Source organism: Dipodomys spectabilis, unplaced genomic scaffold, assembly GCF_019054845.1.
Source record: "Dipodomys spectabilis isolate Male_0828 unplaced genomic scaffold, ASM1905484v1 ptg000174l, whole genome shotgun sequence".
Lineage (NCBI taxonomy): Eukaryota > Metazoa > Chordata > Mammalia > Rodentia > Heteromyidae > Dipodomys > Dipodomys spectabilis.
Genome location: NW_024870851.1, coordinates 842903 through 981434, shown reverse-complemented (window position 1 = coordinate 981434; position 138532 = coordinate 842903). Strand labels below are relative to the sequence as shown.

Here is a 138532-nt window from a genome sequence, read left to right as displayed (position 1 = left end):
CATTCCCCTGTCTCCTTCGCGGTTTTTCATGGCTTCCAGCTGCACGGCCGATTGACCTGGGACTCAAGACTTGCAGCCAGAGCTCAAGACCCTGGAGGACTGGTTTGGGGGACAGGGGATTGTCTTCCCCGAGACCACTGAACTCAGGACACAAACGAGAAAAGGAGGCATGGACGGCGGGAAACGTATTTAGAGGAAGGAGAAGGGGGGAGACAGCTCGGTGGGAAGTACAAAAATAGAAATCACGGGGGGGGGGACACCCGCCAGGCTAACGTGCCGGCTCCTTTCTCCCCCCCCAATTCCTTTCGACCTCCTGCGCCCCGGGGCGCCCCCTAGCGACAGCGGTAGCAGCGGGCCGCACACCGAGGAAACCCGGAGCGCACGAAGGGCGCACGGGGGGCGCACAGGGGGCGCACCGGGGACTCGCGGGCACCCGCAGGTCGGCAAGCGCGGCCCCCTGGCGGCGGCGACGTAGTTATCTGGTGAGCGGGGCCTCGTCCCTCTGGTCTGGCGGGCTCACGGCGGTCTTGCTAAGCACTGCGGCGGAGTAGGGCAGGAAGCCACTCTCGGAGCGCGGCGCAGCCGCGCCGCAGCCGAAGTCTGAGCCCGCGGAGGCCCCTGCGCCGCCGCCGCCGCCGCCGCCGCCGCCGCCGCCACTTCGGGAGCCCAAGGCTGCGGCGGCGGCGGCGGCGGCGGCGGCCGCGGACTGACTGCTGTGGCAACTGAGGCAGGAGCAGGGCGCGGAGCTGCCGCTGGGAGGCGCCCCGGCGGCTGCTGAGGAGGCGGCAGCGGCGGCGGCGGCAGCAGCTGCCGCCGCCGAAGCCGCACTGTTGAGCCCCGCAGCGGCTGCGGGCGCCTGGTAGAGACCCGGGTGGCGGAAGCTGCATAGCAGCTCGGGCCGCGAGTACGGGTGGGAGAGAGCGCGGAAGGTGTCCAGCGGACGGATGGACGTGGCGAAAGGCGACGAGGCTGCGGCCGCTGCTCCCGAGGCGGCGGCGGCGGCGGCGGCCGCAGTGACACCCACGTGCGGGTAGTAGTGCAGCGGCACGTGCGAGTGGAAAGGGTAGGGCAGGCTTCCGGTGGCGGCCGCGTGCGTCATCATGTAGGTGTAGAAACTGGGGTCGGCTGGGTGCGGCCACGACATGGCCAGGCGCTGTCGCTTGTCCTTCATGCGCCGGTTCTGGAACCAAACCTGCGGGAACAGTCGCACACGACCTGGGGTTAGGAAGCGACCTGCGTTTCCCAGCCTCCACCCAGAGCCTCCCGGACCCTCCCCAGCCTCTGAAAGTCCTGGCCTACTCCTCTAGCACTGAGCTTAGACCCGAATCCCTTGTGCGCTGCCAGCTGGGACGAGGTGTGGGCTGCTTTGGTCACTCAGTCCTCTGCGAAAACGTTTCTCCGGGACTGCGACTCCCGGGGCTTTCGCTCTATTCTGGCTGCGTTTCCTTCGCCCTAGCCCAACCAACCTTTCATCTCCCTCCCGCCACCCACTGGTGCCCAATCTTGCTGAGCACCACTCTCTCAATCCCAGGATTTGCTCGGGGATTCTGCCCAGCCTTTGGAGAGAAGCTGTCTCTAGCTTTTCTAAGAGGCCACCGAACGAGATCTTGAGCCTTCCAAGCTGCTACGACCCGCCCCTAGGGGCACGGGTCCGATTAGGGTATTGAAGGGATAATTTTGTTGAAATCATTTGTCTTAAATGAGTTGTGAGAGTAATTTCCCCCATAAACTGGAAGAAGACGTCTATATCCCATCTAACCTAGAACCTAATAATGACATTCATCAGAACCCTAAATCTTAAGAGAGACTAATCAAACTGAAAGGACCCCCCCTCCATCCCCCTATGAAAAGCCCCTCTTTTTCTAGAGTGTCGAATGTTCTGTGAAAGGTTCACCCGGTTGCCTTAACTCCTGATTATCTCTCTCCTGGACGTATAATGAAACATTAATAACAGATATAGTCAATTTCGTTGCGTTTCCCCTCCACAAGAGGTTTTCTTTCCCCCCAATGCCCAAGAGAAGAATGTTTAGGAAACTGCGCTTTCAATTCAATCGATTTTTAAAATGCAGAATCCCTTTCTTCACGTAGTAACGATTTGTGTGGAAAAATAGATCCCAAGATCAAGAGCGAATAAAGTTTCACCTCGGGTTCGTGTCAGAAGAACAAAGACCAGCTGACTTTGCCGCCTAGGGGGCCGCGGGACTGTGAGCATGGAGGGCACCTGGGCACACGTTGGGCAAAATCGAGCAGAGGCCAGGGCCAGTCTGCAGCGTGGGAGCCGCCATTGAGACACTGGTTGGCGGCCAGGCCCGCCAACCGTTCGCATTCGGCGGCATGGGAGAAATGAAGCCGCCACCTCCTTTGGTGACTAACCCCCTCAGATTTGCAGGCCCTGAGTTAAATCGCACCACCCAGGAAAGAGAAGAGAGAAAAGAGAACCAATCAACCCCGGCGCCCCAGGGGAGGCCCGAGCTAGGCGCGCGCTGGGATCGATACCTTGATGGTGGTTTCGGGCAGGTTGAGGGCAGCGGCCAGCTCGCACCGGCGGGGCCGCGACACATAGTTCTCCCGGTAGAACTCCTTTTCCAGGCGCGCGATCTGCTCTCGGGTGAATGCGGTACGGTAGCGCCGCACCTGATCGGCGCCAGAGCCGGAACTGCCCAGCGCCGCACCCCCGCCGCCGCCGCCGCCGCCGCCGCCGCCACTGCCTCCGTGCAGGCTACCCAGGCCCGAGCCCGACGCCGACGTCGTGGTGCCCGCGGCGGAGCCGCTATCTGCATAGCCTGGCAAACAAACAGCGCATGAGTCCCGGTTACCGGCCGGGAGCCCCTGGCTGGGGCCGCTCGCTGACGGCGGGGGAAGTCGCGTCAGGAAGGAAAGTCACTCCCGGAATTGATGGGGTCTGTCAGGGTTACAAATTGCTGCCGTTAATAGAATCAATAAAGTTTGGGGAGACCTCCAAAACCAAATAATAGGAACGGCGTTGGGAAGGTTCTTTAAAATATATATATATTAATTAGCAATTTTCCACTCGCGAGGAGAATCGGCCGGGCAGGAGGAGTCACCTTGGGCTCCAGTGTGCACCGGTCTAGAAACCGCGGGCCCGGCTTTTGTATCGCCTCGGACTCTTCTCTGACAAGCCTTTGGGGTTTGACTTAAAATATTTCGAAGGTTCTCGAGACAGTAGCAGCTGAGCCCGGGACTGTTAGGAGGGGAGGGGGGGGGAGGTCTACTTTTCAACTCTTTCTTAGGCGGGGGAGTAGAGCCTCGGGGTGAAGCTACCTCCTACTTCCCCAAAAGAATGCCCCCCGCCACCCGGCCCTGGGGGCTCGGAGGCTGCGGGGGTTCGAACCTCTGTCCCAGGCACCTCTGCCTGAGAGCGACTCCGCCGCTAGCTCCCGGGCAGTCCACCGGCCAGGGCCAGCGGGCCTGGCGCCCCAGGCTCCGCAGGCCTGTGCGGCTCTTGGAAGCTCAGGGAGCAGGGCAGGAAGGCACGGTCCCTAGCGTGCCTACCGGGCCAGCCTAAGCCAGACCGCTGCTGGCTGGGGGGGGGGGGGGAGTCACACAGGGACACGAACCCCCGGGAAGGACTGGCGGGGGCCACGGAGGGACCAGGAGCGTCCGCGGGCTGCGCGATTACCTTTGCCATTGTTTTCCTTGAGCGGCGCGGCGCCGAGGCCGCCCGGGGAGCGCAGCGCGGAGCAGCCCACCTCCACGTCGCTGCTCATGTCGGCCTCGGCGGCCGCCTCGGAATAATGGCCCGGCTTCTTGCGGCTCTCGGTGGCAGAGGCGATTTCGGAGGAGACGGTGCTTTCGCTGCCCGGGTGCTGCAGGTTGAACAAAGTGTCGATTTCGAATTTGCCCTTGGCGGGGAGGTCTCCCAGAGCGCCGTGCAGGGGGGCGGACGGCAGGCGCGGACTGAGGCGAGCCGGGTGCTGCGAATTTTCCAGGGCCTCCAGCACAGCACTGCCAGCCGAGTCGGACAAACTGGAGAACCTCTTGCCGGCTGTGGGGCTGTGGAGCCCTCTCTCCATCAGAATCATCTCTTTTCTTATTCTTTCCATCATCTCAGCTTTCTAAAAAATGTCACAGGAGCCCGGCTGTCCCGTCCTAATGATGGGCTGCGCCTAGGGCTAATTCTCATTCAGCCCCAGCAAGCGCCTCTAAGTATTATTATCTCTTTTGGAGGGAGGCGGAAAAATTGTGGGATGCTAGAGCGAGGGAATGACTGGTCAAAATGACCCATACATCCTTCCGAGCCCGAGATGTCATTCATCAAAAAGTAGCGCCCGCTCGTCATTAAGGTACGAATGACGCCGTTCGAATAATCATTTATTGTAACAGGTTTATAAGCAAATAAATACACGCTCCTGTCAGTGGGTAATGAAGGCGGCTTCAGAGCAGACAAATAGATCCAGGTAGGAGACGGGAAGAGACAAGAAGTGAGGAAGAAGGCTCTGGTCCTTTGCCCGCTCAGAGTCAGTTCTGCTCGCCCGGGGGTTTGGCCTCGGGGGTGAAATTGACAGTCTGATTAATAGAGCGCGCCGCGGCACATTTCCCCCTTCATTTAGGGGCATCATTACGCTCTCAGTTTGCTGGGTTGCCCCTTAGGTCCTAATCATGCAGCGCCTTCCTCATTTTTCCACGGACATAGATACGTGTTAAATAATAGATAATGCTTTGATTTTCCAGAGTAGATCCTTGGGAAGGCTTTTTTTTTTTAATATAAAAAAATTACAAGGTGGGGGCGTTAGGGGGAAGAACTAGGAGGAGGATGCAGGAATAGTTGCGTAAGAAGACCTTGCGCCCCATCCTGTCTGGATTACTTATCTTTCTGTTTTCAGAACCAAATATGTATTTTATTTAACAAATATAGGACCATGAGTCCCTTCTCTCTCTCTCTCTCTCTCTCTCTCTCTCTCTCTCTCTCTCTCTCTCTCTCTCTCTCTTCTCTCCTCCATCACAGCCTGGATGAGAAAGAAAGAGAGAGAGATTTTGTAGAGTTTTGAAAACGCTTTCTTGCTACGTGGCTAGGGAGGTGCGTTGGGCCCTGTGCCTACAAATGGAAATCATTAGACCCTCTCCCTCATATTCCATCACAAGGTTTGCAGAGTGAGATCTGAACTCGAAGTCCCTGCTTTTCTGTTGTGTGGGTGGTTGCTCGTTTTTTATAATCCTGCGGATAGATATATCTTTTCGCCTATGCATTTTCCCTGGGGAAAGTGAACTAACCTGGACGCTTTGATAGTGGGATTCGATAGCTAACTTTAAACTCAGGCGCTATTTACAGCGTTATAAGGGCCTCTTTCTATGTTGCCAGCTTTCCCCCTCCCTCCTCAAATGGAAGTATTTGAACAAAGTCACTGGATTTTGAGGTTTAAGTGGGGAGAGGGGAAGGGACTCAGCCTTCTTCCTCTACCATCCTGCCGTTCTTAACCCCCCCTACCCCCAGCTCTTCTTGCTCCTTTCGTTCCTCTCCGCTCCACCCTAGACCCTTACCTGTGGCCAGGCGTGTTCCAGACGCCGAGTCCCGTAGCAGAGAGCCGCCAACCAATCTTGCTGCTGCTCCTTGCGGCCTGAGGTTGGAGGATGAGCCTCTTGGCGATAACTTTGATAGTCATAATGACGCCGGTGGCAACCATTTTAACAGAGATCAATCTTCACTCCAGGCCGCTCTTCATCTCCTCCCGCGCTTGCGCCCCACCCTGCAGCCCCGATTCCCAAGCGTTGGGCTGTCCGCCCCTGTAGCCCCTCAAGAGTGAGACTCCAGGACGCAGTGGCTCAGCTCCTGAGCTTCCGAAGCTGTCAGGAGACCCTTGGCAATCTGAGCGCTGAGCGCAGGTCCTGCATCCCCGCTGCGGCGACTCCGACCCCCTAACCTGGGCCCCCTTCTCCCCTCCCTCCGACACACCCAACACATCGGTGTGTCTTAGGGGCAAACTCTGGCTCTATTTGCCCATCTGTCTGTTGGCGCTTTCCTTTTAACCTTGGACCCGTTGGGGGCGCGTCAGGAATGTAAGGGGAGGCGAGGTGTGAAGTATATTTATATACATATATACACATATATAGTCAATGCCAAAAGTTTCTCTCCTGTTACCCTTGGAGCCAACTTATTTCAACCACACGAGCTTTGCTTAGAAGAAAGTCAGCCCCACGTCTTTTAGGTAATAAACGGGGAGCTCAACGAGCACGCAGTAACTCTGGGGCTGCCGAGGCGGCTGGGAACGAAAAGTGGGCACCTGGACGAGAACTTGACCGGGCACCCACCTCCGCCCCGTGAACGCCGTGTGCGTTCTCCTTGCTCAGGCTTTTCCGGCCACTAGCCCCGTGGAAGCCCCCACCTGCTCCAGCTCAGACGCCCAGCTCCACAAGTCCTGGCACTCACTGCCTCGGTGCCCCAGGAAGGGTCCCTCTACTTAGTCTCTGCTTGCTCTGGGACCTAAATGAGGTACTTTGGTCCAAGCTCATCTCCGGGAAGGGGGAGGGGGACCGGGGGCCAGGCCCTCGCTACGTGGAGGAGGCTGCAGACGCTGCCCCGGCGGATATCCGCGGATGCCTTTATTGCTGTCGTTTGGCGCCCCCGTCTGTTTTCCTCGCGGTTTCAGCGGCTGTATGCCGCTTTGCAACCGGCCCGAGCGCTCGAGGTTGGGGCTGGAGACCACCTTCCTTTAGGAACGAGGCCCGATTCTCCCGCTTCTGAGACCCCGGCGCCTCTGATTCCAAAGGATATGCCAAATTCAACTTAAGTCTGTTAAAAGGGAAAAGGCCATTTCTCGGCGACCACTATCACCAGTGGTTGTCAAGACTGTTGTGCACCTTTTAAATAACACTAGTGTTGCATTTCTAGCACGTTTGTTATGAAAAGTACATTCGAGACCCGCTCAGGGAAAAGTACTTGCAGTAAAAGACACCTAAATTTTTCGCTAAACTGCCTTCAGCTGACAATAATGTTTCATGGAGCAGAGTGAGCACTCTATTACAATACTTAATGTCCCTTTGTTTATTGTATTCCACTAACACTATTGAATAACTTTTATAACGCTCTTAGTATGTAACTGCAAGGACTTTTTCTATGTATTATCTCTTCTAAATCTCAGGGTAACTCAAAATCATATTATTCCCTTTTCAGGAACTTTTGATAGAGACATCCGGTGACTTGCTGCTGATTTAAATTTATCTCAATAATAGACAATAAACACATCTTCATACTATAATTCCAAGGTTGCATAGCATGTCTTATTTAAATTCAGGTTACTTCAAAAACCGAGCCTGTGTAGAAGAGAAGAATGAACACAGAGAGAAGATGAAGGTACTAATGGTGATGTTTATTGATAAAATACAGTAACTTCCTACATCTTCCACGATGTAGTGGCCAAAGCTGGGACCTGGCTTTTTTAAGTCCTGGATAGATTCAGGCTTTCCTGTTGTCAAGGCTTCCTGTGAGCCTTCTACACACTCGCAATGTACAAGACTCACTTAATACAATGTGAATCCAACCCACGCAGGCATGACTTGGAATCAATTTTGTAAGATGGGGGCGAGGGGTTGGGTGCTGGAAGGACTTACTCCATATGTATTGAAAAGCACTTTTTGCTAGAAAGGCAGAATGACATGAGCAACATCTGTTTGGATTTTTTTTGTTTTGTTTTGTGGGGTTTTTTGTTAGTCCTACAGACTAAATATTTGTTTCTTTTGCAGCAGAGGGTTCTGTGAGTTGAAGTGGTAAACTCTTTTGAGACTACAGGCAGTAAAAATCAGTCTAGGTTGCCCAAGAGAAGGCACTCAGGCAAAAGCTCAAGCTGAGGTGTCTGGGGCTTGAATCTTTCTCCAAGAAGGGCCTTTGGCAGCCAGGCCACCAGCCTAGCAATGCACAGGGAGTTAAAATGATCTCTGGAGAGCTGGGCAGCCAGCAGGGAGTGGTGAGAAATCAAGACTTCCAAAGCCTAGGTTGCTAGCACGGTGCATGTTTCCTTTAGGCTAAGGGCCATCCCGGTGGCAGGAGGTTTATGAGGGAGGGTGAGGATTTGAAGAACCAGGCCAGAGTTTATTCAGGCAACTCCATGCTCCAACCCTTCAGCTGCCAAGCTTCCAGCTCTGGGTCTAGGTCTGGTTCTTCTGCCTTTCCTTCTCCTTCTTCCTCTGCAATGTGGCGCCACAATGGGAACGGTTGTGGGTGAGGGGTTGGGTGGGCACTTTCTCTCTGGACCCTGGAAGTGCTCAGGCACGCCGCCTGCCTGGAGCTTGTGAGCCCTCAGATGCGACGGGAGAACTTGCAGAGACATCTAGCGCCGGGCTTAGGGAATTGCGTGCCGCTGTGCAGGAAAACTAAGCCGGACCACTGGCGCCCCTTCTCCTGCCTCTACATTCCTCATTCTTGCTTAGGTACTTTCCTAACCTTCATCCTTTTGCCTTGCTGGTTAATCATAATGTGTTGTTTTCCCATTGAGAACAAGATCTCTGATAAATGGTGACAAATAGACTTCTTTTTTTTTTTTAACTCCCAACAGTCTACATTTGAGCATTTACTGAGTTTAGGCTAACAATAGTTTTGCTGGAAAAGTGTGTTTCTATGACTACTCTATACCTTGAGTTGTCAAAGAAAACAGCAAATTGCAATCCTAACTGTTATTTTCCCAAAACAGCAAGAAGTTATTGGGTCTTCCAGCCCTGGCCACATTATCTCAAGCCTCTTTCCCAGACAGACCAGTGTTTCTCTGAAAGGGAAATTTCTTGCTGTTTAATTCCCTCTAAGACTGCAGGAGTTTTGTTCATCCCAAACAAGGGCCTGCTACCCTGTGGGAGGCAAATCTAGTCTCAGCAAATAATGTTTTATGTCTGGAGAGGTTCTTTGTTGTTGAGAATTATTTTTATTTAATACGTAAATTTTGTTGTTAAACAAAACAGAGCACATCTCAAGACAGAAAGTGGCCAGATACATGGAGATTTCCATTGTCTGGCTATTGCTACCGTCTCTTTTCTACACTCCAGCTTGTGTTTGGGGGAGGTGATTGGTGGGTTTTTACTTGCTTGTGCTTTTGATAGATCCTGCCTGAGTGGAACAGGTTATTGGCTGGGGAGGGAAAATTAACTCCAAAGTTGGAAGGCTGAACACTTAGGCACACTATCTATGTAGTTCCACTGCACTTAAGACTTCACTTTAGAATTAAGACTTTTATGCACTGAATCATTGGTTCTCACAGTTAACTAGGCAACTGCCCTGCTCTTCCTGTTGTGACATCAAGGCAAATGCTTTCAAAGGCATCCCCAGGACTGCACTCTGATAGGACTTTCTCATCTTGGTCTTAATAGTCACAGATCATACAGTTAATTGAACTTACTGCTAACTTGGCAAGCAGAGCGACTTCAATAAATCTAAATCACAGCCTGTATTCCCCCATTTCCCAACCCAGGACAGGAGCACAGTTTGAAAGATCATCTACACAGAATAAAAGAGGATATGATTTTAAAACTGTGCCAATTTTCAAAAAGGTGCTTGTGGAGCAACAGGAGGAAGAGGAGCAAGAGATGGGAGAGGAAAGTAAGGGCTTTGGGCAACAAAGGATATCTTGAATTTGTAACGCAAATTAGGAAATGTGGTACAACATTTCAGTAAGATATGTTGTGGAGACATTAATCTTACAAAAGTTTTTTTTCCCATTTACCAAAGCTTACTTCTGTTGTCGATATACCTATGCAAGCGTAGGGCTCATTCTGTCCTGCCCGACAACCTAAGAAAATAATTGCTATTAGGTTTTAACCCCAAATCATTTAGGCACAAGATATACATGCTAAAGAAACCATTTCCACCTATTCAACAGAATTTAAAATACTTTCCTCACCTACCATGTTGTCAACTGTGGAACTTAGCACTTTGCCACAGCCTTTTCTGGGTGCTAAAATATAGGAGTTAAGTCTACCTGGAATCAGTCAGAACCCCATTTCTAGGCGTAATCCCCTTCTGCAGAGCTGGAACCTCAAAAGCTTGATCAAATCCACCTTATTCAAAACTTCCCTAATCTCTGAATACACTTTTGGATAGAGATAGAAACACCCAGTTCCTATAAGCCAAGTCCCCTGCCCCTGCATCTGTAAATGGGGACCTACAGAGGAGTCTCGAGTCAAGCATTAATTGAACATTTCTTCCTATTCTGGCACAACTTCACTTATTACACAGAAAATAAAGCCCAAATTGAAAGACTGCCTGAAATCATAGAAATTGTCTAATCCTTCTTATCTTAATTTTTTCATTTGTAATATATAACTCTCCATTGACATGTAATTATAAAATGAAAAATGGAACTGAAGTCCAAGGGCACAAACCCACCAAAATATTTCGTTTTAAGAGACTGAAAGTTTGTGGGTTCCAGTTCAGTGTTAGCAATACCTCAGTAGATTTCTTGCAGTCATAGAAGAAAATTCTCTCCATATTTTTCTCTCTCTCAGAGAAAGAGAAACAAAGAAAAAGTAAAAGTATCTTAGGGTCCCACATGATTATTTGGGGTATCATTTGGTAGAGGGGCCATAATCAATCCTGCAAAGTCAGAAACCCTGTGTATCACCAGTCCTTTACATGCAATCTAGCATCCAGTGGACCGGTTGCGTCTCCCAGTTGTCAAAATTATTCTCATCAGCAAATTTCTATTTCCTCAGCTCTGTAAAGCTTGAGACCCCTCTTGTTTTGCACTTGGTTGCAGATATGCAAAGGACTTCAAAAATAAAAAAGTCAAATTATCTTGCTTTTCTTTTCCAGCATCTCTCTCATAACTTTCACCTTTATTTGAGCCTTTTATGGTTACTGTGTTTTGCATGTCAACACTCCCAACACCGGCAGCCCACCCTACAATACCAGGCCCAGGGGTTGTTTTCTTGACCCTACTCAGGTTCTGTCTTGTGTCTGGAAGACAATCTGGCCTCACCAATCTAGGCTTGGGAGCCAATTTTCTTGAAGATAGTGAGAGTTGGTGTAACAGAACCACATCGGCCCATTTTGAAGGTTCCCAGACTCACTTCAACACCGTTGGCTCACCAACTCTAATAGTGCAAGACACACTCCTATATTTGCCATAGGGCTCATGAGTGTTCTGTTAATTGCTAAGATTGGAGGGTGGTGGCCTGACACTCTGAGGAGTGCAGAATGTGACATGGAGGGACTGGGGCTGTCGTCTGGAGGACTCTGGCAGCAGGACCATCCCACCAGAACAGCCTGGAATCCACCATACCCTCTTGAAGGCAGACCTAGTTGCTTCGGGCTGCTTCTTCTATGTACTTCCACTCCCTACTTTGCTTGGGAAAAGCACTGTTCTTCTCAATTCTCTGCAGTTTGGCAACTTGGAAAAGGAAGCAAAACAAAGGTCCTAAGGAAAGTGAAGTTTTCAATTAATTGGTGTGAGTAACGGGCGGGGGTGGGTGGTGGCTGTAAAATGCTAGAGGCCGGTAGGCTGTGGGTGAGGCACAGAACTTCGCGGAGGGCGGCCGAGTGGCTTTTTCCTCTCTCGTTCTTGGCCGGGGTCTTTCCTGCCGGCCGCACCGCGGGGAAGCCGGGGCCGGACTGTGTGGGACCAGCTCTGGAGGTGACTTGGAGGCTGGCTTGCGAGAACCAGCGCGAATCAGGGAACCATGCACTTTCTCACCGGTGGCGATCGTCAGGCTCGCCGTGCCGAGGTGGGTCTTCGCTGGACTTACTGGCAAGTCTTTGCCGCTGCCAGGACGGCGCTTTGCAGGCATTTTCCGGGCGGTATATGTGGGGAGGGAGATAGTTTACTAGACTCATCTTAGGTGTGTCAAATGCCTTTGCCCTGGCACAACGTTTTAAATAGGGAAAGTTAGCTCCCTCGAACTTGGGACCGAGGTTCGGTTAAGGGACGGTGAAGTAATGGGAGTTTTCAACATGAGTCTACTTTTACGCCATGCTGACTATCTCTGCCCTTCGTGTTCGGTTTGCCGTGCAGCTAGGGAACCGAGGGGAGGTGGCAAAAGCTGTCGGTGCGGAGACCAGGCGCAGGCCTCGGCGCCCGCCTCAGTTGCAGACAGGGCCTGGGATGGGCCGTCGCTCAATCAACTCGTGGGGGTGGCTGCGGCACAAACCCCTGGTCGGGTGCGGGGGGGGGGGGGAGGGGAAGGGCACCAATGGGGGGGGGCGCATCAAACCGAGGAGGGGTGGGGGCCGGGGTGGGCGGGTCCAGTCGGGCCGGGGCCTGCAGCCGGGCTCCCCCTCGCCCCCACCCCCCACGTGGCCCCGCGCAGCCAATGGCACGGCCCCCGGCCGGCGCCTCGGGGCGGGAGGCGGCCCCCCGGCCGGCCCAGGCCCCCTCCCAACCTGAACTTCGTTTTTATAAACGTCCCGCGATGAGCTAACCTGTTGGAGGGCGGGCGGGCGGGCGGGCGGGAGGCGGGAGGCTCGCCGAGGGAGAGAGGGCGAGAGGAAGAGGGCGGGAGCGAGCGAGCCCGAGAGAAAGGAGAGGAGGGAGGAGGCGCGCCGCGCCATGGTGTCCTGCGCGAGGCCGGGGCCCGGGCCTGGGCCGGGCCAGGCCGGGCCATGAGCCGCGCCGGGAGTTGGGATATGGACGGGCTGCGGGCGGACGGCGGGGCCTCTGGGGCCGCCCCGGCCTCGTCTTCTTCTTCGGTGGCCGCGGCAGCTGCGCCGGGCCAATGCCGCGGCTTCCTCTCCGCGCCAGTCTTCGCCGGGGCGCATTCGGGGAGGGCGGCGGCGGCGGCGGCGGCAGCAGCGGCGGCGGCCGCAGCGGCCTCCAGCTTCGCTTACCCCGGGACCTCGGAGCGCACGGGCTCCGCCTCGTCGTCGTCGTCTTCGGCTGCGGTCGCCGCGCGCCCAGAGGCTCCCCCGACTAAAGAGTGTCCCGCGCCCGCACCCGCCGCGGCTGCGGCAGCGCCGCCCGGCGCCCCCGCGCTGGGCTATGGTTACCACTTCGGCAACGGCTATTATAGCTGCCGTATGTCGCACGGCGTGGGCTTGCAGCAGAACGCTCTCAAGTCGTCGCCGCACGCCTCTCTCGGAGGCTTCCCCGTGGAGAAGTACATGGACGTGTCGGGCCTGGCTAGCAGCAGCGTACCCACCAACGAGGTGCCCGCGCGAGCCAAGGAGGTGTCATTCTACCAGGGCTACACGAGCCCCTATCAGCATGTGCCTGGGTACATCGACATGGTGTCCACTTTTGGCTCCGGGGAGCCTAGGCACGAAGCATACATCTCCATGGAGGGCTACCAGTCCTGGACGCTGACCAACGGGTGGAACAGCCAGGTGTACTGTGCCAAGGACCAGCCACAGGGCTCCCACTTTTGGAAATCTTCCTTTCCAGGTAGGGGCTATGGAGAAAAGGGAGGAAAGAGGGAGGAGGAGAGAGACAGAGACAGACAGAAACAGACAGACAGAGGGAGAGACAGAGGAATGTGCGCCCCTATTTGGGTGTGGGTGCCTGGGCTCCAGGCCTGACCAAGTTGAGCTCAAAAGTTAATATAGTTCCCGTGAAATCTGTAAATCCTTCCTCCGCTTTAAACGCTCTCACAATCTTTTTCTTCCAGTGTGCGATACAGATGGCTTTCCCCCCAAAGTTGAGCGTGCCCGGTGCCCTTTACTAGGGTCCCCTCTCTGGAAGAGGCAGGCCTCTTTCCTAAAAGATGTCACTGGTCTGAGTCCCCAGCTTTCAAGGACTGGGACAATCCAAAGACCACTAAAGCTTCTGAAGAAACTCCAAACATAGGAACATAGAAATCAAGCCTTGAGCAAAAGATCTGAATGTGTGTGTGTGTGTGTGTGTGTGTGTGTGTGTGTGTGTGTGTTTGAACATATGCAGCTGGTAATTGCAGGCACTCTGTCCTTATGAGCTTCCCAATAACTGGGCCCTAAAATCACAGGCTTATGAAGATGCCCCTTTGAGAAACCATGATAATCCATCAAAGTAGCCACTGTTTTGAAGTTCAAATAGTATTTAGTTAATAAAGAATATGTGCATGTAAATAACAATAAAGAGTAAACATTGTGGTTTTTCTTTATTCTCTACACCTCTCTGAGTACACAGAGAGAGAGAGAGAGAGAGAGAGAGAGAGTTAAGTGCTTCAAGTATCCAGTCTAATTTTTCCCATGCTGTTGTTTGTACCAGGGGATGTGGCTTTAAATCAGCCAGACATGTGTGTCTACCGTCGGGGAAGGAAGAAAAGGGTACCCTACACCAAACTGCAGCTCAAAGAACTGGAGAACGAGTATGCCATTAACAAGTTCATTAACAAGGACAAGCGGCGGCGGATTTCAGCTGCCACAAACCTATCGGAGAGACAAGTGACCATTTGGTTTCAGAACCGAAGAGTAAAGGACAAGAAAATTGTCTCCAAGCTCAAAGATACTGTCTCCTGATATGGGCCAGGCTGGCCAAGGACAGTTTAAATTTTTTCAGTTGTCACCAAAAGACCTTTGGAAAGACTTGAATATGTATTTAATTCCCCCTTCCCTCCTACCTATGATGGTAAATGTTGTGAAATTTCTTTTCTTTCATGACCCTTATCTGGCTCTGAAACTTCTTGCAGCCCAACCTAACTTTGTAGTTTCTTACTGCTTATTGTTGGTTTTGTTCTTGTCTAGGTTTATTTTAATGATTTTTTTAATGTTCTGTTTCTCCCTCCAGGCCAGTGTAAAAGACTTGAAGTATTTTTTAATAATCCCCCAAATTAATTACAGAAGTGCCATTCAGATTCAAGGTTTTTGTTTTAATCACTTTATTAATTTCCAGCACGCTTAGTCTTCTTGATCCGTTAGGCCAGAAAGGCTTCAGCCATTCACAACCTGTGGTGGGGTAGTGGTGGGGTACTTGAATTGTTAGCTCTCAGCAGTTGCCCTGGGGCAAGTGGAAAGCACTGCTCTGGCATCACTGAGAAAGTCTGAAAACAGGGCTAAAGCCATTCCACTGGCTTTAAAAGTAACTACCTTCTTAAATCATGTTTGTTCTCTGTTGAAATGAAGACAATCTTTACAACTTTGAATCTCTCACTTGCTGTTTTAGTTGCATACTTGCAATACACCTGATAGCCTGACTTTTATAATCTTTAATTTGAAAAAATAATATTTACTCCTGGATGCCTTCATTTCTCCAACTCAAAAGCAGGTATTAAAATAACTCAATTGGCAGAGTAACCTGAGGGTGATGTGAATGCACCCCTTCCCTGTCCTCTGGTAGGAATGGAATGGAGGCCCTCTCCTCAATTCCTGGAAAGACTGAGCCGGTGTGGCCATGAATGGCAACATCTATCCAGAACCCAGGGAAGCATTTAGCTGTCTGAACAAATGCATTGGGCCTCTTGAAGAGCTTTAAATCATCTAATTCAAAAACTGTGGAGCTCTTAGGTCCAAGAAGGAAGAAGAATGCTTCTGAAAGTTACGCTAAATAACAACTGTTAAAGTGCTGTATATTTATACAGCTGAGAGGATTATTTTTGTAGAGACAATGTTTGTGAGCTGGTGTGTGTGAGCAGTGCTTCAGGAATTTAAAAATCAATTTTTACTCCTAGGGAGATGCCAATAAACAGAACTCTCTTTGTTTCCTCTGAGTCTTTATAGATGTGTCCTTCTTTCCAGCTTGTGTTGCCTCTAGAAACTGTTGTTATTTATTATAAATTCTTGCTATTCTAAACACTATGATGCTCTCTATAGATGAAGGAAACATAACACCAATTCTGGTGCCTGAAACCTCTATGTCTGACTCACCCCTCCTGCCTCCTCCCCCATTTAACACAAATAATGATGTTATAACATGAGTGTCGTTTGAAATGTGTAAAATGATTTTTTTTTTTTTACCAAACCAGCTCAAAAACTATCTCCAATAAAATTTTATTTCTCTTTCAATATTATCCATTTATTTATACAGCTTTATTTCTTTTAGAAATTGATGTTCATTTGTGTGCCTGAGTATAAAGAAAACTCACAAGGAGGCCCATTATAAATATCTTAACAAGGAAGGTCTTGAAATTAGAACTGCATATCCATATTTGGCGATCAAAAAAGAAACATTTCAAGCTTATCCCATAGCATCTCCCCCAACTAGTGTGTACTCAGCGACTGACCATTAAAACACAATAATACATCCTAATTGCTAGATGCAATTTTGGGGCACTAAAAACTTTCTCTTTGCGGTTTTGTTTTTTCTTGCCATTCAGGGAAATGACCACTGAAGAACTGAGGCATACCGTGTAGTTATACTTCTCTTTCATCAATTTAATAACTTGCAACAGTTGAATATGCAAGTCAGTTAAACACAGATTTTTAAAAATCTTACACAATATGTAGATTCTTTTGATAGACTGGCTCCCTTATGGTTCCGTGAGAAAGCGCTGGGACTTAAAGTGAGGAACTACTTTCGTTTTCTCTGGCCCAGCTTGATTTCTTTTATATCTTACTATGGACTGCGGAAAGCCAACTTCGTTTTGAGAAAAAGCAGAGTAACACAGAACCGCGTTTTAATCTCTGGAGAAGAATAACCCCTGAAACTAAGGCCACATCATCCTAGACCTTACACTTTAGGAAGGGTCAAACTTTTTCTCGCTGTTTTTTGTTTTGGTTTTTTTTGATTTTTTTTTCCTGAAAAGATGTATTTTCATCACAAAAGGGCCTGCTTTTCCTTCTTCCAATGTCTGTCGCCCCTTCCCCTTCTTTTTTGCAAGTTTCGGGCTCTTGGGAAGAACTCCATACCCCAGATCCGTTTCTCGGGTTTCTCATCGTGGGTAGAGGGGCTTGCTGAGAGATTTTCCTTTGATCTGTAGTTTACTCGTCAATTTCCCTCCGCCTAAGAGAAATAGGAGATTTGCTGAAGATTAAAACTGCGCTCAAATGCTCTCTGGTGGAATCTGGATTAACGACTAAATCAATAACAGATGAAGGCTTTGTTATTTATATGTGTTCCTTTCATATTCTAAATTGAGGAGGGAGGTAGAGCCCTGCACTGGCCCAGGCACTGCGAAGTAGGCCTGCAGAGAGGCCTTAAAGCTTTGAGAGTTTGAATAGAGCCCTTTCCTTTGGTTAGAGACCCAGAAGCTGCAGGGAGAGCTGCTCTGAAACCTGGTAGATTTCTGGCGCTTCGGTGGGGCATCGGGGTCAGCGAGTCTACGAGATTCAGAGGCGAAGGGAAGACTCAGAGCTGGGATACAGGAGGAGACAAAGGCGCTCCCGCTACGCTTCCTCAGGTCTAGTCCCTGGGTTCCGTGTCGGTGTCAGCCTCGCCGCCACCACGTCCAGCTTTCCGAGGCTATCCGCAGCTCCCAGCTGCGGGCCGTGACCGCGCCGACTGGCGACCCCCAGCCGGCCCCGCCGCCCTTCGCTGTTGATCTTGACCGTGCGGCGGCGCTTCGCCAGGCGTGGAGCGCGCTCGCCATCTCCTGGGCGATTGGAGGCATTGGCAGAACTAGCGGTTTAGCTCCTGCGCCACAGGCTCCTGTCTCATTCTCTAGTTGAGGAGTCAAGCAAGCCTCCTTCCCGCCTCCCACCCTCCTTCGGGCCTCCAGCTCCTAGCTCTTTACGAACAAGACTTTGCTTATCAGATATCTAAAGTCGTGAACCTGGGCATAAAGCAGAACGGTTGGGGCAGCGGCGGAAGTCTAGGTGTCTTGGTCTTACCTGTTTCACACTTAGGTCCTTTTATTCATTTAGTCCCAAGGGACAAACGGTTGCTGTAAGGCTGCCCAAGAATTGGAGGGAGACACCCCAAGGCATACAAATACTAGAGAATAGTAGGGTATTGAGACAAGAAGCACCTAGACTGCAAACACACCTGGATCTGGAATTTTCCGGCCTGTGACTATTGGGACATCATAGTTTCACAAAGTTAGAGTTATCGGAGAACCAACGCCTCAGGATGTCATCAAATCCCTAGGAACTGGGTCTGTAGCTTGTACCTACCCCCACTTCGCATGGAAAGATGGGGAGCATAGAGCATCGCTCGTGCCTGAGCTCCTGAAGAAACTGGCAATGCCCTGAGGAGCCCAGGGCTCCCCCCCCCCACTTCCCCAACTCCTACTCCACCCCCGCCCTAGAGCAGGAGAAAGGCCAGTTGCGTTCCCCCGAGCCGCCCAATTGGTCGCCATAACTCACACAATAAAGTGGAGGCGCGGTGGTCAGCCTTGCCCTCCGGCGGCGCCTGTGTGGTCTCCGCCATAGCTGGCGGTCTAACCAATTCCAGCTTGGCTCAGGGACGTGGGTCCTGTCTGCTGCCGGCTAGGGCTAGCGCCCGTCACAGGGGCTCGGGGGGGCTTGGTGCCGGAGGTAGAAGATTCTTAGATCTTTGGCTGGGCTACACTGGAGGGCCCGAGTTAAGGGCTGCGGATGCTGCCCCCACTAGAAACTGCCGCCTTGCTCGTTTCCGTTTTCCAGACCCGTGAACCTGCCAGCCTCCCGACCCTGGGCCGCAGAGGCGAGGCACGCAGCTAACTGGCCGCCTGCCTCGGTGTCTGCTTGCTCTTCTCAGCCCGGTGGCTCTGGCTTGTTTGTTCCTCCACACCAAGACCTAGGGAGTTGTCCTGCTGTGCCTGGCCAGGAATGGACACGGTGGGATTCTGGCTTACAGGGAGTAGTCAAGGTGACTCCTGGTGATGAAAGGAACGGCCAAGATTAACTACTGGAGCTGCCTGATTGCCCGGTGGCATTCTTCAAGGACTTGGATGGCAACTTCTTTGGGGGCAGAGTTCTTGGACTTGGGCTCCAACGCCAGGAGTGAAGGAACTTCCTTCCTTGTCGCCAAACTTGGGTGGAATTTACGATGCTTTTCTCTCCCTTTGGTGAACATCGTGGGTTGTGTCTGTGGCTGGGACTCATGCAATGCATGAGTAGCTGTTAGACCCTTTGGGCCGTGGCCTGAAAGGGGTTCAGGTGGGAGGGGTATTGTTCAGACCCAAGGATCGAGTTGATGGCTCCGCTAGACCCTCGCCTTCTCCAGCCAAGCACAGAGCCACCCCTAACAGGAGAATGTTCCAGCTGCAACTTAAAACCGGTGGAACCAAGCCCGGCCCCGGTAGCCAGTGGAAAACGAGGTCCCGAAGCCAATGAAGACTGAGCAGAGTCCCCTGGGACACTTGAATAAAGGCACCCTCAGCTCAATGTCGCCAACTCTTGAAGGCAGGCCTGCAAACTCCCAAAGGCTTTCCCTCTGGCTCAGCATGCTTTGGGCTTTGCTGGCAACCTAGTCGTTCGCCATCGAACATTGCGGGTGTTATCATAATACCCTGAAGGGGGGGAAAACGGGTCGGGGGGATGTAGGCGGTGCTGAAATGACCGGCTTTGAAGAACCTGCAGGCAAAGTTTCGTCCAATCGTCTGAGCCTGTCCTCTTATTCCCGGCTGTAACTAAATACTGTTGCGAGAGCAGCTCAAGTCCTTTGTTGGAGATGTGTGAGCGCAGTCTCTACAGAGCGGGCTATGTGGGCTCGCTTCTGAATCTGCAGTCCGAATCTTTCTACTTTTCCAACCTGCGGCCGAATGGCGGCCAGCTGGCCGCGCTTCCCCCCATCTCCTATCCGCGCAGCGCGCTGCCCTGGGCCGCCACGCCCGGCTCGTGCGCGCAGCCCGCCAGCGCCACTGCCTTTAGCGGCTTCTCGCAGCCATACCTGGCCAGCTCCGGGCCTCTAGGCCTGCAGCCTCCAGGCACCAAGGATGGACCCGAAGACCAGGTCAAGTTCTACACTCCTGAAGCAGCTGCGGGGCCTGAGGAGCGTGGCCGTACGCGACCACCCTACACCCCGGAGTCTAGCTTGGCTGCAGGGGCGGCCGCTGCTCTCAAAGCAGTCAAGTACGACTACGCGGGGGTGGGCCGCTCGGCGGCGCCGGGCTCGGCGACCCTGCTCCAGGGGGCCCCCTGCGCCTCCAGCTTCAAGGAAGACACCAAGGGCCCGCTCAACTTGAACATGACAGTGCAGGCGGCGGGTGTCGCCTCTTGCTTGCGACCTTCGCTGCCCGACGGTAACCGGTGCCCATGCTCCCCAGGCCCGTTTGGGCCCGGATGGGAGGTGGGGTGCAGGGAAGGCTTGTGGGGGTGGGGGCAGGATTGCCTAGGGAGGTAGAAGGCCGGGGAGGGAGGTGGGTGGGCAGTCGGCCGGGAGCGTGCCAGACTGACACGGGTGGGGGCTGTGTTGCAGGCTTGCCGTGGGGGGCAGCCCCGGGGAGGGCCCGGAAGAAGCGGAAACCCTACACGAAGCAGCAGATTGCCGAGCTGGAGAACGAATTCCTCGCCAACGAATTCATCAACCGGCAGAAGCGCAAGGAATTGTCCAACAGGCTGAATCTCAGCGACCAGCAAGTCAAAATTTGGTTCCAGAACCGGCGTATGAAGAAGAAGCGCGTGGTGCTGCGCGAGCAGGCGCTGGCGCTCTATTAGCTGCGCGCGTGGCCTCCGCTGCGCCAGGCCTGCCTTTCTGGACCAAGGCCTGGTGGAGGGTTGAGGCGATTCCTTCGGCTCCTTCTTCACGGGTCTGAGGACTCTCCCGCTCACTCTACAGCCCCAGAAGCCAGTAGGGGATTTGGAGATGAGGCCACTTAGGGAGGGGCCTCTTTGCTTCCTGCTCTCTCTGAGAAGCTCCTAAGGGGCGTTTTGGAATTGCAAAGCAACTTTGGTCTCACGGTTTCCACGTGGGGCTGGAAGACACCTGTCTTGGCTTTTGGTGGAGGGGGTGGGGGCATTTGCAACCAGGACTCACTATAGAATCCTTGTACTTGTACGTCCTATTTTAAACCCGCTAGTTCTCCTTGTCTCCCTCTCTCTAGCCTTGCTTGCATTTAGCAGGCGCCTAGCTAGACCTCCGAGGGAACATGAACACAGGAAGCTCTTGAGACCTAGTCTCACTGGAAAGGGCTGTGGATAATATCGTTCCCTTTGCAGTAAAAGCTCTTTGTGGCCAAGCCAGAATGTACACTCTGAAGAAAGGGAAAGGCCCAGTCCCCCCCCCCCCCCCCCCACACACACACACACTTCCAGCTGCCCTGGATGGTTTGGAAAGACAAAAGCTGCCCTAGACCTTCAGACTGAGGGAAAGGGGAGGAAGGTTGGACCAGGGTGCCCAGACAAAATCAGAGTTTCCTGAGAAGGCTGTCTGGGTAAAATGGGCTGGGGTGAAAGCCTTCCTTTCCAGAGGGGGCGTCTGAGCAAGACTCAGACCCCAAAACAAACTGCAATCTCAAAAAAAAAAAAAAGAGCCTGGCAAAAATTCCTCTACCACTCCCACCTCCTGACACATTCCCAGGCTAAGTCCATGCTCCTGTAACTGGACCACCAAAGGTGAGCTCTGGTGAGGGGAGCTGCTTGGTCTGTTTTGAGGCTTGGCTGCACAGGGAGGATGGAACCACATCTTGGGGAAGGAGAAGGCAGCAAGCAAGAAGGGGAGGGTACACTTGAGTTATAAATATGACTTTCCTCTTGAGGTGAGTAAAGGTGTTGACATGTCTTTCTTTCTTGAATGACCTTACTGGGCCACTACAAGAAGAAGTAAAAACTCCACCTTTATGGGGGGAAGAAAGAGATTTCTTAAGATTCTCAGACTCTGGTTGCTTCTCTTGAAAAGCAAACAAAACTGGAAGCTTCTCTCTCACCTTCTCCATCACCTACCAACTCCACCAAAGGCCCAGCTACTGTGTTTTCTCTGGGACCAGTCTGGTCTGTCCCTGTGAAGCTTTTAAGGCATTAAGTGCTGGCAGGTTTGTCTTGTGGACTCTGAGGTTCTTTATACCAGATGGAGTTGTTCTGGGTGTGTTAGGGTGTCCAGACTTACTCTCAGTGAACCTCTGCTTCAAGCCTCTTCTGCCTTTTCTTCTGAAATGTAGTAACCTTCTCCCTCCAACTCCTAGCAAAATGTACAACAGTCTTCCTGAAATCCAATGATTTTTTTTTCTAGTGGAGAACCAGGGCCTGGACCTAGGAGGGCACCTCCCAGGAACCTGTTAGCTGCAGTCCAAGTGACTTCAGTTGGTGTTTAGACTAATGGCAGGTGTCTTTAAAAATTTTTTTTGTTTTTTTTTTGCTAAGAGCTGCCATACATATTTTGCTTTTATTTTTGTCAAAATAACTCATTGTATATATTAGATGCATAGAAATGTTTTGAGTGAAAATAAATATCCAGGTTCCAGCCAAGCTGTCAAGGGGGTGATGTTGATTCTTTATATAAAAATAACATTTTGGATTCCTTTGTAATGTTTGTCAAGCCACCAAATTCATTTTTCTTTCTTTCTTTTTTCCTGATTGAAGTTTCACTTTGGGTGTTGGCTGTTCATTAAATGAGAAAATGGCTTCCAACGCAGTTAGGAAGTAGGGCATAAAAACCTAAGAACAAAATATGTATGGAATAGCCAAATGTAGGAAGACAGACAGAACTGAATGTATCTCCAACATGAAGGGAAATTCTCAGCTTGTTGTGAGTTAGGGTTTCTGCATTTTGACTGAATTCTCAAATTTTAAAGCTTGTTATCATGGGAGGGGGCGCCAAGATTCGAAGCTCCTCAGATTTCAAAACAAAACATCAGTCTGCCAAAGTTGTGGTCAGGCTTTTCTGGAAAGGGCTATGAAGATCCAAAGGCACCTCCACCAGGATCCCAATAGGCCCCTTGGGAAATGTGGCCTAAAGACCCTGTAGGCCTTTGGAGCTTCTAATTCTGTCCAGTAAAGCCAGGGCCTGCTTCATACTAACTCCCTTGCACAGCCTGGCTTCTGAGTGGTTGAGGTGGAAGCTAGTTTTCGGTTAGAAGAAGAATTAGCAAAAACAATAAATTTCTAATACTGAGCATTCAACATTCGAACTCCCCTTCTCTGAAAATGAATTAGATTTACATTTAAAAATATTTTAAATCACTTTCTTTCAATGTGTGTACACACACACACACACATACACACACACACACAATGGAAAGAAAAGAGGCTGCAAGGCCCTATAGTTAGACATGTTTCCCCACCTGGCTGGACAAAGCAATGTGTACGACTCATAGCAAGCTTCAGAATCTTATTCTGTATTCAGAGGTTTTCTTCCTCAAAGGCAAATGAACAAAGGCAGAAGCCACATCAAAAGAAGTCCAGAAGGCTGAGGAAAGGGAGAAGAAGTCAGACTTACGCAGACCCAGATCCCAAGACAGTACATATAGACTGCTTCTTTAAAAATTAAATATATATATATATATATATATATATATATATATATATATATATATATATATATATATAATTAGATCATCCTGCTCTTTCCCCTTAGTCTGTGGTGGGAGAAATATTCATGAGGGCCACCCTTCGAAGAGAATTAAATTATGCTAAGTGTAATTTTTTTCTATTGGTTCAGACCTATTTCCCAAATGCATGCCCTTTGCTGATCCACACAAACACAAAGACCGTGGTCTTCCTCCCTAGCAATTTGGAGCCAAGAGGAAAATCACATGAAACCAATGCTAGAAAGAAATGATGTTGAAATCTGAGCGCTCGGCGGCATTCCCTCGCAGAAAAACAAATGCCTCCCTCGGAAATGCTGGGGTCCGCGAGGCCCTTTAACTAAGAAAACGTTTTTAAGCAGAGAAAGAACCTTTTACCCCGCCTTCCGTCAGTCGCTAGCTCCGAGGACTGCTGGGGGGAAGCTTTTAAGGCCCGGGGTTCTCCCCAGGGAGGCGGGTTGGGGAGGTTCCGGGATGCCGGCCGGTGGAGGAGAAATCCAGAATTGTTGTAAATATTCATGTCTGGCGAGGAGGGGGGAGAGGGAGGCGTATGTGTGGCCCATCTCTCAGCTGCACCCACTCCCCTCATTGGTGGTGGTGGGGCACAGCGCCTGTCCGACTGTCCTTGGACAAAGGTGATCTCCCCTCATTTTTGTTCTTCAGTTGCTAGACTTAAGGGAGTCCTTTCCGAAGGCTCTGTAGGGAAGGGACTGGCTCTGGGTGTTTTTCTTTTCTTTCTTTTTTTTTTTTCCCCTCCCGCTTTTCTCTTCTTTCGTTTCCTAAAAGAGCATAAATAATTAAAGTTTGGCAGGGAGGAAAAGCTTTCTTGCAGAACTGTAGTGGCAATAAATGAAATGACTCAGAATCCCTTCCCCAGTCAGCTTTTACGAGAGCTGCCAGACAGTGTCTGTTCACGTTCTCCAGATACCAGGGGCGCCCCGACAAAGTTAAGGTCAAGTTAGTGTCTTATCTTGGGTGGCTAGAAATTACCGCATCGCGTCTCCGCTCTGCGCGGAAAGCTATCGTTGGCGGAGCTGCTTGGCGAACCCCGAAGGCCTGGTGTGCACCCTGCGTTTCGGGTGGGGCCGCACTTGCAAGGAGAAGGCCACGGTCCTCACGGTAGGTTCTCGAGCGGGACGCGCGGGTCTGGAGGCTGCGGTTACCCCTGATTCTCAGGGTGAGGACCAAACAGAGAGGTGGGGGGTCAAAGAGGGGAGCAGGCTGGGCCTGGAACGAATGCCCTGAGTGGCGTGGGGAGGGAGGACGAATGTGCGGTGCTCGTGCTCGGAGGTGGGGGCCTTCGTTCCCTTCCCCTCTGCGCCGCGAGCCGCTGCAGATGGCGCGCCCTCCCCTACCAAAGCTTGGCTCCCGCCGGAGCTGCCGTCGCCATGTCGTTGAACTTGAATGGTTCGTCATCATTTCCCTTTTCGGCGGTCAGCAAGCTTCATTTTGGGGGCGACCGGCTGCCTGCGCCCCACTCCTAGCCGCGAGCAGAGAGAAGGTGTGAGAAATTTTTTGCATCCCCCTCCCCCAGATATAGCAGAAACGCCTACTGAGACCCCGCCGCTGCCCTGGGTCCTGAGAGATCGCGGGGGCTGTGTGCAGTGTCCAGGGAGCCATTTTAGGAGACAGATCCAGGGGCGTCGACCAGGAGCCAGAAATGGAGAGGCACAGGGCTAGGATGGAGATAGGGAGGCAGATAAGTGTGCTGGGGGGGGGTGTCTGGGCTGAGGACAAGGGTGCCAGAAGAATGGGAGTGGGGGTGCCAGCCGTAGGGCGGGGGAACACAGGCTGGACAGCTCTGGGTAGGAGAGGGCTTGGTGCCCTTCAGTCAACATCGACCTGTTTGCGCAGTGTTGGGGGAGGGAAGCAGACTTGGGAGGGGGCGGAGGAAAAGAGAGGAAGAAAGGAGGGAGGAGAAAAAGACCAAGGGGGAGGGGGGAGCATCAGCTAGAAAATAGATATTAATTCGGGCCACCCGCCTTTTTCTGTCTGTCGGCACCGTGGGCAGAGAGCAGAGCAACAGTCTAGGCTCGGGAGGGAACCAGCAACACAGCCAGCGCTGCCTGCCCTGGGCCATGGGGCTGTGCTGGGAGGTTTGGGAAGAAGACTCCCCGGGGCCGAGGCGGATTACTGCCCTTGGTTCTGGGCTTTGGGTTTAGAGAAATCTGCTTTTCCTTTGGAAAGCGCCTGCTCTTTGGAAGAAGGAAGCCTAGGCCTCGCCTGGATTGTAGCGCTGGGAGAAGGTTGTGGCAGGAAAGTGAGGCCTTGGGACCAGTGGTGAGGACCTGAAGAGTCCCCCGGGGCCAGGTAGTGCAGAGGAGCTCCACGGGGGACCCAGAGCACCACTGAGAGCCCTTGGAAAGCTAACGGATTTCCCTGGAGTCGCAATGACCATGCCGACCCAAGGGTGCCAGAGGAGTCTCAGGAGACATTTGAATGCTCAGGCCCTGGGTGGGCTTCTGGGCAAGGAAAGGTCTAGGTACTAAGGAAGACTGGTCCCAGACCAGGCCTAAAAGCCGAGGGGGTGAGGAGGGTGGAGGCACAGTGCTTATGCCCGTGAGAGGTGGTGAGCAGGAGCCCGGCACTGTGAGGGCAGGACTTCAGATCCTTTTGTTCACCAGAGCTTAGAGGGTAGCCCCGAGTCCTCAGGGTGTCTCCGCGGGCTGAGCTCCCTCCTTCCTTTAGTACTGAGAGAGTGAAGACGACAGGAAGGCGCCTGGGAGAGAGGCTGGGAGGCAGTGACACACTTAGGGGGGGAAGAGGAGAGAGGATGGAGGGACCGAGAGAGGAAGGGGGAGGAGGAAAGTAAGAGAGAGGAAGGTGGGGAAGAGGAATTCAAAGATTGAGAGAGTGGACAAGAAGAGAAGGAAGGGAGACTGAAAATCACGAAGGAAGGAAAGAAGGAGGGAGGCCGGAACAGGGAGAAGAAAAGCAGAGAAGAGGAGAGAGGGCTCCGTGGGCACCAAGGCCCTGGCCGGGGCAACCCCCCGGGAGGCTTTTGGCGTTTGAGGTTTGTCCGAGGCCAGCACTTGTGCCCCAAGGCTTGATAAGGGAGAGAGCCAAGTTACTCCGAGGTGTTTGCGACGTGCTTGCTCCGGGCTGAGAAATATGTAAATCAGGGCTCCCTGCGCCCTGGAGAGTGGCGCAATTACGCCCCTTGAACAAGAAGCAACAAGCTCCCGGCGGGTGAGCTGCCGAGGGTGGCGGCGTCGCGGGGGAGGGAGAGGCTTCAGGAAAGGGGCTGGGGGGTGGGAACCTCACACCCTCACACCTAGTCCCCAGTGCCAGGGCTGGGGCTCCCCCCCCCTCTCCGCTCGCCGCTTCCCTTCCCCCTTCCTCCCCCTTCCTCCCCCTCCCTCCTCCTCCCCGCCGGCCTAGGTCCGCGTACTTAAAGCAGCGCGGGCGGGCGAACGCGGGCGGGCGGCCCAGTCGGGCGGTGGCAGATGCGCCCAGCGGTGGCAGCCGCCGGCGGCGCGCAGGTGACCGGCCGGAGGCGCAGCCTGGCCAGGGGGCGCCCAGGGAGAGCTGGCGGGAAAGGAGAGGCCGATCCGCCCCCAGCGTGCGCGCGTCTCGGCGCCAGGAGCCGTCCCGGGGTGTGTTGGCGAGCGCTGATATAGATATAAGGACATTTCTCTCCATGGCGTCACGTGACATAATTACCACCAGAATCAATCAAGATGAATTGCACGTCAGCGCCCGGTGGGGATTTTTGCTTAGTTGATCCTGGCCCAAGCCTCTTGTGCAATCGATGGCTCAGGTTGGCGGCGCGGGGAGCGGCCCGGGGCTTGCCGGCGTGCACGCCGCGGAGCCATGAACGACTTTGACGAGTGCGGCCCGAGCGCAGCCAGCATGTACCTGCCCGGCTGCGCCTACTATGTGGCCCCGTCGGACTTCGCTAGCAAGCCGTCATTCCTCTCGCAACCGTCCTCCTGCCAGATGACTTTTCCCTACTCCTCCAACCTGGCGCCGCACGTCCAGCCAGTGCGAGAAGTGGCCTTTCGCGACTACGGCCTGGAGCGCGCCAAGTGGCCGTACCGCGGCGGCGGCGGCGGCGGCGGCGCGGGGGGCGGCGGCGGCGGGGGCGGCCCTGGTGGGGGCGGCGGCGGCGCCGGGGGCTACGCTCCCTACTACGCGGCGGCGGCGGCGGCCGCGGCGGCGGCGGCGGCGGCCGAAGAAGCGGCCATGCAGCGAGAGCTGCTCCCGCCCGCCGGCCGCCGGCCAGACGTACTCTTCAAGGCGCCGGAGCCGGTGTGCGCCGCGCCGGGGCCGCCGCACGGCCCCGCGGGCGCCGCCTCCAACTTCTACAGCGCCGTGGGCCGCAATGGCATCCTGCCTCAGGGCTTCGATCAGTTCTACGAGGCGGCGCCCGGGCCCCCGTTCGCCGGGCCGCAGCCCCCGCCGCCGCCCGCGCCACCGCAGCCCGAGGGCGCTGCTGACAAGGGCGACCCCAAGTCCGGGGCTGCTGGTGGCGGGGGAAGTCCCTGCGCCAAGGCGACTCCGGGTTCGGAGCCCAAGGGGGCAGCGGAAGGTGGCGGCGGCGATGGCGAGGCTCCCCCCGGGGAGGCGGGGACCGAGAAGAGCGGCGGCACAGGTAGGCAGTGGGCGCAGGGGGAGCGGCGGGGCCGGGGGGCCGCGGGTGGGGGGGTGGCGGGGGGCCTCCCTCGGCTTGCGCCGTTTTATGTGCCACTTTATAAGCATTCGAAGGGGTTTATACATCCTATAAGATTTCCAGGGTCGTTGTAAAGCGTGTTTATGATAGGAAACCAATTTAGGTGGGCTTAAGGTAGACTTCGAGGGGGACATTAATTGCTGCGGAGAGCTTTCTCCCTATTGGGGGGGGGGAGGGAGTGTTGAAGACTGTGGCGAGAGAGGGTGGGAGGGAGAGAGATTTCCCAGACAGTCGGTGAGTGCGGACCGGGGAGCCTCCAGCTTTGAAGGGCGGGGGTGGCTGATCCCCGCACTGGAGTTTATCCAAGCCGCCGGCTGGCGCGCACCGCTGGAGTGGAGCAGATGCCCTGGCGGGTGCACTCGTGTCTCTGTCTCCTCGTGTTCCAGTTCAGAGCCTGAGTCGCCCTCCTCTTCCCTATTTAGGTGCCAGGATGGTTGTGAGTGTGTGAGTGTGTGTATGTGTGTGTGTGTCCGGGCGTGAACACACGTCCACGCCCGCACTCTCTTGTGCCCGCCCATATATCATCCCCCCACGACGCAGGCAGGGCCTTTCAGCTGAGGTAGGGGACGTCCCTCACGGGGCCCAGGCCTGGCCCTCGCTCAGTGGCCCGAGCAGGAGGGTGGGAGCTGGCAGGCGAGCCTCTCTCATCCCTTGGTCTCTTTGCTTTGCAGTGGCCCCCCAGAGGTCTCGGAAAAAACGCTGCCCCTACACCAAGTACCAGATCCGCGAACTGGAACGTGAGTTTTTCTTTAACGTATACATAAACAAAGAGAAAAGACTTCAACTCTCTCGGATGCTCAACCTCACTGACCGGCAAGTCAAAATCTGGTTCCAGAATCGCAGGATGAAAGAAAAGAAACTGAACAGAGACCGTCTTCAGTATTTCACTGGAAACCCCTTATTTTGAGAGCTTCAGGAAGCGCCCCCTCCCCGAGCCCCATTCACCCACCCTCCTTTCCACCAGCCTGCCCTCCGCAGGCCCACTGTTCTTGGGTTTAATGACGCCTCTTCTCTGTGGAACTTCTCGATTCCTTCCCACGGTCATCTCTGGACCTCCCAGCGACCACCACCGCAGCCTGAGGACGAGGCCGGGGACTTGGCCGAGCGGATCCTAATAAGGGGAAAATGGTAAATGCAAACGTCCCTTTACAATTTTACCGCCAATGTGCTGTTGTTCCTCCTTCCCCGTCCTCCTGGGGATGCGATGCGATCTGTAGGGAGGTAGGCCACGGGGACTAGAAGGCGCTGGTGTTGTGTTCTGAGTTTAAGCGATCACTTTCCCCCCATCCTCTGAACGCAGATTATTTAAGCTCTGAGAAATGTACCTTTGGTCTGTCATATCAAGGCATGAGTCACTGTCTTTTTGTGTGTGAATAAATGGTTTCTAGTAAAAATGAGATTATAGCTTCAATACACTGCATGAATTATCCCCTGAAGAAGTTTAGTGTTGAATTAGGATATCTTAGTGGCCAGAATTCACTGATAAACCAGTGGAATGCTTTTAAATTTTACTATAATAGGAGCTGGTTCTTGCACCTCCCCTTAGATTACATTATTTTTTTTAAAAAAAACACATGTAAGTGATATATTTCTGCATTGATTGTCTGACCCAGCCAGGGTGGTGCTGGCTTCTCCAGGCAATAAGACTGGAACAGCAGGAACTTGAGAAGCAAATCCCCACCACTACCCTAATCTACTGAACTTGAAATTTCTGGAAAGACAAAATAATTATTGAAATCTAGTTAGACAATGCAAATTCTTTCAAAGAAGCAATGAGAAACCAAGTTTCCTTAAAAGAACAAACCAAAAGTATAGCCTTCCAGGGCAGATAGCTAAAATGAAGCTAGTGGATGGAATGGGACTTGAAGTCCTTGCTGGTGTCATAGTGGGTCTGGAGCAGAGAATGTAAGCCCTCCCCCCCCACACACACACTCCACACTGGACTAAGGCCAGGGGCTACAGACCTACTTCTCACCACATTTATCCCTTTAAGTTACAGAATGTGGTGAGGGCTGCACTGCACTTTATGTTGCAGGGCCAGGCCAGGCTGTTTACAAAACCTTGAACTGTCTAGACAACACCATAAAAGCCAAAGTTCTAAACAGCTTAATTGGGTTATATTATACACCTTCTGGTGGCCCAAAAGAGATTTCCGCAATGTGCAATAAACTGAAGAAGTGAGAAAAGCTTGTCTTTCTTTGGAAAGGATGAAGTGAGTCTCACGACTCTTAGCTTTTCGTAAGTCCAAAGTCAAAATATAAATCTATTAGATGCACAGCACCTCAAGCATCTTTGAGGAAGTATGCATTTGGAAATACAAACATTTTTAATTACTAAGACTTTTTAAAGGAAGGAAAAACATAAGTGCATAAGTGTATGCCTTTGAACTTCCAAAATGTCAAGGTCATCACCTTTAACCTCTCTGAATAATTAGGCGCCTTAAGGTTCTTCTGTGATTTTCAACAGCCACCCACTCTCATAATACATGCTCACACACCCAGACCCATGCGAACATTTATGACCACACAGAATCATATTGGGGGCTCACCATAAATCTAAGAAAATTCCTAATTTCAGGATCAATAACCTTAATTTCCCTACAAACATTTGAGTAATTCAATAGCAATTACTTTTTAAAAGAATAATGGTTAAATTAAAATGCCTCTTAGCTTTTTCTACAAGTAGGATGTGCTGTAGATTTGGGGGAGATCTTAGGAAGTGGTCCCCTTTGCTGTAACTTTAAAAATACAGTTTTAAAAATAAGGTGTTTGAACAAGTAAGTTTTGTCCAGACTTACACCTTAATGATATTTAAAAACAATTTGCCACACAGCCAGATAAATTATGGCACTCTGTAAGATATGAAACAAAATTAAATATATTTATATTTTTAAAAACTTCCCTCGACCTTTGGTGAAAAAAAATGCAACAGAAACAAAGCAGACAATCAAATTATTTCCTTCAGAAGGGTATTCTTTTGCTTGGAATTCTGGACATCAGTTTTTAGTATCAATGCCTTAATGGCATTATCTTTCCAGAAGCTTCAAACTGATTCTTCCTTCATCTTTTTTTTTTTTTTTTTTTTTTAAAACTACTGTGTAAGCATGTGTGCCAGCCACCATAGCCAACCATTTCGTGTGCAGGGGGGCTGTACAGCCACACGAGGGCGCACTCACGTTCAGAAACAGCTTTTGCCAAGAAGCTGCGGTACCTTATTTTCCAGTACTAGATTGTAATAGGCACTCTCCGCCCGTTAGAAACAGGCAGCAGCTAAGGTGTTTGCTATTTGTTTGTTGTCAGCAGTCCTGAAGTGTGAGAAGTTGTGTACAGAGGGAGAAAAAGAGGACAATCAGATTCCCAACAGAGGAGAGTGCTCAACCCGTATTTCTTGCCTTATGTTGCCTTCTTAAAGACAAAGCTGTAAGCATAGTATTACCTTGGTTTAAAATGATACTGTCCATGAGAGATTTTTTAAAAGACAAAAGTACATGCTTGGATGAAATATGTCACACCTACTGAGAGTTAATTAAATTAGGAAAAATCAATGCTGTTGTTGGTTTGAGTGTGGAGAGTGATGTCAAGGATAGGAACTCTCAAAAGCCACATGCGCCTCGTGAGCTCCCAGCCCGCGGACATGATTAAATGCCTTTTGTTTAACACAGAGTAGGGCTTCATCACTTAGCTGAGTGTATACTTAGAAAAAACGACTTGCCTCCAGGCCGGGGTGGGGTGGGGTAAGGTGGGGTGGGGGTCGTTCTGAACTAAGGATTTTGGAGCCATGCGTGGTGCAGGGCTACCTCTGGCGAATATGAGACACGCACCGAACTACAAGTTGGGGTGCTGGTGTTTGGCTGAGCCGGAGGCAACTGCAGGAGGCGAAGGGTTCTTGGGGAAGTTTAGAAGTTTATATTTCAGGGCTTTGTGGTGCAGGGAACTTGTTTGTGTTTGAAGGAAGCGGGCTTTGCATTTGACAGAAGCTGTCCTGGGGCCTTGAGGTGCGGAGTTTGAGTTTGGGCTCTGGCTCTCATGAATAGTGTTTTCCGCCGTGTACCTTCTCCGCCCTACCAAAGCCCCTGACATTGGAGAGTGTGCCTGAGTCCCCGTCCGCAGTCCGAAGAGAAAAGGACCAGGGCCACTCCAAACAAGGACTTTGCCCCCCCACACACACACACACGAAGTTCACTGTGAAGTCCTCGCAGCCCCCGGAATTAACGCTGGCCACTTTGGCTCTGCTGATTCCCCTTCTGCCTTCCAGGCCCTAGATCTAAGGCGCTGGGTCCGTCTGTCCGCTTGCTCGGCCGGCTTTGGGGGGGGGGGGCTGGCATAGGCTTGCGGGGAGGCCGGGGCGCCGCGACTCCCCGGCTAGGCGCCAGCAAGGGGCGTGGGTGTTCCCCGAGGGTACACCCGGCTCCGCCTGTCCAGGCGCGGGTCGAGCTTAGCTATTGTGAAGCGACCTTTCCGTGAGCCCCATTGAGACTTCAGTCTACAGGGGGCGAGAACACCCTCCCCAAATGTCGTTGAGTTCCTCTGTAGGCGGTTCCATCGGCGGCGCATCTGGCCGGGCCCCTTGGCCTTGGCTGGCAGCCGCCCTCGGACCACGGCAGCTCAGCGCTCGGCAATGCCTTTCCACCCGGCGGTGGCCAACAGGGACCTGGCTAGGACCAGGGGATTGGACCAGAATCTTTGGGGGCTGAAGACTTCCCCCTCTCCGACCTTTCAGGGCGCGTAGGACTCGCTGAGGGTGGTCACGGATACTGAGGCGCCGAGGTCTCGGATTCCCAAGTGGAGGGAAAATGAGCGAAGTAGGAGTCTTTTGTGTGTGTACAGAAACAGGCTCTTGGTCTGCGGTCCGGCTTGCATGTCTTCGTAAATCCCTTATGGCTTTGGTGGTTGTCTCCCAGTTTGCTTCCTCCATTTATTTTCTCTTTGGTCCGGTAGTGCTCCTTGCAATCCAGAGGGGTAACCTGGGGAGACGTCTTTGAATTTGTCACCTTCCTGTCTGTCCCCAAAGAGCAACCTAGCCCAAAGGCAAGTCAAGGCTCTGATTCTGGGCGACTCCAGGAGCCCCCAGGTTCTTTGAGGCCCAGGACTCCAGCTCTTCTTTCCTGAGAGAGAGTGGGAGATGTAAGCCACATTTGGATTACAAATGCTAATTTCTTGCTAAGGCAACTCTTACATTTCCTCTGGAAATAACTGTGCCAGAGAGAAGGGCATCTTAGTAAAAAAAAAAAAAAACACGAATATTCATGTCGTTTGTGGTGTATTATTGATCTACGCTTAGTGGTAACTGCCCTAACTGATTTAAAGATGATCACAAACAACTTTATTACACAATCTAAGCAAAATAAAGATTAGCTTTTCATAAAGCCACCACCTTTTAATTCCATTTGCTTCATCCCAGCTTTAAGATCTTAATGCAAACTTTCTGTCCTTCCCGACACAGATAATTCTCTTGAATTATTTCTATTTGGCTCAACTTATAATGCTAGAAATCTCTGAAATATTGGCAGACACTGGCCCCCACCAACTGGTCTGAAGGCAGATATCTAAAAGAGAAAAAATAGAATTTTGTGACAACAGCATAAAATTATATCTGATACACATCCTTTCTGTGAGGGAAAACCTGTTCATAGCCTTATCCAAAATGAGGTGATGTTGAACTGGAAGCTACATAGATCTGACACAGAAAGGCCCCCAAATTCAGAAGGCAAATTCTGCTTGTTCTAGCTCACTGAAGACCTACTCAGTCTGCATACACTAGACTGGATGTTTTCTTCATGTATAAATAAAGATTATGAAAGGGCATTTGATGGGCATAAAATTCCTGATTAGATTGAACAGTCTTGCCTCACTTGGGATAGGGAAAATTGGGCAATCTCTCTTGGCCGAGAACAAGGCAACACAATGAATGCTGGAGCGCCAAGCTGGCGTCTGGGTGCCTGCCGAGAGCTAGTGCATCGGGCACTTTGTACAGCCCTGGGCACGCTTAGCTGTGGCTCAGAACAGTATCTTCACAATGTGAAAAGGGAAATTTTGGGGTGCCGATCAGTAGCTATTCGATTTAAATAGGCTCTTAGTAACCTATATTCAAAGGGCTTCCCCCCTCCCCTGCCTTTCTCAATCTCCACCCCCAAGCTTAAAAAGAGCCACCCCTGTGGAAAGGTAATGTTTAAACCTCTGGCTACACCGGGCTGCAGCAGCCAGAGCAGTTAGAGGCGCCAGGCTTTTAACCTGACAATGATGTTGTATTTGAACAGCTGCGTAAAGGTTTAAAAGGTCTGTCTCATTGCCACCGCAGAGTTGTTGTTGTTGTTGTTTTAAAGGGGTTATTGTTTGGGCGAGGGCAGTAAGAGGGGACAAGCGAATTGGTCCCAAGGCCGAAAATAATGTTCAACGCCTGTTTTCACTGGGACAGGGGAAATTTCTTTGGGGGAAAGGGGGGGGGGAGGGTGACAAAGGACTTTGGGGGAAAAGGTTTTTGTGCAGAAGCAGCCAGAATCTTAAGTCCCCCAGAATGTGAAGGCTCCCCAATGAGCATCAGACCCCAAAGAAATGTTCTGCTGAGGCGGAAACTACATTTACCCACAAGTTCAGTCTCTGGGCCTGAAATCCAAGGCCAGCCTAGTCCTGGGTAAGAGTGGAGAAGAGAACACAGATGTCGTCCTGGATAGAGAACTGGTTCACGGTCAGAGGTTTCGGGGCCGTTTCACTTTCTTGGCTGCCGGGAAAGGCGGAGAGATGGCTCCCTCGCGCTTGGCAGGGCCCCTCGCCCAGGGCAAGTCTTTGGCAATCAAGGTTAAAGCTCCCCGCTGCTGTCCTGAGGCCTCGGCTTCCGCAGGGCGGCTCTCCCGCCTGCAACCAGAGAAGGAGGGAGGAAGTTGTTGAAGTTTCTCATAAAACTCTGAGTTTCCACGGTGGTAGCAGTGGTGGTTGTTCTTTAATGAGCTGGACCACAACCTCAGACCATATCCTCTTTATAGTACTTTCCCTCACCAGAGGAAACAGAACTAAGACTCTCCTACCGCCTTCCTCTTCAGCAAGCAAAAGCCTTGTCAAATAATTTTAGGGATTATCCCAAACTATAAAACTCAACTTCTGACAAAAGGATAGCTTTTAACATTTGACGATTTGTGTTAAAACAAAAATTGACCTTCTTGGTTGGTAGTGAAGGGGAAAAATCAATAGTATAATTTTCAATAATTCATAAAGCCAACGCCATTATGCTAAATCTTAACTATTAATCTTATCCTTTACAAAGTCTCGATTGATTTGTTAATAAAATATCTTCCCGTGTGTGGCAACAGCGGGTATAACTCTTTAAAAACCTTCAGAAGCAAGAAAATTACCAAGTAGCCCAAGAATGTAGATGAGAATTTTATTGATCGCCCTGATTCTTCTTAATATGTATTAATAAATTCCACAACCTTTTGTACCTTGCACTTGTCAGAAACCAATGCTTTTACAAAATCCATAAAAGGAAAACATATTTTTCTTCGCAGAAGAAGCAAATGACACCTTTGTATTTCTTCTCTCCTGCCTGGCCCAATTTTCTAAAACTTCTGGGGTCGTTGGGTCAGAGTTGCCCCCTTTTCCTTATTTTTCTCTTTCCCCCTTCTCCTCTCTGCGCTGTGTTCTCAGGGTGCTTGGGGAAGGAAATCTCGGCTTAGTTCTCCCGCTGGGAGTCCCAGGGACGCTTTGCGGACGGAGAACTGCTGGCGAAGGATTGTCTCCGGGCGGAAAGCTCCCAGCTCCTGGCCCCTCAAAGGTCAGGGTGTGGTTCCTTTGAGAGTCTAAGACTCCCGTTGCTCAAGGCGCGCGGAGGGGCCCCCCGAATCCTGGCGTGAGGGCCTAGAAAAAGGAAAACTGCGGGGCTGGACCCGTCCTCTGTGCTCTGGGTCTGGCCGGCTGCGTGGCCTCTCGGCCCTGTCGGCCGTCTTCGCCTGCGCTTCCCGGGACATGCTGGCCCAGTCATTGCCTGAGAGCTCTTTCCGTTGGACCCCTGGGTAGGATGCCTCCGGATTTGGTGAAATCCGCCTCACCTTGCTGGCTGCCCGGTACTGTGTGAACCGCCCCGCGCCTCCACCCCTGGCCCGGGACCTGGCCCTCTTGGGCGCGTTCAGCCTGAGAGTGTTTGTAGGAAAATGCTTTCTGTGTGCTAGCGCCACTGTGCTGTGGCTTTCCTTCCCGCGCGTGGCCTCCCGACCAAGCCTTTCCCTCCACCGGCGGGGGCCGGTGGCCGGGACGGGAGACGCGAGTGGGGCGGGCAGGCCAAGGGAGCCCCGGGGAGGCGGGCCGGCGGGTGGCTGCGAGCTCTGGGCCGGTTGTCTCCAGCGCGCACTATCGCGGGCGCATAGTAGATGTCGCTGTTGTCCGTGCTTACGCGGCCGGCCGGCCGGGCTGGGGAGCACGTGACCTGCGAGGAGGCTGCGGCTCAAGGCCATTTTCAAATCTCATTGGCTTGGTTGTCATGTGGTCGGCAGAGGCATCCACAATTACACGGGGAATGTTTTCCTAGAGATGTCAGCCTACAAAGGACACAATCTCTCTTCTTCAAATTCCTCCCCAAAATGTCCTTTCCCAACAGCTCTCCTGCTGCTAATACTTTTTTAGTAGATTCCTTGATCAGTGCCTGCAGGAGTGACAGTTTTTATTCGAGCAGCGCCAGCATGTACATGCCACCACCTAGCGCAGACATGGGGACCTATGGAATGCAAACCTGTGGACTGCTCCCGTCTCTGGCCAAAAGAGAAGTGAACCACCAAAATATGGGTATGAATGTGCATCCTTATATACCTCAAGTAGACAGTTGGACAGACCCGAACAGATCTTGTCGAATAGAGCAACCTGTTACACAGCAAGTCCCCACTTGCTCCTTCACTACCAACATTAAAGAAGAATCCAATTGCTGCATGTATTCTGATAAGCGCAACAAACTCATTTCTGCCGAGGTCCCTTCGTACCAGAGGCTGGTCCCCGAGTCCTGTCCTGTTGAGAACCCCGAGGTTCCTGTCCCTGGATATTTTAGACTGAGTCAGACCTACGCCACCGGGAAAACCCAAGAGTACAATAACAGCCCCGAAGGCAGCTCCACTGTCATGCTCCAGCTCAACCCTCGTGGCGCGGCCAAGCCGCAGCTCTCGGCTGCCCAGCTGCAGATGGAAAAGAAGATGAACGAGACCGCGAGCGGCCAGGAGCCCACCAAAGTGTCCCAGGTGGAGAGCCCAGAGGCCAAAGGCGGCCTTCCCGAAGAAAGGAGCTGCCTGGCTGAAGTCTCCGTGTCCAGTCCTGAAGTGCAGGAGAAGGAAAGCAAAGGTCGGTATGAGCAGAGTTGCCACCCCAGCGGGGCGCGCAGTCCGGAAACCCGGCGGAGAGGGAGCGCTCGGGTGCCCAGCACGGAGCCCAGGCAGCGGAGCTCAGCACTGACTTGGCAGGTGCTGCTCCGCCCGGCTTTTAGAGGGGAGATCTCTGCCTCTAGATGGTCCCCGCTTCTCTCGCGCTGCTATGGCCTTCCCGGCCAGTCCTGGCCCCATGGTGATGGCGCCGGGGCAGAGCAAAGCCTTGCCGGCTTTATTTTTCCTGAGCCAGACCTGAAATGCAACAAAAGAGCTCTGGGGAGACCTGCGGCTCACAGACAGGGTCCCAGAGCCTCCTTTCCCCTGCTCAGATTTGCAATTCCTGATTTTCTTTGCACCCAATGATCATTTTAAGGTGGTCCAAGGCACGGTGTTTGTGTTCAAGAGTATACACCCCGCATCCAGCGAGTTTGGGGGCTTCGAGGGGAAGGAGATGGTTGGGCCGCTGGGGCTTGGGTAGGAGAACAGCGCTTCCTGCCTTTGTGGGGCTGGCTAGGTAACCTTGGCTTTGTCTGGGGAAAGGGCTGCAGGCTTTGCAGTCCATCTACAAAGAGGGCAAAGGCAGAGCGGGGAGAATGGATCTGCATTGCCCACTTTGCAGGGCCAGCCTTAAGGCTTGACTAAGGCAAAGAGACAGGGGTTTGGGCTTTTGAGATGGAATCTGGCCCCTAAACCTCTCCTCCAGCACCCAGAGGTGGGCCATACTAGGGGTTACATTTCTGGAGGAGTGCTTTTGTATAGGAGCAAAAATGCATGAGAATTTGGGGAATTCTGAGGAATGCAACAACGTCCAGACAGGGTGAAGAAGGTATCCTTTCTTTAGACTTTTGTCTTTTAAAAGAGGATAGGCACCTATAAGCTAAACCTGGCTAGGGGTTCCCTGCCTGCCTCAGAGAGGTGAGGAGACAGACTGGGAGACCAGAGGCTGCAGGGACGTTGGCAGGCTTGCCCAGGCCATGGCTTCCTCCACTTCTGCCCTGTCAAGAGGTGATCATCTAGAATATTGCTAGAGATCCTGGCAAGTTTATTATACTAATGTTTGTGTGAGTCAGAAAGTTGTGTGTGTGTGTGTGTGTGTGTGTGTGTGTGTGTGTGCATGTGAGCATGTGAGAGAGAGAGAGAAAGGGAGAGAGAGATCTTTGATGCAGATACCTTCTGATGGTGTTACTTTGGGCATTTAGTTTTAATTTGGCATCATTTTAAGGTACATTCAGGGCCCATCTCTCTAAGTAATGTTTAATATCAAGCATTGACCAAAGTGGCGTTCCTGTCAACAGGGTCATGGCCAAGGGTATATTTGAACGGACTGAGAGAAAAAAAAATTCTTGATTTTTTTCTTCTCCCTTTAATTTTGTTAGAGGAAATCAAGTCTGATACTCCAACCAGCAATTGGCTCACTGCAAAGAGTGGCAGAAAGAAGAGGTGCCCTTATACTAAGCACCAAACGCTGGAATTAGAAAAAGAGTTCTTGTTCAATATGTACCTCACCCGCGAGCGCCGCCTAGAGATCAGTAAGAGCGTTAACCTCACCGACAGGCAGGTCAAGATATGGTTTCAAAACCGCCGAATGAAACTCAAGAAGATGAGCCGAGAGAACCGGATCCGAGAACTGACCGCCAACCTCACCTTTTCTTAGGTCGGAGGCCGGTGAGAGGCCGGGATCAGAGAGGGGCACCGCATTCCAGGGCCCAGTGCTGGAGGACTGGGAAGGCGGAAACAAAACCTTCATTGCTCTTTGTTTTTCGTTTTGTTTTGTTTTGTTTTCCTGCTAGAATGTGACTTTGGGGTCATTCTGTTCGTGCTGCAAGTGATCTGTAATCCCTATGAGTATATATATATATATATTAAAAAACTTAGCACGTGTAATTTATTATTATTTTTTCATCATAATGCAGGGTAACTAATACTGCGCATTTTCATTTGGGTCTTAACTTATTGGAACTGTGGAGCATCCATCTAACCATCCATCCATTCAACCATCCAGCAATGTGACTTTTTCATGTTTTTCCTAACACAAAAGTTCTCTGTATGTGGTTAGCCCATGGACTCATGGCATTTTGAGTACAACCAGTACTTCAAAAAATTACATATATATTTAAAAAAAATAAGAAAACCCACAAGCTTTGGGGGAGGGGGACTAAAAAAGCACATTACAATGTATCTTTTCACAAAATGAACTTAGCAATGTCCTTGGTGAAATGGAATATTGACAACTTATGCCTTGTAGCCTTTCCCTTGTGGTGCATCTGTGGTTTGGTAGAAGTACAACAGCAACCTGTCCTTTCTGTGCATGTTCTGGTCGCATGTATAATGCAATAAACTCTGGAAATGAGTTTGCTCCATCTGCTTTCTGAAATGGAAATATTTTATGGTGGAAATGAAAGTGTTTGGGGGCAGTTGGGTGGGGGAGCAATAAGGGAGAGAAGGGAGAGATGGGAGAGAAAAGCTGGAGAAGCCTAAGATGCTGGAATTTGGCAGGGATGGAAAGGGTGGGGGAAGAAGAGTCCAGTTTTCATAACTGGAGAAAAGAAGAGAAGAACCCTGTCTCCGATCATAATAATATAGTCGTTATCTCAATGGGTCTAAGTTTCCCTGTAGCCTGAGCCTGGTAAGTAAGCCTGAGCCCCCAAGCGGCTTCTTCTTCTCAATTCCCATTTGTGTGATTCTGCTCTTTAGTTTTGGTTGTGTGTGTGTGTGTGTGTGTGTGTTTTAATACTTTCAGTGAGATTTTGGTGATTTCTGGATGGGGAACCATCATCAGGGGCTAGGTCAAGACTAGTCTTGCCCACCTGGAATCTGCCCGGCCTCCATTACAGGAACAAGAACATCAGTCTAGCATGGCATCGGATCCAATTTTGCTCCCCCTTTGCTCATCCCTACCCCATCCTGAGTGCAAGACAGCCAGGCCCCAGCGAAGCCAAGGTTGGGTGAGTTTTCCCATCCCACTTTGCCTTGGTTTCCTTGTGAAACAATTTTATGCTCAGTTATTGCCTTTTAGTAGCCCATGTGCAAAAGTTTAAAGGAAATATGAAAACAGACTCCCCCGTCAAATCTCTAGCTATTTAATTATAGAATGCTGGTTGGAGGGGCAAGCAAAAAAAATGCAGAAAAGGTGACTGATAATGTATTTTCAAGTGAACACAACTTCCCTTCATCCAAGGTTCCATTTACAGCCATGGCTTGTGAAATTCTCACCAGCTTTTGTAGAATCTTCACCGAGTCCAGATTTATCTAGTCCTGACAGGGAAAAGGAGAAGAGGATTTGAAGGGAAAAGCTGACAGAGAATTCGTTGCTTCAGATTTTCCCTGTCTTCAAAGGGTCTCCAGGAGTTTCACAAAGCAGGTCCTCTTCACCCCAGCCTCTTTCTCCCTAAGAGTAATCCATTTAGGCTTCTTGAGCCTCAGCTCAGATTCCTAATCCAGGGAGTCTTTAGGTAACTCGCCATTTATTCAATTTTAAACTTTCCCCTAAACCAGGCACCTTCCCAAGTTTCAAGACAGAACCCTTTAGGGGTATCATTTCCTGGGAATGAGGGAGCTAGATCTGAATCCACCTTAGATTAAGAACACTGGAAAAGATTTGTCCCAGATTTATTTTGGTTGAGGGCAGTTTTTCCTTGGCAGTCTTCACACACACACACACACACACACACACACATACACACACACACACAAGCACGATGTGGGGAGCAACATTAACTGTTATTAGGGGGGCATGTCTCTGAGGTAAACCTATGCTACAGGAAAGGGCAGTCCCTCTGGAACAAAATCAGAAAGCCATTGGCAAAAAGCAATCAATCAGGCAATAAGTAGCCATTACCCCTTTTCTTTCTGGGGATGGAGATGAGCTGGGAGCCCTCCAAGGGTGCCCTGGGCAACTTGGAGAGCGAGGAACACGCCAGCTCCCAGCTTTTGTCTGGGTTCCCAGCAGAGCTTCCGAGGCTTTGTACCATGGATTTGGGAGTGACAATGGGCATTTCTCTCAGATTCAAGGCTGCCCAGCTTTACCTCTGCAATCAAGGGGGGAAATTTGGGGAAGGGACTGGCCCAAAGACCTGGTTATCAGGCCAGACTCTTTTTTTTTTTCCAGACACCTTCGGATCCACTTGGAGGCCTCTCCGTGCGAATGGGCCCCAAGTCACTGTGCCGTGGGAACGGCGGTTCCCGCAGGCCTCACGGAGGCAGGGCCAGCGCCGCGGGTGGCAGAGGGCCCGTGGGAGCGTGTGTGTCTTTCCCCTCTGTGGCCTGTTCTCTTCCAGGGCCTTCCAGCCGCCCAAGAGAAGACAAGGAACCTTGGCCGTCACTGTCTGAGCCCAGAGGACTTCACCACTCGCCCGCCCTTCTGAGGGCACACAGAGGCCCCTGCTGCCGCTGGTGCTCCCGGCTGGGCCGGCCCGTGAGCTGGGCCGCCCCGGTTCACCCCTCAGGCCTCGGCGTGCGCCTAGCCTCACGTCGAGGATGTGTGTGGCTGCGCGGGGCGTGTGTGAGTGTGGCAAGGGGAGGGGGCCCTCCGAGCTGCTCCATCCGTCCGTTTTATTAGGGACACATTAATCTATAATCAAATACACCTCATAAAATTTTTATTGAAAGGCATAATATCATTACAGAGGTCTTCCACCTGTTTTAAACAACACGACAAGCTGTGAGAGCGTGTGTGGGTATGTGCGGGGCGGGGTGGGTTTAGGGCGAGAAAGAGTGGCAAGGGGCGAACAGATTCCCTCGGGCGCCAGGGGGCCGCCCTGGAAGGCCCGCCTGCTTCGGGCCGCACCGGGCCCCGCGCGCCGGGGGCCGCTGCGGGCTCAGGCCAAGCGCTGGGTGAGTGTGAGTGAGACACGCGGTCCACGGCTCCGAGCCCGGGTCGAGACTGCAGGACCCCGAGCGGCCAGAGGAGACGAACAAATAGTCCCCAGCGCCTCCTCCGGCCGCCCTGGGGCCTGTGGTTCCCGCCACCGCCCGGCGGACCGGGCCAGGCCGAGCGGGCAAACCCGGACCCAGGCCTGCGGGCTCTAATTGCAGCGTTTGCGTTGATGATGATGATTTTTTTTTTTAAATCGCAGCAGCCCCCAGTTTAGCGGACTGATTTACTCCGGGTATTGGTAAATATGATCACGTGGGCCGCGCGACCAATGGTGGAGGCTGCAGCCTGCGAACTAGTCGGCGGCTCGGGCGCCGGCGGGGAGCGGCTCGGCGGCGGGCAGTGTAACCTTGGGTGGGAGCGCGCGGCGCCTCAAAATGTCCTCCAGTGGCACCCTCAGCAACTACTACGTGGACTCGCTCATAGGCCATGAGGGCGACGAGGTGTTCGCGGCGCGCTTCGGGCCGCCGGGGCCCGGCGCCCAGGGTCGGCCTGCAGGTGTGGCCGACAGCCCGGCCGCCGCCGCCGCCGAGTTCGCCTCGTGTAGTTTTGCCCCTAAATCGGCCGTGTTCTCCGCCTCGTGGTCCGCGGTGCCCGCCCAGCCCCCGGCAGCGGCGGCGATGAGCGGCCTCTACCACCCGTACGTGCCCCCGCCGCCCCTGGCCGCCGCCGCCTCCGAGCCCAGCCGCTACGTGCGCTCCTGGATGGAGCCGCTGCCCGGCTTCCCCGGTGGCGCGGGCGGCGGCGGCGGTGGCGGCAGTGGCGGTGGTGGTGGCGGCGGCCCGGGCCCCGGTCCCAGCCCAGGCGGCCCAGCCAACGGGCGCCACTACGGGATTAAGCCTGAAACCGGAGCGGCCCCGGCTCCTGCCGCCGCAGCCTCCACCACCACCTCCTCCTCCTCCTCCTCGTCCTCCTCCACCTCCAAACGGACTGAGTGCTCCGCGGCCCGCGAGTCCCCGGGGAGCGGCGGCGCCGAGTTCCCGTGCAACTCGTTCCTGCGGGACAAGGCGGCGGCGGCGGCGGCGGGACCGGGGCTTGGGGCAGGGCTCGGGGCTGGGCCTGGGGTGGGAGGCTCAGCCGAGCCCTCGGCTTGCAACGATCACCCAAGCCCCGGCTGCCCGCTGAAGGAGGAGGAGAAGCAGCAGCAGCAGCATCCGCAGCCGCCGCCGCAGCAACTTGACCCAAGTAAGTGCAAAAGAAATTGCCCCCTGATTTATTGCTGAAACCTGTAAGGCTCGAATGTGCAAAACTGATAGTTTTACTAACCTATAAAAACGTCTAGACGCCTACCCAAGCCTAGGCGAGCAACATGCATCCATAAAAAAGCTTCCCATAACCACCTACCCTGGGCGCGCGGTTTGTACGGTAAACAGAGCGCGGGCATTAAGGCTTTTTATGATAATTCCCCCCAAGTTGTGAAACGCGGCCATCCTTGGTGAAATTAATTTAACGACCTCTCTTCCCCACCCTGTCGTCTCTCTCTCTCTCTCTCTCTCTCTCTCTCTCTCCTCTTTCTGCCTCCCCTCCGCCCCTCGCTCCCCTTCTGCAAACCCCCCTCTCCGTAGACAACCCCGCCGCGAACTGGATCCATGCTCGGTCCACCCGGAAAAAGCGCTGTCCCTACACCAAATACCAGACGCTAGAGCTGGAGAAGGAATTCCTCTTCAACATGTACCTCACCCGGGACCGGCGCTACGAGGTGGCCAGGATTCTGAACCTCACAGAGAGACAGGTCAAAATCTGGTTCCAGAACCGTAGGATGAAAATGAAAAAGATGAGCAAGGAGAAATGCTCCAAAGGAGACTGACCCGGCGGCACCGGCTCGAGCGCCCTGGGGCAGCAAGGGGTTTTTTGTTGTTGTTGTTGTTTTGTGGGTTCTTAATTTCCAGAAACTCCAGCGACTCAAGACTCCCTACCCTCCCCTTTTTTTAGATAGAAGTGACTGTGTGGTTGGTCTCTGTGAGTTAATTGGGGGAACTGTGTTTGCTCTCTTATGTGTTGGAGAAACCAAGTAGCTTTGGAGTTTCGCTCTATCCCGCTCCCTCCCTTTCCTGCTCCTTGGTTCCTTAGAAAATGCAATATTTTGTGACTGCACGCTGGCTTGAGGAACCCCTCCCCCGTGTAAATACCCCTCATGTTTCTGGAAAGTGCTGTAGTCTAGTTCCCTCCCCCAGCGCTTTCCAAACAGGGCCTTGTGTGCCCCAATTCGGAGAATCTGAAGGCTGAGCGAGAAACTGTGTACACTCCTGCTGCTTGCCCAGGCCTGGGTCTGGGTCACCTACCGGTTGGAAATCCCCCTTTCCTCAGGGAGCCGGCAGGCCCTCGTCCCAGACCTTGAGTGAGGCCTAAAGCATCCCAGGGACTTGGGTGGGTGGAGGGGTTTATTCGCAGTGTGTAGGGGCGTCTGCTCTCTCCCGGGAAGGCTGCCTCGGGTGGTGGCCCTCTCCATTCCTGCCTGGAAACGGTTGTAAATGTTATCACTTCCTACCAATAAATGCTGATCTGATCAAATGGTGCCCTGACACTGGCCCTGAACGTTGTGTGATTGCTCTATCTCTCTGCAAAATATCACCCAGACCACACCGATTTCTCCATCCCTGGAAGGGAGACGTGCAGACTTTCAGGGCCCTTCTACCTGGCCGTTCTCTCTGATGTGCCCCTGAGCTTCCCTTTGTGTGTGCAAACCCAAACTGGAGTGCAGCCTCTGGGAGAGGTCTTAGCGCACTCCCCATCCTGGTGCCAGCACCTCGGTGAACTAACTCTCTGCCTTGGGCCACACTTGGCCTTTCGGAGTCGCAGAGTCCGTGGCCCCAGGCAGCAGGCATGCTTGCTAATAAGGCTTTGGCATACCTCACCTCACCGTGCCACCCTCCGATCGTGGAGTCCCAGCAGCTGACCCCAGTCTCCAAACAAGGGAAAGAAAGGCTAACTCGGCCCTCCGGAGCAACTCCCCTAAGTCCCCAGAGCTAGCTGGTTCTGCGAGGTCTCAACCGGTTAGGCTGGGAGCTCCGGCCTCTCCCCACTACAGCTCCAAAGTGACCTTAGCGGATCAAAATGGTCAAGGCACTCCTCTTGGCCATCCTCAACCCACCTCCCCTTTCCCTCCACCCAGCTTCCGTGTACGTTTAGCCCCCAGCTCGGCCCTCTGCGGTCTGCCTTCAGAGGCTAAAATGAAGGTCATTGTAAGTGAGGGTTCTGGCCGAGCAGCCTCTGTAGGCCCTAGAGGAGGCGGCGGCGCCGGGCAGCCTGGGTTGGGCGGAAGGGAGGGGGCGGTGGTAGAGATCTTGGGGCTCCTGATGAAAGAGGGGGCTCGAAGAAAAAGCGAGGGGGGGCTGGGAGGGAAAGCCAAGGGCCAGATCCGGCCGAAGGTGCTGTTGTCCCCCCTCCCCTGCAGCCAGCCAGATACCTAGAGCTCTTTGAAAACAGGAAGAGCCAAGGTGTCATAAAGCCATCGGGCTGGCCAGACGTCTGGAGGTAATGAGTTTACGACTGGCCAGGCGCTTCGCTTTGAAACCATCTCATTTTGATGTTGGTGGAAGGAAAGGAAAAATGCAGACAAAACTGGGTCTTAAAGTCTGGACAATAAAATATAAACAAAACTGAGTTGGACCAAGAAGGCTAGGGGCTTAGGAACCTCTGGATGAGATGGGAACACCTACGAAATCAAAATGAGGGAAGGAGATGATGTATTTCTGACTTTAAAAACAAGCTGAGCATCAAAAATAGCTTATGACCAGTGGCTCAATAATATTTTGAATGCAGTCATGGTTTAGCTAATTCTTTGAAAACAAAATAAAACCAGAGAATAACACCACCTTGTTACTTGAGAGAAGGAAGGTTAATGATTTGGGGGGTATTTACTCCACGAAAGAGTCTTCCAGAAGTGTAGTTGGTGGAGGAAAAAATGAATGACTTTTCTCAAAAAACGTTGAGCCCTCCACTCCAATCTGCATAGCTAAAATATTGGCATTTTATCTGTTCACTTATTGCAGATATAATCATTATACCTAGATTGGTGGAAAGCATTTCTTAAAGACAAGGAAAGATTAACCTAGCAGCAAACACCTAAACTGATTTAATAGCCATTGCTTTTAAGAAAAATTCACATGGACTGCTTAGTCAGTTCTGTGTATTATGCGACTTTTGAGGTAAAACAATTAAATCCCATTTATTATTCACAAAAATTCAAACAAACACAATTCCAGGGACTTTCCAGACAGCCATGCAGAGATCCAGCAAAAGGCCTTTAATTTGACTCAACCTCTCTCCATCCCCACTGCCCAGCTTTGTGAGCGTAAAATACTACCGTTAGAAAGTTAAATAAGTATTCTTTGACTCATGCTAAAAAGCACAACTTTAAAAGAAAAATAACAATTGGTTTCTATAATTTCTATAGTGCCTTAGTCATTAGTGGCTCATTTGAAGAAGAAAAAAAGAAAAAATGCAATCAGCATTTTAAAAGTTGTGATTTTCGTTATGTAAACTGTCCAACAATTGTGCTTTAAAATCACATCTGGAGGACTACAGAAGTGGAACCTGCCTTGTCTGGCAATAGAAGGGCTTACTGTAGTCTTTAGGCTTGGGAGCACAAATGAGAATATCCTTGATATGCAGGAGCCTCTGCTTGCTGCACTTGACTTGTTGACAATCCAAGAGATGAAGCTTTATTAGTGTCAGCAGTCCAAGCCTTGTTCTCAAAGAACAAGATTAGAATTGGTTTGAGGCTCATAAAAAGGAAGTTAAATTCGGCCGCTTGAGTTGGCATTTTGTCACTAGAGGGCGCTATTGCTCCACTTTCTGATCTCGTAAAGCTAGCGTTACCGTGGAATAAGGATTTGATTAAAAATATTTACAATCTTATTTTAATCCCAAATTAGGATGAATTTAACAAAAATAAACAATGTGAACTATTAAATTATCCAGCCGTGTTTGTTGGCCATAACATTTTGGCGCAGTCAGGATTTCCGAAAAATCTGGACTATGGCGCAGCTGAAACTATAAAATGTTATGGTAAATTAATGCATTCTATCGAAACAGAAACGTGTAAAAGCATAGACATTTATTTACTAAGTTAGTCACACTCTTTCTGTTGATTATAAACAGAATGCTTAATTTTTTTTTAAAAAGGAATTTGTCCCAAGAGGAAATACATGCAATGTTTTCTAAATTAGGACTGAATGTGCAGAATACATTTTGTTGTGTTCATGTCTGCCTCATACAACTCTTAAAAGGTGTTATTGATATCTAGGCTTTCTGTCTCCCCCCTCCCACTTCCAAATCTATTCATTTATCTGTGGTTCAAACATGTGCAGGTGTGCCCACACCGAACCCACACCTACCAGTAGAATAAAAAGGCACAGCTACAAAGTTCATGCTAAGGCTTTATTGAAAATGACTTCTTAAAAATTACATATTATCTTTAAGTAGTTGTACAAAGGAGCTGCTATTTAATAAATCAGTTTATGAATACAATGCATCTTGCACGTCATCCCTTTCATCCTTCTCCCCAAAATAATTTTTATCATGTTTGCAAAACTGAATTATAAATAAATCTTCAACTGTCAGAATCCGTTGTTTCCCTTCAAACTTAAAGCTACCTAATAATAATAGGCGGGGCGGGGGGGGGGGGAACCAAACTTGCCTTTCATTCACCCCAGCAACAATTTCAATAAAATATCTCCGATTCATCAACAATCTGTTTACCTTCACCATTTTTCCAGGCATCCCTGTAGAAATAATTGAGCCAGACATTATTATCGTTATGGATTTCCTTGTCGACTTTATTTTGTCCATTTATAAAAAGAATGCTCAGTCCACTTTGATCCACCTCGGATCACCGCTCACCCAGGCTGAGATCGGACAGTAACTGAAACCTCGGGCCTGCAGCGTCTTGAGGCCAGTCTGGGGCTTTAGACGTTTGCATTTGTCGTGGAAAGTAGGGATGGTGTGTCTGAGATGAAGCAGGAGCGTCCTCGGTGGGCTGGCGCGTGTCCTGAGGCCCATGGGACCGGGGCCCTCAGGACCTGGGTTACTCCGTAGGAAAGGGGGGCCCAGCACCCAAAGGCCCCACGAAAAGGCAGACAGACAGACAGACACCCACTCACAGACAGCAGAGACCATCATATTTATTGAACATTAAAACGGGAAAAAAGAAAAAGAAAAAAGAAGTGTGTGGGGAGGTGGTTGGTGGTGTAAAGCCACAAGTCGCGTTGGAAAGAGCTGCTACAATCAGTCACTTTGTGTCCGTTCACACTCGACTTGCCCACAGGACTCTGTGGCTATGTCTCCTCCTCACCGCTCACAAACTAGGCTGAGTCTCCGATTTCTTTGGGGGAAATTAGTAACTTAAGGCTGAGGCCTGCACCGACTCTCCACAGCTATTTCGCAGGCTTGACGGACCAACTAGAATCCTTAGCAGAAAACGGGGCCCGGTGGCCCCAAGCCGCCTGGAACCGGCGGGACCCGAGAGCCCCCGCGGGAGATTGTGGGAGGGGGGAGACCAGGGAGCACACACTCCCTCCCCCCGCCCTCCATCTGGAGCACCAGCCCGCCCGGGTCAGCTCCGCTCCAGGGCTGGTACAGTGCCTCACACCCTGCCCCAAGAAATGCCACCCGCCCCAGCACCAGTCCCCCTACCCCGCTGGGAACTTCTCCCACTGCGCACCTATTCACGGCCTCCGCAGTGCCAAGGCTCCCGTCCACATCTCCAGCCTCCCCTCCCCCGCGCCGGCTGACGTCTATCAAGGGTGAAATGATGGAAACTATATTCATGGGCATGATTTCCATTAAATATCAATTAACCCGGGAGCCTCGGCCAGGCATGCCGTGCGTCAAGGGTAAATGTGCGTCTCCACAAGGCCCGCTCAGCTGGAAAAGCGGGACTTTGATTCGCTTTGATAACGCCAGGGTTTGGGGCCACCTTGGTAGCCTTTCATCAAACCACCTAAATGGGCCTGGTCCGGTCGGGCAACCTCGCCGGGCCATATTCCCCGCGTGTTGGGAAATGCAAACGCCATGCCTAATTTCTGAGGGGGTAGCTCCCAGGAGCTTGGAAAGCGAGTCAGCTACTCGGCAGCCTCCCTGAGAGTGACCTTCCAGCTTCCCCCAAGTGTAAGGTTCGGCCGCGCCCCCTCTCTGCGGGCTGCAGTCGGCATTCCCCGCCCGGGGCACGGGCGAGCCCTTGGCGGTGCGGCTTTATGGGCCCCCTTTAAGGCCGGCGGAGGCATCTCTGGGCGGCGTGAAGCGTCCCGTCGGAGCCGCGCCTCCTCGCCGCCGCGTGGATCCCTCCGCGCGGTTATCTCGCCCCCATCTCGCTCCCGCTCCGCGCAGTGGCGGGGTGCGAAAATGCCTCGCCGGCGCGCACCGGGGCGGCAGCCTCGGCGGCGGCGGCGGCCGCGGTGGGAGGGGGCGGAGGGGGAGGTGAGGTGAGAGGTGGCACCGGGCAGGGGCTGTGTGGTTGTGTTTTTCGTTTCCCTCCAGAGCGGAGGTTTGTACACCGAAGCCAGAGTATCCCCGGGGGCCGGGCCACTTGTTTTTCTTTTCTTTTCCCCCCCCTCTTGTCCCGGTGCGCGAGCACGGCCTGGTGCCTGGAAGAAGCCGTGGAGGCGGCGGGCCAGGTCACCCGGGGCGTCGGTGATTACACTGCGGCTGAGCCGGCGCGCGCCGGGGAAGGCCGGGAGAGGCCGCGGCGCGCGGGGGCTGGGCGAGGCCCCGGGACCCGCGCGGGAGGCGGCGCGACGCCGAGGCGGTGACACCAGCGCCGGGGCATGAGTGCCCAGTAGCGAGCGCCCGGGCGCCGGGCCTCAGCGGCGACGCGCGCGGGGCGGGCGAGCGGGCGGCGGCAGCAGCGACGACGCAGCCCGGCGGCCCCGGCGGCCGCCCCAGAGGCCCCCGCGGCAGCGAGGCCGGCCGGGCGGAGACGCGCGCCCCGCTCCCCCGCCTGCTCCGCGCCGCCGGCCCTCCCGCGCCGCCTTGGCCCTCGGCCGCCGCCCCGATGAGCTCGTACTTCGTGAACCCGCTGTACTCCAAGTACAAGGCGGCGGCCGCGGCGGCGGCGGCGGCGGCGGCGGCGGCAGCGGCGAGCGAGGCCATCAATCCCACTTACTACGACTGTCACTTCGCGCCGGAGGTCGGCGGCCGCCACGCCGCCGCCCTGCAGCTCTATGGCAACAGCGCCGTCGGCTTCCCGCACGCGCCCCCGCAAGCGCACCCGCACGCGTCCCCGCCGCCCGGCTGCGGCGGTGGGGGCGGCCCGGGTCCCGGCCAGGACTACTTCCACCCCGGCGGGGGCAGCCCGGCCGCAGCCTACCAGGCCGCCCCACCTCCTCCTCCGCACCCTCCGCCTCCGCCGCCGCCTCCCCCCTGCGGCGGGATTGCCTGTCACCGAGAGCCCGCGAAGTTTTACGGATACGATAACTTACAGAGACAGCCGATTTTTACGACCCAGCAAGAGGCCGAGCTGGTACAATATCCTGACTGTAAATCGTCCAGTGGTAATATTGGCGAGGACCCAGACCACTTAAATCAGAGCTCGTCTCCTTCTCAAATGTTTCCCTGGATGAGACCACAAGGTTGGGATGCATTTTTTTTTTTTTAAACAGAGGGGAATAGGGGAGAAATCTGCTTTCATCTCACGTTCTAGCTTTAAAACTCCCTTGTCTTCTCCCTCTCCCCCTCCTTTTCCTTCTGTGTAGCCACAGTGGCTCATAAAGTAATGCAGACTGATTTTTTTTTTCTTCCTAAAGTAGAAATCATGAAAAGATGATGGGGGACAGAATGATCACCAAGACCTTGTCTTTGCTGCTTTTGCTCACACACCTTACACACACTCGCATATATATGTGTGTATATACATATGTATATATCTGTGCACATGTGTCAATCAGAGCTAAAGAGCACTGTGTATATTTCCCCCTTAAGCGTTTCCAGAAACTTCTACCAACAAGCGGAGACACCACATTTTAAAAAAAAAAACGTTCATTTCCCCCTCCTTTTTTTTTTTATTTGTTTTAATCAGCAGCTCCAGGTAGACGAAGAGGAAGACAAACCTACAGTCGCTTCCAAACCTTAGAGCTGGAAAAGGAATTCCTTTTTAACCCTTATCTGACCAGGAAGAGAAGAATCGAGGTTTCCCACGCCCTGGCCCTCACAGAGAGACAGGTAAAAATCTGGTTCCAAAACAGGAGAATGAAATGGAAAAAGGAGAACAACAAGGACAAATTTCCCGTTTCCCGGCAGGAGGTGAAGGACGGGGAAACCAAAAAAGAAGTCCCAGAACTGGAGGAAGACAGGGCTGAAGACCCGACAAATTAACTTCTACCTTTAAATTTTTACCACAGACTATTAAAACTAATGATCAACATATGCTGGTAGACACCACCGATTTTCTTTTTTCTGAACAGGACCTTACCTGTGTTTTAAGCTACCTTCATGTCACTGCTCTTGAGGTTTCTACACTTTCAGAGGGATTTGGGGTGTCTTAAAAAAAGTTTCTAGTATAGCATAGAGGCTGCCTATAACTGTCCTATAAAAAGGGTAACTTGATACTGACCTTGTAGCTATATTTTTATAATGGTGGTTTTTAATGTCTGAGCTGGTGATTTGTCTCAACAACGTAAACTTCCTAATGATTAGCACTAAATGATTGAATATAAAATGCTTTATTAATCAAACAAGTGCACTTGAACATTTTAAAATCTTTTCTTTATGGTGAGTAAATTAAAATGTCTATTGATTTTTTAAAATTATGCTGGCAGAATATTTACTTTATATTATTTGATTAAAATGTGTTATTTATGTTTTTCCCCTGCTTTTATAGTGGATATGTTGGATGCCTTTTATTTACTCCTTAAAGATTTCTTTGTGTATTTTGTAAATGTAACGTGTCAGGGAAAAAGTCTGGGCCAAATATTTGAAAAGCACATGTTCGCTGAAGAGTGTAATGTGTACTCCAGGCTCTACAGCTTCCTTAAACTTCAGGAAAATGTTGGGCCAGTGACAAGACTTTCAGGACAATGTCAAAATTGGTGTTTTTATCATTTTCTCTCATCCCTACAAATGAATGGCAAATAATTCAGAGTAAATTAATACTTGAAAAACCAATTATAACATTTTCACTAACTCTTCGTCGCTCTGGTGAGTTACTTTGCTTTCATTTTGAACTTCACTTGTAATCACCTGAAATACCTAAGTCTCCAGACCAGGCTGCCATTGTGATTCTGTTCTAAGTAGGTGCCATATTTATTTGTATTCCCTTCACTGTGTTCGCCTGCTGCTTTTAAGCCAACTTGCTGTGTGCATCTCAGAAGTCGGTTGGTACATCCTCTGCTGTTCTTCAGGAAAGCTATGGTCTCATCACCTATTTGCAACAAGCCCTGAGAGCAAATGCAGAAACCTCCAAGTGTAAACAACCGCTCCAGTACTTAGCTAGCGTTTAATAAAGAAATCAAACTCTTTCTAGAGCTAATGTCTTTGAGTGTTGTGGCAAATATACCTTTCTGTGGCAGATACCCCTTTCCCTCAGTGTCTGGCAAACAATGGCCAGGGCTCACAAGAAGGCAGCAACTTGCTCCAGGTTTCTGTTTGATAGGAAAGGGGTGGGAGTAACTGGTCCCATGCAGTGCGTTTTTTGGCGTATGTGTGTGTGTGTGTGTGTGTGTTTAAATGCTGGGGGTGGGCACTCATTCCAGAGAGGAATGATTATCGCTACCCTACCCGTACTCTGTCTTGCTCTAAATAATCCTAAAATTCTGTGAAAGCTTAGAACTTCACAAAGGTCTCCAGTTGTAAGGCCCAGTGAGGGAAGGACCCACAGTCCAGATTACAGCACAGTGTAATTCCATGGAGTCGCAGTTGATACCGGGCTTTGGCATCTATTATTATCAAGATATCTATTTCCCAATGGAGGCTGCTCTTGCAGCTGCCATTTTACATGGAGGAGGGAGAGGGAAGAGGAGAAAGAAGAAATTCAAGTAACATTTTCCCTGAAAGGCAAAAACACTAAACAGTGAAAGGCTCTGCTTATAAACATTTATTTCCAAAATAATCACATGAGTAAGAAAAAAGGATTTGTTCGTTTTGGGGGAGTCTCACCCCCTCAGTAAGTTGTTTGCCTGCTAACACTTGGACGAGAGAAGTGGTAGAACTGGCTCGATCAGAAGCAAAGGACCACCTAGTTTTCCACCCAGGAAGAGGCTGTAGTTGTGACATTCGCTAACCTAAGCCAGGAAAGACCATTTTTAAGTCAAGGGTGGCTGAGGCTTAAACATTTGCACCAGAAGAGACAGCTGCAAATGTGCATGCTGGATTTAGGAACATTCTGCTCTGTGCGCTGCCTGAGACTACTGTTGGCTGGTACATAGTATGGATGCCTAGGACTGAAAGCAGTGCTTGGAAACAGCCTTAGGCATAAACTGCCCAAAGACGGGTGCTGGCTAAACTCCAGCTGCCTTTGATTTAAGGGAACCTTCTGTACAATTTGCTGTCTCCCACTAAAATTCTGGCTTCCTAGATTCCACTTTCAGGGCTACCGACTTCCGTAGGATTCTGCTCAGCAAGGGACCTACTTGCATGGGTGGAGGCGGAAATCAAGGAAAGAAAGGAAGGTAAAAATGTCATTTCATTGACATTTTATGTTGCTGTGGTAATGTACATTCAGGCTCCATCATCTCCCTAAAACATGGTAAAAATCATAGCTTATATACAGAAAATGGCTTACAATAGTGTTACTTGAGAATATGAACTTGTAGGTGCACATGTTACACACATGCCTAGTGTTGGTTATAAATGTGGGTATATGTTTCCTTTCATATATGAGAGTTACAGATTAAGACCACATCATATCCACCTTCTCTCATAATGGCTACATATCCCCACCCCCCAACATGGTGTCTCAGGAAGGCAGACCAGCGGTGACGAGCACATACTTGTCTTTCTAATTGGCTCAGATCATAAACATTCAAGCATTGCGGCAACAAGATTTTTTGCTGTGTAGATTTGCATACATTTTTCTGAGAACCCTTTGGAATCCCAAGTGGTGTTATTTTTGTGTGGACTGAGACAAATAAGTCTGTAAACTGTTGAATGAAAAAAATAGAGCCCTTGAATATTAACATTAGGGAAAATGCCATGATTTGGAGCTCTGTTTGCAAGGACCAGCAATCACCCAATCATTTATACAGAAGTTATGTTTATGGTTACCATTTTGTAAGGTCCACAAAGATGTATACATTGCTTTACCTCTGCAAAGGAGAAAAACCTGCAAATATGGCTGCCTTTTCTGTTCAGTCTTTTCTTAGTCCTCAACCCCAAGCTGAAAAGGAGGGGGCATAAACTCCACTTTTATTATGGTAGAATGGATGAATATAAAGAGGCAAATTGGGTATTGATTATTTCTCAGAAAATTTTAGAATTACACAATGCCTTTTACTTAGTTCCATAGATATAAAACAATATAAAATATTCTGGGCTTGGGAGGCCTAGCAATGTCTTCCATTTACTTGTATAATAAAAATAGTTTTATTTTTCAGTGCATTAAGTTTTACATGCAAGCTGTTGTCCTCTGCTTTCCCAGTGTTTGCTGAATTCTTGGACACCTAGGGGTAGACAGGGAAGAGAGAGAACATTTTAATGGATCTTGGTCCTCCAGCAAAATTAGGGCCCACTGGTTTTTTCTAGACAGAACTTTGGTGACATATGACCACAGAAATCTTTATTAAAATTATCCAAGGCTATTGGAACTTTCTCATGGGACACAAATGGCCTGTCCCAGAGGACAATGTACTCTTTTCTGCTTAAGCCCAAGTTCAATTGGGTACTTACTGGAGGTGAAGATGTTGATAGCAGAGGACTTACACACAGATAGGCAGTATGAACATAAACCTATCGCTAGATAGGTTTGGAAGACCTGGGAAGGGTGGTGGTGGTTACCCATTCAGGCAGGTACTGTGCCTGGATGGCAGGTCCATGAGGGAAATGTGAGGGGCTAGACAAAGACATTTACTTTCAGGAAGATTCACTAGAACAGTTCATATGGAAAAGACGAAAGAGGTGTGGTACTTGCTTTCAAGGAGAATATTTTATTTCTAGGCTGATTATGGGGAAGTCTCTCTCCAGAATTTCATTGAGCAAGCTCTTCAATGGACACTTACTTGGGGTAAGGGAGGGGTTTCATAAGAAGAATAGAATTAAATTCCATTACAAAAATTACTCTTAGATGGGACCTAATGATAGGAATTCCTGAGGGGAGGCCGAAAGATTGCTTCCTACCTAACTCCAAACTGTCCAGGAGGAAGCTTCTGTGGAGATAAAGGCCAAACAGTAGGCTCTCAAAAATAGGGTTCTGCAGAGGTTGACAAGATACTAAAGCCATTTCAGGCCTTTCCAGGTGTTTGGTGACTCTCCAGCCTTAGGACCCTGCAGGAAATGGGAGGGACCCTAATTTAGATTGCAGCAGAGTGGGAGGGGAGAGCTTGTGACAGTTCTTGGTCTACAGAGCCCAGGTTTTCTGGGCAAGATCAGGGTTGGCTTGCCCAAGGTTAGAGAGTAAAAGCCCAAAAGCTCTTGGGAGTTCCTCTGCCTCTGTGTGTGTGTGTGTGTGTGTGTGTGTGTGTGTGTGTGTGTGTGTGTGTGTGTGTGTGTCCAATGTAAAGGGAGACATTAGGTGGGAGGTGACACTTCCTCCCACACAGCAACTACACAGAGGTTTTGAGCAGATTCTTCTTCTATGAAGAATTCCTAGAAAATGTGTGTGTGAGAGAGAGAGACAGAAAGGAAGGAAGAAAAGAAAGAGAAAGAAAAAGAAAGGAAGGAAGGAAAGAAGGAAGAAAGGAAGAAGGAAGGAAGGAAAGAAAAAGAAAGGAAGGAAGGAAAGAGAAAGAGAAAGAAGAAAAAATCTGGCAGGGAAGCAAAACAGAGAGAGGAGGACAGAGGAAAGAAGGGGGAGTAAGGAAGAGAGGGAGGGAGGGAGGGAGAAAAGACCAAGAGGAGAAAGGAGATGGGACACAGAAGGGGAGAGAGGGAGGGAGAGGAAAGAGAGAGAAAGGGAGGGAGAGAGAGGGAGAGAGAGAGGGAGAAAGAAAGAGAAAGAGGTAGAGAGAGGGGGAAAACATGGCGCTTGTGAGCTGTATGTGCAAAATCCGCAAGGAATTGCAGTAAATTCCTTTTTGTTTGAAGAAAATTTACAACTTGGTAATAGACCTTTTTATGACCTATTTGCGGTCGTCATTGGCTGCGGCTGGTCATGTGCAGGCGCCGCTCGCCTTCACGGCCTTTTTCCTGATTTCCCAGGCGAATTTCCCCCCGCATTCTGCTTTCCCAGAGCCTCACCCCCTCTTTTTCTAACCTTTGTCTCTGCAGAGGTGGGCTCCAGTCGCCGGCTGCGGGATTGCGGGGTCCGCAGCGGCCTCGGCTCCCGCCCGGCGTCCAGCCCAACCCCGCCACTGCTCGCTGGGGCCGCCTCCGGAGCCGGCGGGGAGCCCGGCGGGGGAGCCCGGAAGGAGTCCCGGGCGCCGAGCCCCCCGCCGGCGCTGACACCGCCCGCCGGGAGCTGCCGGCCTGCTGCGGTGGCCGCTGCCCCGCGGTTTCGACCCAGTTCCCTCTCCGACACGAGCCGGTGCTGGCCGCCCGGGATGCGCGCTACTCGGCAGCGCCTAATGGATTACTGCAGCCTCCCCGGCCGACCGCCGCCTCCGGCGTGGCAGCTTCCCCGGTAAGCCAACCCTTTCCCGAACTCTGAATCTTGAGCGCAGCCAGCGCCGAGCTGGAGGCGTGCACCGCCTCGGACAGTCGGTGAGCCTAGTACAGTCCCTAAAATCCCAGGAACCTGGGGGAGGGGTTGGTGTCCACGACCCTGTTCCTGAAGCACCCCGTCCCCAGAACGTCCCCTGGGGCAGAGATTGCGGTCCTGTGGGGTGAGGAAGTCAAAGGGGGGAGGCTTTGGATCCCTCAAAGGTTCCGAGTTGTGGGTGGCAGTAGACGGATCCCCATTGTCAAAATAGATGGCCCCTCAATCCCTCCCTGAGAAGGGAGTGTAAAAGGTTCCCGGACATCTCAGCTTTGCTGGGAGTGGGAGTGGGGGTCAATACAGGCACCTTATGTTACAGACCAGCATGGTTTTTGTGGTTCTTCTCTGTTTAGAATTATCAGAGAGGCGACAGGTGTTTCCTGGGGGGTTAGGGACTGTGTGGGGGTGAGGGAGATTCTGTGGACCCAGGAAGAGCTTGAGTTTTGAATCTAGGCTTTGCTGAGTCTACATGATGGCCCATTTCTAGGGGTTGTGGCTTGTTGGGCCTTATGTATGAGATTAAATTTTAAGTATTTAAAAATGTTTCTCTAGCTCCTGAAAAAAATAATGTAAAACTCAAAGATAGGTTGTCCTGCGTTTGATTATCTATAAGGTAAATTTGGACTATTTTAATGTCACAAAATAGATGCATGGTTGGAGAAGTCATAGTGTCAGAAAATCTGCTGCAGGTCTTTGGAGAAACCCAATAGATATTTCAGAAATGTGAAGCATTTCTAAGTTCAAACATCGCGTGTGTTTCTCATTTGTGAGTAGGAAGAGTAGGTCTTTGTGCTTTCTAAATGTATTGGGATTCTTACTAGTAAATATTGCACAGCAATACGTTTCCCCTGTACTTCAAAACTACTGAACCAAACACACTGGGAAAAAAATTTAAAAGCTTTGTAGAACAAAATACTGTGGTTCTCCCTCCCCTCCCCATTTGGAACAGCACTTTTGCAGCTCCTATTGCCTATTCTTTCATGAACACGTTGTGAAATGTTAAAACCTTTCAACCAATCTGCCGCATTGCGCATAGGGCTGACCTGCGCATAGGCATAGCAGGGCATCTTCTCCAAATCACCTAACAGAAAATCCTAATTTATTCTCCTGCGTATTATTCCAGTGTTATCACTGTTGGCTGCGAAAGCATTTCTGAACAATGAATGACATATTGGTAGAAAAGTATTTTTAGTTATTAAGGATGGAATCATCGTGCTTTCAAAATGGAGGCCATGATTGGTGACCAGTTGATGTCTGCAGAATTGTCCTGGGCTACTCACTTTGATCATTTACAAATAAACAAGAGTGCTATCTTTAATTTGGAATGTCTCTATTGCATGGCTTTTTCTCTACTGCAGTATGGTGATGTTAAGACCCATTCTCAGTTGAAAAGCAGACCAGTTGACTGGTTTTTAGGCCGGCAGGGGCAAAGGCAGCTCCAGGTCTAGAGGATCCTCTGGGTTTACTGGGCTGGGTGGGGCGGGAGGTGGATTTGTGTAAGTTAAGCTGTAGCTTAGGTTCAGAGTTTCAATATTTTTTTCTGGGTTTAGTGACCAGGACCTAGGCGGGCTACAGGTCCTATTACACAGAACACAGCAGACGGTGATGTCATGGCAGACAGAGGGGACTGAGGTGCTCTTTACAATTCCCATGATAGCATTAGCAGGTTATTGGAAAGAAATGTTTGATTGCATCTAAAAGAATAAGTAACCCGCAAATCACATTTGAACACAGACGATTTAGTCTTCAAGGAAATTAGTTAAGGTAGTTGCCTCCCTGCCAGACTTGTCCCCATTGTCTCTGTTAATCCACTATCCCCAACAAAAACGAAACGAAATTAAAAAAAATACTCGTGTTCTTAAGAGCTCATGGGCCTGGAAGCTTGCTTCCCAGCGCTGGTGGCCAGCCGGATCCTCCACCATTTATAGATTAGGAAGCAAATAGAACGTGTGAGCCTTGGTGAGGGTCTTTAGGTCAGGATATAAGATGGGCTAGTGAGCTCCAGGAAGACCAGGAAAGAGTGTAGCTTGCTATTACAAGGTCGCCAGGAACCAAAGGCTGAAAAACAAGCGGTTTTCCGATCATGTGTTCCTACAAATAAATATATTTTGCCAGAGTTCTGTTCTCTTAGTCTGAGAGGCAGGGGAAATCGAACAAAGACAGTATTTCACCCTGGGCTGGCAGGCAGCTGTTAGAGGTATTTACGGCCTTGCCGCAGTGCGGCGGCCAGGCAGAGTATGTGGGGGCACCGGAAGCTGGAGAGAAGCTATCAAGAATTCCTATTTAAATCCAATTTAGGCCCACCTTTCCGGAAATGATGTAAATTGATACTCCGTGTTTTCGGAATAGATTCCTTAAGCAGGATAGTTCTGCAGAATTAAGAAGTTGTGCTCTCTGAACGTGGGGGCCGTTTCCCCCAGCTTTTAGGGAAAACTAAGTGTCCTAGATGCTAAATGACTGAGCCAACTGACAGCACTGGTGGCGTTCATTGGCAATATGGAGATTTTGTTGGTTAAGTGGAACTGGACTTGGAAACCAGAAAGATCGGCAGCAGCTTTTTATAAAGGGTTTCCCCAAAAAGAAAAGTACATTTCTTGTTTTGCAGCCAATCTCATTGGGAATGTGCCTATTGCACACTCACATTGCCCACTGTAGACACAGCTCAGTGGTCCCCACACCCCCCAAGGCTGGCCACCTACACTCGCCAGGCGCCCAGCGCATGTGCAGTGCTGATAATCCAGCTAGAGATACAACCCACATGGCACGGATGGGGGGATGGGGTGAGTGGACTCAGGACAGGAAGACATAACCAGAGATCTCTCCATTACCCCTCCCTCAGGATTTGCCGCTCATCTTTCTTTTATTCCAGCCTTCCATCTAAATATAGCCAACTAGCTCTGCCCTTGAGTGCATTATTTTCAATCTAGACTTTCCATTCCGCCTCATTTTAAACGTGTGTTAGAAACAGGTTGCAAATAGAAAGCAAAACAGAATCTTCACACACACACACACACACACACACACACACACACACACACACACACACACACACACACACACACACACAGAGTAGATTTTCTGCTCTGGGAAAAGGCCTTTCCTCCTGGCGCTTGTTCAAACCGCCAAACTTCAGGCCAATTCCCCAGGCAGAGCATTCCCGGATCTTGTTACGCCAGCGCAGCACGTTCTAGGGCTCTGGGGGGCCAGAGGCTCAGCAGAGAGCAGTCAAGTAAATAAAGAAATAAACCAACAAACTGGAGGGATTTTCCGCCTGGGCTGGCCTAATTAATGAGGGATGCGGGCTTCTGGGCCACGAGCTTGTTGTCTGTACAGGGAAGAGACGGAATGCGGTGTGTGTGTGGGGGGGGGGGACTCAGGGTCTTCTTCCAGCTGCCCCAGGGGACATGATAAGACCAGCCTTTGGTGCGGGGGTGGGGTGGGGTTGGGGGGAGATCTGCTGGGGCAAGCCCCCCTGCACTCGGGTTTCCGGGGCTGGCAGCCTCTTCATTCCGCTGTCTGGCACCTTGTCCAGGAGGAGGCGCTGTAGGACAAGCGTCTCGCCGGCTGCGGCGAGGCGGCAGATGCCCCGGGCGGGAGCAGGCGGGGAAGGAATGGACACCGGGAGCCACCCCTCCCCCTTGCTCTCCTCCTCACGCGGTGCACGTCCAGCCTCCAGGAAGGTTGGGGTACTGCACCCACCCTCAAGGGCCACCTCTCCTGGCGTCCAAGGGAGGCAGCTGCGGGGTTCCCGAGAGCCACAAGGCCGCATCGCGCTGGAGGGCTACCTCATTTCCTCCTCCTTCCCAGAGGGGGCGCGATTTCCGCACTCTGCTCTGAAGAGCAGGCACCAGGGTTCTTGTAATGGGGTAAGCTGCTTCCAACCTACAGAAACAACCATTTCCAGGGCCACTGTTCCTGCCATTGTCCCTGGATGCCTAGTACTCAGAATAGGCAGCCTGCGAAAGCATAAGGTGCCATGCCCCTCCTTCCTTAGGATAAGGCCTAGGCCCTGGATCTGGAACTGCTTTCCAACAAACCCAGGCAAATTCAACTCTTCTGCTGGAGAGCCACACAGATGTGCATGCCTAACACATACTCCTCTCAACCTCAACACAAGCCTGATATTTGTCCACCCCCATACACTGTGTGTGTGTGTGTGTGTGTCTGTCTGTCTGTCTGTTTCCTGGGGATTGCATTTAGGCCTGGACATTGTCCCTAAGCTTTTCTGCTCTACCACTTGAGCCACAACTCCACCTGACTTCCTTTTTTCCTGGCTAAATGGAGATAAAAGTCTCACAGACTTTCCTGCCCAGGCTGGCTTTGAACTCTGATCCTTAGATCTCAGACCTCTGAGTAGCTAGGACTACATCTGTGAGCCACTGGGCCCTGGTTAACACATACTTTTTGCACCAGAGGTGACACATAATGTCAACATCTAGCACTGACTCAACTCTACTGATCCTCTATTGTCTCTTAGCAATGCAGACTTTCCAGAGCACCTTTTACTACCCTTGGGTGATGATTCTCAGTGAAGGCCTGAACCTAAACCTTTTGTTGATAAGAGGTTTTTTATTTCCATTAAACTACTGAATATCTAGGTGTGTTACACAGGGAGCTGCATTTGAACACACTCTCTGAGGTTAGGATGCATACTTAAGTTTGAATACCACTGGACAAAGGTCTTTTTGCTTGGTTCTTTGTTTTCTTGAAGCCAAATTCATTCTTGGCGGTTACAATTCGGCATCTCCCAGACCTTGGGGACTACACACACAAACATACACACAACATACACATACATATTTGAGTTTATGATCATATAGGTGAGTAGTTGCTCCCATTTTAGGGAAGGGTCCATTTATCCCTTTTTTGGGGGCTTAGCGCTCTTAGAGAGTAGGCTCTGTGTTCAGACAGCTTTGGATTCAAATCCATCCCCTACCATTTATCAGAAAGGAGGATAAAAAAAGTAGGGAAAGTAAGGGTATCATCAAGAGTTGTTATAAGGATGTTTTACTTTCATAATCTATCCTATCAGACACTATTCTACCAACTTTTATACATTAACTTCCCAGTTAAGTACTTAAAATGGTATTTTAGCACATAAAAATCCAGTGTATCTTCCTTATTATTAATTCATTTTTGCTCAGCAATAAGGCCTAGACTTTTAAAGCATGAGATACCTGTCCAATCACTAAATCCTTGAATTCTACAGGGGATAAAAGAGGCTGGTCACACTAGAAGTATATGATCCAGGAGAATATAGTTCTGGGAACTATCTTCTAGATGCAGTAGGCCTCATAAGCCTTGGCCTCTTTGCTATCAGGGCTCCAGCCAGGAGGCAAATGCCCATTGCTCTGGTGAGAGGCCCCACACATCACCTCTTCAACTCTTGGAGAGAACTCCAGGCCACTCCAGGCCTTTCCTGAGACCATGCCCATTGTCCAGCTCCTGTGGTCACTTTCTTCATCATACTGTCCTCCCACTCAGCTGGTTGTTCTTCTTAGGCTCTTACAGCTCTAGAGCAAGAACCATCTTCAGTCTCTTGAAATGTGCAATGGGATGGGAAAGCAAAAGGGAAGCTAGGGAGTCCTGGCCTCATTCATCACACCCAGATCTTTAATCTGCTTTTGTTCTGCTTTCATCCTTAGAACTATGGCTCAGCTCTAGAGACCCTCAATTTTTGTCTAGAGTCATGGCCAAGTGTGTCTTGTAGAAGCCTTATTCCTTAAACATTGCAATTCTTTCTTTCTCACTTTTTGTCAGTCCTGGGCCCTGAACTCTGGTCCTGGGCACTGTCCCTCAGCTCTTTAGCTCAAAGCTAGCATTCTACCACTTGAGCCACAGCACCACTTCCAGCTTTTTCTGCTTATATGGTGCTGAGGAATCGAACCCAGAGCCTCATGCATGCAAGGCAAGTACTCTACCACTGAGCCACCTTCCCAGCCCCTCTCACTTATTTTTTTAAGTGAGGCCAAATTGGCTTCATACCCATTCTCTTCTTAGCTTCTTGAGTATAACAGTATGCTTTTTAAAAAATTCTTTTTTCCCCTTCAGTTCTAGGATGTTTAGATTCAGAGACTCAGGCAGGCACTTTACCATTTGAGCCACACCTCAGTCCTTAAAACTCTTATGTTTAATAAATTATGCAAATACTATTTCAGGCTACAACCCCCATGTGTACATACTCCCTGCCACCAGCTTCTGTCTCTTCAGCCCTGCTTCTATGACTTCATTTCCATGAGGGCCCCTACAGAAGTCAAGCTGCTTCTTTTGACTAAGCTAAGAGTCCATGATATTAGATTTTCTCTGAAAACACATATAGGCAATTCTTCACATAGTTGGTAAAGTCTGTGTGCTCACAGACTTGGTTATGGCACCACAAGTCCCCAGTCACTCCAGGATATAGCTCCAGTTCTCCTAGCACTTAAATAACTGCTTTAACTCCTGCCCTTTTTGAGATCACTGGAATCTTCTAGCCCTTGTCCTTGAGTAGGACATCCTGCCTCAAAGCTCTTCTTTTGGAGGAGGAGTTCCCATTTCGACATTTGGCCTTTGCCTCTTAGATATTTTTTTTCCTCCCAGAAGACCCTATTCATTACTCCATTGTGTAGGAGAGAGGGAAGAGTGTTTTGGATTAATAGCATAGTGCCAGGACTATAGAATCATATTTTTCTCTTGATTGGCCTTTCTTGATTGGGACTGCCTGCCCAGCCCCTCTCTGGCCCTAACTCCAGCTGTGTCTTTAACCACTAGGCTTGGGCTCTCTCCTTGCTTCATTTGCGTTTTGTCAGTGAGTTTATGTAAAGCCCATCCCTATCTATTCCTTCTGGTTGTACCAACATTTAGTTTAAGAGGATAACTCAGTACCACCTCTTAAGAGGCAAGAGGCCTCTTAAGAGCAAAGATCTGAATGAGTTTTTTTGGGGGGAAGGTGAGTGTGGGAGCAATAGAAGTGGCTTTTAGAGTAGGAAGAAGATTGGGATCCCTCTCTCCTTCTTAAGAGCTGCACTGGATTCTGGGTTAAAGAATTTCTATAAGCAGCCTTATTTTGAGCTGGGCACTGGTAGCTCTCACCTGTAATCCTAGCTACTCAGTAGGCTGAGAACTGAGGATCACAGTTCAATTAGCCACCAAAAAAGCTGGATGGGGAGCAATAGCTTAAGTGGTAGAGCTCAGAGACAGTGCCCAGGCCCTGAGTTCAAACCCCAGGATCAGCACCAAAAAACAAAACACAAAAACAAAAGCACTATCTCATAGAAGCTCGTTAGACAAATTCTCAGAGGTGCTTCTTTGTAGCCAAATAAAGGAGGGACAGTACCCAGAGTCCCTTTACCCAGAAATTAATTCCTTGCAGTTTTATTTTTCCCCAGAAGGCTCAACCTGTTTTCTTCTTCTCCTCTTCCATTACTACCACCTTGGATGAGGGTGATCTGAGGGGTGTAGCTCAGTGATAAGAGTACTTGCCTACATTTCTAAGGCCCTAGGTCAACCTCAGGCAATGAGAGAGGGAAGGGTAAAATACAAAAGCAAGCCCTGGAGAATCCCCAACACAGCACATGCAATCTCTGCTTTTCCCAATGATGCTCAGCTTCTCTTCCCCATCATTACATTCTCTTTCATCCCTTTAATACCAGGACATTTGTAATGCGGGAGACAAGAGGCCATTGTCAAAAGGTGGATACTTGCTCCTTAACCACTATGCCTCTGTGCTCTAAGATAAAAACAAATAAAGGTATCTACCTCAATGTATTCCTTCCTTTCTCCTTTTCCTTACTTTATAGCAGCTTTCCTGTTACTGTTTAAATATAGAGTAGGCTTTGTAATGTTAACTCTCTTCTGTAAGGTACAATGAAAGATTGCAAGCAAGTGTCCTCCACCATCCTTTAGTACCTTCATCCAAAGTATATTCACTGAGCCCCAACTCAGTGCTAGGCATTGTTCCTCCTTAGGCTTGCTTTCACTGTATTTCATCTCCATGAAAATCTCATGACAATTTCCTAGAAAGTTATATACCATTTGATTAATTTTTATCCACTGAAAATAACAATTTTTCTCAGCCCTTCCAACTTGTACAAGTGATTAATTTTAAAGTTGCTCATCCAGTGCTAGTATAACCAGAAAGTGGTTTTGAAGGATTTCCTTTACCTAATATTTTAAATACAGCTACCACCAATGTGAAAAAGAAATTCTCCTAAAAAGCAGATGGGATTTAAAAAGAAGAAAAGGATGTCCTACTATCTGGGCTGAGTGCTCTTGTTTTCTGACAAATGAGAGTCAAATCAAAAAATAGTTTGGGAAGTGCATGTGGCATAAGTAGAAAGTAAGATGCAAAGAAATCTTTGTTCAGAGGGATCTTTTTATGGAACTTGTAGGAACTTTCTGACAGAAACTGATGCCATTGCATTTGACTAAGAAAGTTGTGTGTGTGTGTGTGTGTATGTGTGTGTGTGTGTGTGTGTGTGTGTGTGTGTGTGTGTGTGTGTTCTACACAGCTACATAAAACATCCATTATTTCTTTATAGAAGTCAAAATCACACCTTTCACTGTCTGGTGGCAACTCTGGCCATTGAAGAATGCTGAAGGGGTGTCAATTCTCTCTTCACTCGTGCTCTCTCTCTCTCTCTCTCTCTCACTCTCTCTCTCTCTCTTGCTCACTCACTCACTCTCTGTGCCCATCATTGGGAGCTAGGATCATCTTCCTGCCCTCTTCTCCTGCCCTCCCCAAGTAGAGAGGCCACACTCTCTGACAGAGCAGGACTTGGCCCCAGTCCTTGATCAGCAGAACTTTGAACCCTCCCTCCTTTTTCCTCTCCACACAGTGGAAGCTCCCTTGGGGATTCCACTCAGCTTTGGGTCCTCAGAGCCCCCTAAGCCCAGATCTCTGTGGCTGAGGGCAGGGTGGGAGCTGGAGATATGTGACTTCCTGGGATTGGGTTCCTTGAGAGTCTCATTTGCTTCCTCACACCCTGGCCCCTTCACACCAGGGATGTTTTATGGTTTTATAACCTTCTTTAGAGCCTCGGTTGCCAAAGATTCCAATGGGGCTATTCTCTACTTTCTCACTTCACCAAACCCCACGTCTTGCTATTTTAAGCAGTTTGGTCACTTTGCAAAGGCTTCTCTTTCAGATCTAAGCAAATTATAGAAACCTCCAGGCATGTGGCTATCTTCAACTTTCACCAAGCCTATCCACAACAATACAGAGGAAGCCAAGTGTTAATTCCAGTTGCCACCCCACCCCCAAGCCCACCCAGTCTCTCCCTAATCATCCTTTCTCTACTGAAACTTAAACAAAAATATCAAACCATTTCCTACATCTGGGATAAGCAAGTAAGGAGTGAGTGGCCTTTGACTTTTCTCTTTACCACATCTAAAGCTAGAAAACGATCGAAATAAAGGGGTTGATGGTACTCACAGCGAATGCAGCCAAAGAATCATAAGACATGCCCACCAACCAGTGCTATTTCCCCAAATAGCACTATCTTCCCAATTTAAACAGCCTTCTCTGAAAAGATGCTATTTGAAAAGCCTGGGGTATTGATATGAATATGACCTCACTTGAATTCTGGATATTTGGAACTATTTAAATCTGAGGGAACAGTTGCAGTGAACCTTTATTTAGTGAATAAAAGTTTAAAGCCAAAGGTTATTTATGGTTCTGGAGAGATGGGACCTGAGTGGCTATTTACGAGCACGTGATTCCAATAAACTTTGTTTTATGGCTTGAGAGTTGACAAGCCAAAATATAATTCCCACCATAAATTAGGTTAAGAGCATACAAGTGCAGATGCTTGGTTCCTGGAGCAGCGATAGGAAAGTGAGAGGCTCCAGCCAGCGCCGGGCTCAGAAGGAGACATTTCTACTCTCAGCGCCCCTGCCTACCAGCAAAGAAAACCAGTAAGTCACTTATTACTTTTTCCATCACAACTTCAGAGGTAGGAGATTTCTTTGCCCTGACTTTTCTGTTTGGGGGATGTCCCATTGAAGTGAATTCTCATTTGAGCTTAAAATAAAATAAGCAGAATGGAAATCCCAGGTTTCTTCCCTTCCCTTCTGGCCATGGAAAGTTAGGAATTGTGGCTTGCACCTCACAGGAAGGACTTACTGCCCCCTCTTCTCCCAGGGATGGAGCATCTGCCTCAGGAGTGGAATAAAACAGTGGTGATGTGGGTGGGGAGAGGGCGAAGAGTGTGGAGATGGCTTTGCTCTGAGACTTCTCATAGCAAATTACCATCCTGGAATAAAACTGGAGAAGACTGAAAACTTAAAGCTAGCCACCACCACCCCCTCCCCCCAGAGGACCACTGCTTTGTGAGTTGGGTGTGTGGGTCCTCTTGCAGCAATGCTGAAAATTCATGTCATACTCATAGAATTAGATAACAATCTAAAGCCTTGCCATTTACCTTTTAACTCATTGATTTTCCCCCCTCCTTGGTTATCATTTAAGTCCTCATTTTCTTCAGGAAATGGCTCTTTGTTTTGAATTGGTTAAGGAGTGGAAAGGCAAGTCCAACCATGCCTGAACCTTCTTTGAGGAGAAGTCAGGTTTGGGGAGGTAGTCAGTGGTTAAAGCTGAGGAATTTGAAACAAAGCTGAAGCTGGAAAAGGAGACCTAACTGCTCCCAGAGCCAGAAAGATCAGGAGCCCAGGTGGCAACCCCACACCCCAGTGGACGTGCACCCACCGGGCTGATTGTGCACGAAGGAAACTCACGAGGGCCCATTTTCTGCTGTTTTCCGTTTTCCCACTGGCCACCCTGTTATAGTCAGAGTCGAGCCAAACAACCAGCAAGGCTTTGCCCAGGAGTGCACGGAGTTGGGGAGGCGATGAGCATTGAACTCCGGCAGGCACGGGTCTGCCCTTGAGATAGCGGTCAGCGCAGAACTTTGCGCAGTTCTCCGGGGGCGGGGGCGGGCACCAGAAGCAGGGAGGTCTGGGTATTGGCGAGAAGTCCCGGCCTTGCCATTTTTCTGTGTGTCTTCTACTTCTGTTTTCTTACCTTGTAAAATTTAAGTGACCCCCGTTTTCATTGCAACAGGTTCCGGGCCATGAGAGACCGCTGCTGTAAGTACCTTCCCGTTTCTTCCGAATTGTGAAAAGGCGGTACTGATGCGGGGAGGTGGTGGGTGAAGGGCTGCGGCAGCAGGGTGGGTGGGTGGAGGAACCGATCTGCTTCCCTAGGCCTGACCCGCCAGGAGAGCTGGCTTCTAGAAAGTGGAAGTTCTGGGTTGAGTTTCTAGAAAGGTTTTCTAGAAAGGCCTAGTTCACAGTCACCTGCACGAGGGAAGAAGGCACTGCAGGAGGCTCGCCCTAGGCTCCCGGGCCTTCCCGACCTTCCCTGCCATCCTAGGCTTGGCTGTGCGCACAGGTGCAGCTCTGCTGGAGCGCTCCCTCGCTTTAAGAGCTGGAAGCTAATTAGCAGCCCAACCTATTTAAGGAGTTGCAGCATTTCCTCCTGCTCAAAGTGACATAGTAAACAAGGCAAGTGGATCCTGCTCCCATAGCTGACTCCAGCAACATCTGGCCAAGTCTAGCCCAACCTTCTTCCTGTTTATTTAAAATTTTTTTAAATCGATGTATTAAAAAGAAAACCAAAATATATGGTCTTGGGTGTGTTGAGTTGGCCCCCTTGAAGGAAAGGATGAGGATTCTGAGCTTTCCCTGAGCATCCTGTCCTGCCCTCCCGTTGCCCTAGCTCTAGTGGTGTGGGCCCTAGGTCTGGGATACTGGCTGAGCGGGGGTATGGTTCTTCTCCTTCACTTCTGCTATTTGGTAACTTCACTTCAATAATTTCTGCACCAGACTTGCTGGTGTCACAAAGAACACCAGCAGGACTGGATCATGTAGAACCAGAAACTCTTGAATTTCTTGACTGAGAAGTTTAAATCTGACCCACCTAAGCAGCTAAAAACAGTAGAATTTTGAGGAGGCCAGTGCTAGCTTCTGGAAGATAGTTTTATTGAGATTAAAAAAAACATGGTGGTGAGTCAATTTTATTTTGATGAAAGATGGCACACGCAAGGGCTCAATAAACCAGGCACCCCTCCCCCTTGTATAACACCATCTCTTCATAGAAAAGCTGGGGCTAGGCTCAGGGCCAGATTTCTTTATCCAGTTTGGCAGGGTAGCCTAGATGACCCTCTGGGTGCTGTGCTCACCCAGAGATGCTGAGATCCACACAGAATGTAGTTCCTCTCTATAACAGGCTGGCTCTGGGTTTCAGCCCAGATCTGGTGTCCCCAGATCTCCCTGCTTTGCCCCCCCTTCTTCTGTTGCCCTGGCTCTGAGTGCTCATCTCTGCAGCGCTGCTCTCTTGCAAACCCACATTTGGCGCCTCGTAGCTGAACACAGCACAAAAAGCTAGGGAGATCAAAAGCATTAGTATGGGCAGTTGAGCGGGAGGTGAATATTTAACGCTTTTGTTCATCAATAACTCATTGGCTTTGACCTGTCTGAACAAGGCGAGCAATAAGGTGAAATGCAGGTCACAGCGTCTAACAAATATGAAAATGTTTACACTCCCCCCCCCCCCCAATTCTGCTCAGACCAGCAGGCTCCCCCAGTTTGTCTGGATAAACCCCAGGTAGGCCCTGTGTCGTGAGGAAGGTGGGTAGGTAAAAATACTTGGCATTAGGGAAAATTGTGGAGACTCTCCTGGGACAAACAGATTCAGCAGCCTTAGAGCCATTTATTATTAGAACTGGCATTCTAGAAACCTCTGAGAAATAGCTAACCCCGGTGAGGTATCATGCAAAGTATACAGTAGAAGTAAACAACTGATTTTTTGCCATTTTGTGTAGGAGGAGTCACCTTGTCCTAACCCCACCAAGATTCAATCCAGGCCCAAGGTTTGAGAGTCATTTTTAATTATGGGGGAGGTGAGTAAAACAATTAAAAAAATGGATATCTTCAGCCTACCACCAGGCACCTAAAAGCCCTATGCAATCCAGGGCATCTTTCTGCCACTGAATTCAGTCCAGCCCCTAAGTGCATCTGTGTTCTTGATGCCCTGAATTGAGGGGCAAACCCTGGACAGTGCGGAGGCGCTGGGGCGGGTGAAATTCGTGAACTTTTGTACTCTTGTGTGCTGCTGTCGGCAAGGCAAAAATAATGAAACTTTGTGATATGTTTGTAAATGATTTCAAATGACCCCTCACCCTGCCCTTCACCATTAGCACGCTGGTCTCAGCCCAGGGCGGCTCTGTGCCTGGGAGCAGAGCCTGCCTCCGGGTTTGCAGCAGCGGAGGGACGGAGAGGCCAGCCGGGCTGAGGGTCCAGGAAGGTAAATGCGTGACTTCTGGGAGAACTAGCTGTGACACCACTGGGCAGAGGGAAAAAGAAGGAGCTAGAGATACTCTTCTTTTGGCTCTTTTTGTTTTTCTGCTGCTGCTGAGGGCATCTGCTCCTTTCTGGTGGGAAAAAAAATCCTAGAAAACAATCAAACAACAATAAAAATAAAAACCTACTGAATGAGGTAGGGAAGGTAGTTGAATCCTGAGAGAAGGTACTAGAACCACCATCTCTGGGGTGGATTCTTTTCTTTTCTTTTCTTTTCTTTTTAAAGAAGAATGTCCTAATGGCTCAGCCCTGGCCCTGGCAAATGAATGAGGGAACTCGCTACTTAGAATTGTCACCAAGCTACCTGAACTGTCTCTGAAAGCCAGGCTTCTTAGATCTGTCAGAGGCTCGGAGCAAGAGACCAGAGCTGGCAGCAGTCTGGGTATCTGTCCTGGATAGAACCCAGAAGTTGTAACGTTGTCTATATATACCCTGTAGAACCGAATTTGTGTGGTATCCACATGTCACAGATTCGATTCTAGGGGAATATATGGTCGATGCAAAAACTTCATGTTTCTCCGAAATAACCAGAACTGGAGAGAGTAAGAGGGAGCCGGTGCAGGTCAGCAACTTCTTTCTGTTTTATTGCCTTGGACTTCAGGAGGATCGACTGTGCCTGGTGACACCGTGCAGCCTTTCCCTGGAGAAGCTCCTCACCTTTAAATAGAGGTTTCCCTGGGTGCGACAAAAAGAAGCCTTAGCTGGTTTCATAAAAGCAGGGCCAAAGGGCTAGGTTTGGGGATCCTGGGAGTAAGGTAAAAGACCAGCTAGGTTCAGCTCCGCTCTCTAAGAAATAAGTGGTAAAGGTACCCAGACTGGGGCTTGTTGGCTTTTAAAAGCCCTTGTGTGGGAAAGCAAGCAAGCTGAGAAGTTCATGAGTACCTTTGTGGTGCATTTCAGAGGGGTCTCTTCACCACCTTTCTGGCTCAACACTCTTCAAGAGCCTGGACATCGATGTCCCCCTGCCATGCAGCAAGGCCCCACTTAGGCTAGGAGCACCCTACCCTGGGCACTAATAGGAAAGCATTGTGGTTACTCATTGCCTAACTTAATTCAGGCCCGCCAGATTCTGGTATCTTTTGGGTGACCCTGACGAAGACAAAGCCAGGACACAGTCTTTGTATGGCAGAGTCGCGTCTCCCGCCCGCCTGGGCCGGTGAGCTGCCCGCCAAAGATACTCGGTCCAAGGCAGAGGCACCTTGCCCACTTACCCTTCCTTGCTTTGCACCCCGCTTGAACGACTCATTTCCCCCTGAACTGTGCCCATTTTGAGGGGTTGCTGCAGGCTATGGTGAGTGGAGAGGGCATGGAAGGTTAGCAAAGTCAGGGACAGAGGAAGAAAAAACAAAACAGTACCTGCTGGGGGTAGGGATGCTGGGTTGGAACTACTTTAACATCTGGCGGGGACCCTCAAATGTGGCAAGGCGAGTCACTTGATTACACGTATGTTATTTAGTTAAATTTGTGAAAATTATGAGATGCTCACCAACCCGGTGATAAACTCGCTCCCTCCCCATTGGCTGGCCTGGTCACATGGCCGTCCAACTTTATTCAGTTGACAGCAAGTAGGAGGGCCCTATGGAAGGAGAAAAAAAGACAACACGAGAAAAATTAGTATTTTCTACCTTCTGAAATTAATGGCCATGAGTTCGTATATGGTGAACTCCAAGTATGTGGACCCCAAGTTTCCTCCGTGTGAGGAATATTTGCAGGGCGGCTACCTAGGCGAGCAGGGCACCGACTACTACAGCAGCGGCGCACAGGGCGCTGACTTCCAGCCCCCGGGGCTCTACCCGCGGCCCGACTTTGGTGAGCAACCCTTTGGAGGCGGCGGCCCTGGGCCGGGCTCAGCACTGCCTGCACGGGGTCACGGGCAAGAGCCCAGCGGCCCCGGCAGTCACTACGGTGCCCCAGGAGAGCCGTGCCCGGCGCCCCCGCCCGCGCCCCTGCCTGGCGCCCGGGCCTGCAGCCAGCCGGGCGGCCCAAAGCAGCCGCCCCCCGGGACGGCACTCAAGCAGCCCGCCGTGGTGTACCCCTGGATGAAGAAGGTGCACGTGAATTCGGGTAAGGCATGGGTCCAGCCACCTCCCTCTATCCCCCCCACACCCTCAGTGGATCTGAGCCCCCCCGGGGGGGCTGCGAGTGGGTGGGGAGTGGGGAGCCTCCTTGGGTGCCGCAATTACTCTCTCCATAAATTTTTATAGCTGAGGGAGCAGGCCGGGACCATGTGGCTGACTGCTTGGCTGTGGGCGCAAAAGGGGGTGGGGATGGGGGTGGGGTGGGGGGAGGACTCCATTTTCAAAGCGGAGGGAACGCAGGCAGAGGAGCAGAAGCGTGTTCCCCAAATGCTCAGGAATCAGCAGCTCCGGGTGGGCCAGGGCCAAAGGAACGCGGGGAGCCTGGGGGAGTGGGTGCTGGGGAGGGTGTGCGCAGGGGAGCGGGGCAGAGGGGGGGGAGGCCGGCGAGCTGGAGAGCGCGGGGAGGGCCGTGTGGGCCTCGGGGCCCGCCAGGAAGTGAGCGGCGGAGGCCAGGGGCCTAAGTAGTGGCTGGGCGCTGACCTGGTTGTACTGTCTGTTTTGTTTCCTAGTGAACCCCAACTACACCGGCGGGGAGCCCAAGCGTTCCCGGACGGCCTACACCCGGCAGCAAGTCCTAGAACTGGAAAAGGAATTTCATTTTAACAGGTATCTGACAAGGCGTCGTCGGATTGAAATTGCTCACACCCTGTGTCTATCCGAGCGCCAGATCAAGATCTGGTTCCAGAATCGGAGGATGAAGTGGAAAAAAGACCACAAGCTGCCCAACACCAAGGGCAGGTCATCATCATCTTCTTCTTCTTCTTCATCTTCCTGCTCCTCCTCAGCTGCCCCGGGCCAGCATTTGCAGCCAATGGCCAAGGACCACCACACGGACCTGACGGCCTTATAGAAGTGGGGATCCTGGGCCCATCCCTCTCTGTGCTCCAGGCTGAGCCGAAGCTGTGGGGGCAGGCCGGGCCTGCTGTCACCTCGCTGGGTTCTAAGGTACTGTGGGGTGGACCTGGGACCTGCAGGCCGCCCTCGGACTAGGTTAGCATCCTGCCCGAGGGCAGCCCCCTCCCTAGAGTGGGGATGGGGGTGGGAGGGTGGGCGGGATTCTGTAAGTATATGATCCTATGGCAGGAGCTACTGAGAACATAAAACCCTGGCGAGTCATTAAACTCATGAAAATGTCTGCTGTTGGATTTTGAATTTGCAAATGAAGGTTGGATGCTTTATCCCAGTGTGAATTTGGACGTTCTCCCCCACTCCACCCCTCCAGGGAGCTTTGTGGTTTACTTCATGTGGGGGAGTTGAGGCAGAAGGTTGCCCCCCCCCCCCCCCCTGCGCTAGGTGCTTCCAGTGAGTCCAGGAGAGACTACCAAAATTTCTGAACTTTCTGAGGTGGCTTGTATTATTGCCAGTGTGCTAAAAAGAATGCCATGCTCCCAGTGGCCCATGCTCAAAGGAATAAATCTAAGAAGGAAGTACAAATGGGTTGTTTTATGTTTAGATTATATTTGCTTTATTATTTATTTGTTGGGGGTTGGGGTACAGAAAATAACTGACACCTTCCTGCCAAAATTCTTAAGAGGGTAAAGGGGTTGAGCTTCAAGGAGCTGGTCAGAGATACCTAGACTTACTTTTGGCTATAACTGGCATTGTGATCTCCACCTACTTCCTACTCCCTAGAAATAAGTATAAGGGCCTTTAATCCTTCTAGAGAGAAGTAGAGTTCTTGAAAATGTATTCCCACACATGCTTACACTGTGATTGCACTGTGCTTACAAGCAGTTCTGGGTGGTTGAAGGAAGAGGGAGGAAAAAGGAAACAAATGGCCCAACATTTTCTTTCTGAGGAATGAAAACAAAACCTCTGTGCTCTGACTTGTTCGATAATGACTGAATTTTCTGTTCCAACCGAATTCCAAATGTCCCAAATATTCCTCATTGCAGTATTTGATAAGAATTCATGTGTGGCTTATATGGGTGTGGGGCTGTGCAGTTGAGGAAAAGTGGGTAGGTGAACAAGTCTTGTGTTTGTAAAAAGGAATTATGCCTAGAAGTACACAAAAGTTGCTCTTAGAGTTTTCCCTAAAGTTTTATTTTTTTAAAGCAAACTGAATAAGTGATTTTTTTTCAAACCATTAAGCAGAAGCAGAAATTGCAAACGTGTAAAAGTTTTCAGGCCCTCTTCTTTGCCTTGAAAAATCATGGCTTTATAAACAATAAATCAACAACAAGACAGATTTTTTTTTTAGTCACTTTTCTTATGTATGGCATGTCTGTGAAGAGCTTAAAGCTCAGTTTTTCTAAAATGTTGAGTCTTAAGGACAAGGGGCATAGAGTACATCAACTAGAGTTGATGTACTCAAATGAAACGAGTCTTTGAAAGTTTTAACCCCCAAAAGCCTTCTACTCCAAAAAAGAGACCCTTGACTCCATCCACCAAAAAGTAACAAAGGAGGGGGAGGGAGATGGGATAAACTTAAATCTTAATTCTAAGATCCATAATGAAGTTACTTGCTCAGTACTTTAGAACATTTTAGCAGGTTTTAGTAGCAATCTTTAAAATACACTTAAATGGAGGGGAGGGAAAAAGACTATCTCTTGAAGGCACGTTCTTTGGTTGTGTGTCTCCTGAGAGCTAAGGGCAGGTATTCACTGAGGTCCCTATGCTAAAATTCCACTTCTCTAAAGTATCATCCAAGCCTTGGTCTTTTGTATTAGACCCTGGGGACAGCTCTTTGTTCCTCCTTGGGGTGAGCCTGGCTCTCAGACTTGCACATGGCAATACTTGAATATCGCCACGTCGGGATATTAAAGATGGATATTCCTGCATTATTCCCATCATTGTTTCTATGACAAAAAGCACAGAGTTCATACATAGTCAAGACGTCTTTTTTCTGACGCCCTCACGTTGAGAAGCTGAAAAGGTATTTTACTGAAGTTTGGCTAAATTACAGAATCAGGTTCATCCAGAGGACAAATTTTCTATTCGATTAGCTGTATTTCAGCCGGGAGGACTGACCTCTAAACCCTTAACCTTTTGGACTCTAACTACCCTTCTCTTCTTTTTTCCCCCCTTCTAACATGGAGAACAGTCTTTGGATGTAGCATTTGAAAAGAGCCGCTGTCCTTAGGCAAATTGGAAAGTTGCTAAGATGCTTTCCTAAAACCCAAATATGTGCATACATTGAGGCTTCTTCTCCTTGGATGGGGAAAAAGTATATATTTTCACAATATCCAACTATATAGATAATTATGGGGATAATTATATAGATTTTTTCCCCTCTCCCAAGAAATTCTGGTTACTTACCAGATCAAGTGCCATGCTGCCTTCACCCCTGCCCCAAAAGAAAGCCAAAAGACATGTTTTCCTGAGGAAAACCCCAGCTACTTCTCAAACATAGGCCCACTATTTTGGAAAGTAACTTAATCAGAGAAACAACTTCTTTGTTTATAAGTCTCAGCTCTCTTTCTCAGCTTTGAGGGATTGTCTTTTGAAATGTTAATGAAGCCTGGTTGGCCTAGAGGGCAGCTCCCTATCCTGAAGACCCACTTGGACCCCAGTATCCATTTGGGCCCACAGGCGTGGACTAGGAAAGAAACAGGACCCCCAACCACCCAGGACAGGGGAGGGAATGAGTTTCCATCTGTGAACTGCTCTGGAGAAAGTTTGGTGTGCTAAGGCTCCAGTGCCCATTTGCTATAATTTATTTTCAGTTTATTCCCCCAAATATGAGCCAGAAATGTTTGTTTGGGTGGTGGATTTTTTTCTTTGAAACCTGTGTTGGTGTCATGACACGGGGAGTGAAGTGTTTGCTGAGTACACTACTCCTGTGACTACCATCTCGCTCTGTCCATTGCAGCCTTTTGTTGTGAGATGACATTGTCAGTCAGCCTCGGAGCCTGTTCACATGAGATGCTTTTTAAAAAAAAAAAAATAGAACTGACCAATGTTTCACTGCCACTGATTAAAGTATTATTTATGCTAATTGTTGCCTGTAGTTTTGATGTAATTCGTTTATCTATATTTGAAATAATAAAAGGTGTAGCAAAAAAAATCTCCCTCCTGTTTGGTGCCTTGAAAAAAGCATTCTTTGTTAAGACTTCTAAAAACTACTATTCAATATAAACAAACTATTTTTTTTGCAATAAATTAGGCTCCAATTAATTTGGTGCCTAAGGTGTGGTTAAAACCATATAAAGCTCAGCAATTGTTATGCACTCCTCCATATTCACTCCCAATTTGCCCATCATATCTTGTGATCATTGGAAAGCCTGAGGTTGGATTCAGGCTGTAGGGTGGTGGGCAGTATTTGTTGAAAGAAACAGAAATAACTGGCTGGGCTAATAGGGGGCTCCACCTTGGCTTTCTGTCCTGCCAGCCCCAGCCCCCTTAAGTCTAGGAGCCCTCAGAGGAGGGCTTTTGATTTGTGCTCTGAGAAATCTTCCAGCTCCCCAGATGCTGGGAGTGAGTGCTGGTTCTAGGCCGAGCTTAAAGCTAACTGGTGGCTGCTCTGACCTGACCCTGATAGTCTCCAATCTTGGGCTCCTACTTTTCTGGCACTGCTCAGCTCCACTGGAGCCTCCAGCACCTACTTTTCAGCACTTCTCCTGCCCCCCAGACAACAATAAACACTTCTCACTATAAAAAGTACCGGGCACTATTTTTATCACGAGGGCTTTCCCTCTACTTGGCCACAAGCCTTGCAGAGGGGGCCAAGGCAGCAGTCCCAAAAATAAATGGGGGCTTGCTCGAGACAGGAAATGAGCAGACTGCATAAAATCAGACATGTGTCCTTAATATATGGAAGGGCTTACCCCAGACGCGTGGACATGTGTATTTATAAGTGCACAGACAGAAGTTTCAATATTCAGACACATTTTAGGATTGTCCTCTGCCCGTCTTCTCTTTAATGGCTCCTCCTGTGCCCACCAATACATCAATACCGTTGTGAGTATTGGATCACCGTCAGGGATGAGGGGGACGCCGGTCCATAGCCTAGCCTACTGAGTACAGTACAGTAAATCGGGACCCTCGGCAGACGGCGCTTCCCGCCAGCGCGCCCGCCATGTTGGGGAGCCCTCCCTGCCCCCCGCACCGCGCTGGGCAGCCAGGGTTCGCCAGCAGTCGGGGGAGGGCCTTTCATAACCCGGAGAATTTTCAAAGTGCGAGGAAGATGATAAGAATAGATTTCTACAAGTCCCGACCACGTGATTGGCGAAATAATTAATTCAGCACGTCCCTTAAGAAACACGGAGTCGTCATTAATCTGCCACGCAAAGGGCTCTCTCCGACTTGGAAAGTGCAGGGATCCCAAGAATATCACCCGCCGAGGGGGGCCGCGCGGCGCCCCCGGCCCTCCACCCCGGCGGCGGGGCCCGGGAACGCGGCCGGCAGGTAAATATTTTGGCGACTTTTATTTCATCTGATTTAAATCCTTAATGAACTTAGCTGTCAGGGCCGCTGACAAATAGTTCCCTTTGCTTCCTGATTTGGAACCGCGCGCCGGCGAGAAGTTGTTAGTGGCTTGGATGGTGACCTTTGGTTCAGCAAAGCTTTGCACTTATGAAAAATTACTGAGAGCGGCCGAGTGGAGGGGGGGAGAGGGAGGGTACGGGTGAGGATGTGAGGGTGTGCGAGGGGCTCGGTGTGAGGGGTGAGGGGCTCGGGTGCGCACTGGCAGCTCCGAGACAACAGGAGTTGTAAAAAGCCGACCCGGCTGGGGACACGCCTGGCGCACGCGGACCGAGGTTGCCTGTGTCTACCGGGAACAATGGTCGCTGTCACGGCATCTGCCGCCTATTCTTAAACCAGCGAGAAAAGGCCCCGGCCCTTTTTTTTTTTTTCCCAAACGAGGGTCGTAAATTTTTCTTTGCGTCATAATAGAAGGCTATAAAATCGAGTTGAAATTTTACCCCAGGCAGGTTTTAACCAACAGATAATGATTTCCGAGTTGCTTCTCCCGCTCTCCTCCCTCCCTACCCAAGCTTTGCTGCTTCCGTCACCCCAGCGAGGAGTTTCTTCTTCTTCTTCGCCCTTTATTTTTGTATTTATTTTTGAAGATCTCCAATGAAAGCAGAAAGAAGTCTTGCCTTTGGAATGGGGGAGTCCAGGGTGAGGGGAAATCTTCGGGAAAGGCTAGTGGGGAGGGAAGGGGGAGAAGCCGGTTGAGCTGGAAAAAAAGAATCAAACCCCCCAACAGTCTCCCACGCTCCATTTCAGCCGTTTTCACCCGCTCGCTCTCCAGGAAGATTTGCCATCCTGAAAGCAAACCTCACTTCCAGCTCATTCCTAGTTTGCTCGCAGAGAGAAAGGCTGGGAGCTGGAGCAGGCATTCTCTCTCTCTCTGGCTCCAAGATCCGACCTGAGTGCCCAGAGGACAGCCTCTTTAGTCGCCTCCTTTCCTCTTGTCTGTGAGATGCCTCCACTGACTTTGAGGATTTCCGTGAGCTGGGACTGGCAATGTTTGGTGGTTGTTTTGGGGTTGTGTGTGTGTGTTTTCATTTCTTTTTTGGAGTGTGTATATTTCCCCGTCAGTCGGAAACAAAGTTCCCCGTTATGAATTATACATTCAAACAATAACACATTAATTCAATTATTCAAAGATGACAAATGTTTATGTGCTTAGCAAGTGACTCCAGTACAGATTCTGGACGCTTTCTCTAAGCTGCCTGCATTTTTCTCAATGAGAATCCTTCTCCTCTCTCCTCCCCCCTCCTCCACCCAATTCGACTCACCCAGACATCCCCTTGTAGGCCCAGAGAAGAACCCACAAAAAGCCTCCCAGCCCGGCTGGCAGCCTGCAGCCAGCAGCCTCTCAAGGCCTGGACTTGGCGGGCACCGGCCCGGGCTATTTTATCAGCCTGACAATTGCTTGGGTTGGTGTGATAAATCATCGTAAGTAATTCCTGAAAGGGTGTGAGGCTGTTGGGGGCCGGGAGAGGACTGTAAATCTTTCCGGTTTATTGCTCTATGAACATATGCTCCGATTGAAGAAGGCTTAGATCCTTTCCTGGAGACAAATTCCCGCAAAGCAGCCCCCCTCTTTGGCTGGGGATTAACACTTGCCTCGGGCCTCGGGCTCGGGGGCCCCTGGCAGGAGGCTTGGGGTGGGGTGGGGGGGGCAGGGTTCTCCTGGCGGAGGTACGATTGGGGGAAGGAACCCAGGGTCCGGCTAGGAGAGGTACCCCGAGTGGGCCTCCTTCTTGGCCAGACAGGTGAACAAAAGGAAAGGTTCTCCACCTTGCTCTGGGGGCTCAGGCCCGTGCCCCGACCAACAAGACTTCTTCTGGTCACCGGTGTGGGGATTCAGAGGACTCTAGCTCCCTGTTTTTGCGCTCAACTATGGTTTTCCGCCTGCTGTTCGGCCCGGCCCCGCTCTTCTGCAAGCTGTGAGGAGGCATCGACCCTGGAGGGACATGCCTCTTCAGAGCTGGCAGAGAAATACGAATTTGGAGTGGGAGTGGGTGCATCGCATAATGTACGATTTGGGGGTTAGGGCCACTTTAGGGGCGTTCCCTTGGAGCTCGCTGCAACCTGAGAGGGATCGACGGGGCTTAACTTTTCTTCCCACACCAGAACCTGTACGATAAATCCCGCCTGACCATTTGGAGAATGATGAATCCTGTTGTAATACAATATTTCTAAAACAGAACTTTCCTTATGCCCCAGGTAAGCCTCGCTGTGACTGATTTCCCAGGCTCCCTCGCCTTCCTTGTGGCACCGCAGGAAGCGGGAAGCCCAGCTGGTCTGTCGCTGGGCCTGCGCGATGCCTTAACTGTGCGCAGATCTGTGGCCGTTCAGGTCCCGGTGGGCACAGATACAGGCCTAGGTGATTCTAGACCTTGAAGGCCTAGGGTGGGGTGCTCAGGCCGCAGAGAAGGAAGGTTGCTCAGGGTTCTGGCCCGCTGCAGGGAGACTTTTCTGGCTCCTAAGTGGCAGCTTGCCTGCAGAGTCCGACAACGGGATCCTAGGCCCAAGGAAGTGGGTGGTGGTGGTGGTGGTGATGATGGTAATATGAAAGATCAGGAAAGAATGTCACTGGGTCCTACCTTGAAAGCCGAAGCCATTTCTCTGTACACCCTAACTGCCTCCCTGGTGGTGCTGAGGAGGAGAGAGTGGGGGGTCTCTGTAGGCAGCTGGGAGGGCTCCTCGCTTGGCTTTGCTTTCGGATATGAACCACCCCATGGCGGAGGAACCAGGGGACCCCCTAAATTTGTGCTGCTTCACAGCCCTCTCCAAAAAAAGAGGCATCCTCTAAAATTTCCAATCCACGGACCAGTCTGTTGAAAGACCGGGCCAGGGTCAGAGGTCATTGCAGGGAGAGACACACAAACTCCCACCCCACTGCTTGCAGCCGGGCTCTGACTGTGTAGGTCCCAAGCTGCAGAGAAGGAGGCGTCCCTTCCATCCCACACCCACCCGTGTCTGCCTTGGACAGCAGCCCGGGTCCCACGCCTCCTGCGCCCCTCCTCCCAGCCCCCCAGGCCTGGCTGCGCTCCTGGGCTGGATGGCGTGAAAGTTTCAGCCTCAATCAGTACAATCTTCCCTGGGGTCACGTGAACAAATATGTTCGCATTTGAAGGCAGCGTCTGTATTTCCCGACTATGAGGGGGGTTTCCGGGGCTCTCTCCAAATCCAGAAAGGTCTACGTTCCGAAAACAAAACAAACCCCGAGCTCTGGGGGGCCTGGGAGGGCTGGGCAGAAACCCAGGAGTGGGTGGGGGCGCGAGTGGCCGCTGCTGTGGGCCTGGGAGCCGACAGGCGGGCGGGCGGGCCGACGGACTAGCGCGCAGCGCAGGCGAAGCCAGCTCGGGGACTACGAATTCGTTCCTCCTGCGTTTATTGGTAGTTGAACCTCAGCCTGGTTCCGTTCTACCGGGAATTCTGTGTGCTTGGGTATATGGCCGCGCGTCTGCAAGCGCTCAAGACCAGGGTTGGGACAGTGTTGTCTGCAGACAAAGGGGGAAGGCTAGCTCTGCCCCCCACTGGCGCCCACTCTGAGGCCGAGGACACCAGGTTTATGATAAATTGGGATCCAGGTAAGCAATTGCATGACAAAATGGAAATCTTTGGGCACGGGACTGCTTGCTTCCCTAAGTGGGATACTAAATATGATTTATTTTGTGTAATGTGTGATCTTGATTATTGCCAATTGGTGAGGCAGCCTGCGTAGACCTAGATACACTTCTACATATACATCGAGGAAGGTGATTAATCGTAATGAGGTGTGCTTTGTGGGGATGTTCCCCGCCTACCAAAAGGTTAGGAGGACATTACCTTGCCAGACTTGGAGGGTGGCCGGCAGCACAGGGAGTGGTGGTAGCAGTTTGAAGAGTCTGGTGAGAGGACTGGGGGTTAGAGTTAGTATTTTGAGGGTAAATGTGCAGTTATAAGAATGGGCTGAAATGAAATGAATAAAAAAGAAACTTTTTTTTACACTGTCACTGCCAAAGTAAGATAGAGCATCATATTAATTCCGTGTCTTGAGCTGCCAAGCTGGGTGCAGGCAGATTGATTTATAAGTATTTAAAATAAACCCGGTGACCAGCCAGCTCCTTGCATTGTTCTGGGAGTCAGCTCCATACACTCAGCCTTTACCTCTTATTGTTGGCTTAGATTTTTTTTTAAACTGGGGAGTTAAAATGCTACTAGGCTTCTCCCCCTATATTTAAAAGAGCCCCCCAAACTGCACTGAGGAGTTTGGGAGATTGTTCTGACATTCTCACACCAATCTTAAGGTTTGGGCTGCAGTAGTGGCAGAGAACTGGTTTGGTGTTTCTGGGTCCTCCCCCAAAGGACCCAGAGTGAAAGTTAAATCCATATATCCCTTCCCACATCCCACCCATCATTTTGTTTACTCATTCTCCAAGCTCTTGGCTGGGGGAGGAGAGAATAAACTGTCTTGGGTCTCTCCCCATGAAGGCCAGAGTGAGTGGATTCACTCTCCTAGAAATGCCACTGGGCCTGATCTGACTAGACTTCTATGGGGAAAAGACCCCAAAGGCAAGAGGCACTCCCTAAAGCTTCAGCTAGGACAGGCCCCGTGGGGAGAGCTGATTTTCAGGAGCCTCATCAAAGGAGAGCAGTAAAGTTGTTTTGTCAATTGCCTGCACTTGGCTCCACCAGAACTTAAAGTCGGTGGACATTTTTCTTCGCTCACTGCCTTGGAGCTGCTCGCCTGCCAGTTTAGTCAGCTGAATCCAATTACTGCGAGCAGCATTTCATTTGGCCCCATGGAGCACTCACTTATAACTTCCCCGAAAATTTCAATAATCCCCACCAAGGCTCCATGAGGTCCCTATCTTAAAGAGTTTTCCTGGGGTGCTCCTGGGGGTGGGGTGGGGTATGGGACCGGGACTGTGTGGAACCAGCTCTTCTTTGACAGCTTGTGGACAGGCCTCCCTCTGGCTACCCCAGTTTCTGCTGTGGAAAAGAGCATTCGAGTTGGTGGCACAGAGCCAGCCAGGTTAAGCACAATATTTTTGGCATGCAAAAAGCCAAAGTTGGCCCAATACTGGATGGTGAGTTGGCAAGGGAGCACGGGGGAGAAGGCATTGGGGGTTCTTCTTGTGGCCAGCTTAGGGTCTTCTTTCCTAAGCTTCCTACACCCAAGCACCACAAACTGTTCTCCCCACAAAGCCCAGGCACACACTTACCCCATTCCTCCGCGGCTGGAAAAGAAAATCTAGTTAGAGGCATCAGGGACCAAAGCCCTAGGTGGCCTCCCAACTTAGCTCTTCTTTTGAGGTGATGCTTCTACTTGAAGACTTTTAGAAATAAATAAGAAATGATCAAGTGGAGAAAATTGACATCCACCCACATAAATGTATAATATTCAGTAGCTTTGAGGCTGGAACAGCTGGTTTGAGAGCCCTGGTACCTTGCGCATCCACCATGCTGCCCAGACAGTCCCAGTCCAGCAGAGTTCTCTGGGGTAGGGGTCCGGCGAGTGATGCAGGGGTGACTGGGATGCTGAAACCTGCACTCGAAGTTAGGAGCCCTACCGGGCCGGGATCTCTCTGAGGCACTTCCGTTGGGTGTTCATTAAGGGGTGAGTTATTGCAGCGTGAGCCAAAGGTCACTTCAAAGGCTTATGGCTGCACTTTCTTGTCTTTAGAAGCCCTGGAACGCTTTGTGTGGGGCTTTCCCCGGTGCACTTTAGTGTTTGCAAACTACTGAGTCGACAAATTGCACCGGGCAGAGGCAAAGAGGAAATACTCTGTGTGTGTGTGTGTGTGTGTGTGTGTGTGTGTGTGTGTCCTTGCACCTGACCAGGGGAACAGACCCACTGAGCAATGGCACTTGTGAGTGGAAGTGGACAGGATGTATATTTCTTAAGCAGTTTGCACAGCCTAATCTTGACCCAACAATATACAACCCCAGGCCAGGACATGGTGTGTACTTACTTGGATCAACTCACGGAAACTGAGATAAGAGATATAGTGCACAAGTCAGGAAACAGCCCCTAGTTCCCTCTTCACTGGGGCCCTGTGGGGTATACCAAGGGTAAAGATATACTCAGGTGCATCTAACATACCTACCCTCATTTCCTGCTGCCCTAAACAATGGTCTCCTTCCCAGTTCCACTCACTGCTTTCCAGGCACCTATGACACTTGGTTTACCCAGCCAGAGGGTAGGAGGGTATGGGCAGTTTCCCCTCCCCCATCCAGCCAAGGCTTTTGGTGTTTAAGGCTTCTAGTTCCCCAAGAGCCAATGGAGTCTTCTTTCTGCTGGGAAGAGGGCGTCTGGAATAGCTGTGGGCACTACATACAATAGGCACATTGATTTTGACACCCTTAAAGTGGGTAAGTCTCTCCTCGTGTGTTTGTAAGAGAGAACCAGCTGCTATTGAGTTTCCCATTTTGTTCCAGATCTGCCTCCACAGACTATCAAAAGAAACGAGGAGCCTACAAAAAGAGAGACAAAATTCAAGAAAACACACATATACAAAATTGTGGTGAGTGGGGGTGATTTAACTAAATACATTTCACTCCATTTCCATGTTTCCTGCAACTTAAGGTAGCCATCTCAAGATTCATACATCAAGACATAAAACAAAGGGCGGCTTTGAAGTGGATCACCTCGGTGTGAACTGCCCCCTGTTACACGGTAACCGATCATCAGCCTTCAAATTTATGGTGCTTTAATGGGGTGAACCCAGTGCCTTAAATGCAAGCTGTATTACAGTATTGAGTTATCTGGGTTAAATAAGAGTGATTTAGAATTCGCATCCAGGGCTCCCCATAGGGCAGAAGAATCTCATGCGGAGAGATCAGGAGAAGGAGGGGGGGGCAAAACGTAAATAAATCCTCTCCGGAGCAAACCCGCAAAGAAGGATTTTAAACAAACGAAAGTAGCAAAGCCATCTGGGAGAGAATCGTTGCTCAATTCCAGTGAGTTCACAAGAATGCCCAGTAAGAGGTTTGTTTCCCGAAAGGTCCCGTGGGTTTCGGAGGCCCTGGTTTAGGCAAAGCAGGGAGAATAAAGAGCCTTGGAGGATTTTTAGGGGAACGGATGCAAGCAGCGCTCCCTCGCCTCTCCCTTCTCTTTAGACTGGCCGGGACTGACTCAACGCCCTCCATCTACTACAACTGCAGCGCTAGACAGAGCCTGGCGACTTGCCGTCCCCTCCCGTCCCCAGGCTTCCCTCTCCCGGGGCCCTCCCCACGGCCTGCCGCCGGCCGGCCCGCGCCGGGCGGGCCTCTGCGCATCCATCCAGCCTTCCGGAGAATGAGGCCGCGGCGCGGCGGGCAGCAGGTCTTTGGTCCTCGGCGAGCTCCGCGCGTCCCCTCCCGCCGCTGGCAGCAGAACCGAGCTGCTCGCAGAGGCGGGCGCCGGCTACTTTATATAATCCGGCTGCTCCCAGCGTGCGCGAGCGGGAAAAGTGCGGAGTAGGGAATTCTTTTGCTGTGCTGCCTCCTACGCGGAGCCTGCTTTCCACTTCTGAAAAGTGCCGGGCCTTGGGAAGTGTTTTTCTTTTCATTCCTTACTGAAGCGTTTACTGCCGCCGTGGTCGCAGTCATAAATTTTGTTACAAACCACAATGACAGGTGCATTGATATGCACCGTGAGAGCTCCAGCTGCTTCATAACCCCGTCCCCTGGCCGCTGTGAGCGCCTTTTATTTATTCGGTATCATATTAGGTATTGATCCTGGGCAGAATTAAGTGCAGCGAGCAAGTATCGGGGCTCCGCTGCTTCGGAGGCTCGGCGGGTGCGGCGGGCCAGCGCGGCCAGGAGCCGGCGGCGGTAGCGGTGAGGTCGCCTTCCTTCCGGCTGGTGACCATTTGGCCCAGTCTTCCGGGCCTGGGGTTAGGGCCCCCCCGCCCCCCCCCCCCCCGGCTTACTTGGTCAACTTCCAGAGATTTGGGGAAGGACTAACCAGTCCCATTTGGTGTCCTTTCTCCTAGAGGACCAGGGGATGGCACAGAAGAGTATAGGGTGGCTGCACCTTCATGTTTCCCTCTTCCCCCGCCTGCGCCACTCTCGAAGGGTGGAAGGGAGGCAAAGAAAGAGGAAAGAGCAACTGAAAACTTAAAAAAAAAAAAAAAAAAGCCAAGCCCCAGCTCGATAGGCCCCTCCCCCCCCTCCAGGGCCTAACTTCACCCCCAGGGCCTAACTTCACCCCCTAGGCATTTGGGTCTTGGAGCCCAGATGAGCAAAGGTACCAAAGGGTGAGAAAAGAAAGCCTTAAAGGGGGGGGGGTGATCGAAAAGATGAGCCACTGAACAGTTGACCATTGTCCAAGTGATTTATGACCCAGTCCTGCTTTTTAGGTTCAAGCAGAGTTCACAAGGAGTAGGGATTTCTGGAAAGAAATAAGCCCCCCCCTTTTTTAAACCAGTTTGGTAACAATATTCTCAGGTTTTGCTTTAGGAGAGGGGCTTCTTTGGAGCATTGTCTTTCAGGAGGTCTGTGAAGTCTTTCCCAGTGAGGACAGCAAGCTGCTGCTCTTGCTTGTGGGGAAATGTACATTAAGGTACCAGACCATCTTTAAATGGGCCTGGACATTCCTTAAAATAGTGTAAACAGGCAGAAGAACAGGCTGGTTGTACAGGGAGCTACTCAATGTTTCTACCTTGGAGATCTGCGTACAAGGATTTTGGTGTTTGTTTTTTTTTTCTAGGAAAATGCTACAGGAACAAATACATATGTAAAGTCATCTGTCCCATAGACTTACCCAGTTCTTAAAGAAGCAGTTTTAATATTACTGTTCCACTTATGATAAACTTGGTCAACTTGGGGGGTGGGTTGTTTTGCTTCTACAATGACAGAAGCAACAGAAGTTTTGGTGGTCTGAGAGCCTGATGTAGCCACATAGACATTCAGAGCATTAAACCTAGAAGCAAGATCTCAGAAAAGTCCTGAAACTAATCCCAATTGGCAGGTCCTATGGCTTGGGGGCAAACTTATGTAAATATTAGTCACAGGATGAGGATCTGTCTCTCCATTTGATATTCAGTAACTTTAATAGCCAGGGTAAGATACAAGAAATTTATTGAAAAAATCATTCTGATGTAAGCTAATTTAAAAAAAAACAAGAAAAAATTAGTCCATCTTTGTTAGGTAGATACATTAACTGCATACATTTACACACACTAATAGAAACAATTCCTATAGCACCTCATTATAGTATCTATATCTTGTTGAGAAAGGCCTGTCTCTTATCAAGATAAAATGGACAACAATACTACCAAGCAAAAGGTAATTTGAAAGATTTTCTTAATTGGCTAGACAATTTGCTGAAAGTAGAGGGGAAAATGAGTGAATGGAGAAATGTTTTTCATATCTGTATTCAGAGCCATTGGGCCATATAAGCTATATAATGTGGTTCCTCTTGATGGCCACGATAAAAGGTAGGGAAACTTTCTGGGAAGTAAAGTTGCCTAGAAGATGAGATCAAGAATTAAGACCAGAGAGCTGACCTGTGCATTTTCTTTATCAAACAGACAAAAGTGATTGAATACTATTAGTTATACTTTAACTCCTTAGGAGTCTTTCAGAAGATGAAGGGGGAAGGATGAGAAGAAGAAAAAAACCCATGAAGAGTCAAGGGACACAAAAGGGGTAGAATTTTTCTTAGTCCCCCCCCTCTCAGAATTCTGAGTCTCATTCATCATGTCCTGAGAGATACTCTCATTGGCTGTGGATTGGGCAGGACATGGGGGTGAAATAGATGATTCAGAGCAGATGTCAATAATATTATCTATTTAAATAATAGATTCAGAGTAAAATGATGAAGTAATAAAATATTTCCATTCACCCATACTGCATGCATTTTAAAATCTAAATCCCTTCACTCATTTTCAGTGTCATTCCTTTTTTAAAAAAAAGTGGGAGGACAAAGTCAGGGACTAGAAAAATGTAGATAAGAGGGAAAAACTACTATGGCTTCAAAGTAAGTCTGGGACTTTGTGTCTGTGTGTGTGTGTGTGTGTGTGTGTGTGTGTGTGTGTGTGTGTGTGTGTGTGTGTGTGTGTGTGTGTGTGTGTGTGTGTGTACCAGTACTGGGGCTTGAACTCAGAGCCTAGGTGCTGTTCCTGAGCATTTTTGCTCAAGCTAGTATTCTAACACCTGAGCCAAGCTCCACTTTTGGCTTTTATTGTGGCTAATTGGAGATCACAGTCTCAAGGACTTTCCTGCCTAGGCTGGATTTGAACCATGATCCTCAGATATCAGCCTTCCAAGTACCTAGAATTACAGGCATGAACCACTTGTGTGCCAGGCCAATCTGGGGATCTTTCAAATCCTTGTCTTGGCTTTTATCTCCTAGTTTATCACATATTAGATGTCATTGTGATGATACATACAAATAACTGGGCAGATTCTCATCCTGTCATCACAAAATGGACTGAGTCTTTGTGAAAGATGCTGTCATTTTGAAGCCACACCAGGAAGGTACTTTTGAGGAGGGATCTCTAAAAGTGTGTTATAGGACTCTCTTTTGCCCATCAAAATACAGGGATTAGCCAGGCACTTATGGCTCACACCTGTAATCCTAGCTACTCAGGAGGCTGAGTTCTGAGGATTGCAGTTTGAAGTCAGCCCAAGCAGAAAAGTCTGTGAGGACTCTTATCTCCAACTAACTGTTCCCAAAGTGGAAGTGGAGCTGTTGCTTAAAGTGGTAGAGTGCTAGCCTTGAGTACAAAAGCTCCGGAACAGCACCCAAGCCCTGAGTTCAAGCCCCATGACCAACAAAACAAAAAGCAAAAACCAAACCACTGGGATTATGAGCTGTAGAGTGCTTGCTTTGTGTATATAAGACTGGGTAGGATCTACACCACTAAACAAACAAACAAACAAAAACACAGGGTTTATCAGATTGATTGATCTTTTCATTCATTCACTATTTCATTCATTCATTCAATAAACATTTATTGCAGTTACAACAGGAAGGTCATTGCACTAGATGTTAATAATATACAGAATGAATTAAACTCCATGTAGGCAAGGAGCTCACAGTTTAGGGGAAGACTCAGCCAGTAAAATGTAGGAGGCCATAAATATTTTTCCATGCAGTTCAAAAGCTAAACTGACATTCTTGGAGAAAGAAAAATATTTTAGGAGCACCTGGGAATGCAGGAGAAAGCACCTTTGCCAGGCTAATGTTGAGCTAAAGGAAAGGTGTTTCCCCTCTCCTTATATTTGTGTAATTTCTTCTTTCAAAGGATTCAAATAAACTTCATAGAACCCCAGATTTAGAACCTTGCCCATTTCTCCACTATGAGGTGGATGGGAAGCAGAGAGCTTGGGCTAGTCCTTCTACATAGACCGGTCTTGCCAATGACAGTCCCTCTGGGGCCTCTCACTTTTCTTCTTGACAGGTCACCTGGAGCCTGAGGGCTGGACCAGCTCTCTCAGGACTCAGCAGACACTGGAAGTAGTGGTGAAGGACACAGTGGTGGTCAATGTTATTTGAGCAGGGTCAGCAGGCCCTGGAGCTTCCTGAGTGCACCATGCAGAAGGCTGCATACTATGAAAATCCAGGACTCTTTGGAGGCTATGGCTACAGCAAAGCCACCGATACTTATGGCTACAGTAACCCCCATCAGCCATATCCACCCACTGCTGCTGCCAGCTCCCTGGACACTGAGTACCCAGGTTCTGCCTGCTCTATCCAGAGCTCTGCACCTCTCAGAGCCCCAGCCCACAAAGGGGCTGAACTCAATGGTAGCTGCATGCGACCTGGCACTGGGAACAACCAGGGTGGGGGTGGTGGTAGCCAGCCTCCTGGCCTGAACTCAGAGCAGCAGCCCTCACAACCTCCTCCTCCACCACCTACTCTGCCCCCATCCTCACCCACCAATCCTGGAGGAGGAGGAGTGTCTGCCAAGAAGGCCAAGGGTGGGCCTAATGCGTCTAGCTCCTCAGCTACCATCAGCAAGCAGATCTTCCCTTGGATGAAAGAGTCCCGACAGAACTCCAAGCAGAAGAACAGCTGTGCCACTGCAGGTAGCTCTGGGAGGTGTGGGGGGGGGGGGGGAAGGGGTCATCCTGGATCCAGAAAACCCCATCACTCAGTAAACTAGAGACCAAGAGGCTCTAAGGGTAACCTTGGAGACCATATATCTAAACTCCAACTCCTTCCTTCTTAGTGTTCTTGTTTGAGTTCATTAAGTGAGCTCACTTAAATTCTGGGATGCTGGGACTCAACATACTGACTTTATGTTTTCTTGGGTTGCTGGCAAAACTCAGTTCTTTCTGCTAACCTTTCAAACTTGGGCTGGGTTTAATGGCACATGTCTGGAGTGCCAGCAATTGGGAGGCTGACACAGGGGGATCTCTATGTAGCCTGGGCTACATAGCAAGACTACAACCAGCAAGCAAGCAAACAAAAACATACTAATTTACAAGAATTACCAATATATTTAATTGTTCAAAAAAGTTTTTAAGATAGGTATGTGATAAGCAACAAAATAACATTCTCACTTTTAATTTTTTTTTTTTTTTTGGGTCCAGTTGTGGGGCCTGAACTCTGGGCCTGGGCGCTGTCCCTCAGCTCTTCAACTCAAGGCTAGCACTCTACCACTTGAGCCACAGCGCCACTTCTGGCTTTTTTCATTTTTTTGCTTATGTGGTGCTGAGGAATTGAACCCAGGGCCTCAGACATGCAAGGCAAGTGCTCTACCACTGAGCCATCTTCCCAGCCCAGCATTCTCACTTTTATAGATAAGTAGATAAGGAAACTTTTAGTAAGTCTAAATAAAACTTGCATAAGATCATGAAACTCAGGGCTGGGAAGTTGGCTCAGTGATAGAGCGCTTGCCTTGCATGCATGAGGCCCTGGGTTTGATTCCTCAGCTCCACATAAGCAGAAAAAAAGCCGGAAGTGGCACTGTGGCTCAAGTGGTAGAGCACTATCCTTGAGCTGAAGAGCTGAGGGACAAGTGCCCAGGCCTAGAGTTCAGGCCCCACGACTGACAAACAAAAAAAAAAAATCATGAAACTCAAGTGGGTAGATTTGAATCCAACTAGTCTGACTCTCTAGGGGCCTACAAGGAATAAAGCTGACACCCCAGTTCAAGTTTCCCACTTTAGAGAACCCATTACAGCTATTCTAGAATGTTCTAGGGAGAAAGGGTGTGTTGATAAACAGAGGAGACCCTAGAGTCTCCTTTTCCAGGTCTATCCAGAGCATGTGGAAGAAGATAGGCATGGTCAGGAGGTGATGTTTTGCTCCTTATTTTTGCTCAGACTGCTTGGTTCCTGAAATTTCCTGACCTTGTGCTCTCTGATGGTGTTTATTTTCAGACAGATGAGCATGCTTCTGAGTCCAGGGCTAGTTGGGGGCCTGGGATGTGACTTGTTACCAGGTTTCTGGTCTGCCTGCTGTTCTCTGGGCTGCTCTTTCTGGGGGGAAAATATCTTCCAGCCTGCAAGCTCCTTCTGTCCCTCCCTCCGCAGCTCAGGAGCAGGCCCTCCCTCCCAGGAGAAATCCATTTGTCTTCTCAGTGAGGGAGTGGACAAGCAGCTGAGAAGTGGCAGGGGTGGTAGAAGGCAGTGTTGAGGTCGCTGCTCCTAGCACTGCCATACTCAAAATGCTTCTAGCCTGTCTTTGGGACCCCCAAAATTCCAGGGAAGATTTTTTTTTTGCTTGTTTGTTTCTTTGTTTATTACATCCCTGTCTTTGGATGCAGCTGGGCTGGATCAAGACACCAAGATCTCCACCCCTATTTCTTTGCTTTCTGGGTGCTTAGCTTAAGAACCAGCTTCTAAACAAAGCAGGCTGGAGCTGCTTCCCCCAACCCCAGCAGCAAAGATAGGAAGCAGTGTTCAAAGGAGTCTGGCCTTTCTTTGTAGTGGTGGGGAGGCTTTGCCAGCTGCTCCTAGTCTTGTATTCAAGTCTTTCATAGCCTGTGGGTTGGGAAGAGATGATGGGCTAGGATAAAGGGGAGGACAAAGTAAATTGTACCCTAGACGCAGATGGAGGTTGCAGGTGCGACTTATAGGTAGGCGGGGTGGGAGGCGGGGTGGGGGGGGGAGTGTGCTGGGGTGGTGTGTGTGTGTGTGTGTGTGTGTGTGTGTGTGTGTGTGTGTGTGTGTGGTTATCACTTGGAATCTTACCTCTCAAAAGTACCTGCCCCAGCCGGGATTGGAGGTGCGGGAAGGACTGAAGTACCCCTGTCCATTCCTGGGGGTCCCTCACCCCCTCATTCAGCGTCCTCTCTCCCTCCCTCCTTGCCCAGGGGAGAGCTGCGAGGACAAGAGCCCACCGGGCCCGGCGTCCAAGCGGGTTCGCACGGCTTACACGAGCGCGCAGCTGGTGGAGTTGGAAAAGGAGTTCCACTTCAACCGCTACCTGTGCCGGCCGCGCCGCGTGGAGATGGCCAACCTGCTGAATCTCACCGAACGTCAGATCAAGATCTGGTTCCAGAACAGGCGAATGAAATACAAGAAGGACCAGAAGGCCAAGGGCATCCTGCACTCGCCAGCAGGCCAGTCCCCCGAGCGCAGCCCGCCGCTTGGAGGAGCCGCCAGCCACGTGGCCTACTCCGGCCAGCTGCCACCGGTGCCCGGCCTGGCCTACGACGCCCCGTCCCCGCCAGCTTTCGCCAAATCGCAGCCCAATATGTACGGCCTGGCCGCCTACACGGCGCCGCTCAGCAGCTGCCTGCCCCAGCAGAAGCGCTACGCAGCGCCCGAGTTCGAGCCCCACCCCATGGCTAGCAACGGTGGCGGCTTTGCCAGCGCCAACCTGCAGGGCAGCCCGGTGTACGTGGGCGGCAACTTCGTCGACTCCATGGCGCCCGCGTCGGGGCCGGTCTTCAACCTGGGGCACCTCTCGCACCCATCGTCGGCCAGCGTGGACTACAGCTGCGCCGCGCAAATTCCTGGCAACCACCACCACGGACCGTGCGACCCTCACCCCACCTACACAGATCTCTCGGCCCACCACTCCTCTCAGGGACGCCTGCCCGAGGCCCCCAAACTGACACATCTGTAGCGGTCGCCGCGGACGCGAACTCGCGGCGCAATTACCTCTCTTGCTTTGGTGATGGGGTGGCGGGGCGGGGCCCGCAGGGCAGTTGGGGGACCCTCCCTCCCTTCCCCTCCCCCTCTGGTCCGGCTGCTGCCTGCTGGATCTAGTGGCGGAGGCGTCTGAGACCGGGCCTCCCCTCTCTGCGCGCGTCTTCCTTTGGGTGACTCGCCATAAATCAGCCACAAGGATCCTCCCCTGTAAGCCCGACAGTGCCACAAACTGCGGACCGAGGGACTCCAATCTGGTAATGGTGTCCCGAAGGTAAGTCCGAGACCCGCCAGCGGCATGTCCTGCAGAGGAACTAGAACCTGGAGAGTCCCGGGCTGGCCCGCATCTAGCATAGTTTCGGAGACCTTAATTTATATCCTTCTTCCCCTCCCAACGTAAGGATTGCCTCGGACTAAACGACCTGTATTTATTATTTGAAGCGAGTCATTTCGTTTCCCTGATTATTTATCCTCGTCTTAATGTATTTATGTGTATATTTGTAGAATTCTCCAGCCGAGTTTAGGTACACGCTCCATGGCCTTGGGGGCTACATTTCACCTCTTTAGTCCCTTTGGTCAGAACTAGTTGAAAGAGTAGTTTTGAACAGTTATAACCGTGGCTGGTGTTTGTAGTTGCTGTAAAGGATTAAGATCACAAATTGTCCTTCATGGGTAGAGTCAGGCAGCCCGGTGGTATGGCAAGACACGTTATTTTCTCTACAGCAGCAGCCTTTGCCACTCGACACAGTTTATTGATTTCAAATTGTCTGGTACTATTTGAACAAATATTTAGAATAAAAAATTTTCTCTGTCAGAGTGTATCTGTTCATGAACGCTTGCAAGCAGGTCATTCTTTCTTTATTCCGATGGAAGGCCCAGAGAAAGTTGACCCTTTGAAAATTGTTTATTTGGTATTTAGTGCACAAGTTGGTTTGGGGAGAAATACTTGATTACATTCCCACTATTGAAATGGGAAGGAGACCTTGGAGGATGCAAATCTAGAAAAATTCTGAGTGGGCTGATTGGAACAGGGCTTTGTCATGACAGCACCTATCTTGATCTTTCTAAACACAATAGACTGTTACAGTAGGGAGTCCAGAGGTCATTCTTTTTCTGCATTAAGTAATAAAAAAAACTTTAAAAGAAACCTGACAATCAAAGAAAAGACGTGAGATGTAGTTAGAATTGAACTATGAAAAAGCTAAGGTGTAAAAAAGGAACCCATTATTTGGAGACTGGCACCTGAGCTTTTTCTAAGAAATCCTGTCATGATTTTTTTCCCCCCACCGTTGTAATGGTCAATAGTTCACTTCTAAAGAATACAAATGTTCTCCATGATGTAAAATAATCAACGTTTCATTCATGGAACATAACACATATACACATCTTGTTTACTCCTATTTCTTTGTACAAAACGGACAAAAATGTCGTCTAAGATTTAGAACCACTTTGTAAATATTAGCGTGGCTCTTGCTTAGGGGTGGACAGCTTACACTTGCTTCCATGGGAGGGGACATTTGGAAAACGCCTTCAGATAAGGTTCAATTCCTTTGTATTTCAGAGAGTCGGCCCACGCATCTCTATTTGGTTTGACAAATAATGCAACTCCTACTCCATCCCCAGTGACCGAGGTGAAATTCCTATTGTGTGGAAATAATTTAACTCCTAATCTTCTGGTGGAACAACACTCGTTTCTATTTGGATGTTTGTGTTTCGCTAAGTAATGATGGCTCAACATAATATTTAGTTTCCTTGTTCCTTTGTGCTGTTTTAAAAATGGCATGTTAGATTGGGGTGGGAGGGGACATCCTTTTGCTAAATTTCACTCTATCAAGCAGGTTTAAAGTATATATGTTGTAGAAGTGTATCAGCAGAATAAATGACTTCAATCGAAGGCATATTTTACCCACTTTCAAGGCGTAACATTGTTTTCTATGAAACTTGCATCCATAGGCAGAATTTCTAATTGTCTTGTAAGAAATTATTTTTTATGCTATTAGGGAAATCAAAGAAGAGCTCGCTGCCTTGCAGGGATTACAACTACCTTTCTTAAGTGGCTAAATATTAAATAGATGAATTGTCAGGCTGTTTAGATTCAGCCCGGTTTTCCCTCATCTCCTCGTCCTACCATAAATAATAATAAAAAATACATAATGCATCATGGCTCCAGGCGTTTTCCAGCTTGGTGTGTTACCGCAGGAGTATCTGCTGAGTCTGCGGGTGTCTGCAAAGCCCCAAGTGTCATCTGTGGCTTAGGGTTTCATGGATTAGACTTTAAATGGTGTCTAGCTCGGCTGACATCAGCTTCCTCTCACACTCAGGCTTGGGGCTCCAGGGAAGTGCAGGATTGGGGGCTCCCTCCCAAAGGCCCTGCTAGAGAGAAGGAGAGGAAGAGGGGGAGGGGGAGAGAAAGAGAGAAAAAGAGAGGGGAGGGGAAGGGACGAAGGTTGGGGGGGGGGGGAGGGAGAGATATTAGAAGATGGAGGAAACTTATAGGACCAAATCTGCAGCTTTTTCTGACCTCTGGAGGTTCCTGAGACTTCTGAGAATTGCTGGATTTGTTGCAGGCACTGGCGTGAGTTCTGTGGCGGGTACACAGGTCACTCCTGGTGCGGGTGGGAGTGGCGCGCTCCCACGCGGCCAACCGCCCGGGTGAGCGCTGGACCCGAGGCACAACCATTTAAAACTTCATAAATTATAAACAAGCCGCCTTGGCCTTCACTGCAAATTCCGCTCCTCTTGAGCCTGCAATTAGTGTTAGGAAGCAGCAGAGTCTAAACACAACCAAACGCCCTCTGAAAGGCCCAACTGCTGGAGATTGCAAACCTTTATTTATTTCCCAGTGCCACCCCCTCTGCAGCCGAGGTTTACACACACAGTTGCCACCTCCCCCGCCACCGCCGGCGGGACACACTCGGCTGGCTTCCCGCTCTGCCAAGGAAGGTCACAATAGCTGCTCTATCCACCGAGGCGCCGGCCTCCTCCCTCCCCGAGCTCCCAGAAGCCAGGAAAGAGTGGGGGAGGGGAGTCCGCTTAGGCAATGGCGCCCTGTTCCGGGTAGGACCTACAGAGGGGAGTGACAAGGGAAGAAAACCTCCTCCATACTAACTCCTGTCTCGGTCCAGAGACTAGGGCTAGGGGCCAAAGAGGAGCACAGCAAGGCCTCCAGATCGTTCCAGACCTCATCTTGGGGCTCTGGGAAGATGCCCTGAGCAGCTGGTCCGCTCAAAGTAGGCAAGCCATTGTGTGCACAGCTTTCCTGGCGGTCTGCAGTGGAGCAGGCCCTTCGTGGGCCGCCAGCGGCGGATGGCTGGAGGTGGGGAACGGCCAAGCCCAGCTCCTTGCTCAGGGCCTTGGTCTCTGGGAGGTGTGTGCCTCTTTGCCAAGAGGAGGAAATGGCAATTTAGCTCAGGCCTTTGCCAATTCCTTCTACCCACCCCCCCTCTACAGAGGTAGCTTTGAGGAAAATGGGGGCCACGAACGTTGTGGGTATCTTTCATCTGAAGAACCTTAGATCTAGAGTAAGTAAGGGGTACAGGCCTTGCATCCAGGCTAATAGATGAAGGATGACTGTCGTTTGGACATCCTTGGTCATTCTGCCCAGGCAATCAAATATGAATTAAGGCAAGATCTTGATAAGGCAGATGGAAGGGATTGCTACAAAATGGGAGGGTGCAAGAAAGACTCAGAGGGAATGCTTTCCTTACAACTAGGAGAAACTCAGCACCCAATCTAAAGTGCTCAGACCCAATGGGGCTCGCCAGGGGATTGTGCAGAAAGGTCTGGAGAGTAGCACTGGCCACTGGGAAGGAGTTAAGAAAGGACAATTGACTATCTATTTTGCCTTCTGGCTTTCAGAGTTCAGCCTCATCCAGGGACCTGACATTGAAAAATCCGCCTCTGATGGAATCATTAAGTTAACCATCCATTTGTACCATTTCTTTGTACAGACTTTCAAATGAGAAAGGAAGAGAATATAGAGCAAGTACATTCCCCTTGGTGCAGCCTCAAGTCCAGTCCCTATCAGCCAGACTGGGTTTAGAGACCCTAGAGGCCCTAACCTTGCTGAAAAAGATCACTTGAATTTCTATCCTTAAGGAATATTAAAATAGTGATTACCTATACAAATCACTTGTTCTTTCTCCCATCCCCAGTCTATACCAGCCCACTAGCCTCTGAGGGAAGTGCATCTTCTCAGCCAGTACACTGAGCCCAGGCTCTCCATCTGTTGAAGTTTTTTCATTAGGGAGGGTGAAGAGGATATGTGTGGGTGTATGTTTGAATAACAAAGAAATAATCCTTCCTTCTGAAAACAAGTGCTCCTCTTCCAGAGTAGTGGAGTTAGAAGTTTGTTTATGCCTCCAATGTTCAAGGGACAGTGGCAGACTTGTTTTGACTTTATCCTGAGAATTAGTTGAAACTTTCTCCTGCAGGAAAGAAGTAGCTAATCTCAATTAACAAGGAAGGCCCTCTTCACCTAGGCGTTCTTGGCATTCTTTCAGAAACTAGAATGAAAGAATAGAAAGAACAGAACTTTGTGAATAGATAAGAAGAGAGGCAGGAGGCTCCAGTCATCACAGGCTAATTGCCTAATCACTTCTGGGCATTGCAACTTTCCAGACATGTATACTTAGGGCCTGTGAACAGGCCTATTCTTATACACTCTGGGATACTTAGGGGGCTGAGACTGAGTGTTCCCCAGACAAAGTTTACCACCTTTGAAGGCTAGCTTTTATAGATCTCTCTAGACAGGATGGAGAGGTAAAGTATGGGTACATGAAATGAGTCCCTTCTTCAATGCTGGTGCTGGAGGGGATGAAGAATGGAGAGGATCATCACAGAGGAGAAATCTTCTCATTGTTCTCTTCCAGCTCTGTATGCCTTTATTTGGGGGGGGGGGTTCAAGGTTTATGTCAGATGGATTTATATACTTAGCCTTGAAGTCCATTCTCACACCACCTTGGCAGATTAGAAAGTACAAGACAATCCATATTTAGGTCAGGTCTAGAGTGAGCAAATTGATCAAAGATAGGCATATATGGAAGAAGACCTAAGGTAGATGGATATCCAACCATTTGCAGTAGCAGAGGCAGGTGAAGGGTCTCCAGAAAATTTGTAAATTCTTCCTGCATGTGGATTCATATCCTAGATCTTGTGAGTTATTTGTTGGTGGTGGTGGTTGTGGGGCTTGACCTCAGGGCCTGGGCACTGTTTCTGAGCTTCTCTGTGTTCAAGACTAGTGCTCTACCACTTGAGCCACAGCACCACTTCCAATTTTTGAGTGGTTATTTGGAGATAAGAGTCTCACAGAGACTTTCTTGCTGGGGTTGACTTCTAACCACAATCCTCAGATCTCAGCCTTCTGACTAGCTAAGATTGCAAGCATGAATTGTCCGCCCCCCCTTGACTTTTTTTTAACTTAAAAAAAAAAAACCTGCTGTTGAGCCCAGGGCTTGTAGCATGCCAAGTATATAATGTACTCTTACCACTGAGCCCAACCCATGACAAAATATCTTGACTGGTTCCTGTGTGGCTCATTTTTGTGGAAGAATAAGAATAGTAATATCACAAGAGGAGTTTAATATTAGTGAGGACCAGAATAGAAGGAAGAGATCTTAATTTGAATCAGGATTCAGATACAAATGAAGTATTTTGATCTGAAGTGCCTGAGTAAGCTAGGGTAGGGGGCCTGTTGAGCCAGGGCCTCTCTCCAGGAGGGACAAGGGCATTCTTAACTAGGGAGGGAAGAGGAAGAACCTTTGATGGCCCTTTTGTTCTCAGAGTAGCCGCACACCCCTTGCTACCTCCCCTGTAGGACTCAGAAGGAAAGTGGGTTGGCTGTACAAAAAGCTCTAGGGAGCTGCCACTGGCGTCCCCCATTCTCATCTACTGTCCCTTGGGGCAGCGACAACGCCATCGCCATGGCTACTAGAACTGGCCACACACAAAGGAAGCCTCGTCCTCAGATCTAAGGATACTGTAAGGAGGGGGTTGGTGAGGACCCCGAGGCTGGGCGCCTCGGTTCCCCGCGGGGAACAATAGCTACGGCCTACCAGGGGGCCGGGCGCTTTGCCCGGCCCAGCACAAAGCCTACTCGGTCTGCACGCCATGTGACGCGCGCTCGCCTGGCGGGCCGGGACGAGCAGAGTTCCTGGTTGCACCTGGAACACTCTGGAAGACAAACGGTGAGTTAACCACCTTATGGGCGGGCGGCCGCGTCCCTGTGGCTCGCGTGGAGGTCTAGGCTGGGGGGGGGGAAGGGAGGAGGTGGAGAGTCTGTGTGTGTGTGGTGTGTGTGTGTGTGTGTGTGTGTGTGTGTGTGTGTGTGTGTGTGTGTGTAGGGTGGGGGCGGGAGAGGTTAGTCCTATTAAGACTTCATCAATCACCCGGTGTGCACTTTTCTCTCGACAGCCATTCCTCCTACTTCAGAGCAAGTCTGGGCCAGCTGGGAGCCGACCAGAAACCGCAAGCAGAGGGGACGCCGGCGCGCGCGGGCGGAGCGCTCACCCAGGGCGTGACCCGCTGCCCCGCAGCAGGGACTGCGCTCCGCGCGCTGGTGCGAGGGGCGGGCCAGGCGACGGCTGGCCACCTCCTCACGCTGGGACCCGCACTGGGGCCCTCCAGCCCCGCGCTGGGCCTTCCAACATGCAGGCACCCACGACTGCCCCCGATCCACCCTGTGACCCTGCATTCCCCTACCCTTCTTACTGCTGGTCCCATTGCCAAGTGCCACCCTTACTCGCTGGTCTACTCGCAGACCAGGAGACTCCAATCTTTGAAGACAAAGCAAGGAGAACTCTAGTTGGTTAAGGCTTTTCTTTCTTTCTTTTTCTTTCTTTCTTTTGCAGATTAGTTTGCATGCAGGAGTGTGTGTGTGAAGTAGGTTAAAACTGTTGAACTTGGAATAAACTTGAATGACATTTAAAAATAACAATGAAAGTGTAATTAAAACTTCAGGCACAACACTAGGTCTCTCTTTACTTTTCTAGTAGAGAGGAAAGACGAGTATTTTTCAACATGTAATATTTTTTTTTGGTCGGTCATGGGCCTTGAACTCTTGGCCTGAGCACTGCCCCTCAGCTCTTCAGCTCAAGGCTAGAGCTCTACTCCTTGAGCTACAGCGCCACTTCCAACGAGTATTTTTTTTTTTTTTTGGGTCTGGTCGTGGAGCCTGAACTCTTGGCCTGGGTGCTGTCCCTCAGCTCTTAAGCTCAAGGCTAGCGCTCTACCACTTGAGCCACAGCGCCACTTCCGGCTTTTTTTTCTGCTTATGTGGTGCTGAGGAATCAAACCCAGGGCCATAAGCATGCAAGGCAAGCGCTCTACAACTGAGCCAACTTCCCAGTCCCCCAACGAGTATTTTTATTCAATGTTTTGGGATTCACTCTGGAAATATAAAGGATAAACTAGATGAGTTTCTGGGGAGATGGTCACTCATGACTTCAGAGCTGTTTGGAACTAGGTTTGGGTGGTGTAAGCTTTCTTATACCTCTTCTGCACAGGTACATTTTTTTTTTTTTTGCTAAGTTCTATGAAAGTTCTGGCCTTATCCCCTTTTGATGATTTAACCTGCATTACTCAGCCCTCAGGAAGAAGCTTTGTCTGTCTATCCTCTTAGTCCTTGTATTCTTGGTAGAGATTCTTTGGAATAAAGAAGTTTGTTTTTATGCCAGTACCAGGGTTTGCACTCTTACTTGGCTTTGTTTCCTCACAGCTGGTACTGTACCACCTAAGCCATGCCTGTAGACCAGCATTTTGCTGGATAATTGGAGATAGAGTCTCATTAACTTCTCTGACTGTACTGGTTTTAAACTAAGAGCCTCATTTCTCACCCTCCCAAGTAACTAGGATTACAAATGTAAGACACCAGTGTCTAGGAGAAAGTTTTTGCTTCCAATAGCTAGGAGCTGAGATACAAGCCTTACATAGTAGTTAATCTCCCGCCCACTAAGCAAAGCAAATGCTGGTTCTTCTGTCCTTGTTTCAAGTTGTTCCTCCTCTCTTGCCTTTTACCAACACTAAACAGTTCCTGTGGCCCCTGGGCTGGGCTCTGGGATTCAAAGATGAGTCACTACTCTTTTGTGCCCTTCAATTCAAAGGAAGAGAAAAATCTCTATAACAGAACTTATAGAGCCTATCATCTTGTTTCTGAAATAAAAAAAAAGGAGCCATTAACCACTTGTAGTATTAAAAAAACAAAAGCTACTAAGTGGAGGTGAACTTGGCCTCTGGAAGAATCAGTTTTTCAGGAGAAAGGGCTTGCTAGGCAGAGATCAATTCATGCAAAAAACAAAGGAAAGAAGGAGCACTTCTGGACTTGGAACAAGGAGAGTAGTTTGGAGTAGGACACAGAAAGGTTGTATAAGTCTCATGTAAAGGAGTCTAAAGCTGCTTGGTAGGTAATAGGAAGCAACATAAGTTTTAGGTTGGAACATGAAGTTATGTATTTTGAAAACTAACTCTTTAGGGTATTCTAGTTGATGGAGGAAGATAAAATCAAGAAGAACATAATAAAGGAGACTGCTGAAATAACTCATGGAAAGGAGAATGTATCTTTAAAAGGTTGAAGGGAAAGGCTTTTAGGAGGTAGAATTCACAGGACCTGTTGATCAGCTGGATGAGTAAAAGAGGTACTATGGATGTGAATTCCTAGATTTCTAGATTGAGAGGCAGACTGGGAGTCAGACCATTTGCTGAAATGAAAAGAGGAAGGGAAGACACTGTGGGAAATCTAATGAGTTCAGTTTCACATCTACATTGTATTTTCTGCTTTGCTGATACATTGTGTGACCCTAAGCAATCCACTTAATCTTTCTGGACTTCAGCTTCATCAGTGAAACAGTCAATAAAGATAGCTACCTCATAGGTTTATCATTAGAGGTTGTGTGTGTGTGTGTGTGTGTGTGTGTGTGTGTGCGCGCACGCGCGTGTGCGTGCGTTGTGTGTGTGTGTGTGTGTGTGTATTGTGTGTGTGTAGAGATGCATTATCTTTAGGTCCTAGTGAATGTGCTATACAATGCAAAAACCTGGGGAAAACATGCTTCCACCTCCATCATGCAGATCAATACCTAGATCCTGGGTGGCAGAAAGAAGTAAAATTAAAAACACTATTTTACTGCTTCCTAGATATTGAATCTGAGCTACTCCTTAGGAGGAGGTCAGGTCAGATTGCTAAACCAGGTCCCTTGCTTTCAGAGGGACACTCTCAGGAGGATGCACACAGAAATGTGGGCTTGGTATTAGACCACTAAAGAGCAGTCCTCTTAGCAGATGTCAAAAAGCTTTTGTGCTTTTTAAATCATGTGTGTTTCTTGAGGGGGTGCCAAACCCCCCACTTTGAACCTTCTTAAGCCCAGTATGGAACTGCTTAGTACAAGAAAAAGCATTGGACATCTGATCTTGGCCATTTATATTAGATGTGACTACCAGTTGTTAATATTTTCTGCATCAGAAATAAAGCTATGCACAACAGCACTATGAAATGATTTAATAAGATAAAGAGCAACATTTTGAGAGATGCTGTTAGGATAAGTAATAGGTATTTTGTCTATTTACCATATTGTTAAAAATAAAAATCTTTACACAGGTGCTGGTGACTCATGCCTGTCATCCTAGCTACTCACAAGGTAGAAATTGTGGATTGTAGTTCAGAGCCAGCTTGGGCAGAAAAGTTCACATGACTCTTATTTCCAATAACCATCAAAAAGCTGCAAGTGGAGTTGTGGGTCAAGTGGTAGGGCACTAGCCTTGAGCAATAAAAAGCTGAGGGAGAGCACCCAAGCTCTGAGTTCAAGACCCCAGCATTGGCAAAAAAAAAATAGCATCCCATTGGCTTGGCAAAAAGAGTAATGGGGACTCCCATGAAGTACTAGTAGAAAGGCAAACTGATATGTGTGTTTGCATTAGAAAGAGAAGAGAATGAGTGTGTGTCTCACTATGTAGATCAAACTGGCTTTGAGTGGCTTTGAACTCAAGATATTCTTGCCTTGGTCTCTTCAGTGCTAGGATTACAGGCATATTTCAACATGCTTAGCTACTTTGATTCACCTTTGTAGTAGTTTAGCAAAAAGTAAAGTTGTCAGTTCACAAACATTTACTTTAGTAATTTTACCTACAGGAATTGTCTAATAGGTAAGAATTTGAATGTGGGTTTATAATAGCAGGAGATTGAAAACAAGTAAAATGTCTGACAATAGGGACTAGATAAGTAAATTTTAGTAGGTGTATTCCACAATTCTACCACTAGTAGAATAGGATGGAGTTGTAAAAGGAGTTTTATGTGTATTCCTATGGGATGATCTTCAAGGTACAACAAGGAAAACAGTGTGGTATCATGGAGTCTGTCTAGGATGCTATCATTTTGTGTTAAAATTGTGGGGAGATTTGACTTACTCAGATATAAAGCATCTCTAAAAAGTTACATACAAACTATTCAAGTGGTTGTGTATGTGAAGGGAAACTACATGATTGTGTACAAAGGTATTCACTGAATACCCCTTTGAATCTTGAACGAGGCCAATGTAAATTTATTACCTATTTTTAAAGTAAAGAGACCAAATTAATGCAAGTGGAACTGACCCAGGTAGGCCTTTTGTACACTAGGCAGTGAAATCGATCTTGAAGGACCTCTTGTTCTGTCTCTCCAAGGCTTTGGTGGTCAACCTCAATGGGATATGAGGGAATCTTGTACCTCTGCCCAGGACACAGGAGCCTTGAGGTTGGACTACACAAGACTAGGATATGGGATTTAGCAAACAAATACCACACAGGTCTTTTCCTTAGACCCACTGACTACAGTCCCCCAGAAAAGACAGCTACTCTACTTTGCTTAGGAACAAGACTGCAGAGAACAGTGCAGAGAAGTGACTGCCTGACTTCTTTTCTTCTTGAAGACTGAGGAAAGGCAATGGATAGTGGAGAGTCAAAGCTCCATTTTTGGCAGGAAGGCATTGCCTTTAAACTTATGAGTACCATTATTTCCTCCTTAAAAATTGGATACAGTTTATTTCTAAGATGCATTCTAACTTTGCTATCTTAGACTATGAAAGGCCAGCCATTAGCCAGAGTCATAGATCAAGAGTCTTTTCATCCCCTCTAGATCTATGGGACTCAAATACACTTATAAGATAATTTGTGAGAAATAGAAAAAAAATGAGAGCTGAATGAGGGATAGGAGGAAACAAGAGTTGAAGACCCCATTCCTACTACTCCCCTCTTTCTAGTGGAAGAGACCAGTCTTAATCTCTGGCATTACCAAAGCTAAGCTGGGGAGATGTCAAGAAGCAGAAATAAACAGTGAAGCACTAATTGGCTAGCAAAAAAAAGGGAAACAGCTAATAACCACTTCTTTAGGGTACTCTATTTTAGAATCATATCCCATTTGGACTCAGGTTTGAACTTGACATTGACCTCTTGGCCCTGCCACTCAATAGATGTTGGTTTACTTTACAGTTATACTCAAGCACCTGCTAGCTATGACCTTTCATGTTGTTCACAATCCTTCCCACAGAAACATCTCCCCCCTCCTCATATTCCCCCTATACTAATCCCAAAGGAGAGAAATTTAAAGTGTAGTTCTGAAGAACTTTGCTGTAAGCTCACCCAAGAGACTTCTTAAAAATAAAGACTCCTGAGTCAGACCTATTAGATTAAAATCTTTGGGACTGGGCCAAGGAACCTGCACTTTTAAACAAGCTTCTATGGTGATTTTATACAAAGTAGTTTGGGGAGTCAATAATATAAGGATATCCTTAAGCCACCATTAGTCATAGTAGAGAATGATGCTGTGGCCATTCTTTCCTCTGCCCATCCCCTCAAAAATTTATTGCATGCTTACCAGATAAGTCTCATCCACAAAACTCTCAGGGAAGGACACAGAACTCTGAACTGCTTTCCTCAGGAAGGGCCATGCTGTCTGATTTTTAAGAGGTTTGGGATTCCTGACCTCAGGATCCCTTTATCCTCAGAGAACTGCAGCAGAGTTTCATTTTACCTTAATCTGACATAAGATACCCTCCCATCCCCTATTTACTCCAACAGGCAAAACACCTTTTCTGCTGCAGGCTTATGGAGCCAAGCCTGAATGTGCTCAGGTGTCTCCAGGGGTAGCACAGTGGGGTTTGGGAAGGGGGTTACTGACTTTAAACACATAGGAGACTAGACTACCATTCTCTAGCACTTTGGTCTGGAGAAAAGAAATTGCAGAGATAAGAAACTTACAGAATAAGCAGAGAATGATCATGAAGGAGGGTGGCAATAAGTAGGGGCAGTTGATGTGATGAGCAGGATTGGAGATTTCAAAAGCATTCCTGCATCAAACACAACCTGGCAATTGGATCCTAGACTGTCACTGCCTTTCCCTGTCCCCCCCCCCCCCCCCCAATGAACTCACAGGATCCTGATGGAGAGTACTTGCAGAAGGGCAAGTGTCCCTTGGGAATCAATGGCTTGCACAAATAACAAAACTAAGACATTTCTCTCATGCCCCTGAACATTTCAGACAAACTTCATGGTGACTAGAATATTCTTGACTCCATATTTCTATATATTTCCCTTCATAATATCTCCCAATCTCTCAAATGATTATAGATGAAAATTGTTTTGCAGTAGGGGTTGGGATGTAGTTCAGTGGTACAGCACAACAAACAGAAAAGAAATAAATCACAGGTAGAGATGGCAATTCTGAGTCTGGAGGTATGAGATGTGCCAGGACTCAGATATTAAATGGAGTAAAGAGAAGGATGAACAGGATGTAGTTGTTTGTATGATTATCAGGGAACAGTGAATACCACCCCAACTGCTGTAACCCTCACTTCTGACCCCCACTTTCACCACAGCTGTGAAAATAATTTAAAAAATAAAGACTTATCTTTTAATACATCTGCTCTCAGTGAAAGCTAAATGTCCAAATGTTTATTCAGAGAAATATAAGGTGCCTGGTTCAAAGTTGAAGGGCTAAGGTCAGCACTGGATTCTACTTCACACTCAGTTTCAAGAATGGTGTAGAAATTCCAGGCAGCTGGAGCTTTGTGGGTCTCCTAGGCATGCCTAGTCCCTCTACCCCTTTAGCTTGGAGGACCTTCAGAAACCTCACCATCAGTCTACAATTTTGGTGTGGCTTTGTTTATTCGCAAGTCTGCATCCCTGTGGGGAACTGGCTGCCTGACTATGATGGCCCCTATTCTCACAGTGGAATTCTAGGCAAGGGCCTAGAATTTCAGGACAAGTAGATCAGTAAAACAATAATAAAACCTTGCTTACCATAACTCAGAGGCTGTAATAGATCCAGTGTTCAAGGGTACTTGAATAAACTAAGACTAGACTTTTTAGATTCTACATTCATACAAGGTTTTAAGAAACCACCCCCTTTCATGACAGCTGTGTGTAAATAACTTCAACGTCTTTAGCATGGTATTTTCCTTCAGTCAGAAAGAGGAAAACATTAAAAGAAATGCTCGAGGAAGTTGGATAGTTTGTCAATGTAAAGCATGTCTTTGTAACCCTTCTACTTTTCATTTCCTGCGCCAATTGCACTTTTATTTCCCGTCTCTGTACACTCAGTAAACAAAACCGTATTATCAAGGGAAAGACGTGAGCCCATTAACATTGTGAGCCCTCAGATTTCACTCGCTAGAGACAACGCAGCACTTATCTGATGCAACAGAAGCTTTAATTGCTTCAAGGTACCAGCCTGTCCAAGCCTCAGAGATCTGCGGGCGGGGGGGGGGGGGGCAACTCAGGGAAGCCTTGGCGTCCTAGAGCCAAGAGTCTCAGGTAAAACATCCAAGTGTGGATTCTTTATGCTAACCACCTACTCCGAAGAGGAAATTTGCGAGACTTCCCTACAAGCGACAAACTATTTTCTGTTCAACTGCAAACCTGGCACGGGCTGCAGTCGCCCTCATCCCGCTGCCAACAATTGGAAGGAGCAGAGCAAGCTAAAGGGAATGCTGCTCGGTCACTTGGTAGTCACGAAGTGAAGATGTGCACAAGCACTTACAGCTACCACAGAAAAGGTCGTCTCTAGAGTCGTCGGGAAATCAGAAAACGGGGACATTCAAAGATCTGCTCCAAGTTTAGGGGCAGTGCCTAGAAAACAAAGCGCCCAGGACTCCAAAAGGAAAAAAAAAAAAAGCAGAATGGAATAACTTTACTTTGGTAGGAGAAAGGCTGGGAGCAGTGCCCACAAGCCGGGCGCCCACAAGCGGATCTCCTTTAACCCTTTGCAGGCTGTGGCGCCTACAATCAATCCACACCCCAGGGAAGAGTCACCCGAGGATGCACAGGAGCAAGCTCCCTCCCTTGGCGCTTAACCTGCGTTTCTCCCCACACTCGCCAACACCTGACCCAGGAGCTGAACTCCTACATTTTCCCCAGGGCTGGGGAATGGAGGATGGGATGGAGGTGGGGCCTTGGGCAGCCGCCCCCTGGCAGTTTTGGCTAAGTTGGCTGTGGGGCTGCGGAGCCAAGAAGTCCGCACCCTGGAGGTGCGGTGAAGGCGCCGATTGGCTGGACGGCGCCACGTGGCCCTCCCCGCCGATATATTAGGCCACTATTTACCTCCGGTTCCGCTCGCCGTGGCTCGGTGAGGGCAGCTGGGGTAGCGAGGAAAGGCGGAGGAGCGGGGCGGACGGTGACGGTCTGGCCCGGCCCCGGTGGGGTTCCGCACCCCAGCCCTGGCCTGCGCCCTCAGGACAGTGGCTAGAGCAATGAGTTCCTACCTGGAGTACGTGTCGTGCGGCGGCGGCGGCGGAGTCGGAGGCGAGGTGCTCAGCTTCGCACCCAAGTTCTGTCGCGCCGACGCCCGACCCGTGGCCCTCCAACCCGCCTTCCCCCTGGGCGGCGGCGACGGCGGCGCCTTCCTCAGCTGTCTGCCTCTGACCACCGCCCGCCCCGCGCCTCCGTCCCCACCCGCTCCCTCGCAGCCCTCCGCACCGCCCCCGGCCGCGCCCCGGTACGCAGCGTGCACCCTGGAAGGGGCCTACGATCGGGGCGCCGCACCTGCCGCGGCGGCGGCGGGGGGCGCGGACTATGGCTTCCTGGGGTCTGGGCCGGTGTATGACTTTCCGGGTGCGCTCGGGAGACCGACCGATGACAGCGGGGCGCACGTCCACTATGCCACCTCTGCTGTCTTCTCCAGCGGCGGCTCCTTCCTGCTGAGTGGCCAGGTGGATTACGCAGCCTTCGGAGAGCCTGGTCCCTTTCCGGCGTGTCTCAAAGAGCCAGCCGATGGCCACCCCGGGGCCTTTCAGACTGCATCGCCGGCCCCGGGCACCTATCCCAAGTCCGTCTCTCCCACGTCCGGCCTCCCCACTGCCTTCAGCACGTTCGAATGGATGAAAGTGAAGAGGAAAGCCCCTAAGAAGAGTAAGTACTGGGGCGTGGGGTGGAGGTATCCAGACCTGGAGAAGTAGCCCTCTGGGCGGGACTGCGCTGGGATTGAGTCGCCGCTGTAGCTCCAGACGGAGGTTTGAGCGCGTCCAGAGGCCTTAGAAAGGCAGGCCAGTTCCATTAAACATCCTCCAAGACCAGGCTAGGAAACAATGTCAGGTTTTGGGAAAAGTAGAGGAAGAAACGCTCAGTGGTGTCTTTATTCTGGTTCAGTGGTGTCCAAAGAAACCCGGGAGGGCTGCGTTGTGACCGGCTCTGACTCTGTCGTCCCACTGCTGGCTCATAGTCTGTCTCCATATCTAGGTACCCCCCCCCCCCAATTCCCCACCCCTGGCTGATGACTTATTCTTGCATTACAGGCAAACTCGCCGAATGTGGAGCCGCTAGCCCCTCCAGCGCCATCCGTACGAATTTCAGCACCAAGCAACTGACAGAACTAGAGAAAGAGTTTCATTTCAATAAGTACTTAACTCGAGCCCGGCGCATCGAGATAGCCAACTGCTTGCAGCTAAATGACACTCAAGTCAAAATCTGGTTCCAAAATCGCAGGATGAAACAGAAGAAAAGGGAACGAGAAGGTCTTCTGGCCACAGCCACCTCTGTGGCCTCTCTCCAACTTCCCCTCTCAGGAATGAGCCCTGCCCAGTCTGGCAGGAACCCGGGGAGCCCTTCGCAGGCCCATGAACCTTCCTGAGGTCCGCTTTTGAGACAGAGGAACTTTGGCCTGCAGAAATCACAGGAAGATCCTACACTCTATACAGATTTAGGAACTGTTTGAGATGAAGGTGGGCCTGGGCAGAAATTCGTAGGGATTCTACGTTGGAAAAGAAATATCTTAATTGGTTTCTGAGTTCCATGCTGTGTGTATACAAATATGTTTGATAATTCTTAAGCGACTAATTTGCATATTATTTGTGTCTTATCAAGCAAAAGGTGTCCAGTTGCTGGCCTAGCTCTGCTACTATGTTGCCTAACATAAATCATATGCAATTCTTGGGTGCAGAGTGGCAAGCCAGTTCAGTTATTTCCACTCTAGGATGTGATCAGACTAGCACCTGCCCTGATTTCTGCTGGGTTTATTAATTTAAGGAACAGGTTACATATACTCAGTTTCTTGAGATGACCAAAGCTAGTTAGGGTCTCCTTGATGTAGCTAAGCTGCTTCAGGGATGATCTAGCTGCACATTTGCACTCCAGTTTTGTTTTTCTTTAGAAAAGCAGTTTCTACCTCTCCATGTGCCTGAGTGAAGATGCAATCTCTGTTTAGTTGGTAGTTGAACAGATCTACTGAGTGGGTAAAGATTAAAACCTGAACTATACTTTGACATCACTTACTCAAACTTGAATGTAAATATATACAGTATGTATATTTTTTGAAATATTTACTTGCAGACAAATGACATTCAATGTCAGACATAGCATGTCAAGAGCTTGAATTCTTTTTATAATAAAAGTTACAGAACCGACTTATTATACTTCGTTTTCCTTACAGTCTTTTCATCTTGACTCTTTTAAAGAGTTGATTCAGTTTCTTTGACTTGGAATTTCTTGACTCTACCATGGGAATTTGGACACATTGATGTCTTAGGCACACAGAAAGTTAGAGATGATTTTTTTGGGGGGGTTGGTAGTGGGGCTTGAGCTACAGTGCCACTTCCGGTTTTCTAGTGGTTTACTGGAGATAAGAGTCTCATGGACTTTCCTGCCCAGGCTGGCTTTGAACAGTGATCCTCTGATCTCAGCCTCCTGAATAGGTAGGATTACAGGTGTGAGCCACCTAGGCATGGCTTAGAGATGATTATATAAGCCATTTAAGGAGAAAGTTACCCTGAAAAATATACAGGTAGGGAAGGAAAAACTTTTAAGTGTCCTGGTTTTGTGTGTAGACTACACATTAACCTTCAGTGTCCAGGAGGACACTGCAAGTAAATCTGTTAGTTCTCTTGTGGTTTGTCTTCAGAAAAGAAGAAAGGTGACCTGAAGACTGTGTCTTGTTTAGGGTTCCCCGAGAAAGTAGACAGTTGCATCTCAGAAGTCCTCAGTGGCTGAATTCCCATTTTCAAAATCAAGAATTACAAAGAAGACCAGGAGAGGCCAAGGATGCCAGTAGTTAGAATTCACCACTTCCTGTAGCCTAGTCTAAGGATCTGGCTGAGAAGCACAGAGTGACTTTCTGTTTTTAAAAATGAAATATTTTCAAATGAATTTCTTAGAAGAGGTGTAAATACAGCATTTAAAAGATGATAAGACTATGTAACTTTAGAACAAAAAAGAAGTCTCACAAAAGCTTCTAATCTTATTTCTACTCACCTCCCCAGTTCACATCCCTGAAGGTATTCATAGTTGACTAGCCTCTGTGAAACCTTGCAGATGTAAGTGTAACATGAAACACATCAAGTGATACTTCAGATAGTTTATCAAGTAATTTTCTTCACTTTGTTCTTATATCTTTAAGTTTTTTTCCATAGTTCAACAGACCAGCTCAAAAACCCAAATAAAGCAGATACAAACCTGAGCTCATGTTTTAGTGAAATTTCTAGTTAGAAGTCTAAACAATAGTGAAGGGTCACTTTTCCTGTAAAGCAGCAATGAGCTTACTTATTATAGAAGTTTCAACTACACTTAAATTCTTTTGCACAATTTAATGGAGTTGAAGAAATAAAACCATCAATTCTAACAATCTAAGCTGATTAGAAGGAAAAGATATCACTTTAAAAAGTTGGTCTGTCAATACTATCTTGTGTTTTATGATGGCTCCTTCAATAATGTGATGCTAATGGGATCTTGTTTAAAACAACAGTTCTCTCCTACCTTGAGCCCTGCAGCCATTTGAAAAGATGTCAGATCTGTTCCTTTTCAGTCACCTCTACCTTCCCCTTGAGTGATCTTTGACAGTACAATATTTCCTTTTTGATAAGCTTTCAAATGTTCACCTAAACAACAACAACAACAACAACAATAACAACATACCAACACACTTGGTCATTTGCTTTATCTACCTGCCACCCTTTCTCAGAAAAAAATGAAGCTTTTCCTTTTGAAACTAATACTAGCACTTAACAGCCCTGTTGGATGGATATCTTCCTTGATGAAGGTGGCTATTTTGACATTCATATAATGCTGTTCTATGAATCAGGCCAATATTAGCTATTTTTGACCAACCCCAGGGATCTTTAAAAGCTTTCTTAATGCAGATCACTGTACAGCTATATTCAGTATTAGGAAGAGTCCTGGCTGGAGATCAGGAAGAACTACGTGACCTCTGGAGGTCTCTTCCAGCAGTGAAAATACTCAAAATGTTGAAACAATTCAAAATTTTCTACATACTATATTCTAATCCTATCATTGGAAGAGACTTCCTATCATTGGAAGGAAATGTAGATTATAGGATTATAGTGGCACTGCATTTATATAGTAAAAGTAGATTTAATTTTTTTAATGCATTGTAGCATGTGGATCATTTATAGAACATTTCCTTTCTCCTTATTTAGAACCTTGTGTCATGTTGTGTCAGATCTCCATGCAATATGAGGTTGCTATGCAAACTAAGCTACTAAAACAATCCTATTTCTATTTTACAAGATTTCAAACTGAATTTGTTTATCCACTCTCCAGTGATCTGTTAGAAGAATGAATACACAGTAGACAGTTCTGGCTGTTGTATAATTAACAATTCAATGTTCCTTTGTTTTCACATAATGACTATGTGTCTACTTTTCTGGATTGAAAGTAATTGAGAGTAAAGTAAAAGAAAGCATTTAATAACAAAAATTTCTGTAACTTGCATGATAGCAAATGAAGGCCTTGTTGATGTAAAAACCTAAAACAGTATTACCTCCATTTTCCAAAAATTGTATGTGATTTTTTTCGTCTCATAGTCAAAAATGGTGAGGCCCAACACTAGAGAAGTTCTGTCTGATTGTCATGTCTCAAGAAAAAAGGAAGCAGTCTCAGGAAAGTTGCATTAACTCTGAAATTCTTAATTATTTTTTATGGCCAAAGAGATGCTCGATATTTGCTGAATATTGAATTTGAAAACCTCAGGATCTAATCAAGTTCAGAAAGATGTTTAGTCTAACCACAGACCTCTCAACAAGAAAAATGTCCATTGTTAAAACTTTATTTGTGGTTTTAAAGTAAAACCATGGTGGACATACCTCACAAATAATGATACATCTCCATCTGAATGGAAATCAAGATATCATAGTTTTTACCTCTATCATTTTTCTAAGACATAAAAATACAACTAACATGAAAAATAGTTCTACCCATCATCTTATTTATAATTATTTCTTAAGTCATACTTGTTATTTATTTATTTATATTTTATTTATCCCACAGCCAGAGAATTTCACTTTCTTCAAGTACATCAAATAACAAGAACAAGGCCAGATTAGTGCTCTGTTCTATTTTCAAACATCTCTATTTTCAAACATCTCTATTTTCAAACATCTGTGTCATTTGGGCTACAGGTGCCATTGCTCAGAATGAGAGCTCAATTATGTTTCCTTTTGGAGGGAGGAGAAAGGGACAGAAGGGGAAGATAGTAGAGAGTGAATTCTAGGCCTCATACTTGCAAGGCAACTGCTCTACCACTTGAGCCACACATCCAGCCCATGTTGTATTTCTTTTTCATTGGTACAAACAGAAGAGAAAGGTTTAGATGAAGACAATGCAAGTATGCTGCTAGTTTCTAAGTGTTTTTCAGAGGGATGGAATCACTGAAGTTGGAGTAAAGGACCTGAACATAAGAACATTACTTCTAGGGAGGAGGTGGAGATTTTAGCACTGGTTAGTTGTATTTTGCAATTAAAAATGGAAAAATAACTTATCTCTCTCAGTTTTTTCTGTAAAACAGAGAGGATTGTTCTGGATGAAAAGTATCTTCATCACTTTACTACTCCCTCACAATCTTTTACTCTGCTGGGTGTTATTGAAAAGGTTGTTTAACAATTATAGCTTCGTGAGTTTAATATCAATGACTTTGTTACCAAAGTATCATCTAAGGCTTTAAAATTAATCTATCTGATTTTAAAACCTGTGTATGTATGACATATGTCATGTTCCATTGTTCTTGACTTGAATAAAAAGTTACCACCAATGGTGATAGCCCTGCCAAAGTTACCACCTCTTCTTGAATAGATAAACTAGGCTTTTCAAAAAGGAAATTCTCAGAAGAGAGAAATTTGTCAACTTTTTCTTTTCCTCCAATATTTCTGCCAGATGCCAGTGACTTGTGTTTATAATCCAAACTACTCAGGAGACTGAGGTCCAGTTCAAGACCAGTCAAGGCCATAAAGCCTGTGAGATTCCATCTCCAAAATAATCAGCAACAAGCCAGACTGGAGGAGTGGGTCTGTGATATGGTGCCAGGAGCAAGCATGAGGACCTAAGTTCAAACCCCGGTACTAGGAGAAAAAAACCATGAGACTCCAAAGTGAATGTTCTCCTTGCCAAACTGATGATTGAAGAAAAGAGACACAGATGATCAAATCTCTCCTCCTTTCAATTAGCTGCTAAGTCTTCAGAATGTCATTCTCTATTGGCTCAGACTCTACCATCTCTCACTTCTCAATGCCTTTGATGGCTTATTGATCTACCCCTGGTTTTTGTTCCAGTCGACAAAAAAAAAAAAGCACCTTGCTTTCCTTGTATTGTTCCACTTCAACCTCCCACCACCAAATGCAAGAAACTCTAAAGGGTTTAGCTTGCAATTCAAGGCCCTCAGTATCTGTAGGCCCCTACCTTTTCCCTGTTACTCAAATCTTGCACCATTGCCTAACACAAAAACTTCATTTTAGTTATTGGGTCTGTTCATTTACTTCCCACGGAAATTTTTCTCATCATTCTTCTCTCTTTTAACTACTCTCACCCTCTCCCTGACAATCCAAAGTCATCCTTTATGACACAGATGTGGTTCTACCACCTCTGGGAAGCCTTTCTGGATCATATAAAGTGAAGCCTGAGTATTTATGATTTGGATTACCTGTTCAGCATCGAGAATCTCCTTCAAAAGAGGATTGGGAGTTCAAACCTGGGCTACACAGTTAGTACAAGGCTAGTTTAGGCTACACACAATGAAACCTTGTATGGAAAAGAAACAAAACAAAAGCAATCCCCCTCCCCCCCCCCCCCATGAGTTCTTCCTTCTTTTCTCTTATCACATTTCTTCTTATTAGTTCTTAGTTCTCTCTCCATTTAATCTTTTTTGGGTCCAGTCGTGGGGCTTGAACTCTGGGCCTGGGCGCTGTCCCTCAGCTCTTCAGCTCAAGGCTAACGCTCTACCACTTGAGCCACAGCGCCACTTCTGGCTTTTTTTCATTTTTGCTTATGTGGTGCTGAGGAATCGAACCCAGGGCCTCAGGCATGCAAGGCAAGCGCTCTTCCACTGAGCCATCTTCCCAGCCCCTCCATTTAATCTTTTTTTTTTTGTCAGTCGTGGGGCTTGAACTCTGGGCCTGGGCGCTGTCCCTCAGCTCTTCAGCTCAAGGCGAGCACTCTACCACTTGAGCTACAGCGCCACTGCCGGTTTTCTGGTGGTTTATTGGAGATAGGAGTCTCACGGTCTCTCCTGCCTGGGCTGGCTTTGAACCGCGATCCTCAGATCTCAGCCTCCTGAGTAGCTAGGATTACAGGCGTGAGCCACCAGCGCCCGGCTCCTCCATTTAATCTTTTATGGATACCTTATAGACAATAATGGTCATATGCTAGTTAATGGCTGAACTTTGAACTTGGTTTACTAGATCTAAAGTATGCAGTGCTACAAGTGTCTTCCACCAGGCAAAAGAAAAGTACAAGGGCTTACTTGCTAAATATACTTTATATTTTATTATTTACACTAGAACCTATATAATTCTTCCTTGTTGTTGCTGTTATATAAGCCAGGATCTTCCCAGGATGGTCTCAAATTTTTGATCCTCTTGTCTTAGCCTCCTCAGTGTGATTCCACATGTGATTCTTGACCACAACATAAAATACAAATAGGGAGACTGAGGCTGAAGGACAGAAAACTGTATTTCCTCTGTATGCTGCTCCTTCTTCTTCTTCTTCTTCTTCTCCTTTCAAATCAATTGTGGGGTTTGAACTCTGGGCTTGGGTGCTGCCCCTCAGCTCTTCAGCTCAAGGCTAGTGCTCTACCACTTGAGGCACAGCGCCACTCCTGGTTTTCTGGTTGTTTATTGGAGATAAGAGTCTCCCAGCTACTCAGCGTCCTGCATAGCTAGGATTACAGGCGTGAGCCACCAGTGCCCTGCTTCCTTCATTTTTTAAATTAATATGTTGTAAACCAACCAAGAGTGTAAATGCTATGGAAACATTTCTTTTTTCTTACAGAATATGATTAATAATATAATTTGGTTATTATTTGCGGGTTTAATATATTACATTTGTTAGTTGCTGTAGTACCTTATGAGGACAGAACTTTTGGAGGCTGAGATTTGAGGATAGCAGTTCAAAGCCAACCCCAGCAGAAAGTCAGTGAGACTCTTATCTCCAATAAACAACCAGAAAACCAGAAGTGGCACTGTGGCTCAAGTGGTAGAGCGCTTGCCTTGAGCTGAAGAGCTGAGGGACAGCACCCAGGTCCAAAGTTCAAGCCCCACAACCAAACAAAAACAAAAACAAAAATCAAATGAGCTGAGTCCAATGTAAAGATTCTTATGAGATGTTTGGAAAAAGCAAATGTAATGCTTACAAGAATGAATCCTAGAAGCAGATACACTTGAGCACAAATCCTGGAAGAGATGAATTAATATTGTTCTGGTTTATATTCCTTCCTTAGAAAATGGGAATAAAAACACCTCTAGTGTGATCTACTCCAATACTTCAATGATCTATGAGGATGAACAGATATAATACCTCTGACTGCATCAGACAAAATGAGTTATGAGTATTATAGATAGGCAAGATGGAAAAATGGAATTGAGGGAAAGTTGTTGTTTTAACTTTTGTGGTGCTGGGGATCAAATCCAAGGTCTTGTGCATGGTAGGCAATGTTCTACCTCTAACTGAAAAATATTTTTAAATATGGTGCAACAACTATTTATTGAGTTTCCAAGTGCCATGTATAGCCTTTTGGCAAGTAAGATCGAAGAAATTGGGAAAGTAACAAGAACTTCGGGGAACAAGGCCAGAAAGAATAAGATCTATGGTTTTATATATAAATTTAGCAAAGCATTGGTGGTACATGATATGGAACAAAAGAGAAAAGTTATACTTAGTGTGGTTGGTAAATAGCTCCCAAAAGGCCTAATTGTTAACCTTTTGGTCACCAGAGGGCCTGTGGTGCTATTGGAAGGTAGTGGAACCTTTAAGAGGTAGGGCCTTGCCTGGTACAGATGGCTTATGCCTGTAATCTTAGCTACTCAAGGCTGAGGTCTGAGGATAGAGGTTCAAAGCCAGACCGGGAGGAAAGTCAGTGAGACTCTTATCTCTAATTAGCCACCAAAAAGTGGTGCTATGGCTCAAGGTGGTAGAGCAAACACTAGCCTTCATTAAAAGCAAACAAACAAACAAAGGGCTCAGGGATAGTGCCCAGGCCAAGAGTTCAAGCCTCATGACCGACAAAAAGAGAAAGAAAAAAAAGAAGTAGGGCCTAGTGGAAGGAAGTTAGGTCACTGAGGAACTACCTTGGAAGGGGATTGGGTTACCCTTCTTTCTTTCATTTTTTTCTTATGTCTGGCAATAAGAGGAGTAGTTTCTTCTACCATGTACTCCCCATCATGATGTCGTATCTTTTCACAGCCCCAAAGATATGGGACCAAATGACATGGACTGGAAACTAAAATGTTTCCTCTTTTAAGTCTGTTTACCCAAGTATTTTTTACCATAACAGAAAGCTGATTAGCATGACACTGATTAGCATGAAACCAAAATCTTGGAAGAAGCCTGAGAGAAATAAAGGATGAAAGGATTGTCAGACCTCTATACATTGCTTCTAGTGTACTGTGTCAATACAAAAGAGATAAATCCATCACACTTCTTTTTAATTTTCTCCTTTCCAAAAGACATGTGAATTTACATACATGGTATTTGGGGAGGTCAGGTGTCATAAATTAGAATGCAGTGATGATTTGCATGAGTTTCCTACATTGTGACACTCCCTAGGGTTGAATTCATCATCTTCAAAAATACACTCAGTTACTACATTCTGTAGACATCAAAGTTAAAACAGGAACAGTCAGCCACATTCTTGACTGTTGCTGCAAAAAAGAAGAAATTTCTCCCTCTATCTACTTAGGCAATGGGGAATTGTGAACTTCTTAACTTTGAACAGAACTATAATTTTTTTCACTGTAGGTTTATAAAAGTTGCCCCTTAAATTTAAACAAACAAATCAATAAAAATAAGCTTCAAAAGATAAATTAAAACTATAGAAGCGGAAGGAAGTGAATAAAATAAAAAATACATTACATACATGTTTGAAAATGTCATTGTGAGGCCTGTTATTTTGTACAGTTAATATATGTTATAACAATTTAAAAATATTTCTAATTTAGACAAGAATAGTATATATTAATATCTCTAAAAATCTTAAGCTGACATAAAAAAACTTTAACTTGGCATAAATTGAATTTGCTCTTCTATTTTGCCTGCAAATAAAAAGCACAGACACACCAGAATAATCTGTTTTTTTTCTTTTTTTGTTTTTGTTTTTTTTTTTTTGCAGCATGTGGTTTCTTAATAAACTTCAACAGCTATGTTTGTATCTCTATAAATATCTTGGAATTTGTAAAATAAGAAAGTTACCTGAAAATTTTCAGAAGTCTACTTTTATGGAAACTTTATCATTTTTGGGTTGCCCCTTGATTTAAAAAATATTTTATAATATAATGTCAAAAGTTTAGCTGGTTCCCTAAAAGTAAACAATTCCTCTCCTCCTCCTCCGCCTCCTCCTCCTCCCCCTCCCCTTCTTCCTCCTCTTCCTTCTTCTTTTCTTCTTTTTGATCAGTCATAGAGTTTGAACTCAGGGCCTGGAGGTTGTTCTTTTGATCAAGTCTAGGGCTCTATCACGTTGAGTCACAGCTCCACTTCTGGTTTTCTGGTGGTTAATTGGAGATAAGAGTCTCATGGACTTCCCTGCCTGGGCTGACTTTGAACTGTGATCCTCACATCTCAGCCTTCTGAGTAGCTAGGATTACAGCACCTAGAACCTAAACAATTTTAACTTACATAATTTACCACATGATTGAATGGACTGAACTAAATGAACAAAGATATTGATTTATACCTGTCTCTAACTCAATGTGCATCACTGACAAAGATAGCCCCAGGAAAATGTAAATGAAGAATAAAGCTTTCAGATTTTCCAATTCTGCTCCTTCTAATGTTCCTTATAAGATATATTTATCTTTTGTAATGTAGAGAAAATAGAGTTAGCTTCAGGCTTCCTCAATTAAGTTTATATGGTATTAGGATCACTTTTATACAATTCAAAAACCCAATTAGCTTCCTTAAAAAAAAACCCAACAACAACAGGATGCCGGTTGGCTCACGCCTGTAATCCTAGCTACTCAGGAGGCTGAGATCTGAGGATCGTAGCTCCAAGCCAGCCCGGGCAGGAAAGTCCGTGAGACTCTTATCTCCAATAAACCACTAGGAAAGCAGAAGTGGCACTGTGGCTCAAGCAGTAGAGCACTAGCCTTGAGCTGAAGAGTGCAGGGACAGTGCCCAAGTCCAGAGTTCAAGCCCCACGACCGACAAAACAAAACAAAACAACAACAACAACAAAAACCCCAGGAAACTTTAAAATAGCTCCCTGCCCCTGTCTCAATCATAGAAGTATTTCTTTTTCTTTTTTTTCCAGATTATTATTCATTTGTTTCTCTCACAATAAATTTAAATAACTGTAAGTTAAATATTTTCTTTAAAATAGCATACATAGGCATGCACTTGGTCTTATACATTACTTCTGTTACTAAGTATTCATTATCAGTCCTTGTATCTGAGTGTCTACATAGATATTAAGAAAGATGTTTGTCAAATGTTACCAGATGTTAACTTCTATGTAGTAGGTTTTAAAAATATTTTTTCTTTGTAGTGCTTTTCCATATTGCTTAGAATTTAAAACACAATGTAACACTTACCATAGCCCTTACTTTCAAATATAAGAAGAGGAGAAAAATGCATTGGTAGCTCACTCCATGCATTTATTTTTTGCCAGTGGCAAACCCCAGAGGAACTAGATAATGCATCTCATGTGCCAATTCTTGAATAATTAAATAAAAAATGTCTGTAATATACAGGGGTCTGCTCATGAGTCAAATAAATGATAAATAAAGTCTATCATTCATTTCTTCAACAGGAAATCCAGCATTTTGGGGCCAAATACGTTCATTTTTCATTTCACCAGTTCAAAACGAGTTCTAGCTTATGCTGATAAAACAGAAATCATGACTAGGAGAGGAATAAGAAAAGCATGCCTTCAACTTAAGTAGAGAAACCAAGAAATATGAAAATTGTATTTCTGATAATCATCCTTCCATATGCATAAATCAAAACTAAAGAAACACACTTTTAATATTAAAATAAAGTTTGTAAAGATACAGATAAACATTTTGTAAGAATATATTAGTTTTTTTTCTTTTTTGTGGTACTGGGAATGGGACCCAGGGCATGGTGTGTGTGATACAAGTGTTCTACTACTGACCTATACGCCCAGGGAGTCACCGTATTATCTCCAACCTGCCTCTGTCTTCTGGAATTATAGGTGATACTCAAAACGCATAGACTACATCTTTTTTTAAAAAATTAAGCTTTTAAGCTTTGCATTAAAAAACATCAGAATATATTTTGCATTTTTGTAGTGCAAAGACTTGTGAAATTCAATGGTTGTCTTTGAGTTAACTCTTGATATAAGTAAAGATTTAATAATTGAGATGAAAAAATGCTGGTCCTTTCTCTAGTCTTACTTGAAACTGGTTTCTTTCTCCAAGTAAGGAAACTTGAAAAAAAATACATTTCTAACTGCATGAGGTGTTTTCATTTGGTTGAAATTATTTAAATCTTATGAAGCACCTACTGCATGGCTGCTACTGTTTGGGTTGCCCAATCTTTGTCCCTTTTCCTCTAAAGTCCCCCCATTTTCTCAGTGGGTAAATGATGCTGGTGATACCCACTCTGGGCCTGTGCCAGAGTCACTTTCTGGGTGTTGCTGGCTACAGAGTCTCTCCCAAACCTAGTTCCCTCACCCTCTTAGAGGCAGGCAAAGTGAAGAATTCTTCTCTGTTGAAACAAAGCTTTTCCGTTTCTTTTTAGCAGTACTGACATCTGAACTCAGGATCTTGCATTTGCTAGGCAGATCCACTTGAATCTGCCCCAGCCTCAAAACTAGCTTTAGGAGTTGATGTTCTGACATGCAAAACCTAGTGTAATGCACTGCTCTTAAGGAACTTAGGTACTCACTAATAAGGGAACTCAGATACTCAGTAGTAAGGGAAGTTGGATAACTCCAAAAATACTATTAAGTGCTCTATGAGAGTTTCACATGCTTAGGACTGTGTGTACACAGCACAAAATGGAGTGATAGTTTGGTTAGCATCCTGTTGCTTTAACAAATTTGGCAGCCCGTTGAATGCAAAAGGCTTCAAAGTCTATCAAAAGATCTCTGGAAGAAGAGAATCTCACAACTTCCACTGGTAAGTAACCATTAGTTACTTTACAAGTTTTAGTATTGGGGAAGTGGAGTTAGATTTTTCCCTTCATCTTATTTTGGTGCCCTAGAAACTTCTTTCTCAGCTGAAAGTGGGGGTTTTGGACTAAAAGGACAAAGATTCCCCCAAACCAATTACTCTTGGCTTTGTTTCGTGGTTTAATTAACTTAAACTCCATTTCCAGTCTTTCTGTGCATCACATTACAGTTGGTACCCATCTTTGTTATGGAATGAATGACATTAATTCCAATTATTTAGAGCTTTGTCTATCTGTTCCAAGGCAGGAACTCTCACATATCACCTTCCTAGCTGAATTCTCAATTATTCCTTTTTGCTGTATTTAGTATTATGTTGATTTTCCATATCACAGTTACTAAGCCTTTTTTCCCTCCTGTCCATATGCTAGACTCTTGATCTGCTATAAGATGCTGTATCTCATTCCTGGGTTCATCATTTTAGGAAGGAAGTTTGCTTGTATCCCTTCTTTTTGGGGGGCTATTTGTGTCACTGCTTTCCATAGGTCTACCCATGTCTTCCTGTCAGTGGTGGGAGTAAGCCAGCTCTAATTTCTAAAATAGAACCACGCAAGAGCTTACCTTGTTTATACAAGTGGTAGCTAATGATACTTTTTAAAAAACTGCACAAAATGAATTCACTCTTCTGCATGTTGTGTTATATTCACAATTCAAACAAATGAAATAATGCATATGTAAAATAATGTGTCCATTTCTAAATACATTACATTCTCTCTGAATGAGAGACAAGGCTATTTTATTGTGTTTTAAGCTTCTGCTAGAAGCATGAGTGAGACACTGACATCCTAGTGTTAAACACTAGAATGACACAGAAGGCAAGGTAAGATGGATTAGAGGGGAAGAGGAAGAAGTCAGAGAGGCCATTTAGGGATTAATTTCAATAGCCTTGATGAGAGATGAAGGCTTGAGATGAGGGAAGAAAAACATAAAACACTTTGAAGAAAAAGTAGGAAGAGGTTAGTGACTGATACAAAGGAGGAGGAGGTGGGTTAAAACCAAATATAGACACGAGAGTCCTGGAAAAGAAATTATATATGTGCGTATGTATGTATGTCTGTATGTATATATGTATAAATTAGCCAGGTGCTGGTGGCTTATGGCTATAATCCTATTCAGGAGGCTAAGATCTGAGGATCATGGTTCAAAGCCAGCCCAAGGAGGAAAGTATGTGAGACTGTTATCTCTAATAATCTACTAAAAATAGAAGCTGGAAGTAGAGCTGTGGTTCAAGTGGTAGAGTGCTAGACTTGAGCAAAACAAGCTCAAGGATAGTGTCTAAGCCCTAGAATACGTGCACGCATGCACACACACTAATGCATGGGAAATATGCTTAAAATAAACCACATTTTACCATTTTAAAAGTATGCAATTCAGTGGTTTTATGAACATTCACACTACTTTGTAACCGTCATCACTATCCAGTGCCAGGACTTTTTCTTTAGCTGAGACTGAATTCTGTAGCCACAGAGCAATAACTCCCATTTATCTCCTCCCAGCCCTGGGGAACACCATTCTATTTCTGACTCTATGAATCTGACTACTCCAGGGAGCCTCAGGTAAATAGAATCATATAAACATTTGTTCTTATATGTCTGGCTTACTTTATTTAGTGTAATATCTTCAAAATAAGAATGATTTGGCTGTGTCACACCTCTATTACAAGTTCTTTAAAATACAGTTGTAATTTTCAAAATAATACCAAATTATGTCTAAGCTTAATAAAAGTTTCTGGATTTTCTACTTGTAAACTTTTGACTGAAGTTAAACTTTTTTTGTGTGTGTAGAATGAGTGGTGGTGGTGGTGGTGGTGATGTGCGTGTGTGTGTGTAAGCAAGGCTTATTAGAGCACCTGTTTTGTACTCTTCCATTGCTTAAGTGTCCTTCCAACACTCAGAATTACTTCATGTTCAAGTCTTTCTCAAATTCCCCCTATTCAAATGGTCATGCCCATTCTTTTCTCTCTTCTACTGGGTCAAGAATATCAACAAGAGGTTGATGTGCACTTCCAAAATAACACATTTAAAACAATTTTAATAGACTCCAATCAGTGCTATGGCACAGTGGAAGTGGAAACTTGTGGCAGATGACAGTTTGAAGGAAGAATGGGAACAGCTTGTACTGTGTCCCAAACTTCCTGTGTACTTTGGGTTGCTATGAACACAACAGTGCCCTGCTATATGGGCCCAACACAACTTTCTAAAGGTAGATGGTGCTTGAGAGGCAGGAGGCAGGGAAAGAAGATCTCTTCATAGCCTAGAATCCTTAGTGGGATGGAAAATTTTTTTCTAGTTTTCTCATGGCATATGAGTTTGGAGACCAGATAGCCATGTTTCAGATTATTGTTTGGCCATGGGGGTAGGTCATTTAATCTCTTCTATGTTTGTTTTTTTGTGGGGAAATGAGTAAAATAGGATCCTCGTGGAACTATTATTAAGATTAAATAAAACAAGACATTCAAAAATAATTTACGGATACTTTTGAGCATTTATGTGATTTATTCTTCATTGAGCCTTAGAACAAAAGGTGAGGTTCAGAGATGTTGCTTTACTGGTTCAGCATAGAGCCAAGTTTAGAGCTACAATAATTAAAAATTGTATGTTGCCTTATCACAGGAAGGGAGAACACAAGGTTATAATCAAGAATCTCTCCATGTAGGTCTGAAGGATAAAATACCATGTGTGGCCCAGATATAGTGGTTTATTTCCCCACAGATGGAATAAGGATAAACTTCATGAAAATGTAGATCAGGACCTGAGCTGCTTGGGGAATGAGGGACAGACTGCCAATGGGACTCTTTTTCACACACCCACACTCAACTTGTCATTCCTCCATCTTGTTTTAGTGAAAGACATTGGTTAAAGTATAAATATTCCTCCAGAGGGCCTGATTACCTCCTTTATTAGTTATTCATAACTATGCAACAAATCATCCCACACAGTAACTAAAAGCAACAATAATTGTCAAGCTTCACATTTTCTGTAGTAATGAGTTCTGGAGTGGCTTGGCTGGTGGTTCTGGCTCAGGAGCTTTCATTTAAATATGGTCAGATATAAGCTGGATTGTAGTAATGTATCAACTGAAATAGACTTAAATGATTCACTCTCAACGTGGTTTACCTATATGACTGGCAGGTCAAATCTCTCCAGGTGACCATTCTATGGGCTGCTTTGGTATCCTGTCTGGCTTTCTCCAAAATGAGTAATCCAAGAAACCAAGGTAGAAGGTGTCATTATGCACTACCGTGGAGGATGGTGATCACACTCACCTTTGCTGTAATTTATTATTCTATAGGAATAGGAGAGGCAAGGAGATAAGTAGGGTCTGGAGGAACACCGGGAAACGTCCCTGATGGAGAAGCATCAACACTTGAAAATGAGGTTCACCAGCTTCTTTTTGCCCTATCTGCCAAAAAGGCAACCTGAATCTGAAAGAAGCAGCCTTTCAAGGAAACTACAGAGTTCAGACACATATCCTTACCTAAAATATACAAGTGACATGGATCCTCTTTTAAGTAAATTTTAACTAAATTCAACAGATTTCCTAGTAATCATTTTACTTGGCTGGATTATATAGTGGTTGCTGTTTCTCAAATCAGCTTACTGTGTGTAAAAGCAAGTTACCTTCACCCCTTACTATCTTCTTTTTTGAAATAGGTTAAACAATATCAATGTACTGGTTGTTGTCTTGAAAAATAGGTTATCATTACAAATACACAGTATATTTATTTTCAAGTTATTATTTTGCCTTAAATGTTCATTAGTCTATTTAAAAGATAGTGTAAGATCTTTATAGATGCATTAATCAACACATTTACTTGCTTATTTTTCTTTTAATTTTAGTTTTCAAAAATACCCAAAGGGTATATCATTACAGGGTAATGGACTGCAAAATCTTATTTAATTGCAATGAACATATTTGCTAGAGTTACAGAAAAGAAAAAAAAATATAAATCGAAGTAGTTCTGTCAATGTCAAAGAATAAAAACAACCTTTGGAAACGGGCAAGAGTGTTTTCTCATGCTCTCACTCTTCTTTCCCGTCTCTTCATTTCAGCTCTGAAGGTCTTGGGAAAGCAGGAAACTCAGCCAGAATATGTTCTGCACTCTATAGGCTTTGGAGAGCTATAGCTCAGAACCTGGGACTCAGAAATTTTGGGAGATGTACATATGTAAATGCACCTGATTTGATTCTGATATGGGGTTTTTGGGGTGACTTACTAATAGCAATTTTCAGAGCTTCCTCTTCTGCAGGCTAAAAATGCTTGGTTCAGGCCATGAGTTATTCTGTTGCTTTCCTGACTCATGTCTAATATAACATGAACATTTTTTGTTGTTGTTGTTGGTCATGGGGCTTGAACTCTGAGCCTGAGCGCTGTCCCTCAGCTCTTCGGCTCAAGGCTAGTGCTCTACCACTTGAGCTACAGCGCACTTCCGATTTCCTGGTGGCTTATTGGAGATAAGAGTTTCATGGACTTTCCTGCCCAGGCTGGCTTTGAAACTCGATCCTCAGATCTCAGCCTCTTGAGTAGCTAGGATTATAGGCGTGAGCCACTGGCGCCCGGCTTATATGAACATTTTTTTTTGAGGTGACTTACTCAAACCATTTGTAGTTCTTGAACTGTAAATATTTTATTGGACTAGTTGCCTTATAAGTTTAAAAATGATCATTAAGAATGGGTGGAACATACAAGCTCAGTAACATTTAAGGTACCTGCAGTATTCTAGTGGCTCTTGGTACCATTACAGATATGATGATACTCAATTCAATTTAAGAGAGTTGCTTCAAACTGAATTCTCTTGTCTATTTCTAGTTCCTTAGGGATCCTATGAAAAATTTGAGAAAATTCCTTACTGATTGGGGAGATATTACTGCAACATATGGTCGACACATGCCATTAGTATTCCTTTAAGGAAAAATGCAAAGGATTATATTTAGAATACAAGGTATGTGTTCGGTGGTTCTGATGACCCAGGGGATTATTAGATTTTTCTTATGGAATTTTCTGTAGCTATAAGATGAATCCAAAATTGTGAATTCTGGTGGACGTTGTAGCCCATGTGCATGCTTTTGAAGGTATGAGGTCTGCCAAACTTTCATCATATTGAAAGCTCTTCATATTGCTTCTCAGAGAAGATTTCTTTCAGTTTCTTATGGATGTATTTTAAAGGTGTCTGGACATAGGCACTTTTTTTTGTTGTTGTTGATAAAACAAGCCTGGGCTAACGTGACTCTCTCAGAAGTGCCTCAGTCATATGCATCTTGTTTAAGATGTCTTATATTGTGCTCTGAACTCTGTGTTTTGAATCTTGAAGAAGGCAAAGGTTTCCAAAATATACTTGCGTATCAAAATACATTTGCGTATCTGAAACCTCCTGTCCCTTTCACCATTCCAGGAAACTGGCTCCCCCTTCTCAGTTGCTTACCTGCTGTCACTCCAGTAACACCTACTTCTCAATTCTAGTCACTCAGGTGAGAACTGTTGGGAAGTAGTTTTTTTTTTTTAATTCTCTTACAGCAACTTTTTTCTTAGTCTATTAACTTATTTTTCTCTCAAGTGTCTAAATTGTTTTCCACTTCCCTCTTCTTCGATACCATTCTTTTGTTAGAACCATTTCACACCACTCCATGTTGTCATCAAAGCCAGTCCTGTTGCAAGTGGTTCTCACCACCATCCCCTCCCGCTCCTCTTAATTGTGTTACTGCCTGGGCTTACAACGATCCTGACTTCTCTGCGACTCTTGAGATCCTCTCTAATAATCAATTCCGCTTTTCCAACATGATTTCCCACTTTTTTTTTCTGTTGAGCTTAGGTCTCGAAGTTTTTCCTCTGGGCTGGCTCAGAAACGCATTTCTTTCTATATTTCAGCCTCCTTTGCACCTAGCTATTGTTGAGAAGGGGTATCCAGAGCTTATTTTGCTTAGCTGGCCTGAAACCCAGATCTTCCCAATCTCCGTCTTCTGAGTCGCTAGGATTACAGATGTAAACCATGGTGCCAGGCCACCTATTGTTTTTATATATAGTAAGTGCTTACCTATTTCTGTTTCTTTAAACAATTTTTCTTTTCTTCCTAAAATATTTTTTCCCATATTCCAAATCCTCAAATTCAGGATTATGATGACCAGACCTCACAGTAATTTCTCCCTCCCTCCCTCCCTCCCTCCCTCCCTCCCTCCCTTCCTTCTTTCCTTCCTTCCTTCTTTCTCTCTCTCTTTCTTTTGTTCCAATCATGGGGCTTGGACTCAGGGTATGGGAGCTGTCCCTAAGCTTTTGTGCTCAAAGTTAGTATTCTACCACTTTGAGTCACAGCTCAATTTCTGGTATTTTAATGATTAAACGGAGGTAAGAGTCTTATGGACTTTCCTGTCAAGGCTGGCTTTGAACCTGTAGCCTCAGTTCTTAGCTTCTAAGTTGCTAGGATTACAGGTATAAGCTGCTGATACCTGGATAGCTTCTTCTTTCTTTGCACTTAAAACCAACAAAAATTAAAATAATAACACTGTGTTCATAACCTTTGGTACAGGAATTTCATTTCTGGAATTATAACTTAAGAAATAAACAATTAACCCATAAAATTTTTTGCTTGAAGTTTCTCCCTCCCATGCAATATTATTATTATTATTATTATTATTATTATTATTATTATTATTATTATTTTTTGGTCGGCCGTGGGGCTTGAACTCTGGGCCTGGGCGCTGTCCCTCAGCTCTTCAGCTCAAGGCGAGCGCTCTACCACTTGAGCTACAACACCACTTCCGGTTTTCTGGTGGCTTATTGGAGATAGGAGTCTCACGGTCTCTCCTGCCCGGGCTGGCTTTGAACCGCGATTCTCAGATCTCAGACTCCTGAGTAGCTAGGATTACAGGCGTGAGCCACCAGCGCCCGGCCCATCCAATATTATTGATGATAATATTGAAGAATAGGAAACAAATTACATGTCCAATAGTGGAAAGAAATAATTATCATACATCATTCTATGAAAATATTGAGTACACAATACAAATATGATAAAAAGAATATGTAATTGTATGGATTTAAAGAATATAAAGTTAAACAAAAATAGAAACAATATTATAGTTATTTAAATATTTTAAGCCAGTCCTTAAATAGTACATTTTACACAAGCTTGATTATTTCTATTTTTCAAATGGTGAAAAAAGATAATTTGACATTGAAGACCTTTCTGACAAAGGAAAAGCATATCCATTAACAACTTTTTTTTTTTTTTTCAACCTCTCCTTTTTTTATTTTTTTATTTATTTTATTTTATTTTTTTTTGTTTTTAATTTTATTTTATTTTATTTGAGAACATACTGTACAGAGGGGTTACAATTACATGGTCAGGATAATGCATACATTTCTTACCAAGCATTGCAGCCTCCTCCTTTGTTTACCCTTCACCTCCCTTCCCAGCCTCCTCCCTCCCCCCCACCCAATCATACCCCCCCTCCCCCCCCTCCGACATTGTAAAGCTGGTTTTGACATGACATTTTGTACTTCTCATTGTTGCAACAGGTCCACCTGAATCCTTAAACAACTTGTTTGTCCCCATCTCCTCCACATGTTATACTGACATCAAATATAGTGAAAGCAGGGGTTACACTGTGGGGGAGAGACATACAAAGCAACAAAGAAATAATCTTATAAATGCGTTAGAAACACATGCATGAAAGAAACAAAAATTTATTTTTTTTTATTGTGAAAATACCGAACAGAGGGGTTACAATTACATGGGCAAGATATTGAATACATTTCTTTTTTTTTTTTTTTTTTCTTTTTCTTTTTGGTCAAGTCGTGGTGCTTGAACTCTGGGCCTGGGCGCTGTCCATCAACTCTTCAGCTCAAGGCTAGTGCTCTACCACTTGAGTCACAGCGCCACTTCCGGGTTTTTTCTTTTTTGCTTATGTGGTGCTGAGGAATCGAACCCAGGGCCTCATGCATGCAAGGCAAGCACTCTACCACTGAGCCACCTTCCCAGCCCTCCATTAACAACTTTTTAATGAAAGAATTTGTATTTTTGCTAAAAATCTAATACCTCTTATATGCTTATGCTATTCTAGTTACTTTGTCATACATCATATAATTCTTACAACATGCCTAGCAAGACAAATAATATTAACTACATCTTTTTGATGAAAAAAATAGACCAGGAGAAAATAAAAGTTTTTCCCAAGGTCACACATCTAGGAAATGGTAGGTTTAGAATGTTCACCTGATTCTATTGTGACATAATCAGAATCTGAAATACATTTGCTTACTTAATTATTTGTTTGTTTATTTTTGAGAAACAGTCCTTGTGTCTCAGTTTCCTAAATCTGGGATTAGAGGCATATACCACCACATCTGGCTTTTGAACACATTTTCTTTCACAGCAAAATGTCTATTTTGGAGAACTTGACCATTAAGTAGTGTATTGCAAACCTCAAGAAATAGTAGAAAGAGACAGTGATGTAGAATTATTTGCAAGGACTTCTTCATTTACGTGAGCAAACACTTGAGTGTTTTTAATATTTTATTTCTTTTTTCCCCAATTTTAAACATCCAAACAAGTACCTTACCACTGAACTGTACCCCTGATCCAGTTGAATAATTTAGTCAGATTATAACCTATCCTCAAAATCAGACAAAATATTGGAGGCTATCATCTTTCTATAAATCTGATTGAGCTTGTCCCTTCATTACACTTCAGTTTCAAGAAACCTTCCAGCTCCAAATGAAGTTGGCTTTCCAGATTCTAGTGGGTTTTTGGCAGAGGCTCCTACAGTTACACCCCATGTGCAGCTCATAGAACCAATGGGCTTTGTGCAAACTTTGCATGCAAGTGACACTATTCTGTTGAAAACCTTATAAAAACAATATTGGCAATAAGTTAATTTTACTGAATTCATAGAATTGGTAACTATCTGGATCAGAGACCAACGGCATTTTACTTTGATATTTAAAATCGTGGATTTTTGATTGAGAAAACCAGGTAATATGTTGCTATTGAGCTTTATTTGTACAATTCAAGCTGATAGGGGATGGCTTAGGCACCTAAATAAAACACTAGTAAGAATCTGAATCTGACAGTAATTTAGTAGGTCAACTTTTGTCTCTACCCAAACTCTACTGTATTTTTTAGAGGTATCTTCTGATATAGTCCTATATTTCCCATCCTTTTCTAGGGAGCAGTTGATTCACTCGAATGGGAAGTTTGGGGATATTTTTCCCTCTTAGCATGAGAAGTCCAGGTTTCAGGCTGCATCATGTTCACCAGTACTGTTCATCAGTTCTGTTCATCAGTGCTGCCAACAACATCTATTAGATAATTCAAGTGTGTCGTATTTGTTAATGTGATATTAAAAATCCCAAACAGGGGCTGGGAAGGTGGCTCAGTGGTAGAGCGCTTGCCTTGCATGCCTGAGGCCCTGGGTTCGATTCCTCAGCACCACATAAGCAAAAAGAAAAAAAAAGCCAGAAGTGGCGCTGTGGCTCCAGTGGTAGAGCGCTAGCCTTGAGCTGAAGAGCTGAGGGACAGTGCCCAGGCCCAGAGTTCAAGCCCCATGACCGGACCACCCTCCCAAAAAATAAATCCCAAACAATTTTAAAAATTTAAGTTCTTACTGTGCACAACTTCAGGGTATAGGAAGTGCTGAAATTAGCAAAGGTTCATGAGATGACTAAAAACACTTACCAACACTTTGTCAAAATCTTAACTCTATAGTGAAGAAGAATAATCTCTGTTACAAATACTTCTAAGACAAGTCTCTCTCTCTCTCTTTTTTTTTGGCTCTTCAATTCAAGGCTAGCACTCTACCACTTGAGCCACAGCGCCACTTCTGGCTTTTTTCTTTTTGCTTATGTAGTGCTGAGGAATCGAACCCAGGGCCTCAGGCATGCAAGGCAAGCGCTCTACCACTGAGCCACCTTCCCAGCCCCAAGTATCTCTTTTTTGAAAATAGAAATTGTAAAACAAATTCTAAACTTACCTTGAGATTTCCACTTATTTAATTATTTTCAAGCTAATGAGCTAGTAATTTAACTAGTAATTTAGCTTTCTTGTTTCCTCAAAAATATTTGAGTATTTAAATTTTGATGTGCTTCATAGATAGGCAGAATATGGATAGTATACGCCATATGTTATTCAGGATTTTTTAATAAAGAAATTTTGGTTCTATCCTGTCATGTTAGCTGTAACATTCACTGGTTTTATTTTTAATAAATGAATGAGTTTTGTGTATCATTTTATTTTGCTCTCACTGGGACTTAAGCAGCATCAAATAACTTTCTTAAGATTTTGAAGAAAACCCCCTATTTATTCTATTGATGACCTTTGGCACGCAACTGCTCCCTTGAACTGCTCCTGTCTCTGGAGTGTTTGACTAAGGTTTCTTCTGGTCAAGCCATTGACAATCCAAATGTCAAACAACAGTGTGGCAATTTTTCATCTCAAGATAAGTATTCCTCCAATAAGATGATCAATTTGTCTTATTCACATTACAACACATCTCCTCATGTATTTTATGCTGTACAATATCTCTATAGTCCTATTACCTTCTTATTAAAAAACCTCTTCATTTAGATTTCAGGCTATTACAGCATATAATCAATCCAAATACACCTCATGTATGACCTAAGTGTATCGACATTTTCATTAGACCAATACATTCACAAAGGCAGTATTATGAAAAAAAATGCTATCTCAAGGATGGGAACTAATATCTTATACAGAAGATGTCTTATTACTGGACACCAGTAGCTTGTGTCTGCAATCCTTGCTACTTAGAAGACTAAGATTTGGAAGATTCTGGTTCAAAGCCAGCCTGGGCCAAAAATGTTTGTGAGATGATATCTCCAAAAAAAGCAGCAAGAAGTGTCACTGAAGTGGTGGTTCAGGTGGTAGCTTGCCAGCTGAGCAAGTAAACTGAGCAAGTGCGAGGCCCTGAATCTAAAAATTGGTACTGGGAAAAATAAATGATATCTCACATTGAATACAATAATATATTCTAGGAAGCAGGCATGGTTCCTAGAATACATGCTTGTAATTCAAAACTTGTAAGGTTCAAACACAAGGATTTAGAGTTGAGTTACAGAGCAAGAATCTGACTTGAAAGGAAAAAAAATGACTACAAAATGATATTGTAGGAATGACCTTTTTTAAAAAATTGAAGTAATACTTATATTTCATTACAGTTTTTTAAAGGACTTTTTTCACTTGGAAATAAATTTAAAATTGTTTGGTTTTTGCTAGAATGATATTTAGAATATTTTAGTTTCTACTAAAGAAAACATGATGTGGGAAACAAAAGTGTACATTTTGAGAAAAAATTTCAAAGCATCACTTAAATTATTTTAGAAAGTCTTTGCTGCTGGGCACCAATGGCTCATGCCTAGACCCCAGTTTCTTTGGAAATTACTGAGGATCATTGTTCCAAGCCAGCAGGAAAGGGAAGTCCAGGATATTCTTATTTCCAATTAACCACCCAAAATCCAGAAGTAGAGCTGTGGTTCAAGTGGTAGCTTTGGGCAAAAAGCTTAGGGAGAGCACCCAGGCCCTGAGTTCAAGCTAAGCCCCATAGTCAGCACAAAAAAACCCAACAACCACCCCTCCACCTGCAAAGAAAACAAAACAAAACAAACCCAATAACAAAAAGAAAAGTATTTGTTGACCCCTAAAGTGTGTATATATGGTTATAACAACTTCTTCAAATGCAGCCAGACTTTAAATATGAACTACTGATTTTTAAATTTAAATTCTTTTTAAAGGTAACATCATTCATATCTGCTCAAATGGTTTTCTATTACAGTTGGAAGATTTATAAATCTTTCCAAGAATACTTCTATTTTAGAGACCTATGGATGTCTTTATTTTAAGTTAATAGAATTTGTATTAGGGTATACCTGTGTGATAGAATGTTTGCATCTGTAAAGCCCTAGGTTCAATCTCCAGCAAAAAAAAAATTAATAGGACTCATAAAGACCTTTTTTTTTTATCACTGTTACAAGTACCTGAGATAAACAGTTTAGAAGGTGAAGATTTATTTTGGCTTCTGTTTCAGAGGAGAGAACCATGAAGAACCAGTTCTGCTATTGTGGGCTTGAGGTGAAGGCTGAACATCATAGCAGGAAGTATATGGTCAGAAAAGTCCTTTACCACAAGGTCCATAGGAAGTAGAATGACACAGGAAGGAGCCAAAGCAAGATACATTCCCCAAAATCTTCCTCCAAAGACAGCACTTCCTCCAAGAGCCTGTCTTCTTAAAGTTTCCAGTATCATCCAAAATAGTGGCACAGTGGGGGAAACAAGGCTTCAGCACAGGAGCTTGTGAATGTCATCATGTTCAAGCTACAACATGGAGGATATTACCTAGGAGCTCAGTGTGTGTGTGTGTGTGTGTGTGTGTGTGTGTGTGTGTGTGTGTGTGGTGTGTGTGTCCATGCCTTTTGTAACAGGTTAAAAATAATAAAATAATAACAAAATACTTTATTATATTTGAAAGTAAAACAGGTCCACAAAAAGTAAAACACCATTTCCAATATATATTATAAATAGAAAAGTTATTGGTTCTTTGGTTTATTAATTCATTAGTTCTTTTCATGAGCCAGTGACAAGCACCTACTCTGGGTCAGGCATTGTACAAAGAGGTACAAAGATGAATGACAATCTGTCTTCCTGGAGGCTTTTGTCCTCCTGGAGACTTTCTTTCTCCTAGAATTTTAATGTTTAATTTAATCAGTGCTTTTCTTAGGAAGGGAAGAGAGGAGGAAAATGATAGTCTAAAAAGGGGATGCAAGGTTGAGTCAGAAGCCATTCAGCTTTTCTTGAGAGGTTTGGAACCCATTCCATTATTATAATGGTCTCACTACTTTACTTTTTCCTCTGAAATGAAACACCTAAGTCTTTTGCTCTCTTGTCAAGATAGGAGTAAGAGTAAAAATACACAGCTGCTGGTGGGGATATGGATCCAGTTATCAACTAGCCTCTCTATTGTTTTCTTATGCCGAATGGGAATAACATTCACCTGATCCTTGCTAAAGGCTGGTTCTTCTTCTTTCTATTCTTTTCCTTTCCCTGTTCAAGCATTGACTATCACTCATTCAAAACCAAGACTCTAAACAATAAAAAATAAATAATATAAAACCTGGGCATTGTATCTTGAAAGTGCAACAGCGCAATACCAACGCTGATATTTTATAAGACACGGAAGTAATAAAGCGTCAGAGCTCCCTTATCCCCTGCACTGGCTATGCATTTTTGGCCCTTATCCCAGGCTAAATATAGTAAGTCTTGCTTCTCAGGTCAATATCATTTCGAATTCCTAAATTGAATGAGAAAACCTTCCCAGACAAGATTTACTTCAGAAATGCATTTAGGTAGACATTGGATATATCTAACAGTGCATCATCAAGTAAAAAACAGGCCATCAGCATTAGCTTGGCTAACTGAAAAGAAACTCGCATTAGAAAGCCAGCAATCTCACCAGCAAATCCTGCTGGGGATTGGCTAAATGTAATTGTTAATTGAAAAAAAATTAAAATTAGAGTATTAGGGATATATTCTCCCACTGATACTTGCACATAATTCCCCTAAGTGTTAATGGAAGCTCAGCAAGTGCATCACAGAGCAGAATAAGCCTCTTAGCATCCAAGTTCATCTGTCAAGTCTTCCATCTCACTGGGCTCTGGTGGGGGCTGGGAAAGGGGAGAAAATCCCTTGGAATTTCCAAGGCTTTTTAAGGAGTCCACCTCTACACTTACCGCTTCATCATACTGCAACCCTAGCTTTTAAATGGCCAAACTGTTTGGAATCACAGGTTCTCATCTCTGGAGGATGGGTTTTGCTATTAATCTTTCTAAAATAGATTAATGGAATTTCTTCAAACCTTGCTTATGAAGGACAGGCATTAAAAAGCCAGTCTCCTCTGATTTTCATGGACATCAGGAGATCTTGTCCTCCTCCTCCTCCTCCTCCTCTTCCTCCTCCTTCTTCTCCTCTTCCTCCTGCTCCTGCTCCTCCTCCTCCTTTTCCTCTTCTTTTTCTTAACATTGTCCCAAATGTCTCTGAATTCTTGGACTTAAAGGCTTTTCTGTTTTCAGAGCATCAGAGAAGTGAAATGTCTATTTTTCTATTCATTTTGATTGAAATAATCCTATATTTTCAATTTTTTCCACTAACTAAAATAAATTTCTGTAGTGGATGAAAGTTACTATCACAACTCAGTATGAAAAGTCAATGAGAAATTTAATACTGCTGTTTCTGTAACCATTTTCTATGATGGCTAGGGCAGGGTAGGGCTGCTTTGCAGTGCTTCTATATCCAGGCCAGCTAAACCCAATCTTAATACTTATTTCTGTGCAACTTCTTCCAGTCAAGTGTCCAAACATTTGGAGTACAAGTAAGCTATACTTTATTATCAATTTCTTTGGCTTGTGGCTTGCACAGTGAATATGCCTTATTCAGAGGTTCAATATAAGCAGTTTTAGCCCAGTATGGTAAAAAATCATAAATATTAAAAAATTCAAAAACAAAACTTTTAAGTTCCCGTGCATGTATTACACAGCTCCATTGATTGAGAGATTCTTAGTATCACATTATTATCAGTTGCGCTTAAATTGTGTGATCTGCTGAGTTCCTGCCCTGTATTTTGTGAAAATATGCCTCCCAAAAAGCAAAATGTGCCTAAGAGCAAGGTAAAAGTTTGATATCATTAATTGAAGTGATAAAGCAAAAATTTTAGATTTGTTGGAAGATTCAGAGAATAGTCTTTAATGGAGAGATATTATGAGAAAAATGAGTCAACTATTTACAGTTAGAACTGAATTCTTTTTTTTTGGGGGGGGGGTCCAGTCGTGGGGCCTGAACTCTGGGCCTGGGCGCTGTCCCTCAGCTCTTCAGCTCAAGGCTAGCGCTCTACCACTTGAGCCACAGTGCCACTTCAGGCTTTTTTTCTTTTTGCTTATGTGGTGCTGAGGAATCAAACGCAGGGCCTCAGGCATGCAAGGCAAGCGCTCTACCACTGAGCCACCTCCCTACCACTGAGCCACCTCCCTAGCCCCAGAACTGAATTCCATACATCCTGAAAACTCATGGGTTTTCCTCAATGGAGTCTTCTTAGAACCATATATCCTGGATACCAAGGGTCCACTGTTCATTTTGTGTCATCGTCTCATCAAATGACCACAGATTCAGCAGTTTAAAACAACACAGACTTACGGTCTTATAGTTTTAGATGTGAGAATTCTGAGTTGGGTCTCACTGGTATAAAATGTAAGAGACAGAGGGCTACATTCCTTTCTAGAGGCTCTGGAGAGAACTTCTGTCAATCCCAGCTTCTACAGACACTGCCTTTCCTGGCTGCTGTCTCCTTTCATTTTCATAGCCAGCAACAGCTTCATGAGTCTTTCTCTTATTGCATCACCTGGACACTAATGCTTTTTGCCTCTTGCTGTTATTTTTAAAGACTCCTAAATTACTGAATAATTCAGAAAAAAATCTCTTTATTTTAAAATCAGTTAGTTTGCCATCATAATCTCATCTGCAATTTGTATTCCTTTTGTCCTGTAACACAATATATTCAATAATTCTAGTGGTTAAGACATAGACATTTTTACCTAGTGGGATGAAGAAAAAAGAATCCTTTAATACTCATTAAAGGAAAAAAAAACAGCACAAGAAAATTATGTGAAATTTTCTTTTTCAGAGAATAAAATGAAAACAGTTCTCAGTTGGAAAGATTTGTCATTTGGTGTGAAGATTGGAAGCAACTGGTTTTGACTCACAAGCTCCAAGTGAGCCTTGTCTACTAGAGGCAAGCCCCTAGATTTGTGACACTCACAGTGGCAGCTGGAATAGGGCTGTGTGTACGGGGGGAGGGGAATTCATCTCCTTTCAAGTGATATGGCAGGTGTTGGAAAAGAATAGCTTAAGAACTATTATTCTAATCTGACTGGGGCTGAAAGTAGCTGCATGAGTTTCCTCTCTCTAAAGTTCATATTGTAAACGTGAAGACAGTGGGCTCAGTCCTGGCAAACTAAGGTTGGTCACCTTGCAGACAGTGGTTCTTACTGAGAGCTCTGGTATTATTAGATGCCATCACCCACAATGCAGGCATCCTTATCTTCCTCTTTCTGATTGAATGTGGAGGGATGTGACCTTTATTTTTTCTTCATCCTTCCTCTGTCTTCCTGCTATGTCTTTGATCTGCCAGGGGATACCCAGTACTTCCCAAGGGGAAGGTATATAATTCTGCAAAACGGATGCAGCTGTTAAAGTTCTACACAGCTGTGAGAAACTACCAGCTTGGGCTTGGTTAGGTTGTTGTTCTCTATTATCTTTTCATTTTTTTCCTCTGATCCTTTAAAATATAAAGGGTTTGGGCTGGGAAGGTGGCTCAGTGGTAGAGTGCTTGCCTTGCATGCATGAGGCCCTGTGTTCGATTCCTCAGCACCACATAAGCAGAAAAAGCTGGAAATGGCACTGTGGCTCAAGTGGTAGAGCACTAGCCTTGAACTGAAGAGCTTAGGGACAGCACCCAGGCCCAGAGTTCAGGCCCCACGACCGACGACAAAAAAAAAGGGTCTTTCTCAAGTCAAAGATTCAAAGATAGGTGTTGATCAAGGACAATAATATTGAATTCCACTCATAAATTAATATGTTGAATTGAAACCTTTTTATAAACTACTAAAGATAATAAAATAATTTTAAGGGAGTAAAATAATAATAAAAGTTGTGACCTTTAGGGATAAAAGAGGCAATCATTTAATTCTGTATTTTTTTCCCTTTGGTCCTGGGGGTTGAAGCCTGGGCTCTGTCCCTGAGCTTCTTTTATTCAAGGCTAGCACTCTACCATTTGAGTCACAGCACCATTTCTGGCTTTTTCTGAGTAGTTTATTGGAGATAAGAATCTCACGGATTTTCCTGCCTTGGCTGGCTTCAAACTACAATCCTCAGATCTCAGCTTCCTGAGTAGCTAGGAAGTGTGAGCCACTGGTGCCCAGTTGCAATCATTCAGTTCTTAGGTACCTATAGTAGCCTGTCCTGTAGTCCTTCCCCACCAGCCTCTACTTCAACTCCATCCCTTTCAGAAACAACCCCACAGAGCCTTTCCACATACTAGAAACGTAGTCTTCTCAGTATACTTACATGATTTGGATTAGCTCCTGCGGATACTTTTGCTGAGAGAAGTTACTAAATTTTACTCTGAAAGATTAATGTGACTGAGCTGGTAATACATCCCTGTAATACCAGTTACTCAGGAGATAGAGATAGCTTTATCACAGTTCTAGGCTGGCCTGGGCTAAAAGTAGTGAGAGTGATGTCATTTATCATTCAGCTACCTGAGAGGTTATAAGGTTGTAGGTAAAAGGATCTCAATCTGAGGTCAGTCTCAGGCAAAAATGGAAGACCTTATCTGAAAAATAACTAAAGCAAAATAGGATGGGTATGTGTTTTAACTGGCAAGCATGAGGCTCTGAATTAAAATTGTATATGGCAACCCCACCCCCCAAATAAACAACCCCCCCCCCAACAAACAGAATAATGGATCATGGGACTGAGTTTAGACACTGGTGATGGTAAAAGAAAAGAAGAACTCTCATTCATTAAGTATTCTATTTTGAGAATTTTGACAATTGATAGCCTTTAAATGATCCCCATTTTCTTGAGTGTGAGCGAGACCTTGAAACTTGCTTCCAACAGAATAAGGCAAAACCAATAAAGTTCTGGTTCACAGATTTAGGCTGCAGAAAGACTCTGGCTTCTGTCATGCCTGCCCTCGGTTGCTCTCTTGTGTTTGCTCTGATGAAAACCAGCTGCCATGTTTTGAG

At 47.4% G+C, this 138532-nt stretch overlaps 11 protein-coding genes across 14 annotated transcripts; 10 read left to right on the top strand and 1 right to left on the bottom strand.

Annotated features, from left to right (window-relative positions):
* Window positions 1-475: 475 nt before the first annotated feature.
* Window positions 476-4067, bottom strand: Evx2 (even-skipped homeobox 2). The gene is made up of 3 exons (XM_042694241.1): window positions 3641-4067; window positions 2497-2783; window positions 476-1192 (listed from the first exon to the last, which is right to left on the bottom strand). Exons 1-3 carry the CDS (start codon window positions 4065-4067, stop codon window positions 476-478), a joined length of 1431 nt encoding a protein of 476 aa, XP_042550175.1.
* An 8468-nt stretch (window positions 4068-12535) lies between these two features.
* On the top strand, window positions 12536-14365 carry Hoxd13 (homeobox D13). Its single transcript, XM_042694224.1, has 2 exons — window positions 12536-13313; window positions 14115-14365. The coding sequence occupies exons 1-2, from the start codon at window positions 12536-12538 to the stop codon at window positions 14363-14365; spliced, it is 1029 nt and encodes a 342-aa protein (XP_042550158.1).
* A 5008-nt stretch (window positions 14366-19373) lies between these two features.
* Window positions 19374-20359, top strand: Hoxd12 (homeobox D12). The gene is made up of 2 exons (XM_042694240.1): window positions 19374-19944; window positions 20121-20359. The coding sequence occupies exons 1-2, from the start codon at window positions 19374-19376 to the stop codon at window positions 20357-20359; spliced, it is 810 nt and encodes a 269-aa protein (XP_042550174.1).
* A 6354-nt stretch (window positions 20360-26713) lies between these two features.
* Hoxd11 (homeobox D11) lies at window positions 26714-38625 on the top strand. The gene is made up of 3 exons (XM_042694235.1): window positions 26714-27757; window positions 28507-28963; window positions 38546-38625. Exons 1-2 carry the CDS (start codon window positions 26977-26979, stop codon window positions 28740-28742), a joined length of 1017 nt encoding a protein of 338 aa, XP_042550169.1. The 5' UTR covers window positions 26714-26976; the 3' UTR covers window positions 28743-28963; window positions 38546-38625.
* Window positions 36312-39529, top strand: Hoxd10 (homeobox D10). The gene is made up of 2 exons (XM_042694234.1): window positions 36312-37146; window positions 38546-39529. The coding sequence occupies exons 1-2, from the start codon at window positions 36402-36404 to the stop codon at window positions 38821-38823; spliced, it is 1023 nt and encodes a 340-aa protein (XP_042550168.1). The 5' UTR covers window positions 36312-36401; the 3' UTR covers window positions 38824-39529.
* Window positions 39530-41938: 2409 nt separating this feature from the next.
* On the top strand, window positions 41939-44564 carry Hoxd9 (homeobox D9). The gene is made up of 2 exons (XM_042694045.1): window positions 41939-43227; window positions 43608-44564. Exons 1-2 carry the CDS (start codon window positions 42420-42422, stop codon window positions 43847-43849), a joined length of 1050 nt encoding a protein of 349 aa, XP_042549979.1. The 5' UTR covers window positions 41939-42419; the 3' UTR covers window positions 43850-44564.
* A 5388-nt stretch (window positions 44565-49952) lies between these two features.
* Hoxd8 (homeobox D8) lies at window positions 49953-52502 on the top strand. 3 transcript variants are annotated; one of them, XM_042694048.1, is made up of 3 exons: window positions 49953-50612; window positions 51059-51201; window positions 51280-52502. In XM_042694048.1, the coding sequence occupies exons 1-3, from the start codon at window positions 50036-50038 to the stop codon at window positions 51352-51354; spliced, it is 795 nt and encodes a 264-aa protein (XP_042549982.1). In that variant the 5' UTR covers window positions 49953-50035; the 3' UTR covers window positions 51355-52502. The 3 variants fall into 3 exon arrangements, with proteins under 3 accessions (XP_042549982.1, XP_042549981.1, XP_042549980.1); XM_042694047.1 differs by having other exon boundaries at window positions 51062-52502; XM_042694046.1 differs by having other exon boundaries at window positions 51059-52502.
* Window positions 52503-54394: 1892 nt separating this feature from the next.
* On the top strand, window positions 54395-66642 carry LOC122120062 (translation initiation factor IF-2-like). Its single transcript, XM_042694088.1, has 4 exons — window positions 54395-54421; window positions 56130-56229; window positions 56398-56749; window positions 66588-66642. The coding sequence occupies exons 1-4, from the start codon at window positions 54395-54397 to the stop codon at window positions 66640-66642; spliced, it is 534 nt and encodes a 177-aa protein (XP_042550022.1).
* A 4022-nt stretch (window positions 66643-70664) lies between these two features.
* Window positions 70665-74396, top strand: Hoxd4 (homeobox D4). The gene is made up of 2 exons (XM_042694049.1): window positions 70665-72223; window positions 72747-74396. The coding sequence occupies exons 1-2, from the start codon at window positions 71797-71799 to the stop codon at window positions 73085-73087; spliced, it is 768 nt and encodes a 255-aa protein (XP_042549983.1). The 5' UTR covers window positions 70665-71796; the 3' UTR covers window positions 73088-74396.
* Hoxd3 (homeobox D3) lies at window positions 73099-94796 on the top strand. Of its 2 annotated transcripts, XM_042694043.1 has the most exons (4): window positions 73099-73182; window positions 84061-84146; window positions 89013-89640; window positions 91875-94796. In XM_042694043.1, exons 3-4 carry the CDS (start codon window positions 89097-89099, stop codon window positions 92630-92632), a joined length of 1302 nt encoding a protein of 433 aa, XP_042549977.1. In that variant the 5' UTR covers window positions 73099-73182; window positions 84061-84146; window positions 89013-89096; the 3' UTR covers window positions 92633-94796. The 2 variants fall into 2 exon arrangements, with proteins under 2 accessions (XP_042549977.1, XP_042549976.1); XM_042694042.1 differs by lacking the exon at window positions 84061-84146 and having other exon boundaries at window positions 73103-73182.
* A 12567-nt stretch (window positions 94797-107363) lies between these two features.
* On the top strand, window positions 107364-109473 carry Hoxd1 (homeobox D1). Its single transcript, XM_042694197.1, has 2 exons — window positions 107364-108021; window positions 108405-109473. The coding sequence occupies exons 1-2, from the start codon at window positions 107364-107366 to the stop codon at window positions 108737-108739; spliced, it is 993 nt and encodes a 330-aa protein (XP_042550131.1). The 3' UTR covers window positions 108740-109473.
* The last annotated feature ends 29059 nt before the right edge of the window (window positions 109474-138532 follow it).

Coding starts and splice junctions, on each gene's coding strand:
- Hoxd3 (XM_042694043.1), top strand. CDS start 89,097: ATGTTATTTGAGCAGGGTCAGCAGGCCCTGGAGCTTCCTGAGTGCACC. Junction 89,641..91,874: donor GAACAGCTGTGCCACTGCAG/GTAGCTCTGGGA, acceptor CTCCTTGCCCAG/GGGAGAGCTGCGAGGACAAG.
- Hoxd1 (XM_042694197.1), top strand. CDS start 107,364: ATGAGTTCCTACCTGGAGTACGTGTCGTGCGGCGGCGGCGGCGGAGTC. Junction 108,022..108,404: donor GAGGAAAGCCCCTAAGAAGA/GTAAGTACTGGG, acceptor CTTGCATTACAG/GCAAACTCGCCGAATGTGGA.
- Hoxd9 (XM_042694045.1), top strand. CDS start 42,420: ATGTCCTCCAGTGGCACCCTCAGCAACTACTACGTGGACTCGCTCATA. Junction 43,228..43,607: donor GCCGCAGCAACTTGACCCAA/GTAAGTGCAAAA, acceptor CCCTCTCCGTAG/ACAACCCCGCCGCGAACTGG.
- Hoxd10 (XM_042694234.1), top strand. CDS start 36,402: ATGTCCTTTCCCAACAGCTCTCCTGCTGCTAATACTTTTTTAGTAGAT. Junction 37,147..38,545: donor GCAGGAGAAGGAAAGCAAAG/GTCGGTATGAGC, acceptor TAATTTTGTTAG/AGGAAATCAAGTCTGATACT.
- Hoxd13 (XM_042694224.1), top strand. CDS start 12,536: ATGAGCCGCGCCGGGAGTTGGGATATGGACGGGCTGCGGGCGGACGGC. Junction 13,314..14,114: donor TTGGAAATCTTCCTTTCCAG/GTAGGGGCTATG, acceptor TGTTTGTACCAG/GGGATGTGGCTTTAAATCAG.
- Hoxd8 (XM_042694046.1), top strand. CDS start 50,036: ATGAGCTCGTACTTCGTGAACCCGCTGTACTCCAAGTACAAGGCGGCG. Junction 50,613..51,058: donor TCCCTGGATGAGACCACAAG/GTTGGGATGCAT, acceptor TGTTTTAATCAG/CAGCTCCAGGTAGACGAAGA.
- Hoxd4 (XM_042694049.1), top strand. CDS start 71,797: ATGGCCATGAGTTCGTATATGGTGAACTCCAAGTATGTGGACCCCAAG. Junction 72,224..72,746: donor GAAGGTGCACGTGAATTCGG/GTAAGGCATGGG, acceptor TTTGTTTCCTAG/TGAACCCCAACTACACCGGC.
- LOC122120062 (XM_042694088.1), top strand. CDS start 54,395: ATGGATGAATATAAAGAGGCAAATTGG. Junction 54,422..56,129: donor AATATAAAGAGGCAAATTGG/GTATTGATTATT, acceptor AAAGAGAAAGAG/GTAGAGAGAGGGGGAAAACA. Junction 56,750..66,587: donor CCGGCGTGGCAGCTTCCCCG/GTAAGCCAACCC, acceptor ACCATAAATTAG/GTTAAGAGCATACAAGTGCA.
- Hoxd11 (XM_042694235.1), top strand. CDS start 26,977: ATGAACGACTTTGACGAGTGCGGCCCGAGCGCAGCCAGCATGTACCTG. Junction 27,758..28,506: donor CGAGAAGAGCGGCGGCACAG/GTAGGCAGTGGG, acceptor TTTGCTTTGCAG/TGGCCCCCCAGAGGTCTCGG.
- Hoxd12 (XM_042694240.1), top strand. CDS start 19,374: ATGTGTGAGCGCAGTCTCTACAGAGCGGGCTATGTGGGCTCGCTTCTG. Junction 19,945..20,120: donor GCGACCTTCGCTGCCCGACG/GTAACCGGTGCC, acceptor GCTGTGTTGCAG/GCTTGCCGTGGGGGGCAGCC.
- Evx2 (XM_042694241.1), bottom strand. CDS start 4,067: ATGATGGAAAGAATAAGAAAAGAGATGATTCTGATGGAGAGAGGGCTC. Junction 2,784..3,640: donor CAAGGAAAACAATGGCAAAG/GTAATCGCGCAG, acceptor TTTGTTTGCCAG/GCTATGCAGATAGCGGCTCC. Junction 1,193..2,496: donor TGCCCGAAACCACCATCAAG/GTATCGATCCCA, acceptor CTGTTCCCGCAG/GTTTGGTTCCAGAACCGGCG.